Source organism: Hyperolius riggenbachi, chromosome 10 (assembly GCF_040937935.1).
Source record: "Hyperolius riggenbachi isolate aHypRig1 chromosome 10, aHypRig1.pri, whole genome shotgun sequence".
Taxonomy (NCBI): Eukaryota; Metazoa; Chordata; class Amphibia; order Anura; family Hyperoliidae; genus Hyperolius; species Hyperolius riggenbachi.
The window spans coordinates 198,639,672-198,782,544 of record NC_090655.1 but is presented as its reverse complement, the minus strand read 5'-3'; the positions used below and the strand labels follow the sequence as shown (position 1 = coordinate 198,782,544).

Genomic DNA, 142,873 nt, shown 5'->3' with positions numbered 1-142,873 from the left:
ATGGGTGTTACGCTGAGACTTGTAGTGCTGATGGGCATGTTTCGGTGGCTTCTGCTTCCGATGAGGTCGGTTTCGGATGGACTGACTCTGGAATTGGGCCATGTCGGGCTGTCCCGACCTTCATGAGTCTTCAGTTAGAGTTTTGTGATGATACCAGTTTTGAGGGATGTCTGGAATCCATCCCTAGAGGGGGGGTACTGTGAGAATCCGCTCAGCTGCCTGCGCAGGCAGGCAGCCTTTTGACCATTGTTTAGGTTTGCATGCTGCAGGACTCTGGAACAGTGACCTGTCTTTCCATTGCAAGTTCTGGTCTGTTCTCTTGCTGGGGAATTTGCATACATTCGTTATGCAAATCCCCTACCTGCCTTCTTTGATGACTGGCACTATAAGAGCTTTATGTTTCCCAGAAGGCTTTGCTGGTCATTTCCCTTCCATGGTCTGTTCCTGATGGACACTGCTGGAGTGTCAGCCGTTGCTATCTAGTATAGTTAATTCCTGGGGGTTGCTTTAGGCTCCCCTTCTAGCCCAGTCAGATTGTATTATCTGTTTGTTTGTTCTGTTGCCATTGTCCTGTCCCAACGGTGGTCGACAGGAAATGGTTCTGATCTCTGTTCTTGGAGTATAGCTGGTGCAGCGGTTGCTACCAGCTATCTCTTCTGATCTGTCTCATTGGATCGCGCTAGCCACTTTTCGCTAGCGCTGGGGATCCTTCTGTTCTGTCTTCTGGGATCGTGCTAGCCACTTTTCGCTAGCGCTGGGGATCCTTCTGTTCTGTCTCCTGGGATCGCGCTAGCCACTTTTCGCTAGTGCTGGGGATCCTTCTGTTCTGTCTTCTGGGATTGCGCTAGCCACTTTTCGCTAGCGCTGAGGATCCTTCTGTTCTGTCTCCTGGGATCGTGCTAGCCACTTTTCGCTAGCGCTGTGGATCCTTCTGTTCTGCTACTCTGTACCTGGATCGCGCTAGCCACTTTTCGCTAGTGCTGTGGATCCTATCTCTCGCTTGTCCCTGTTTTCGTGTGCCTGTCTTGTCTGCTACGACCGCTTGCTGGAGGCTCGGTGAGGTAACCGTTAAGCAAGCGTTCGCGAACTCTGTTTCATGTTTGTCTGTCGATGGTTAGTTAGGCGTGCTTGTCTCTATTGTGCTTATCACATGGAGACCGCGCATAACCGCGTGCACTGTTGCAAATGAGTGCGGTGTTCGCGGTTAGCTAGCGTTTGTTATTCTCCGCATCTTCTCATTGTATTATTTGCTGTGCATTTGCTACCCTCGTATTCTGTTCTGATCTGCCTTGTGTCAGGTCTGGCGATCGCACCTCTCGCGATCGCGTTCCTATTTCGTATCTGCTGTTGTGTGTGCGCGGTCGTGGGGTGGCGACTGGATTGGCGCACACACATACAACCTGTCCCTTTGCTCATTCTCATTCGCAATCGCCTCTCTTGCGATTGCGTTCTGCGCTTCGTACAATTCCTGTCTGGCATTTATGGAGGTACAGAGGATTGGTTCCTCTGCACTCCCCAGCGCCATCTGCTGACAGGAATTTCCCTCTACAGGTGCGTATCACCTTTTGCTGGGTGCATGCAATTACATGCTTGTGGAGGATTTCCGCCGTGTCAGCGCACGCGTTGTGCGCTGATCACGGAGAAAGTTCCACAATCGTTACAGAGCATACTTCTGTGCAGTATTCCTTACTGCTTCTGTGCCTACTACTTAGGTACAGTCCACTGTGTTACTGTTACACCCAATCACTCACTTCTCTCTCAGGTGTCCAGAGGTTAGTAGATATATCTGATTATCGGTGATACTGCAGATCATCAATAATCGGGTATATTCTGCATTCTCGGTGATACTGCAGCTCACCGGTAATCAGACCCTCTCTGTGTTACACCGACCGTTACAGTTAGCCTCCATATCCCTCTCACTTTAGGTTTCCATTAAACCAAACAGAGCCAGGAGCTTCTATGTGACATCTACACTGAATGTACACAGAAAACTACTGTTTTTCTTACTGCACAATTTTCTAAATGAGTTGGATAGTGTGAGGAAACGCGGAAAAGCCGCCGCGTGTGCCAAGAGCTAGGCGGCTGACTCCGCGTCCTACGCGGCGGTTTGCATGCGTCTGGTTGTGTGGTGGAACGCGGAAAAGCCGCCGCATGTCCTGACAGCAAAGCGGCTGTTTGCATGCAGCAGCATGTGCTTGGTGTGGCTGGGTCTGTTAGTGCACCTAGGCAGATGGAGAGCTATGCTCGCGTGGGCCTGAATTCAGGACCTTTATACCTGCAGAGGAAGTGTCAGCTGATCAGGAAGGTCAGCTGATTCCTGCAGGACTCATGATTGGCTGAATGGTTCGGGCGGGGCAGCAGAGTCCAGCAACTATATATTCTGCTGCTTATTCAGTTGCTGGTTGTCTGGCGTGCGATCACATACGTGGGAGCACCCAGATCCGTAGTCAGATCCGCAAGTGTGCCGGGACCAGCTGGAGCTGTAATCCTACACTTAGCTAGATTTTGTTGATAGCTTAAAGTACTAGTTTGATTGTGATTATCTGTTATGACTTCCTGCTTGCCTGACTATCCTCCTGAACTCTGATCTTGCACCTCGATATTTCTGATACTCTGTTGCCAAACCCCGGCTCGTCCCTAGACTCTGTTTCTGCCTCCTGATTTTGTACCTCGATATATCTGATACCCCGTTGCCGAACCCTGCCTGCACTTAGACTCCGCCTTTGTCTCCTGATCTTGTACTGTATCTGTCCGTGTGTGTACGACCTGGCTTGTCCAACCTCGAGAACCGACCTTACCGTTAGAGGCGGTTCCTCACTCTGTTAGCGACCCTTCCTCCTGAGGGTTACTTTCAGACAATCCTTCCTGCTGTCAGCCCGACTCCTCCCGTCTTGGAGAGTCCGGGTCTGCGGAAGGAATCTGTGCAGTACTCCTGACTGCGCTGAGGCTTGTCCTCAAAGTGTTACTGTTACACCAAAATACTACACTCTACTCAGGTGAACAGAGTTTAGCTGGTATATCGGATTATCGGTGATACTGCAGACCACTTATAATCAGGTATACATCTGTATTTCCAGTGATACTGCAGATCACCGGTAATCAGATCCTCTCTGTGCTTCACCGATCGTTACAGAACACCAGACCGAAAAACAGATAGACGCACGCGCTGACCCTCTGAATGTGCTTGCCACTTCGGTGGATAACATCCATCAAGCACTGGGCCAGCACAAAGCATTAATTGACGCCCTAACAGGCTCTGTGCGAACCCTTCAGACGTCAGTTGATTCAGTGCGATCCCCTCCTAGTGATGACATACGTATTACACAACATGCACAATGTACAGAGGCACAGCGCTCAACATTAATTTAAACACCTCTTAGATTGTCCCACATCTGTCCATACAGTCTAAATCAGAAATCAAAAAGTCCAATTAATGCCAGACTTTGCATTTCTTGCAATCTCCACGACACCAATAGTTCACAAATTCCACTTAAATCAAAGAGCTGCTTAGCTTCCTCCACACATTTATACTTCCAGAGTACTCTTACCAACAGAAATGGCTGATTGATTGACAGATCAGCAACAGAGCTTTGGGTCAAGATGGACTGTAGTTTTCCTCCACTGCGATATCACTCCTCCTATGTGTTACTCAGAAATAGGGAAACAAAAATAACATAGTGTAATCCTGTTCAGACTCCCCATGTAATCACCACCAGTGCTCAGTGTGTCAAACATCCCTTGTAAACACATCCAAGTGTCGAATGTAGAGACTAAACGCTCACCAGATCCAGGGGCTGATCCAATGCTGACCAGCTAATATCGCTTGTTTGGGCTCTAGGCCTCCAGAACACTTTGGTACCTTTAAGAACTCAGAAAGACAGGCCACCATAGCATAACTCCATTTTAATGTATAAAAAGTAAAATAGTAGTGCACTCACATGTAGGTAAAATTAATGCGCATATAGATAAAACACAGACGTCCTCATTGCCGCCGTTCACTTCCAGTGTTTCCGCACTCCGTGCCTGAGACCCCGCCCTACCGGTTTCGTCATCAATGACTAATCAGGGGCTTGTCCTACAGGTCGGACGCGGGAACACTATAAGCCTCTGCATATGCAAATAGGCTATACCCAGAACGGCTAAACTCTCGCGGCTTTTCCTCCTCCCTGGCTAGACTTCGGCATCATGGCATCTGATTACAGACATCTCATATTTACACATATAAGTGCCGGCTCGTATCCGCTCATTAGAACGGAATAACCACCCGCACCACATGTATTTTCTCAGTGGAATGCGGACATCCCGTCCGGTCCACACTTAGCACTTTAATCATTTCCCGATGCTTATTCCGCCATCCTCCACATAAAAACTTTAAAACACTTGTAAACATACTAGTAATTGCGAAAAACATGCCCACATGAGGTATTCCTCACACACAATTCTTTCAGATCCCTTGGCCTAAGAATTGCTGGTAAACACCTAGCGGCAAAATATGCATACCCTGATCCCACCCTCCCTGACATCCATATATCTTATTAGTAACCCTCCCATGACAACCATATACCCAACCTAACGAACATATTACTACTACCAGTGCTACTAAATATCCTTCACAGAGCAGCACTTCATTATAACACATAACATCTTCTCCATATACAGTGATGATTGACCCAGATGCCCCATATTATGTGCTTTTACAACCTCATAGCATAAACCTAAATTACAATAATATCCATTTATAATCCCCCACCCTACTTCTATAACATCAGAGTACCCCTTACTTATATTAACTTTAGGGCATCCGTGTGAACCACCATCGTGCATAAATATTGGTTGAACCCCCCACCCAACTTGTCCCTTATTCCCATACCTTAAGGTAGGTTGTTGATAATAACATCACATCTATCTAACCGTACCTCCTAATATATTCCCTACCTTGCCACCAATCTAAGCTCCACTGAAGGGACCACTACGTGATAATCTAAATAATCCATCCCCATACCTACTCCGCCACTAATTTAAATATTTTCTCTCCTAATCATCTGATATAAAACAATTAAGGTCTAGGTCCACATTCAACCCATCCGGTTTCATGGTTTTCATCATATAGATCCACTTGGTTTCCAGTTTAGATATTTCACGGATTTTGTGGCATCCACGCCACCCAGCAGTCAGCTTCTGTATTGCACTAAAATGCATAACTGCTGGATTTGACCCATGTACTTCCGCAAAATGTTTGGAAACACTATGGCTAACTAGCCCTTTTTCAATATTTTTAACATGTTCATTTATCCTTGTTTTTAGCATCCTTTTTGTGCGTCCAATGTATTGGAGGCCACACGGGCACCATATGATATATACCACATGGGTACTACCACACGTGATAAATTCTTTTATCGGAAACTTTTTTCCCGTGATCATAGACGTGTTAACTTGTGATTTCATTGTTTGGGCCACTAAACATGGATTGCATTTTCTGCAGGGAAAAAAACCTTTTTGCTGCCATATACCAGTTTGATTCTTAATTTTTGGTTCATCTATACAGGTCTTAACAAGGCTTCTTTGCAGATTTCCTGCTTTTCTATAGATGAATTTCGGGCATCTAGGAATTTGGTTACCCAATACCGGATCATTTTGCAACAGTCTCCAATGGCGTTTGATAACTTTTTCCACTTCGCCATGTTGGGCGTTATACTCCAAACATAATGCAAAATCATATTGGTCTTTGACATCCTTTTTGGGGTGATCCTTTAACATCTCTGTCCTATCATAATTCTTGATTATATTTATCTCTTGTCTTAAAGGGCTCTCCTGATATCCTTTATCCACAAATCGTTTTAATAGCACATCTGCTTGTTTCTCATAGTCATCAACTAGTGTACAGTTCCTTCTTAATCTCGTGAACTGGCTTCGTGGTATACTCTTCAACCAGTTTTTATGATGACAGCTTTTGATAGGAATATATGCATTCCGGTCTGTATGTTTAAAAAATGTCTTAGTTCCCAGCTTATTTCCTTGCTTATATAATACTACATCCAAGAAATTTATTTGTTCCTTATCCCACTTGGCTGTCAGTTTGATGCCTTTATTGTTGTCATTCAACCATTTGATGTACTCAACAAGTTGGTCACTCTCTCCATTCCAAATCCATATCAGGTCGTCACAACTTGTTGACTCTGTGGTTGTGATAAAACCCCTAATTCCCAATCATCCATAAAGATGTTCGCCACACTGGGAGCGTATTTCGCCCCCATAGCACATCCCAACACCTGGAGGTAACACTGGCCCCCATACCAGAAGTAGTTGTGGGTAAGGGAAAAATTCAATAATTTTAAAATAAATTCAATTTGATCCTTTTTGAGATCAGTGTATACACTTAATGCTTGCTTAACTGTCCTCATGGCTTCCCCATGTGGAATAATCGTATACAGTGCACTTACATCTGCTGTTACTAATAAATCACCATCACCAATCTGTACTGTCCCCATTGTTTGTAATAGTTGTTTAGTATCCCGCAGTAACAATGTTAACTTACCCACTACTGGTTGTAAGAATGTATCGATGTATTCCCCTACCCTCTGATTGAGGGAACCAATCCCACTAATAATGGGTCTCCCCGGTGGGTCTGTAATGCTTTTATGGATTTTTGGATTGTGGTAGATCACTGGGACTCTTGGTACATCGATCATCAAATATTTAAATTCAGCATCATTTAAGATTTCTTGTTGTAGCCCTTCTTTCAATAATTCCCTTAAATCATTCATGTATGTAATTGTAGGATCCCCTCGTAATTTCTTATATGTCAATTGATCACTTAAAATCACCTCCATTTCCGTCCTATATTGGTCCGCCTGCATGACCACAACGCCCCCACCTTTATCGGCGGGTCTTACTAGTACTTCTTTCCTTTGACTGAGTTCTTTTATTGCTTTCAACTCACCATTATTATACTTAGTTTGGATACTTTCCAAATCCTTAAGTACCATATTTTTAAACACCTGAATGGTGCCATCTTTAGAGTTATCAGGAGGATTGAATGTGGACCTATTTTTCAACAGAGTGTGCATAAAACCATCCCCTGCGGCCCCTTTATTTGCTCTGCTACTGGGACCCTCCTTGGACAGGAAATATTTTTTAATGTTCAATTTCCTTACATATTTGTTTACATCTATAAACGTGCCAAATTTATTCAAACCCTGTTTCGGTGCATATTTAAGACCCTTATCAAGGATATTCAGTTCCCCTTTCGTGAGGGGAACCCCACTAATATTAAAAATACCTTCCCCTACTGCTACTTCCTTCTTTTTATTGCTTCCTCCTCCCCGTCTACCTCGTCTATTCCTCTTTTTCTCACAAATCTTTGATTGTATTCCAGTTCCCCCCAATTGGATCTGGGTGATTCAGGTGTTTAAAAATATGGTACTGTGAAGAAACGCGGAAAAGCCGCCGTCTCTCAAGGTGAGGCGGCTGTCTCCGCGTCCAGCATGGCGTCACAACGCGGAAAAACCGCCGCATGCCGCATAGACAGAGCGGCGGAATCCGCATTGGGAACAGCGGAATCCACATTAGAACTGGATACATTGCAAGACAGTTCTAGTGTGGCTGGGACTGATAGTCCACCAGGTTTCAGAGTAACACGCGCGCGCGCACAGAGACAGAGCTTATATAACAGCCAGAAGTGAGTCAGCTGACCAGGCTGGTCAGCTGACATTTTCCACAACTCTCATTGGTCCAGCAATTAGGGAGGTCCTGGAAAGGTCCTTGGGTATATATACTGCTGGCTGTTCACTTGTTCCTTGTCTGGCGTTGCGATCACATACGTGGGAGCACCCAGATCCGTAGTCAGATCCGCAAGTGTGTCGGGACCAGCTGGAGCTGTAATCCTACACTTAGCTAGATTCTGTTGATAGCTAAAGTACTAGTTTGATTGTGATTATCTGTTATGACTCTTTGCCTGCCTGACTATCCTCCTGAACTCTGATCTTGCACCTCGATATTTCTGATACTCTGTTTCCGAACCCCGGCTCGTTCCTAGACTCTGCTTCTGCCTCCTGATTTTGTACCTCGATATTTCTGATACCCCGTTGCCGATACCCTGCCTGTACTTAGACTCCGCCTTTGCCTCCTGATCTTGTACTTTATCTGTCCGTGTGTGTATGACCTGGCTTGTCCGACCTCGAGAACCGACCTCACTATTGGAGGCGGTTCCCCGTCCTGTCAGTGACACCTCCTCCTGAGTGTCACTTTCAGACCATCCTTCCTACTGTCAGTCTGACTCCTCCCGTCTTGGAGAGCTCAGGTCTGCGGAAGGAATCTGTGCAGTACTCCTTGCTGCACTGAGGCCTAGTCCTCTAAGTGTTACCGTTACACCAAACACTACACTCTACTCAGGTGAACAGAGGTTAGCGAGTATATCGGATTATCAGTGATACTGCAGATCACTTATAATCTGGTATACATCTGTATTCCCAGTGATACTGCAGATCACCGGTAATCAGGTCCTCTCTGTGCTTCACCGATCGTTACAGAACGCCAGACCAATAAACAGATGGACGCACGCGCTGACCCTCTGACTGTGCTCGCCACTTCGGTGGATACCATCCATCAAGCACTGGGCCAGCACAAAGCTTTAATTGATGCTCTAACAGGCTCTGTGCAAACCCTTCAGACGTCAGTTGATTCGGTGCGATCCCCTCCTAGTGATGACATACGTATGCCCGTACCAGACAAATTTTCCGGCCACAAGTCTGACTTCCGGATGTAACGATCGGTGAAGCACAGAGAGGATCTGATTACCGGTGATCTGCAGTATCACTGGGAATACAGATGTATACCAGATTATAAGTGATGTGCAGTATCACCGATAAACCGATATACTAGCTAACCTCTGTTCACCTGAGTAGAGTGTGGTGTTTGGTGTAACAGTAACACTTAGAGGACTAGGCCTCAGTGCAGCAAGGAGTACTGCACAGATTCCTTCCGCAGACCTGAGCTCTCCAAGACGGGAGGAGTCAGACTGACAGTAGGAAGGATAGTCTGAGAGTGACACTCAGGAGGAGATGTCACTGACAGGACGAGGAACCGCCTCTAAGCGTAAGGTCGGTTCTCAAGGTCGGACAAGCCAGGTCGTACACACACGGACAGACAAAGTACAAGATCATAAGGCAGAGGCGGAATCTAGGTACAGGCAGAGTTCGGCAACAGGGTATCAGAAATATCGAGGTACAAGATCAGGAGGCAGAAGCAGAGTCTAAGGACGAGCCGGGGTTCGGCAACAGAGTATCAGAAATATCGAGGTACAAGATCAGAGTTCAGGAGGATAGTCAGGCAAGCAGGAAATCATAACAGATAATCACAATCAAACTAGTACTTTAGCTATCAACAGAATCTAGCTAAGTGTAGGATTACAGCTCCAGCTGGTCCCGGCACACTTACGGATCTGACTACGGATCTGGGTGCTCCCACATGTGTGATCGCACGCCAGACAAAGAGCAAGTGAACAGCCAGTGGTATATATACACAAGGACCTTTCCAGGACCTCCCTAATTGCTGGACCAATGAGAGTGGTGGAAAATGTCAGCTGACCCGCCTGGTCAGCTGACTCCCTTCTGGCTGTTATTTAAGCTCAGCCTCTGTGCGCGCGCGCGTCACTCTGAATCTAGGTGGATTATCAGTCCCAGCCACACCAGTACTGTCTTGCAATGTATCTAGTGAACTGAGTGCGGGAGCCGCCTCCAATGCGAATTCCGCCGTTCCCAATGCGGATTCCGCTGCTCCCAATGCGGATTCCGCCGCTCTGCCTATGCGGCATGCGGCGTTTTTTCCGCGTTGTGACGCAATGTTGGACGCGGAAACAGCCGCCTCACTTTGAGAGACAGCGGCTTTTCCGCGTTTCATCACACCGGAATTTTAAGAGTAGAGTGTTATCATATTTCGAGTTGAGACCCCGATCCTCGGGGACTGAGACCCAACGGGTCATTTTTATTAAAACCTTGTTAACTGGGGATTCCCAGTCCTGGGCATACAACCTGCCTCCCACAGATACAGCTCTGACCTCGGTAGAGGAATTTTTTAAGGCCATGGCAGTGATATACGACGACCCTGACCTTGCGGCAACCTCTGAGCGGAAACTCAAACTTTTGTGGCAAGGCAGAGGCTCGGTCGAGGATTACGCGGCAGAATTTCGTAGGTGGTCAGTTACCGCCATATTTGACATCTATGCCCTGTTAGATTACTTCCTGTCTGGGTTGTCGGATGAGGTCTCTGACCTAATGTTAAGCCAACCCGAACCCAAAACAGTCGACGAGGCCATCTCATCGGCCATTCGAATCGACCGTAGGCTACGCCATCAGAGACAGACTAGGGGCAGTCATCGGGTTAGGTCGACCTCTTACGCAGTGCCTCCCGCTGCACCCCTAGTAACTCCGTCTCCTTCTGTCTCATCGCCTCCGGTCTTGCCTCCACCTGAGCCGATGCAGATCGGTCGGTCTAAGTTGACCCAAGTGGAGAGAAGACGGAGATTGTCGGAACAACTATGTTTATACTGTGGTGAAGGGGGGCATAGGGTACGAGACTGTCCCATTAAGCCTAATAGGGATAAGCCGGGAAACGCTACCGCCTAGGAGTGATAAGGGGTGACACCCTAGGCGCCCAGCTCACACCCCTGAAAGAAAGACGATTGCTCCTCCCCTGTATGATTACATGGGGGGACAAATCTGAAGCCACGGAGGCCTTTATTGATTCAGGCTCCGCGGCTAATTTCATGAGTTCCGAATTTGCAGAGAAGTTGGACATTCCTCTCACCCCAGTAAAACCACCTATCCAGGTTACTGCCGTGGACGACTCCCCGTTACAAAGGGACCGTCCGCTGTCCCAGACACCATAGGTGGAAGTCATTACTGGGGTACTGCATAGGGAGAGTTTACGTTTTTTGTGTTACATATGACCACCTCCACCATTGTCCTAGGTATGCCCTGGCTGCAGCTTCATTCGCCACAGATTAATTGGGCGACAGGACAACTAACCAGTTGGTCAGACTTCTGTTCCCAACAGTGTCTAGGGAAAGTGATATTAGGTCAGACCAAGGTTCATGTGGAGGGTATTCCCGAGCAATACTCCGAATTCTCGGATGTATTCTGCCCCAAGGCTGCTGATAGGTTACCTCCTCATCGCCCTTTCGATTGCCCCATCGATCTCCGTGCCGGTTGTATGCCCCCTAGGGGTCACCTGTATAATTTGTCTGGACCAGAGAAAGTGGCTATGCAGGGGTACATCCGTGACAATCTGGCCAAGGGGTTCATTCGCCCCTCCCGCTCGCCTGCGGGGGCCGGTTTCTTTTTTGTTAAGAAAAAAGACGGAGGTCTTCGACCTTGCATAGATTATTGGGGCCTAAATAAAATCACGGTGAAGAATCGTTATCCGTTGCCATTAATAGACGATTTATTCACGCAGGTCACAGACGCTAAGATCTTTTCAAAATTGGATCTGAGGGGTGCATACAACCTGATCCGCATTAGAAAGGGCGATGAATGGAAGACGGCCTTCAACACACCCGACGGGCATTACGAGTACTTAGTGATGCCCTCCGGGTTGTGCAATGCACCAGCCGTCTTCCAGGAATTAATTAACGAGGTATTCAGGGAGGTGTTGGGTAGATTTGTGCTTGTATACCTTGACGATATACTAATCTACTCCAACAACCTCTCTGAGCACAGGGTCCATGTCAGATTTGTGCTAAACAAGCTGAGACAAAATCTGCTGTACGCCAATTTGGAAAAATGTATTTTTGAAGTTACATCTGTCGCCTTTCTGGGGTACATAGTCTCCACCTCGGGCCTGTCTATGGACCCTGCCAAGGTATCCGCTGTTCTGGAGTGGCCTCAGCCGGTGGGGTTAAAGTCGTTGCAACGTTTTCTGGGCTTTGCAAACTATTATAGAAGGTTTATAAAGGGGTACTCCACAGTCATTGCACCTCTCACCATCTCACTAGGAAAGGGGCAGATACTACTCACTGGTCGCTTGAGGCCCTACAGGCATTTTCGACCTTGAAGGAGCTGTTCTGCACGGCACCCATACTAAGACACGTAGACACTTCCTTCCCTTTTATTGTTGAGGTAGACGCCTCAGAAGTCGGGGTGGGGGCTGTGCTGTCTCAACGTTCAGGTTTACAGGGTAGATTGCACCCGTGTGCCTATTTTTCTCGGAGATTCTCTCCAGCAGAGAGAAACTACGATATAGGCAACAGGGAGCTCTTAGCCATTAAACTAGCCTTTGAAGAATGGCGTCATTGGTTAGAAGGAGCGGAGCATACTATCACGGTTTTTACCGACCACAAGAATCTGGAATACAACGAGGGGGCTAAGAGGTTAAGCCCTCGTCAGGCTCGATGGTCCCTGTTTTTTTCAAGGTTCACATTCGTGATTACGTACACCCCGGGCAGTAAGAATACTAAGGCAGATGCTCTATCCAGGTGCTTTGAGCCAGAGACAGCACAGTCCTCCGTCCCTGAGACAATTGTTCCGCGAAAATTGGTGCTGGCTGCAATGGATACTTGGGAAGACTGGAAGGAGAAGTTGAGCCCCTTCCAGCAGGACATCCCGGAAGGGAAGCCTGAAGGGGTCATGTTCATTCCCTTGCCCTTTCGTCTTCAGATCCTTGAAATGTTCCACGCACATAAAAATGCTGGACATGCCGGAGTCGCCAGAACACAGGATCTTGTAGCCAGGTGTGCCTGGTGGCCCTCCCTGTCTGTTGATTGCAGGGAATTTGTTAGGGAATGTGCAATATGTGCTAAGAGTAAACCCTCCCGACTGGCACCTGTCGGTACCTTACAGCCTTTGCCCGCCCCGAGTGAGCCATGGACCCACTTGTCCATGGATTTCGTGGGTGAGCTCCCCAGGTCTGAGGGCATGTTGGTCATTTGGGTGGTAGTCGACCGCTTCAGCAAGATGGCCCATTTCGTGCCCTTGAAAGGACTCCCCTCGGCCCAGGAATTGGCCGACCTATTCATCATCCACATTTTCCGGCTGCATGGCATTCCGGAAAACATAGTGTCGGATAGGGGAGTCCAATTCATTTCTAGATTCTGGAGGGCATTTTGCCACCAAATGGGCATGAAGCTGTCTTTCTCGTCCGGCTACCACCCACAGACCAATGGGCAGACTGAACGGATTAATCAGTCTTTGGAGCAGTTCTTAAGATGTTATTTTGCAGAGGCGCAGAATGACTGGGTAAAATTTCTGGCATTCGCAGAGTTCGCTCAGAACAATTTGAAAAATTCGTCGTCTGGTTTTTCTCCGTTCCAGATTGTAACGGGGAGATCGCCCAAATTTTTCCCCTTGCCAGTTGCTTCTTCTCCGTTTCCAACCCTGGAAGTCTGGCAGAGGGCATTGAAAGGCATCTGGGGGACGGTGAAGAGTAATCTGGAAAAAGCATTCCAGAGTCAAAAGGGTCAGGCTGAACAAGAGACGCTCGTTGGAGTGGAAGTTCCAGCCAGGAGACTTGGTCTGGGTGTCCACACGTCACTTGACCCTGAGACAGCCTTAAGATAAATTGGGCCCCAGGTTTGTGGGTCCATTTGCGGTGGCTAAGAAGATCAATAACGTTACTTATTTCATTGATCTTCCCGCCAGCATGCGTGGGGTAAGGTCCTTCCATGTGTCCCTCCTTAAGCCAGCGGTCCATGTGGGTCCCACTCCTCCTCCTCCTGTGTTGGTAGATGATCAGCCTGAGTACGAGGTAGAAAGGATTTTAGATTCACGCATTGTACAAAACTCGGTACAATATCTCGTACATTGGAAAGGGTACGGCATTGAGGAGAGACAATGGGTACCAGGGAATCGCATGCATGCGGACGAATTAAGGAGGGAGTTTCACGCCTTACATCCCGAGAAACCTGGTAGGAGTTGTCCGGAGTCCACTCCTCGGGAGGGGGGTACTGTGAAGAAACGCGGAAAAGCCGCCGTCTCTCAAGGTGAGGCGGCTGTCTCCGCGTCCAGCATGGCGTCACAACGCGGAAAAACCGCCACATGCCGCATAGGCAAAGCGGCGGAATCCGCATTGGGAACAGCAGAATCCGCATTAGAACTGGATACATTGCAAGACCGTTCTAGTGTGGCTGGGACTGATAGTCCACCAGGTTTCAGAGTAACGCGCGCGCACAGAGACAGAGCTTATATAACAGCCAGAAGTGAGTCAGCTGACCAGGCTGGTCAGCTGACATTTTCCACAACTCTCATTGGTCCAGCAATTAGGGAGGTCCTGGAAAGGTCCTTGGGTATATATACTGCTGGCTGTTCACTTGTTCCTTGTCTGGCGTTGCGATCACATACGTGGGAGCACCAAGATCCGTAGTCAGATCCGCAAGTGTGTCGGGACCAGCTGGAGCTGTAATCCTACACTTAGCTAGATTCTGTTGATAGCTAAAGTACTAGTTTGATTGTGATTATCTGTTATGACTCTTTGCCTGCCTGACTATCCTCCTGAACTCTGATCTTGCACCTCGATATTTCTGATACTCTGTTGCCGAACCCCGGCTCGTTCCTAGACTCTGCTTCTGCCTCCTGATTTTGTACCTCGATATTTCTAATACCCCGTTGCCGATACCATGCCTGTACTTAGACTCCGCCTTTGCCTCCTGATCTTGTACTTTATCTGTCCGTGTGTGTACGACCTGGCTTGTCCAACCTTGAGAACCGACCTTACTATTGGAGGCGGTTCCCCGTCCTGTCAGTGACACCTCCTCCTGAGTGTCACTTTCAGACCATCCTTCCTACTGTCAGTCTGACTCCTCCCGTCTTGGAGAGCTCAGGTCTGCGGAAGGAATCTGTGCAGTACTCCTTGCTCCACTGAGGCCTAGTCCTCTAAGTGTTACCGTTACACCAAACACTACACTCTACTCAGGTGAACAGAGGTTAGCGAATATATCGGATTATCAGTGATACTGCAGATCACTTATCATCTGGTATACATCTGTATTCCCAGTGATACTGCAGATCACCGGTAATCAGGTCCTCTCTGTGCTTCACCGATCGTTACAGGTACTTAAGGATTTGGAAAGTATCCAAACTAAGTATAATAATGGTGAGTTGAAAGCTAGTGTTGGGCGAACAGTGTTCGCCACTGTTCGGGTTCTGCAGAACATCACCCTGTTCGGGTGATGTTCGAGTTCGGCCGAACACCTGATGGTGTTCGGCCAAACCGTTCGGCCACATGGCCGAACTAAGAGCGCATCGCCGAACATTCCCCGAACGTTCGGCTAGCGCTGTGATTGGCCGAACGGGTCACGTGGTTCGGACCCAAAAGCGCTCTGATTGGCCGAACTGTCACGTGGTTCGGGTAAATAAATACCTGAACCACGTCATATCTCCGCCATTTGTCTGTGGGTTTAGCTTTGGGTAGGCAGGCAGGGTAGTTCGCGCTCCAGCCACGCTAGCCAGGGTCCCCCCAGTCATTGTGTCGCTGCTGGGAATAGTAGTACACCGCTCGCTCAGCCACACTATATAGCATTCTGTTTACTGCCACTCTGTGTACCTCGCTCAGCCACACTATATAGCATTCTGTTTACTGCCACTCTGTGTCTGCTGGGAATAGTAGTACACCGCTCACTCAGCCACACTATATAGCATTCTGTTTACTGCCACTCTGTGTACCTCGCTCAGCCACACTATATAGCATTCTGTTTACTGCCACTCTGTGTCTGCTGGGAATAGTAGTACACCGCTCACCCGCCACTGTATAGCATTGTGCTCTGTGTCGCTGCTGGGAATAGTGGTACACCGCTCACCCGCCACTGTATAGCATTGTGCTCTTTGTCGCTGCTGGGAATAGTGGTACACCGCTCAGCCACACTATATAGCATTCTGTTTACTGTTCTGTGTCTGCTGGGAATAGTAGTACACCGCTCGCTCAGCCACACTATATAGCATTCTGTTTACTGCCACTCTGTGTACCTCGCTCAGCCACACTATATAGCATTCTGTTTACTGCCACTCTGTGTCTGCTGGGAATAGTAGTACACCGCTCACCCGCCACTGTATAGCATTGTGCTCTGTGTCGCTGCTAGGAATAGTGATACACCGCTCACCCGCCACTGTATAGCATTGTGCTCTGTGTCGCTGCTGGGAATAGTGGTACACCGCTCAGCCACACTATATAGCATTCTGTTTACTGTTCTGTGTCTGCTGGGAATAGTAGTACACCGCTCGCTCAGCCACACTATATAGCATTCTGTTTACTGCCACTCTGTGTACCTTGCTCAGCCACACTATATAGCATTCTGTTTACTGCCACTCTGTGTCTGCTGGGAATAGTAGTACACCGCTCACCCGCCACTGTATAGCATTGTGCTCTGGGTCGCTGCTGGGAATAGTGGTACACCGCTCACCCGCCACTGTATAGCATTGTGCTCTGTGTCGCTGCTGGGAATAGTGGTACACCGCTCAGCCACACTATATAGCATTCTGTTTACTGTTCTGTGTCTGCTGGGAATAGTAGTACACCGCTCGCTCAGCCACACTATATAGCATTCTGTTTACTGCCACTCTGTGTACCTCGCTCAGCCACACTATATAGCATTCTGTTTACTGCCACTCTGTGTCTGCTGGGAATAGTAGTACACTGCTCGCTCAGCCACACTATATAGCATTCTGTTTACTGCCACTCTGTGTACCTCGCTCAACCACACTATATAGCATTGTGTTTACTGCCACTCTGTGTCTGCTGGGAATAGTAGTACACCGCTCGCTCAGCCACACTATATAGCATTCTGTTTACTGCCACTCTGTGTCTGCTGGGAACAGTAGTACACCGCTCGCTCAGCCACACTATATAGCATTCTGTTTACTGCCACTCTGTGTACCTCGCTCAGCCACAGTATATAGCATTGTGTTTACTGCCACTTTGTGTCTGCTGGGAATAGTAGTACACCGCTCGCTCAGCCACACTATATAGCATTGTGTTTACTGCCACTCTGTGTACCTCGCTCAGCCACACTATATAGCATTGTGTTTACTGCCACTCTGTGTCTGCTGGGAATAGTAGTACACCGCTCGCTCAGCCACACTATATAGCATTGTGTTTATTGCCACTCTGTGTACCTTGCTCAGCCACACTACATAGCATTGTGTTTACTGCCACTCTGTGTCTGCTGGGAACAGTAGTACACCGCTCACCCGCCACTGTATAGCATTGTGCTCTGTGTCGCTGCTGGGAATAGTGGTACACCGCTCACCCGCCACTGTATAGCATTGTGCTCTGTGTCGCTGCTGGGAATAGTGGTACACCGCTCACCCACCACTGTATAGCATTTCTGTACTGCCACTGTACTGCTGCCAGTCAGCGTGTACTTTAAGGATAAGTGAAATGAGGAAGAAATCCGGTGAAAGAGGGAGGGGCAAGGGAAGAGGTGTTTCCCCTGATGGTTCACGTACAGGCCACAGGGGAGCACCCAAGAAAACCCACTCAATACCGCCCATGTTGTCCAGGACAACAACCCTCACAAATCCAAAAGAACAGGACCAGATAATTACTTGGATGACCTCTCAAGCGTCCAGCAGTGGGTTAAGCAGCACCAGCACATCACGCACGAGGTCCGAGTCCTCAGCCAGTTACAAGGAGCCAGTGGGCACAAAGCTGACACAACCGGCAGCGACACCACGCACACAACTGCCAGATAACCAGTCCGATGAATTACCTCAGGACACAATGGGGTATTCGCAGGAGCTATTCCCAGCCCAACAAACTTCCACCTTTCAAAGGTCAATGCAGGAACAGCCAGAAATGTTGTGCCCGGATTCACAACCATTAACTGTGGGAAATGCACCGCTCACTGAAATACAAGGCGAGTCCGAGGAGGACTCGGAAACCCAAATCCCAGAGCAAGTTGGGCAGGAGGGGTTGCAATTGCAGGAGGTCGGCCGACAAGATCTGGAAGATGACGTTGGAGTGAGCTGCGCAGAGGTTGTTCTGGGGAACTCTACTCCACGGCGGCGGCCCCCCACAATGACATATGACGAGTTTCAGGAGATGGAAGAGGAGGGTATGGACAATGTGGACAGAGACCCAGATTTTGTTTGTGAACGAGAACATCGCCGTCGTAGCAGCAGCACAGATGAGTCTGTTGAAGAACCCACTGCTGCACGAGTTCGCCTTGTGCCACAAGGTAGGCGGCGCGCAATTTCAGGCACCACAAGCGTGGAAGTTCAAGTGAGAGGCAAAAGAGGCGCAAACAGAAATCACCAGCAAGGCAGGTGCTCCAAAGTCTGGGCTTTCTTTGAAGACTGCACTGAGGATAGTACTATGGCGATTTGCAAGGTGTGCAAGACCCGCCTGAGCAGGGGGAAAAGTATTAACAACCTCTCCACCACCAGCATGAGCCGCCACATGCTATCCAAACATCCCACTCTGTGGGCAAACGCGGCAGGACAGGGTACCAGCAACAATGCCTCCCTTGGGGTCACCAGACTCACCACCAGACCCGCCTCAGCAGCAGCAGTAGCCCAGCCATTGCGTGGTTCACAACATTCACAAACATCAGACGCTGACACTGTCACTTTCCGGAGTAGTGCTCTTGAGGTCTCCCAGTGTTCATCAAACACAACAACCAACAGCCCTTCAGTGTGCAGCCCTACGATTCAGTTGTCTGTCTCGGAGATGTTTGATCGCAAGAGGAAATTGCCAGCAAATGACCCCCGGGCCGTGGCAGTAACAGCCAGCATAGCCAAGCTTCTGGCCTGCGAAATGCTGCCATATCGAGTGGTGGAGACAAACAGCTTCAAGGGCATGATGTCAGTGGCCATCCCACGTTACGTGGTTCCCAGCCGCTACCACTTTGCGCGCTCTGCAGTGCCTGAGTTGCATGAGCACGTGGTCAGCAATATAACCCGAAGCTTGAAGAATGCCGTTGCCTGCAAGGTTCACCTCACCACTGACACCTGGACGAGTGCGTTCGGCCAGGGTCGATACATCTCCCTTACCGCGCACTGGGTGAACCTTGTGGAGCCTGGCAGCGATTCCTCACCTGCTACGGCGCGGGTGTTGCCCACGCTGCAAACAGCTGCACCGCCGTCCCTCCCACTGGATAACAACAGCAGCACCTACCTCTCTGACTCCTTCTCCTCCAACGCATCTCAAAGCTGTACCTCATCCGGAAACGCTAACCCAGCAGCAGTAGGATCATGGAAGCAGTGCAGCACAGCTGTTGGCATGCGTCAGCAAGCGTTGCTGAAGCTGATCTGCCTTGGGGATAAGCAGCAAACAGGGGAGGAAATTTGGAGGGGAATAAAGGAACAGACGGATTTGTGGCTGGCACCGCTGGACCTGAAACCGGGCATGGTTGTGTGTGATAATGGGAGTAATCTCATTCGCGCTTTAAGGTTGGCTAAGCTGACACACATCCCTTGCCTGGCGCACGTGATGAACCTAGTAGTTCAGCGGTTCCTGAGGACATACCCAGGCGTGGCCGATCTTCTGTTGAAGGTGCGACGAGTGGCCAAACATTGCAGAAATTCAAGTACTGCTTCGGGGGCACTCGCCAAGATGCAGGAGCGCTTCAATCTCCCCCACCATCGCTTGCTGTGTGATGTCCCTACGCGCTGGAATTCTACGCTGCACATGCTAGCCCGCTTTTGCGAGCAGAAGAGTGCAGTGGTCCAGTACATGACGGCGCAGTACCGAGGCGCATCCGGACAGCTGCCAAGCTTCTGTGGATCCGATTGGGCCAACATGTTGGACCTCTGCCAAGTCCTCCAAAATTTTGAGCAATCCACGTTGCTTGTGAGCAGTGACAACTCTTCAGTCAGCATTACCATACCACTGCTGTGTTTACTGAAGAGGTCAATGTTGAAAATCAAGGAAACAGCTGTCATGATGCAACTGGGGGAATCTGAAGGAGAAAACGATCAGCGTGATGGTACCAACATCAGGCCATCCGCATCAGGAAACGCTGGCCCCAGCAGCTATGATGAAGAAGAGGAGGAGGAACAGCTGGAGTTGGAGCAGGAATTTCCTGCCACCACTGACGAGGGCCAGAGCGGTGCACGTTGGACTTCCACAATTCAGCGCGAATGGTCAGCAGAAGCAGACCAGGAAGAAGGTGACGACTATGATGCATCACAACAACTATCACAACGCTCACAAGAGGATGATGAGGATTCTGGCAGGACTCTGGCACACATGGCTCAATTCATGCTAGACTGCATTGAACGCGACCCACGCATTGTGCGCATTCTGGACAACACCAATTACTGGGTTTATACCCTTCTGGATCCACGGTACAAACACAATGTTCCGAAACTGCTTGAAGAAAGAGTCAGACAGGTCAAAATGGAAGAATACCAGCAGGCCCTTGTGGAGACTTTAGAGAGGAGATTGACATCCTCCTCCCCCTTCTATAGCCAGTTGTACGCCGACAGACTGACTTCCGCAAACCCAGGACGACCAGGAGGGCAGCAAACAACACAAGCCGCAGCTAGTGCCCAAAAGGGAATGGTATCGGCAGTGTCCTTGGAGTGGGAACATTTTATGACACCCATGCAGCAGCAGCCCACAGAACAGCAAGCGTGCAGATCCACCTCTAACACCGATCGCCTGGAGAAGATGGTCAAGGACTACATGTCAGATGGCGTAGCTGTGTTGAACAATCCATCTGCACCCTTCAACTATTGGGTATCGAAGCTAGACACCTGGCACGAACTGGCAATGTACGCAATAGAGGTGCTGGCTTGCCCGGCAGCCAGCGTTATGTCGGAACGCTGTTTCAGTGCTGCCGGAGGCATCGTCACAGATCGGCGTATCTGCCTCTCCACAGAAAATGCAGACCGTCTGACTCAAATTAAAATGAATCAATCCCGGATTGGAAACGACTACGCAACACTCCTGGACCCCAACCAAGTAACATGAACAATGACCATCTGTGATGGGTTAGCGTTTCCGGTCCCTGTTTATTGAACCTCTCATCTTTATTACATTTAGGACTGCATGGCGGCAAAAAGCATTGCTATATCCGCACACTATTTGTCCTCATGCAAGGCCTGGGATGTTGTGTCTCAAAAAGCGTGGCCTTCTCCTCCTGCGGCTCCTCCTGTTCCCTCACGTGTGCTGCTGCTGCTGCTGCTGGGTTAGCGTTTCCGTTCCCTGTTTATTGAACCTCTCATCTTTATTACATTTATGACTGCATGGCGGCAAAAAGCATTGCTATATCCGCACGCTATTTGTCCTCATGCAAGGCCTGGGATGCTGTGTCTCAAAAAGCGTGGTATTCTCCTCCTGCGCCTCCTCCTGTTCCATCACGTGTGCTGCTGCTGCTGGGTTAGCGTTTCCGGTCCTTGTTTATTGAACCTCTCATCTTTATTACATTTATGACTGCATGGCGGCAAAAAGCATTGCTATATCCGCACGCTATTTGTCCTCATGCAAGGCCTGGGATGTTGTGTCTCAAAAAGCGTGGCCTTCTTCTCCTGCGGCTCCTCCTGTTCCCTCACGTGTGCTGCTGCTGCTGCTGCTGGGTTAGCGTTTCCGGTCCCTGTTTATTGAACCTCTCATCTTTATTACATTTATGACTGCATGGCGGCAAAAAGCATTGCTATATCCGCACGCTATTTGTCCTCATGCAAGGCCTGGGATGCTGTGTCTCAAAAAGCTTGGCCTTCTCCTCCTGCGCCTCCTCCTGTTCCATCACGTGTGCTGCTGCTGCTGCTGCTGGGTTAGCGTTTCCGGTCCCTGTTTATTGAACCTTTCATCTTTATTACATTTATGACTGCATGGCGGCAAAAAGCATTGCTATCCGCACGCTTCTTGTCCTCATGCAAGGCCTGGGTTGTGTCTCAAAGCGTGGCCTTCTCCTCCTGCGCCGCCCTCCTCCTGTTCCATCACGTGTGCTGCTGCTGGGTTAGCGTTACGGTTACCGGTCCCTTTTCCTGGAACCTCTTCTCTGTATTACATTTATGACTGCATGGCGACAAAAAGCATGTTACCTGTGCAAAGAAACATGACATTTTCCGCATTTAAAAGACAGTTTTTCCTTTGAAACTTTACAATCAATTTTCTCAAAAACTATAAGCTCTTTTTCAAATATTTTTTTTCCTCTTGTACCCACTCCCAAGGTGCACATACCCTGCAAATTTGGGGTATGTAGCATGTAAGGAAGCTTTACAAAGCACGAAAGTTCGGGTCCCCATTGACTTCCATTATGTTCGGAGTTCGGCGCGAACACCCGAACATCGCGACGATGTTCGGCGAACGTTTGCGAACCCGAACATCTAGGTGTTCGCCCAACACTATTGAAAGCAATAAAAGAACTCAGTCAAAGGAAAGAAGTACTAGTAAGACCCGCTGATAAAGGTGGGTGCGTTGTGGTCATGCAGGCGGACCAATATAGGACGGAAATGGAGGGGATTTTAAGTGATCAATTGACATATAAGAAATTACGAGGGGATCCTACAATTACATACATGAATGATTTAAGGGAATTATTGAAAGAAGGGCTACAACAAGAAATCTTAAATGATGCTGAATTTAAATATTTGATGATCGATGTACCTAGAGTCCCAGTGATCTACCACAATCCAAAAATCCATAAAAGCATTACAGACCCACCGGGGAGACCCATTATTAGTGGGATTGGTTCCCTCAATCAGAGGGTAGAGGAATACATCGATACATTCTTACAACCAGTAGTGGGTAAGTTAACATTGTTACTGCGGGATACTAAACAACTATTACAAACAATGGGGACAGTACAGATTGGTGATGGTGATTTATTAGTAACAGCAGATGTAAGTGCACTGTATACGATTATTCCACATGGGGAAGCCATGAGGACAGTTAAGCAAGCATTAAGTGTATACACTGATCTCAAAAAGGATCAAATTGAATTTATTTTAAAATTATTGAATTTTTCCCTTACCCACAACTACTTCTGGTATGGGGGCCAGTGTTACCTCCAGGTGTTGGGATGTGCTATGGGGGCGAAATACGCTCCCAGTGTGGCGAACATCTTTATGGATGATTGGGAATTAGGGGTTTTATCACAACCACAGAGTCAACAAGTTGTGACGACCTGATATGGATTTGGAATGGAGAGAGTGACCAACTTGTTGAGTACATCAAATGGTTGAATGACAACAATAAAGGCATCAAACTGACAGCCAAGTGGGATAAGGAACAAATAGATTTCTTGGATGTAGTATTATATAAGCAAGGAAATAAGCTGGGAACTAAGACATTTTTTAAACATACAGACCGGAATGCATATATTCCTATCAAAAGCTGTCATCATAAAAACTGGTTGAAGAGTATACCACGAAGCCAGTTCACGAGATTAAGAAGGAACTGTACACTAGTTGATGACTATGAGAAACAAGCAGATGTGCTATTAAAACGATTTGTGGATAAAGGATATCAGGAGAGCCCTTTGGGACAAGAGATAAATATAATCAAGAATTATGATAGGACAGAGATGTTAAAGGATCACCCCAAAAAGGATGTCAAAGACCAATATGATTTTGCATTATGTTTGGAGTATAACGCCCAACATGGCGAAGTGGAAAAAGTTATCAAACGCCATTGGAGACTGTTGCAAAATGATCCGGTATTGGGTAACCAAATTCCTAGATGCCCGAAATTCATCTATAGAAAAGCAGGAAATCTGCAAAGAAGCCTTGTTAAGACCTGTATAGATGAACCAAAAATTAAGAATCAAACTGGTATATGGCAGCAAAAAGGTTTTTTTCCCTGCAGAAAATGCAATCCATGTTTAGTGGCCCAAACAATGAAATCACAAGTTAACACGTCTATGATCACGGGAAAAAAGTTTCCGATAAAAGAATTTATCACATGTGGTAGTACCCATGTGGTATATATCATATGGTGCCCGTGTGGCCTCCAATACATTGGATGCACAAAAAGGATGCTAAAAACAAGGATAAATGAACATGTTAAAAATATTGAAAAAGGGCTAGTTAGCCATAGTGTTTCCAAACATTTTGCAGAAGTACATGGGTCAAATCCAGCAGTTATGCATTTTAGTGCAATACAGAAGCTGACTGCTGGGTGGCGTGGATGCCACAAAATCCGTGAAATATCTCAACTGGAAACCAAGTGGATCTATATGATGAAAACCATGAAACCGGATGGGTTGAATGTGGACCTAGACCTTAATTGTTTTATATCAGATGATTAGGAGAGAAAATATTTAAATTAGTGGCGGAGTAGGTATGGGGATGGATTATTTAGATTATCACGTAGTGGTCCCTTCAGTGGAGCTTAGATTGGTGGCAAGGTAGGGAATATATTAGGAGGTACGGTTAGATAGATGTGATGTTATTATCAACAACCTACCTTAAGGTATGGGAATAAGGGACAAGTTGGGTGGGGGGTTCAACCAATATTTATGCACGATGGTGGTTCACACGGATGCCCTAAAGTTAATATAAGTAAGGGGTACTCTGATGTTATAGAAGTAGGGTGGGGGATTATAAATGGATATTATTGTAATTTAGGTTTATGCTATGAGGTTGTAAAAGCACATAATATGGGGCATCTGGGTCAATCATCACTGTATATGGAGAAGATGTTATGTGTTATAATGAAGTGCTGCTCTGTGAAGGATATTTAGTAGCACTGGTAGTAGTAATATGTTCGTTAGGTTGGGTATATGGTTGTCATGGGAGGGTTACTAATAAGATATATGGATGTCAGGGAGGGTGGGATCAGGGTATGCATATTTTGCCGCTAGGTGTTTACCAGCAATTCTTAGGCCAAGGGATCTGAAAGAATTGTGTGTGAGGAATACCTCATGTGGGCATGTTTTTCGCAATTACTAGTATGTTTACAAGTGTTTTAAAGTTTTTATGTGGAGGATGGCGGAATAAGCATCGGCAAATGATTAAAGTGCTAAGTGTGGACCGGACGGGATGTCCGCATTCCACTGAGAAAATACATGTGGTGCGGGTGGTTATTCCGTTCTAATGAGCGGATACGAGCCGGCACTTATATGTGTAAATATGAGATGTCTGTAATCAGACGCCATGATGCCGAAGTCTAGCCAGGGAGGAGGAAAAGCCGCGAGAGTTTAGCCGTTCTGGGTATAGCCTATTTGCATATGCAGAGGCTTATAGTGTTCCCGCGTCCGACCTGTAGGACAAGCCCCTGATGAGTCATTGATGACGAAACCGGTAGGGCGGGGTCTCAGGCACGGAGTGCGGAAACACTGGAAGTGAACGGCGGCAATGAGGACGTCTGTGTTTTATCTATATGCGCATTGATTTTACCTACATGTGAGTGCACTACTATTTTACTTTTTATACATTAAAATGGAGTTATGCTATGGTGGCCTTTCTTTCTGAGTTCTTAAAGGTACCAAAGTGAACACAACTAAGAAAAGGAGCTCAATCAATGAAGGTCATCAACTGTCAATAAATGCTGAAAATCGTCTCAATATATCAAAATGGTAGTTTATTAAAGACTGAATTACACATCACAATTGATAAAAACAAATAATTAAAAACCCCTGTCTAAATCCGAAGGTAATCGGAAATCCTAGTAGCAGTAACAAGGAAAAGTGTCCAGTGCTAAGCAAGATATAATGCGGACCTGAAATGGTGCAATCACAGGATAAAGTGCTGGGTGCTACAGTGCAAAAATACAAAAATACAAAAATAGAAAAAACAATCCACTGTAGTGAAGTGGAATGAAAAACTGAACCGTGTATAAGAATTAGCATAAATATGCACACAGTGAATGGCAACAGTGCAATGAACCATGAATCAATGAATACCATAAATGCAATACAGGTCTTACATGCTAGTGCAGATAAATAAAGTGTAAAGTGCTTACCAAGAGTTAAACTGCATCCGAGGAGACTGGGGGATATCGCCTTGCACGTTCGCAGCGAGCGGCTGCTTCTATGGAGGCTACGCTAAGCAATGCTGCAATCCCTAATGTACCCGCTGCACCTCTCGCGATACTACGTGGCCACGTAGAGCGGAGTGAAGACGCGTCATTTGACGCAGCCACGCTCCGCCCATGATCGGACTTCCGTGCATTCCACATGCCGCACCGAAGCCGATCCAAATGATGGTATAGGCAGCTGGGTATGACGTAAACACTGTACATTACATTAACCTCCCTGGCGGTTTATTTATTTTGCCAGGGAGGCTGCAATGTGGTTTTTTTTTAATTAAAAAAAAAATATTTCATGCAGCCAACTGAAAGTTGGCTGCATGAAAGACCACTAGAGGGCGCTCCTGATGCGTACTTTCGATCGCCTCCGGCAATCGAAAGTAACAAGATAGGCCGCAATGAGCGGCCTATTTTGTTTCGCTTTCCTCGTCGCCATGGCGACGAGCGGAGTGACGTCATGGACGTCAGTCGACGTCCTGACGTCAGAGCCGCCCGATCCAGCCCCTAGCGCCGGCCGGAACTGTTTGTTCCGGCTGCGCTGGGCTCGGGCGGCTGGGGGGACCCTCTTTCGCCGCTGCACGCGGCGGATCGCCGCGGAGCGGCGGCGATCGGGCAGCACACGTGGCTGGCAAAGTGCCAGCTGCGTGTGCTGCTTTTTTCAGAACCGAAATCGGCCCAGCAGGGCCTGAGCGGCGACCTCCGGCGGCATACCCCGAGCTCAGCTCGGGATTACCGCCAAGGAGGTTAAAACAATACAGCATACATATAAATATAATTAATAATCAATGTAAAGGTTTATCCTATAAACCTTTACATTGATTATTAATTATATTTATATGTATGCTGTATTGTTTTAATGTAATGTACAGTGTTTACGTCATACCCAGCTGCCTATACCATCATTTGGATCGGCTTCGGTGCGGCATGTGGAACGCACGGAAGTCCGATCATGGGCGGAGCGTGGCTGCGTCAAATGACGCGTCTTCACTCCGCTCTACGTGGCCACGTAGTATCGCGAGAGGTGCAGCGGGTACATTAGGGATTGCAGCATTGCTTAGCGTAGCCTCCATAGAAGCAGCCGCTCGCTGCGAACGCGCAAGGCGATATCCCCCAGTCTCCTCGGATGCAGTTTAACTCTTGGTAACACTTTACACTTTATTTATCTGCACTAGCATGTAAGACCTGTATTCAGGGCCGGATTTGTACTTTTTACCGCCCTAGGCCCACTGTCACCAGCCGCCCCCCTCCAACCATATCAATACACAAATGCAAAACACAACAACCCCCCTCTTATATCCCACCATTTAGCACTGGGTCCCTCTCTGATCGAATAGGTTACTTTATTGTGCAAGCGTGGCTGAGGACAAGTATGTCCACACTGGGAATGTGTAAGCGAGTTTGGTGCATGCCCAGTAGAACTAAGGCACGTAGCTGTTTTCCTCCATGCATTTCATTTTACTGGGCATGTGCGGACCTTATTTGCACATGCCCAGTACAGATACGGTCACGCTTGTGTACTGAAGATACCTATTCGTCCAGAGAGGGATACAGCACTAGAATAGTGGGGTATAGGGAGATATGGCTCTAGAGAATGTCCAGAGGCTCCCCACTACTAAGGGGAGTTTACAGGGAAGATGTCTGCCAGGGTAGGGTAAGAATAAATGGTCTAGCCAGGGCAGGGTCAGTGTCTCCATAGGGGCAAACTGCAAACATCCCCCAGCATGCCCCCCTCTATAGAGACACTTTAGCTTTCAGCATGTCCCCTCCTCTATAGAGGTACCACAACTCCCAGCATGCCCCTACCCCTCCATAAAGGCATTACAGTTCTCATCATATGCCTCCCCTCCACATAGGCACCACAGCTCCCAGCATGCAACTCCCCTTCCAGAGGCACCACAGTTCCTAGCATGCCTCTCCGTCTCCCTATAGTATTGGGTTGTTCCCCGGGGCCCAGAGCTGGCTGACAGGCCTCCTCCAATATGAAAAGTGGTCCGCCGGGGGAGATTAGGGGGTTACACCAGTCAGCCCTAGGGGACAACCCAATACTACATGGAGGAGGAGCATGCTTGGAACTGCAGTACCTCTATTGGGGACGAAGCACAGTGGTGCCTCTATGGAGTGGAGGGTAAAGCATGATGGGAGCAGTGGTACCTCTGGAGAGGAGAAGCATGCTGGGAGCAAGGGTACTTCTACGGGGGGGGGGGGGCATGCCGGGAGTAGTGGTGCCTTTATGGAGTGGGGGAATGCATGCTGGAAGCAGTGGTGCCTCTGGAGTGGGGGAGGCATGCTGGGAGCAGTGGTGCCTCTGGAGTGGGGGAGGCATGCTGGGGGCAGTGGTGCCTCTATGGAGTAAGGGGAGCATGCTGGGAGCTGTGGAGTGGGGGGGGGAGCATGCTGGGAGCAGTGGTGCCTCTATGGAGTGGGGGGGAAGCATGCTGGGAGGTGTGGTGCCTTTGTGGAGTGTGGGGGGCTTTCTGGGAGCAGTAATGCCTCTATGGAGTGGGGGCATACTGGAATCACTGGTGCCTCTATGGAGTGGGGGGCATGCTGGGAGCAGTGGTGCCTCTATGGAATGGGGGGCATGCTGGGAGCAGTGGGGCCTCTATGGAGTGGGGGGCATGCTGGGAGCAGTGGGGCCTCTGTGGAGTGGGGGGCATGCTGGGAGCAGTGGGGCCTCTGTGGAGTGGGGGGCATGCTGGGAGCAGTGGGGCCTGTGTGGAGTGGGAAAGGGGGGCATGCTGGGAGCAGTGGGGCCTCTGGAGTGGGGGGGGGACATGCTGGGAGCTGTGGTGCCTCCATGGAGTGGGGGGTGGGCATGCTGGGAGCACTGGTGCCTATGTGGAGTGGGGGGGACATGCTGGGAGCTGTGGTGCCTCTATGGAGTGGGGGGGGGGGCATGATGGGAGCACTGGTGCCTCTGTGGATTGGGGGGGACATGCTGGGAGCACTGGTGCCTCTGTGGGGGGGGGGGGCATGCTGGGAGCAGTGGTGCTTCTTTAGAGGGGTATGGGACAAGCATGCAGCCAGTCACAGCAGCTACTTACAAACAGGAACTCCCAAGCTGGCAGCTGCTGCAGTCACAGACAGGATGCAGAAGTATTCCCAGCCAGAAATCCGATCCTTCAGCTTCCTGCACTGAGGTGCCTCTTCTGTGCAGTGTATGGGAAAGCTGCACCCAGAGCCATGCTTCTCTGCCTCGGCGCTTCCCACCATGTGAGCTGCACTCACAACTTCCGAGCAGCTGAGCACGGTCTTCCTCCCCACTGCTTTCCTGTCGGCCTCGGAAGGGAGGTGAGAAGGGACAAACAGCTGCTGTGTGGGCGTGGCCCTGCTGATTTGTGCACGGAGATCTCTCTGCCTGAGCTCTGGGGGTTTCCGACTTGATATCTGTGTAGCCCCAGCGGCGTGAGAGACCTCCGTGCAGGGGGCGCAGCTGTTGTCCCTCCATGCGGTCTGGCCACTGTAATGCCGCTGCCACTCTTGTCACCAGACTCCTCTCTGTAGCCGCCCGCTGGCTGCAAACACTCATGACAGGCAGCAGTGTGCAAAGCGGGCGGCTGAGGATGGAACTACGGACGGTCTTTTGCAACGTGGGGATAGGAAATGGCACAGGCGGCTCCCCACCCGCCCCAAACATTCTGGCGCCCTAGGAACCTGCCTTGGGGGCCTTTCCCTAAATCCGGCCCTGCCTGTATTGCATTTATGGTATTCATTGATTCATGGTTCATTGCACTGTTGCCATTCACTGTGTGCATATTTATGCTAATTCTTATACACGGTTCAGTTTTTCATTCCACTTCACTACAGTGGATTGTTTTTTCTATTTTTGTATTTTTGTATTTTTGCACTGTAGCACCCAGCACTTTATCCTGTGATTGCACCATTTCAGGTCCGCATTATATCTTGCTTAGCACTGGACACTTTTCCTTGTTACTGCTACTAGGATTTCCGATTACCTTCGGATTTAGACAGGGGTTTTTAATTATTTGTTTTTATCAATTGTGATGTGTAATTCAGTCTTTAATAAACTACCATTTTGATATATTGAGACGATTTTCAGCATTTATTGACAGTTGATGACCTTCATTGATTGAGCTCCTTTTCTTAGTTGTGTTCAATATGTTGCTCAGCTCAATTGAATCAATCATTGATTTATAGCTCTACCTTTGTTGTGTTATAAAAGGTACCAAAGTGTTCTGGAGGCCTAGAGCCCAAACAAGCGATATTAGCTGGTCAGCATTGGATCAGCCCCTGGATCTGGTGAGCGTTTAGTCTCTACATTCGACACTTGGATGTGTTTACAAGGGATGTTTGACACACTGAGCACTGGTGGTGATTACATGGGGAGTCTGAACAGGATTACACTATGTTATTTTTGTTTCCCTATTTCTGAGTAACACATAGGAGGAGTGATATCGCAGTGGAGGAAAACTACAGTCCATCTTGACCCAAAGCGATGTTGCTGATCTGTCAATCAATCAGCCATTTCTGTTGGTAAGAGTACTCTGGAAGTATAAATGTGTGGAGAAAGCTAAGCAGCTCTTTGATTTAAGTGGAATTTGTGAACTATTGGTGTCGTGGAGATTGCAAGAAATGCAAAGTCTGGCATTAATTGGACTTTTTGATTTCTGATTTAGACTGTATGGACAGATGTGGGACAATCTAAGAGGTGTTTAAATTAATGTTAAGCGCTGTGCCTCTGTAGTACATTGTGCAGGTTGTGTAATATTGATAGGGAGGAGATACCCCCCATGGTATAGCGATCCATTGTGCTGAAGCGATCAAACTGATAAAACGATTGGTAGTGAGGAGCGCAATAGCCACATTTTAATATAGATGACATACGTATGCCCGTACCTGATACATTTTCCGGCCACAAATCTGACTTTCGGAATTTTAAGAGTAGAGTGCTATCATATTTCGAGTTGAGACCCCGATCCTCGGGAACTGAGACCCAACGGGTCATATTTATTAAAACTTTGTTAACTGGTGACTCTCAGTCCTAGGCATACAATCTACCTCCCACAGATACAGCTCTGACCTCGGTAGAGGAATTTTTTAAGGCTATGGCAGTGATATACGACGACCCTGACCTTGCTGCAACCTCTGAGCGGAAGCTCAAACTTTTGCGGCAAGGCAGAGGTTCTGTCGAGGATTACGCGGCAGAATTTCGTAGGTGGTCAGTTACCGCCAGATTTGACACCTATACTCTGATGGATTACTTCCTGTCTGGGTTGTCGGAGGAGGTCTCCGACCTAATGTTAACCGTACCCGAGCCCAAGACAGTCGATGAGGCCATCTCATCGGCCATTCGAGTCGACCGTCGGCTACGCCATCAGAGGCAGACTACGGGCAGTCACCGTGCCAGGGTGACATCTTATGCGGCACCTTCCGCTGCACCCTTAGTAACGACATCTCCGCCGGTCTCTTCCTTTCCGGCCCCCCTTACCAGTCTCACGAAAAAAGGGGCCGGTACTAACCACTGATCCCCTGAGGCCGTGGCAGCATTTTCTCTTTTGAAGAAATTATTTTGCTCAGCACCAATTTTGAGGCATGTGGACACATCCTTTCCCTTTATCGTGGAGGTTGATGCCTCGGAGGTTGGGGTGGGGGCGGTGCTGTCTCAACGGTCTGGCTTGCAGGGCAGATTACACCCGTGCGCTTACTTCTCCCGTAGGTTCTCACCTGCAGAAAAAAATTACGATATAGGCAACCGGGAACTTCTGGCCATTAAATTGGCGTTTGAGGAATGGCGCCACTGGTTAGAGGGGGCAGAACACACAATCACAGTTTATACCGACCACAAGAACTTGGAATAAATCGAGGGGGCGAAGAGGCTAAGTCCCCGTCAGGTCCGATGGTCTTTATTTTTTACGAGGTTTAGGTTTATAATCACGTACACCCCAGGCAGCAAAAACGTCAAAGCAGATGCCCTCTCCAGGTGTTTTGAACCAGAGACAGCACAGCCGCCCGCTCCTGAGTCCATTATCCCGCGGAAACTAGTGTTAGCCGCCACGGAGACTTGGGAGAATTGGACGGGGGTTTTGGGCCCCTTTCAACAGGATGTTCCTGAGGGAAAGCCCGAAGGGGTCATGTTTATCCCACTGCCCTTTCGTTTACAAGTCCTGCATCTCTTTTACGCCCATAAGAATGCTGGTCATCCTGGAGCTGCCAGAACGCAGGATCTGATTGCCAGGTGTGCTTGGTGGCCTTCTTTGGCAACAGATTGCAAGGAGTATGTCAGGGAGTGTGCGGTATGTGCCAAGAGTAAACCCTCCCGGCTGGCATCTGTAGGTAGGCTGCAGCCTTTGCCCACCCCGAGTGAGCCATGGACCCACTTGTGCATGGATTTTGTGGGGGAGTTGCCCAGGTCTGAAGGAATGTCGGTCATTTGGGTGGTAGTCGACCGTTTTAGCAAAATGGCCCATTTTGTGCCCCTGAAAGGACTCCCCTCGGCTCAGGAACTGGCCGAGTTGTTCATCATTCACGTCTTCCGGCTGCATGGCATTCCGGAAGACATTGTGTCGGATAGGGGAGTCCAATTTGTGTCTGGATTCTGGAGGGCATTTTGCCACCAAATGGGCATGAAATTGTCTTTCTCATCAGGCTACCACCCACAGACTAATGGGCAGACGGAACGTATCAACCAGTCTTTGGAGCAATTCCTAAGATGTTACGTTGCGGAGGCACAGAGTGACTGGGTAAAATGTTTGCCCTTCGCGGAATTCGCACAAAATAATTTGAAGAATTCCTCATCTGGGTTCTCTCCATTCCAAATTGTGACAGGGAGGTCACCTAAATTCTCCCCTTTTCCAGTTGTCTCTTCTCCATTTCCAGCACTAGAGGATTGGCAGAGGTCACTCAGGGACAATTGGGGAGTTGTTAAGGGGAACTTGCAGAAGGCATTCCAGAGTCAGAGGGGTCAAGCAGACAAGAGACGGTCCGTGAAATGGAAGTTTCAGCCAGGGGATTTAGTCTGGGTGTCCACACGTCATTTGACCCTGAAGCAGCCTTCTGCCAAACTGGGTCCCAGGTTTGTGGGTCCATTTCCAGTGACCAAAAGAATTAATAACGTCACTTACGCCATTGATCTTCCTGCCAGCATGCGGGGCGTAAGGTCGTTTCATGTGTCCCTACTCAAACCTGCGGTGCATGTGGGTCCTACTCCTCCCCCTCCGGTGATGGTGGAGGACCAACCTGAGTACGAGGTGGAAAAAATATTAGACTCACGCATTGTACAGAACTCAGTACAATATCTGGTGCATTGGAAAGGGTATGGCATTGAGGAGAGACAATGGGTACCTGGGAACCGCATGCATGCGGACGAATTAAGGAAAGAGTTTCACGCTTCACATCCCGAGAAACCTGGTAGGAGTTTTCCGGAGTCCACTCCTTGGGTACTGTGAGGAAACGCGGAAAAGCCGCCGCGTGTGCCAAGAGCTAGGCGGCTGACTCCGCGTCCTATGCGGCGGTTTGCATGCGTCTGGTTGTGTGGTGGAACGCGGAAAAGCCGCCGCATGTCCTGACAGCAAAGCGGCTGTTTGCATGCAGCAGCATGTGCTTGGTGTGGCTGGGTCTGTTAGTGCACCTAGGCAGATGGAGAGCTATGCTCGCGCGGGCCTGAATTCAGGACCTTTATACCTGCAGAGGAAGTGTCAGCTGATCAGGAAGGTCAGCTGATTCCTGCAGGACTCATGATTGGCTGAATGGTTCGGGCGGGGCAGCAGAGTCCAGCAACTATATATTCTGCTGCTTATTCAGTTGCTGGTTGTCTGGCGTGCGATCACATACGTGGGAGTACCCAGATCCGTAGTCAGATCCGCAAGTGTGCCGGGACCAGCTGGAGCTGTAATCCTATACTTAGCTAGATTTTGTTGATAGCTTAAAGTACTAGTTTGATTGTGATTATCTGTTATGACTTCCTGCTTGCCTGACTATCCTCCTGAACTCTGATCTTGCACCTCGATATATCTGATACCCCGTTGCCGAACCCTGCCTGCACTTAGACTCCGCCTTTGTCTCCTGATCTTGTACTGTATCTGTCCGTGTGTGTACGACCTGGCTTGTCCGACCTCGAGAACCGACCTTACCGTTAGAGGCGGTTCCTCACTCTGTTAGCGACCCTTCCTCCTGAGGGTTACTTTCAGACAATCCTTCCTGCTGTCAGCCCGACTCCTCCCGTCTTGGAGAGTCCGGGTCTGCGGAAGGAATCTGTGCAGTACTCCTGACTGCGCTGAGGCTTGTCCTCAAAGTGTTACTGTTACACCAAAACACTACACTCTACTCAGGTGAACAGAGGTTAGCTGGTATATCGGATTATCGGTGATACTGCAGATCACTTATAATCAGGTATACATCTGTATTTCCAGTGATACTGCAGATCACCGGTAATCAGATCCTCTCTGTGCTTCACCGATCGTTACAGATAGGCTACATTTATGTAAGGCTCTTACAAATAGCTTGATCTGTAGAGATAGCTCCCTAGAGCGATTCAAAGTGGTGAAAATGTTAGCAGTTAAAGTGTAGCAATTGTGAAAATTGAATTAAAATAAGCTCGCATTGCCTTTCCTTTAAGTGATATACTCCAAAAGATGTCTTCAGAAAGTTTTTTGAGAATTTCAACTTGGCCAGCATGCTTAGACAGATTGGTAGAAAAACAGTGCATTTTTGCTTGATGATGATGAAAAATGTCAGAAAGATGATGAAAGATTTAGCTGCTAACATTTTCACCATGTTGAATCGCTCTAGGTAGCTATCTCTACAGATCAAGCTATTTGTAAGAGCCTTACATAAATGTAGCCTATCCAGCTCATTTAGAAAATTGTGCAGTAAGAAAAACAGTAGTTTGCTGTGTACATTCAGTGTAGATGTCATATAGAAGCTCCTGGCTCTGTTTGGTTTAATGGAAACCTAAATTGAGAGGGATACGGAGGCTAACATATTGATTTTTTACAAAAAATAATGTAGGTTATCTTACATCCAGCTGATCTTTTTAGCACCAGTAGTTTCTGAGTCCCGCACCTGAAACATGTGGCTAATCTAGTCCAACTGTAGTCAGAAAATCTGATCTGCATGTTTGATCAGGGTCTATGGCTAAAAGTATTGGAAGGCAGAGGATTAGCAGGACAGGCAGGCACCGTGCATTGTTTAGAAGGAAAAAATAGTTCAACCTGCATAAGCTTTTGCTTTAGGTTCGGGAAAGTGTGGCACATGATAGCTACACCTGCAAGAGATAACACTTTGGAAATGTTATCAAGTGGAAATGCATTTCCTTGCTTCTTTTGACTGAAGACGTATAAAAGTGCTATGCTGCGCTAGCCGGGACTTGAACCCGGGTCGCAAGAATGGGAATCTTGCATGATACCCCTACACTACTAGCAATTGTGGGCATATTATCTTATGGCTCAAGCCTCAGCCACTGCTTTCTGACATTTTTCATCATCATCAAGCAAAAATGCACTGTTTTTCTACCAATCTGTCTAAGCATGCTGGCCAAGGTGAAATTCTCAAAAAACTTCCTGAAGACATCTTTTGGAGTATATCACTTAAAGGAAAGGCAATGCAAGCTTATTTTAATTTAATTTTCACAATTGCTACACTTTAGCTGCTAACATTTTCACCACGTTGAATCGCTCTAGGTAGCTATCTCTACAGATCAAGCTATTTGTAAGAGCCTTACATAAATGTAGCCTATCCAGCTCATTTAGAAAATTGTGCAGTAAGAAAAACAGTAGTTTGCTGTGTACATTCAGTGTAGATGTCACATAGAAGCTCCTGGCTCTGTTTGGTTTAATGGAAACCTAAATTGAGAGGGATACGGAGGCTAACATATTGATTTTTTACAAAAAATAATGTAGGTTATCTTACATCCAGCTGATCTTTTTAGCACCAGTAGTTTCTGAGTCCCGCACCTGAAACATGTGGCTAATCTAGTCCAACTGTAGTCAGAAAATCTGATCTGCATGTTTGATCAGGGTCTATGGCTAAAAGTATTGGAAGGCAGAGGATCAGCAGGACAGGCAGGCACCGTGCATTGTTTAGAAGGAAAAAATCGTTCAACCTGCATAAGCTTTTGCTTTAGGTTCGGGAAAGAGTGGCACATGATAGCTATACCTGCAAGAGATAAGACTTTGGAAATGTTATCAAGTGGAAATGCATTTCCTTGCTTCTTTTGACTGAAGACGTATAAAAGTGCTATTCTGCGCTAGCCGGGACTTGAACCCGGGTCGCAAGAATGGGAATCTTGCATGATTGCCCTACACTACTAGCGCTTGTGGGCATTTTATCTTATGGCTCAAGCCTCAGCCACTGCTTTCTGACATTGTTCATCATCATCAAGCAAAAATGCACTGTTTTTCTACCAATCTGTCTAAGCATGCTGGCCAAGGTGAAATTCTCAAAAAACTTTCTGAAGACATCTTTTGGAGTATATCACTTAAAGGAAAGGCAATGCAAGCTTATTTTAATTTAATTTTCACAATTGCTACACTTTAGCTGCTAACATTTTCACCATGTTGAATCGCTCTAGGTAGCTATCTCTACAGATCAAGCTATTTGTAAGAGCCTTACATAAATGTAGCCTATCCAGCTCATTTAGAAAATTGTGCAGACATTATCAGCCTTCCCGAATGACACCGTATACTCTACAGAATGGTACGAGTACCTTGAATCTTGTGGCGAAGGTATGATGACCAGATTAATAAATAAACGCACTACGCTGGTCAACAATTTACAGCCAATCATCAATGAATGCAAAGAATTTCTGTCTCTGCATATCGATAACCCACAGTATTACCCACTAATGTCGAATCTCACAAATAAAGTAAACAAGTTTGAACGGGACACCATGGATAACAAAATCAAAAAACTAAACAGGGACTGCCTGGCATACGCAGAACATCGCGAAAGGGAGCGTAAACCGAGACCTCCCCCAGGCGGTCCCCCCCGTCCCCCTCACAACCCACCACCCAAATATCACCCCACCTCCACACCATGCCCACTCATGAGCCTGTCTATCCCTCCACCACCACAATTCAAATACCCACCATATCCCCCACCTCCCCTGTTCCACCCCCCACCAACTGGTTATGTCCCAATCACAGCCCAACCCCCCCCCCCACAGCCCAAGCCCACAGACACCCCTACCCTCATCAACACTCCCCTACCCATCCAGCCACTACCCACAACACTGCCCAACACAACACACTCTACCCCCAGACCCAATCTAGAACCAAAACCCATGAGGACAATCTCCAAAAAAAGAACTTTTAATGAAATAGCCAGCAGCCCAGACAAATCTGATGACAACATGGAGATGACAGGCAACACACCCACCACCACCGTCCCGGTCTCCACTACCAAGGCCGCCAAAGTACCTCACTTGGACCCCCTCATCGCCAACCCCACCACATTAGCCCAAAACGTAATTCAGGACCACACCCCCATACCGATTTCTAAACCAGTTTCCCCAACAGAATTTGGGATCTCACAGATCAGCCTCTGTGATACGGACCCATCATCACCCAACTATTCCCCACTCCCGAGTCCCCACCCCCAACCCACCCGGGCAGCCCTTCTCTCTCAAAGTCTTCCCCTCCTGGCCCCAAACACGGTTCAAACCTCAATGAAATACTTTTTCCAACCCCTCAAGATTCAATCCCATCAAGCACCCACTCTACAAAAGAAACCCAATCTGTCCAACTCTTTTTTAGAATTGCCCCCATCCCTCTCCCAGAAAATGACGACCACCCCACAACCCTACCCAGTCACCACCCAGAACAGAACCCACCACCCCGAGTAACCATATTAACCTCTTCCCCACCCAAACGTAGGAAAAGGGGCTCGAGGGGAAAAGGCAAAAACAAAAACAAAATACCCACACAAACAGAACCCAAAGATCAACCCATAAAATGCATTTTAACCTCTCGAACCACATACTCACTCAACATGAAACTGCACTGCTGGAAAAGGGGCTGTCTTTCTGTCCCATCAATTCCACCAATATGTTTGATCTCTTCACTGACCTCAATTCCTACATACGGAAACTCACCCTCAAAAGACACTTCGCCATCAAAAAGAATCAAACCCTACTCACCTCCGCCCCTCTCATTATCACGAATAACGACAATTTACCGGTAGTCTCCTCTGATCCAAACGAAGTACAACTTGAAAGATGCATCACCACACAGCTTAAAGGCAAATCCCGCTTCTATCCCACAGCCTCAAAGGGTAATTTCATAGAAACATTTTACTCCCTGGTTTTAGATGATTTACAGACCTTACTATATCACACACCTACCGTTAAACCCAATCTCACACCCAAAGAAAATTCTGCTCTCAAATCTCTCCTCAACAATCCAGACCTCATTATAAAATCCGCCGATAAAGGTGGCGGTATAGTTATCCTCAACAGAACAGACTACTTAGAGGAAGCCGCAAGGCTCCTTGAAGACCCCAGACACTACAATAAACTTTCCTCAGACCCCACCATCACACTCAATAAAATCCTTAAAGACTTCATCAACCAAGCCCTACTACTAAACATCATCACCAAAAACGAACGTAATTTCATTCTTAATTTTCACCCAAAAACCCCCTTCTTCTACTATCTCCCCAAAATACACAAAGATCTCCATAAACCACCCGGCCGACCAATTATATCAGGTATAGACTCCATGACAAGCAATCTCTCCCGCTTCATCGACCGACACCTACAACCAATAGTTACCAACCTCCCATCATATCTGAAGGACTCGCAACATCTGATACAAATACTATCCCACATCCCCTGGTCCTCTGAATACCATTGGCTCACTTGTGACATCACATCGCTTTACACCAACATTCCCCATCAGTTTGGTTTATCAGCTATACAATTCTTCCTTACCACTGTTCCCTCCATGCCACCCATACAACAGAATTTTCTTTTACAATGCACCGAATTCATCCTTAACAATAACATTTTTTCCTTCAATGACAAATACTACCACCAAACTAGCGGCACAGCAATGGGTAGCTCCTTTGCATCATCATATGCAAACCTCACCATGGGCTACATTGAACAACAACTAATAGAAACTGTAAACAAAAGGATAAAAGCGCTCGCTTCACAACAATAGCTTCAATGGAAGACTGAAGTTAAACAATCAATAGTCCACAATTAGCAGGTGCTGCAATTAAGTCTCTGGGTTAAGCCAGCATTAAAAAGTCAGGAAATGATAATTGCGCTCTCAGCATAGATTCATCCACCTCTCCCCCCTTCATGGACTCACTCACCAGACGTTGCGGTCTATAGCCAGACCAAGTCACGCGGAGGTGACTCCTTGGCGCTCGTTCTGCTCTGTACGTCGCGTCACTCGGGGCGGAGCCACGGAGTGACGCGACGTACAGAGCAGAACGAGCGCCAAGGAGTCACCTGGCGTCTCGGCGGAATTGAGCAGCGTGTATACGGTATTACACTGACGGGTGAAGTGGGTATCTGGCGGCCGCCTGTAATTGATTCCACCTATAAGCCCAAGTGTTTTCAAACATTGCTGGCTCAATTTTTTTACGTTTTTAACGTATTTTACTCATCTTTTAATAAAACGGAATTACACTATAGGAGGCTGGTCTTCCTTTTTTTCTCTTTCCGCCCATCCCATCCAAGGACTAAACCAGTTACGGAAACAGTCTTGCATCTACCAAGGAGTGGAATCAGCTGTGATCGTGGGGCGACGGGGGGCCATACACCCCGGAAGCGTGACTTGGTCTGGCTATAGACCGCAACGTCTGGTGAGTGAGTCCATGAAGGGGGGAGAGGTGGATGAATCTATGCTGAGAGCGCAATTATCATTTCCTAACTAATAGAAACTGAACATCCATTTACCAACAACATTATACTATACAAATGTTACATCGATGACCTGTTTTTTATTTGGAAAGGTGACATCACACTCATCCCCGCATTCATACAATTTCTAAACACAAACAAAGCCGGCCTTCAATTCACCTCACAACATCACCCTGTATCCATCGACTTCCTGGACCTAACGATTTTCACCGAACACAGTAAAATCAAAACCAAGACCTTCTTCAAATCCGTAGACTCCAACAACTACATCCATTTCAATAGCTTTCATCACCGACCTTGGACCCAAAATACACCCTACAGCCAGTTCAGACGCATATACAGAAACTGCACCGATAACCATGATTATATTACACAATCCAAAACCCTTACCAAGAAATTTACTGCTCGAAAATACCCGAAAAAACTCATCCGCGATGCATGCCATAAAGCTAAACAACCCTCCATTTCATACCCAGTACCCAATCCTAATACTGATGCAAACCCACCCCCCAGATTCATCACACAATTTAGCAAAGAACATCAGGGCATCAGATCAATACTCAACAAAAGATGGGACATTTTACTCCAGGACCCATACCTCAGACCCATTCTACCCAATAAGCCACTCATCACTTATAGAAGAGCACCCAACCTCCGTAACTTACTAGCCCCCAGCAGACTCCGCTGCCACAAAACTGAAAGTACACCTAACCAAGCCCCCTCCACACCAGGATCCTGGTCCTGCAACCACATCCGTTGTCTAGCATGCACCTTTGTCTCCAATACCTCCTCATTTAAATCATTTGTCACCAATACCCATTACTCCATAAAGAAACACATCTCCTGCCAGTCCAAATTTGTTATTTACGTGATTACTTGTGCCTGTCATCTCCAGTATGTTGGCAGAACAACTCAAGAAGCCCGGAGCCGAATCGGCCAACATAAAAGGAACATTCTTAATAAATTTCCCATGCACAGTGTTTCACGCCACTTTCACCTCATGCACCAGAGCAAACCCGACACTTTTTCCATCACCTTAATAGACACCATTAACCAATCAGAACCAGCGGCATTTGAGAAACTCAAAAAACTAGAAATGTACTGGATCCAGACTCTTAGGACACTCGCTCCAGAAGGATTAAACGAGGTCCTAGAAAAAATCTATTAATTTTCTAAGCAATATATTCATACTTTTCCGTTCACACTTTTATCTAGTCCTCTCTTTTAATTTTTTATTTTTTAATTTCTGATGTTATGATTTTACAGTCTTATATTTTTACTGTAAATTATGTACAATCTATACATTGCCACAAAACTGCAAAAACCTATGGATGGATAGACAACAATATGGTTACTTATATCATGATGCTACAACATCAAGTGACACAGATGTGACATTTTTTCCTAGTGTTTTATATCATGCTTTTCTTAGAAGTTTTTATATATTTTTATAGTATGCATTATTAATATTCTTTGATTATCTTATTATTTTACATGTATCACATCATTTTAACCTGTCTTGCAGGTACTTATTTTATCTGTTCAGGTAATATGTAATTGTCACGCTCTACTATGCACTTTATCATACAATCTCCTATATACATATATCACAATCCACCACTAGATGGCACTGCATCACTAAAATGAACTTGCCCTTAATCTTGCCCTATTCCAAAATGGCACCAGCAACTGCTAGTTGCATCTGCACATGTGCAGAATGACTCAGCACATTTACCAAGCACTGTGATTGGTCAATCAACCCCCAAACTAGTATAAATGAGCATTCCTGGAAGTGAGCCCTCACAGAGGTGCCTGGCTCTTCTACTGACCACATATGGTAAGTCCCAGCTGTCTTTCCTTATGAAACCTTCATTTTTTTCCATTGCTTGTGAATTTTTGCATTGAGAATTCGTTTTTTGATTCGAGGTTTATCTTTGATTTTTACATTCTTTGCTTTTAGCTCAATATTTTTGTGAAAACATATAGAACTATATTTTAGCGCAAAGCGTCCAAAACAATTTTTATTCTAGCCCAAAAGATCGGTGTTTTTTTGTCGTGGATATGTGCAATGTACGCAAAAACCGCGCAAGTTAACGGGAATTTATTTATTTATTTATTCCCCCCCACCACCAAAATTGTTTTTTGAATTAAACATTATTATTGCAAGATTTTATGTGAAACGAATATTAACAGTTTTGCTCATCACTGCTCACAATTACCTTTTCCACTGTTTTTATCCCAATCACCCCCACTTTTTAATATCTATTTCACCTCTGATGTTTGATATTTATTTATAATTTTTATATATATTTTATTTTTATACAATTTAATGACTGTATGACTACACATGGGTAGTGTTGGGCGAACAGTGTTCGCCACTGTTCGGGTTCTGCAGAACATCACCCTGTTCGGGTGATGTTCGAGTTCGGCCGAACACCTGACGGTGCTCGGCCAAACCGTTCGGCCATATGGCCGAACTAAGAGCGCATGGCCGAACGTTCCCCGAACGTTCGGCTAGCGCTGTGATTGGCCGAACGGGTCACGTGGTTCGGACCCGAACGCGCTCTGATTGGCCGAACTGTCACGTGGTTCGGGTAAATAAATACCCGAACCACGTCATATCTCCGCCATTTGTCTGTGGGTTTAGCTTTGGGTAGGCAGGCAGGGTAGTTCGCGCTCCAGCCACGCTAGCCAGGGTCCCCCCTGTCATTGTGTCACTGCTGGGAACAGTAGTACACCGCTTGCTCAGCCACACTATATAGCATTCTGTTTACTGCCACTCTGTGTACCTCGCTCAGCCACACTATATAGCATTCTGTTTACTGCCACTCTGTGTCTGCTGGGAATAGTAGTACACCGCTTGCTCAGCCACACTATATAGCATTCTGTTTACTGCCACTCTGTGTACCTCGCTCAGCCACACTATATAGCATTCTGTTTACTGCCACTCTGTGTCTGCTGGGAATAGTGGTACACCGCTCGCTCAGCCACACTATATAGCATTCTGTTCACTGTTCTGTGTCTGCTTGGAATAGTGGTACACCGCTCGCTCAGCCACACTATATAGCATTCTGTTTACTGTTCTGTGTCTGCTGGGAATAGTGGTACACCGCTCGCTCAGCCACACTATATAGCATTCTGTTTACTGTTCTGTGTCTGCTGGGAATAGTGGTACACCGCTCGCTCAGCCACACTATAGCATTCTGTTCACTGTTCTGTGTCTGCTGGGAATAGTGGTACACCGCTCGCTCAGCCACACTATATAGCATTCTGTTCACTGTTCTGTGTCTGCTGGGAATAGTGGTACACCGCTCGCTCAGCCACACTATATAGCATTCTGTTTACTGTTCTGTGTCTGCTGGGAATAGTGGTACACCGCTCGCTCAGCCACACTATATAGCATTCTGTTTACTGTTCTGTGTCTGCTGGGAACAGTAGTACACCGCTCGCTCAGCCAGAGTATATAGCATTGTGTTTACTGCCACTCTGTGTACACCGCTCAGCCAGACTATATACCATTGTTTACTGACACTCTGTGTACACCGCTCAGCCAGACTATATACCATTGTTTACTGACACTCTGTGTACACCGCTCAGCCAGACTATATACCATTGTTTACTGCCACTCTGATTCTGCTGGGAACAGTAGTACACCGCTCGCTCAGCCAGACTATATACCATTGTTTACTGACACTCTGTGTACACCGCTCAGCCAGACTATATACCATTGTTTACTGCCACTCTGATTCTGCTGGGAACAGTAGTACACCGCTCGCTCAGCCAGACTATATACCATTGTTTACTGACACTCTGTGTACACCGCTCAGCCAGACTATATACCATTGTTTACTGCCACTCTGATTCTGCTGGGAACAGTAGTACACCGCTCGCTCAGCCAGACTATATACCATTGTTTACTGACACTCTGTGTACACCGCTCAGCCAGACTATATACCATTGTTTACTGCCACTCTGATTCTGCTGGGAACAGTAGTACACCGCTCGCTCAGCCAGACTATATACCATTGTTTACTGACACTATATAGCAGACTATATAGCATTGTGTGTACACCGCTCAGCCAGACTATATACCATTGTTTACTGACACTCTGTGTACACCGCTCAGCCAGACTATATACCATTGTTTACTGCCACTCTGATTCTGCTGGGAACAGTAGTACACCGCTCGCTCAGCCAGACTATATACCATTGTTTACTGACACTATATAGCAGACTATATAGCATTGTGTGTACACCGCTCAGCCAGACTATATACCATTGTTTACTGACACTCTGTGTACACCGCTCAGCCAGACTATATACCATTGTTTACTGCCACTCTGATTCTGCTGGGAACAGTAGTACACCGCTCGCTCAGCCAGACTATATACCATTGTTTACTGACACTCTGTGTACACCGCTCAGCCAGACTATATACCATTGTTTACTGCCACTCTGATTCTGCTGGGAACAGTAGTACACCGCTCGCTCAGCCAGACTATATAGCATTGTGTTTACTGCCACTCTGTGTACACCGCTCAGCCACACTATATAGCATTGCGTACTCTGCCAGTCAGTGTGTATATTGCTGGGATCAGTAATACTCCACTCACCGTCAACCACTATATGAGCTCAACATGAGTTCCCCAGAGACCTCCGCTGTGAGCAGCACTCCCAACAACAGCAACAGCCAACGCCCCACGCAAGCTATAACATCCACCCCAGCAGCCAGTGGTCAGCAGCAGCCCTCCCCGGAGGAGAACGTTGTGTCCATCAGTCCGTCGCCAGAGCGATTAATGAGGGCTGCCATTGAGGAGATGATGGGGCCTGATGTGGAGGAGGAGGTCTGGCTCAGGCCAGCATCCCAAGTTAATGTTGAGGACGATGAGGGGTCTGTGTCTGGGGATGTTGGGGTGGCAGAGGTGGTGGGTGGGTCAGACTCAGGAGAAGAGTTGTATGATGAGGATGATGATCGGGACCATCTGTATGTGCCTCAGAGTCCGACCCCGGAAAACATGTTGTATCGTGTGTTTAGGTACTAAAATCTGCGTTCCCTCCCAGTAGTGTTGGGCGAACAGTGTTTGCCACTGTTCGGGTTCTGCAGAACATCACCCTGTTCGGGGTGACTATATAGCAGACTATATAGCATTGTGTTTAATGCCACTCTGTGTACACGGCTCAGCCACACTATATAGCATTGTGTTTACTTCCACTCTGTGTCTGCTGGGAACAGTAGTACACCGCTCACCCGCCACTGTATAGCATTGTGCTCTGTGTCACTGCTGACAATAGTGGTACACCGCTCACCCACCACTGTATAGCATTTCTGTACTGCCACTGTACTGCTGCCAGTCAGCGTGTACTTTAAGGATAAGTGAAATGAGGAAGAAATCCGGTGAAAGAGGGAGGGGCAAGGGAAGAGGTGTTTCCCCTGACGGTTCACGTACAGGCCACAGGGGAGCACCCAAGAAAACCCACTCAATACTGCCCATGTTGTCCAGGACAACAACCCTCACAGATCCAAAAGAACAGGACCAGATAATTACTTGGATGACCTCTCAAGCGTCCAGCAGTGGGTTAAGCAGCACCAGCACATCACGCACGAGGTCCGAGTCCTCAGCCAGTTAAAGTCTGGGCTTTCTTTGAAGACTGCACTGAGGATGTTACCATGGCGATTTGCAAGGTGTGCAAGACCCGCCTGAGCAGGGGGAAAAGTATTAACAACCTCTCCACCACCAGCATGAGCCGCCACATTCTATCCAAACATCCCACTCTGTGGGCAAACGCGGCAGGACAGGGTACCACCAGCAACACTGCCTCCCTTGGGTTCACCAGACTCACCACCAGACCCGCCTCAGCAGCAGCAGTAGCCCAGCCATTGCGTGGTTCACAACATTCACAAACATCAGACGATGCTGACACTGTCACTTTCCGGACTAGTGCTCTTGAGGTCTCCCAGTGTTCATCAAACACAACAACCAACAGCCCTTCGGTGTGCAGCGCTACGGTTGAGTTGTCTGTCTCTGAGATGTTTGAGCACAAGAGGAAATTGCCAGCAAATGACCCCCGGGCCGTGGCAGTAACAGCCAGCCAGCATAGCCAAGCTTCTGGCCTGCGAAATGCTGCCATATCGAGTGGTGGAGACAAACAGCTTCAAGGGCATGATGTCAGTGGCCATCCCACGTTACGTGGTTCCCAGCCGCTACCACTTTGCGCGCTCTGCAGTGCCTGAGTTGCATGAGCACGTGGTCAGCTAAATAACCCGAAGCTTGAAGAATGCCGTTGCCTGCAAGGTTCACCTCACCACTGACACCTGGACGAGTGCGTTCGGCCAGGGTCGATACATCTCCCTTACCGCGCACTGGGTGAACCTTGTGGAGCCTGGCAGCGATTCCTCACCTGCTACGGCGCGGGTGTTGCCCACGCCGCAAACAGCTGGATAACAACAGCAGCACCTACCTCTCTGACTCCTTCTCCTCCAACGCATCTCAAAGCTGTACCTCATCCGGAAATGCTAACCCAGCACCAGCAGCAGTAGGATCGTGGAAGCAGTGCAGCACAGCTGTTGGCATGCGTCAGCAAGCGTTGCTGAAGCTGATCTGCCTTGGGGATAAGCAGCACACAGGGGAGGAAATTTGGAGGGGAATAAAGGAACAGACGGATTTGTGGCTGGCACCGCTGGACCTGAAACCGGGCATGAAGCTAGACACCTGGCACGAACTGGCAATGTACACAATAGAGGTGCTGGCTTGCCCGGCAGCCAGCGTTATGTCGGAACGCTGTTTCAGTGCTGCCGGAGGCATCATCACAGATCGGCGTATCCGCCTCTCCACAGAAAATGCAGACCGTCTGACTCAAATTAAAATGAATCAATCCTGGATTGGAAACGACTACGCAACACTCCTGGACCCCAACCAAGTAACATGACCGATGAACATCTGGGATGGTTTAGCGTTTCCGGTCCCTGTTTATTGAACCTCTCATCTGTATTACATTTATGACTGCATGGCGGCAAAAAGCATTGCTGCTATATCCGCACGCTTTTTGTCCTCATGCAAGGCCTGGGTTGTTGTGTCTCACAAAGCGTGGCCTTCTCCTCCTGCGCCTCCTCCTGTTCCATCACGTGTGCTGCTGCTGCTGCTGCTGCTGCTGGGTTACCGTTGCCGGTCCCTGTTTATGGAACCTCTTATCTTTATTACATTTATGACTACATGGCGGTACAAAGCATGCTATCTGCACGCTTTTTGTCCTCATGCAAGGCCTGGGTTGTTGTGTCTCACAAAGCGTGGCCTTCTCCTCCTGCGCCTCCTCCTGTTCCATCACGTGTGCTGCTGCTGCTGCTGGGTTACCGTTGCCGGTCCCTGTTTATGGAACCTCTTATCTTTATTACATTTATGACTACATGGCGGTACAAAGCATGCTATCCGCACGCTTTTTGTCCTCATGCAAGGCCTGGGTTGTTGTGTCTCACAAAGCGTGGCCTTCTCCTCCTGCGCCTCCTCCTGTTCCATCACGTGTGCTGCTGCTGCTGCTGCTGCTGCTGGGTTACCGTTGCCGGTCCCTGTTTATGGAACCTCTTATCTTTATTACATTTATGACTACATGGCGGTACAAAGCATGCTATCCGCACGCTTTTTGTCCTCATGCAAGGCCTGGGTTGTTGTGTCTCACAAAGCGTGGCCTTCTCCTCCTGCGCCTCCTCCTGTTCCATCACGTGTGCTGCTGCTGGGTTAGCGTTGCCGCGTGGTCCCTGTTTATTGAACCCCTTATCTTTATTACATTTATGACTGCATGGTGGTACAAAGCATGCTATCCGCACGCTTCTTGTCCTCATGCAAGGCCTGGGTTGTTGTGTCTCAAAGCGTGGCCTTCTCCTCCTGCGCCACCCTCCTCCTGTTCCATCACGTGTGCTGCTGCTGGGTTAGCATTACCGGTCCCTTTTCCTGGAACCTCTTATATGTATTACATTTATGACTGCATGCCGACAAAAAGCATGTTACCTGTGCAAAGAAAACAGACATTTCCCGCATTTAAAAGACAGTTTTCCCTTTGAAACTTTAAAATCGATTTTCTCAAAAACTATAAGCTCTTTTTGCTAAATTTTTTTTCCTCTTGTACCCACTCCCAAGGTGCACATACCCTGTAAATTTGGGGTATGTAGCATGTAAGGAGGCTTTACAAACCACAAAAGTTCGGGTCCCCATTGACTTCCATTATGTTCGGAGTTCGGGTCGAACACCCGAACATCGCGGCCATGTTCGGCCTGTTCGGCCCGAACCCGAACATCTAGATGTTCGCCCAACACTACACATGGGTTATGAGCCAATTATCTCTGTTTACAGCTATTGCTCCGTTGTTATTGCCTGATGAAGCGGGATCAAACCTGCGAAACGCGTTGCATATTTGGAGTTCATAAATAAAATATATTGACTGTGTTTACTACAGTCGTTGTGTGTCTGCTTGGAGGAGGTAAGTCCACCACTGCCTCCTCTATTTACCAAGAATTTGGTTTTTAAGCTCATTTAGCTTCCTTTTATCCTTTTGGCGCCTCTGTTCTCCTGCATAATATTAAGTCCACCCTGGGTGGAGGGTTGAACCCCCTTTTTCTCATCTACAGAGAGCGACTTCTTATTCCTGAGTGGGGTCAGGAAAATCTCCCCACCTGCCTTTACAGTGGTTGCCTAATGGTAACCCTGGTTTGTGAGTATTAATATTTACTCTATCTAGTAACCATTTACTAGTACATATTACACTATTGGGGCTCTTGGTGTTCCTTGTTTTTATCTCATTGCAAGTTCGCTTGGCCCATCCACGGATCAGGGCACCCTACACCAATTGCAGACCCTCAAACATGGAGTTCGTTAATGATCGATCTACACATAGGAACAATCTCCTGGCGCTGTTTAAACGCAATCCGGACCTGCCCAATGTTCCCGTCTCCATACCCACCACTGACGGACCTGTACCAGATCCCATCGATCTCAAACCTACATTCCTAAAACTTGAAAACGCCTTAAAAGACGAGTTTTTCCAATTAGCGGATATAGCAATGCAGCAGACTTATATAAACGAAAAGATCTCCCCCGATGGTATTCGAGTTAAGACATTATCAGCCTTCCCGAATGACACCGTATACTCTACAGAATGGTACGAGTACCTTGAATCTTGTGGCGAAGGTATGATGACCAGATTAATAAATAAACGCACTACGCTGGTCAACAATTTACAGCCAATCATCAATGAATGCAAAGAATTTCTGTCTCTGCATATTGATAACCCACAGTATTACCCACTAATGTCGAATCTCACAAATAAAGTAAACAAGTTTGAACGGGACACCATGGACAACAAAATCAAAAAACTAAACAGGGACCGCCTGGCATACGCAGAACATCGCGAAAGGGAGCGTAAACCGAGACCTCCCCCAGGCGGTCCCCCCCGTCCCCCTCACAACCCACCACCCAAATATCACCCCACATCCACACCATGCCCACTCATGAGCCTGTCTATCCCTCCACCACCACAATTCAAATACCCACCATATCCCCCACCTCCCCTGTTCCACCCCCCACCAACTGGTTATGTCCCAATCACAGCCAACCCCCCCCCCACAGCCCAAGCCCACAGACACCCCTACCCTCATCAACACTCCCCTACCCATCCAGCCACTACCCACAACACTGCCCAACTGTAATGATCGCTGCTGCAGCAGGTGTTGCTGGAAGTAGTAGTGCTGCAGCTCAGGCAGTTCTGATCTCTTTCCATGCAAGCTGCATAGCTTTGTCTGCCTTTCCCTGCTGTCAGCTTGTGACTGATTATTATTCACCTGTGTGGGAATCTGCATGTCTGCTCCCATTGGATGACCTCAGTATAAAGATCTGCTTCCTGCAGGACTCCTCGGGTTTTCATAGCTTCAGTTTAAGCCTGTCTTGCTGTCGCTTCAGCCCCCGATCGTGTTTCTTGTTCTAAAAGATACTTTGCTGGTTTTGCATCATATATTGGTTCATTGCCCATATATATGCATACCAGCACGTTTATTATTTTCCTTGTATTCGTGTTACGTTGATACATCAGTGTCGCTGATGTATACTGTTAAATAGAAGCTTTTATGAATTTTTCCAGCAAATGTCTTTGTTCTCCAGTCAGAGATAGGCATTGAACAAGAATCACCTTTTAATGAGGTTTATTGTTTCAGCTGATAAATATACAAAGTCCATAGTACAAATCTTCTAAGTAAAATAAAAGAGTTATTAAAGATCTTAAATAAAATAAGAATTAAATAAAGTTTCTTTGTCTTGAAATGTTTGTGAGAATAGTAGGACTTAGATATGTGTGCCTCAGTCCAAAGTCCATCTAAAAATGACCAGCGTGTGTGAGCTCAACCCCCCTTCTTCTTATTTAAATAACAACCTAACTTCTGACGTCTCAGATTCCAAGCTGCCTTCTGATTGGTTGATTCAAATGATACTTTAGTTCTATCTACTAACACATATACATTTATATACTAAACAAATGTACTTATTATAATCTATCTACTCATTACTAACTATATATATGTTCTTACATATAACTCACTATTCTAAAGATACTATAATTATTATACAAATACAATCTTGTTAGCTTCCTCATGTAACCCTATTCAGACGTTTGAAAGAGAATTATACAAGTTACTTTGCCCAGCTCTAGCTCAAGGAATTTCCCTACCCCCAACTCTCAATAATAGAAACCAGATGGCTAGCTACCTTGTGGGGGAGAAAGCATCTCGTATTACTATGGGGGTTATAGTGGCATATGCTTTTCCTTCAAACACCCTTTAAGACAGAAAAAAGATGATAAAGACTCTTGAACTATAATAGAAGCCAAACCACCTTTCCATAGATCCCTTGCTCACCTTACAATATTTCCAAATGGGAGATTACTTCCACTAGTTAAATAACCTCAGACATAAGTCTAATCAACAGGATCCTTGTCAATTAAACTTTATCAAAATATAATATTTCATATCTCCCCCTTGAAAATATTATAATATTTTAAAATCATACATAATTCCCATTCACGTCACATTCGTATCCATTCATACTGGTCTATGAAGATTTGGTAAAGCTCCTCTATCTCCAAGATCTCTGTCCACATTAATCAATTGTCTTAATTTCCTTTGAATTATAGTTCTGATATACAATTCCATTTCCCTAATTTCTATTTTGATTAGTCTATAAAATTTCCTAATTCTAAATGCTAAAAGTATTTGACATATAATACAAAATATTATTATAATAAACAAAAGGAATATAGGATGTAATAATAAATTTCCTGCAGCTGATAATACTGAAGTATTCCCTAAAGTTCTTATCGATTTTTTCAAACTATTCCAAAAAGACGTACTAAAAAATGTGATAAAATCATGTTCTACATTTTCCAATATTCCTTGCTGATGGTTAAATTTAATTTCTGCCGCATGCAACTCTTTAGTCAGGGTTAACAACAATCCTTTGTCTTTAATTATTTCTTGTGTCCATTTATCCCAGGGAAATTCATTTATTTGTGAGACATTATATTGTATAGGGAGACTATCAACATCTTCAGATATCAAAGATGTGATATTAATTCTTAGATCATTTAAACTAACTGCATTTATGTCCCCTTCTACACAGTACAAACCTCTAAATAACTTCTCTGAATGAACACACGATTTAAAATGCCCTTTAACCATTTCTTCACTGGACATTACTTGAAAACATATCTTTCTTTGTTCCACGTGTGTGATTAGATCAGTGTGAGTGTTAACCCTTTCAATCCTTGCAGTACACAGACTCTGATTGTGATAACATGAATGATAAATAGGTTTTCCCTGATTAGGCAAACAAATAACCTTTGATTGAAAATGCAAACACGATGATAAATCTAATTGATCAACATTATCACTGTTTTCATCCATGGCAAAATCATTATAAAACATTTGATAATACAATAATTGTGTATTACTCACTGGAACCCCTAATATAGTCACAGGCACTAAAATTTGTTCTTTCCCCGCTATTGGTATCATTGATGTACTAATGCATTCATACTGATTGCATCCGTACCATTTATTAATCCACAAATCTATATGATTTAACGCATATTTATATTTCTTAGGTAAATTTCGTAGTATTCCTAGAGGTGTTATTCCTCCTTGGAAAGCCTGTGCTATAATTTTAAAATTTGTTGAATATTCAGTTTGGGTTTCCAAACATATCCTTGCCAACTGTGATTTCTGTTCACTATCAATCAACATTAAAGCTATATCTTGCAAATGTGATACAGAAGAACCTAATACAGATGCAGTTTGTATTATCATATGCTCCATCAATTGGTTTATATTCCTTTGCACCTTTAATCCTTTACCTCCTAACAAACCCACTGTTTCTAAATCAGATTTCAAAGTTTTTACATCCAAGCTGTTAGTTATGGCACCAATGGTTCCTGCGCCTCCTAAAATACCTTCTATAATACCTCGTTTGTTCCTAGGGAAAGTTTCAAAACTATTTTCAAACCATTGTTCCATTCCATGTATCGAATTTGCAAGATAATTTTGGCATATTGGATATCTTGTGGAAATTTTCCAACTTGACATATTAAACTTCCAAACAATTATCACAAATCTACCTTCTCTTAACAATGGCTTGGTCTGGAAATGATTGAATTGAAAAGGACTTGCCTTGTAGAATTTTTTATCATTACAAATGGTCCTTTCAGGAGATTTTACTGTGATTTGAGTCATATCACATTTAGTAGGAAATCCTTGTAAACTAATACAACATTTATAGGTTCCATTATCCTCCATAGCCACTTCATTTAAAGAATAAACCAATTTAGAATTTATCCATTTTACACTACCTTTAGCACCTTGATTAATTACATGGATATTACCCTTATAAAAATTTCCTAGAAATTCATTATTTTTACTCCATGTTAAAGTTGCATTTAGAGGTAACAATACACTAGTATTGCATATCAATTGTATATCCTTATATCCTTCTCTGATTTCTAAAGAACGTGGCATAACTTTAATCTCTGGATACTCTATATTTGTCACGGTCAAATTAATTTTTATATATGCTACTACATCTCCTCTGGATATTTGAAATTTCCAAAATCTATTAATATCTCCTTCAGCATCACTTTTAATGGCATTACTATCAGGAAATAAGAATACCATTACACCTTCAGACAATAAAACATCCTTTTCTCCCTTTTCCACTTTCTTATATTCACTTCCAGTTCCTTTGGTAAAATTTCCAGACCAAACTGCTGAGTCATTGCCCTTGATTTGTACATACCAGAAATTAAATTCAGTTAAACTACAATTTATATTTCCTGTTATTTCATTATGGATATATTGTCCTGTCAATTTAGTGAATACATTCCTTGATTCTATCACTGCTTGGACACCTATATTTGTATTATGTTGGAAAAACAATTGTAAACAACAATCATTATCTGACCCTAGGCAGAAACCTCCTACAATGTCATTTGTGGTATCCACAATGCTTTCTTTAAAAAACTCTTCATAAGAATAGCCTTTTCCTCTGGATAGTGTCTCTTCCTTCATCAAAACTTCAGAGTTTAAGTTTGTTTTTTCAGCTTGCACTGTCACTGTCAAACAATGGATCACCAAAGTAATCAAAGTCACATAAAAAATAAACATCAAGAAAACGTCTGTTGCTTTGTCTTTCAAGGCATCCCCCTTTAATCCATTCTTTGGATTAATCTTCTTCCATTTGGATTTATGCCCAGACATGATACCTGCAAAACAAATGCAGCATCATTATTTTGTAACATACAATTTGCATTGATCTACATGAACCCACATTTCCTGCTGCCTACGAATATTTTTAGCAGATATCTGAGGTCTCTTAATTTTAATCATCACTTGGCCCAATGTATCAATAATTTCAAAAGGACCTTCCCAATTACTATGCCATGGTCCTGGTTTTTTAAACATTTTGACCATCACTAATGCCCCTTTCACAAATTTTGAATTATGAGGTGGCACCATTTTCTGCATATGAGACGCAGCATGTGGCAAAATTGCATTCAAATTTTCCTGCAACAACTGTAACCATTTCGTTTTTTCTATAGCCTCTCTCTGTGGAGTAGACAACCTTGGTTCCTGAGGAAACAAAAGTGGCATTTTCCTTCCTGTCATCAACTCAAAAGGAGTGTATTTAGTAGTTGCATTAGGAGTGCTCCTAATACCCATCAAAACAAAAGGAATGGCATCTACCCAAGTATTTCCTTTCTCCATTAGCATTTTAGCAATTCTTTGCTTAATTGTCCTATTCATCCTTTCCACAATGCCTGCTGACTGTGGGTGATAAGGCACATGGAATTGTTGCTTAACTCCCATGATATTACACATTGCCTGCATCACTTTTCCTGTAAAATGTGTACCTCTATCACTGGATAAATTTTGTGGAATTCCCCATGTTGCAAACACATGACTGACTAGAGCCCTAGCAGTACTCAATGCATCATCTTTTCTCAAGGGAATAACTTCTACCCATTTTGAAAAAACATCAACCACTACCAATGCATATCTCAAACCTTGTTTACCCATAGGCAATGGACCTATAAAATCAATTTGCAATGTAGACCAAGGACCATCTGCAGGTGGAGTTCTCTGCAAAGGTGGTTTCTGTCCTTTTGGTCTGGGATTTATCTGTGCACAGATCAAACATGATTGAACTACATTCTGCACTGTTTCTTCCATTTTCTCCCAATAAAACTTCTTCTTCAAAACTTCTAGCAACTTTTCCTGGCCCAAATGTCCCAAACTATTATGATTGAATTTAACAAATTCCACTTGTAAATGTTTGGGAATTACTGGATACAGAATTCCTCTCAATTCGTAAAACAACATTTGATCCTTGCAAACAAAAGGAGATTTAGGATCTGTCATTTGAGCCACTAAAGAAGGATCTTTAGCCTGCTCTGCTGCAAAAGATACCTTTGTGACATCATCATCTTTCCTGACAGCTGCGACAATCAATTTAGACTTTTCCTGTTCTATCTCTACACCTCTCATTGCTGCTTCTTTGGCCAACATATCTGCCAAATTATTACCTTCAGACAACTCACTATCATCTTTACTGTGAGCGGGAACCTTTATAATCGCATAAGCTAAAGGATTTCTTTCTGCAATCTCAATAATCGATTGTAACATGTCTTTATACACAAGAGCCTTGTTAGATGAATCTACAAAACCTCTTCTCTTCCAAATTGGCAAATAGTCTAGCAATGAACGTGTCAACCAAGAACAATCAGTGTAAATCACTAAAGGATTCTTATTCTCCTTTTCATCCAATTCCAGCACTGTTTTGACAGCTTGCAATTCTGCTCTCTGTGCTGAGTAATGACCAGGTAATTTATGCTGGATCGCATAACCTCTCTTAGGATACCAGATCGCATAGCCTGTACAATACTTCCCATCAACTTGATGTCTAGAACCATCTACAAACACTGGTTCATCAGACCTTTGCTCCTCCCGCCGGAAGAGAGAAGGAAAAGTTTCTGAACCCTCACAAGGACATACATGTTCTTGCCCTTGATAATCCATAAGTTGAGGAAGAATGTACTTAGCATTGTGATCTACCTGGATTTGTTTTGTTGACAAAGCTAATAACCACTGATTGAATCTTTGATTAGTCACGCCTGGCAAATTCCTCTCTAGCAAAAGTTTCAAAGTAGAATGGGGAGTCTGCAAAATGATGTTATTAAATCCCACAATATGTTCAGTTGCCTTCACTGCATAATAAACTCCCAGCAGATGTCTGACACAAACATCAAATCCTTTTTCCACAGGTGTCAACAGTCTAGAGAAATATCCCAATATTCTCCAGTTTCCACTTTGTTTTTGTAAAAGAACCACTGATATGGACACATCTGAAACATGCACTTGAATAGCAAAACTAGCTTCTGGTGACTTATCAATTGTTGCTAGTGCTGGTGCATTTTGCAAAGCCTTTTTCAAATTTTCAAATGCCTGCATGTGTCGATCTTCCCATGGGCCAAAACAATCTTTACTTTCTCCTTGCAACAACTCATACAAAACCGCTGCTTTTTCAGCAAAGCCTTCTATGAATTCTCGCGAGTAATTTACAAGACCAAGGAATTGTCTCAGTGCTTTGTGATTGGTTGGAATGGGAAGTGACATGACAGCTTTAACCCTTTCCTGCAATGGCTGTCTTACACCATGGCCTATTTTCACTCCCAAGAATTCCACTTCAGTTTTCAAAAGTTTTACCTTGCTGGTATTTAATTTCAGACCTGCTTCTGACAAAATCATGAACAATTCATCTAGCAGTTGCAAATGCTCACTCTCTGTCTCAGTGAACAGCAAAACATCATCGATGTAGGCTATAATACAATCTGGCCTCGAAAATTTTGACAAAACCTTTGTCATTGCTTGACAGAAAATTGAACTTGAAGAATGAAAACCTTGAGGCAGACGTGTAAATAAAAATTGTTCGTTGTTGTATGTAAAAGCGAATTTGTATTGACAACTTCTTGCCAATTTAATGGATAAGTATCCATTGGCTATGTCCAGACTTGAAAAGTATTTGGCATTAGCTGACAATTTTGACATGACATCTGGCGTACTGGAAACTATCGTCGTAATGTTTGGAATATATTTATTAAGCATACGTAAGTCCAACAGAAATCTATACGTTTGATCGCGCTTGACAATACTCCAAACCGGAAAATTACATACAGAATTTGCCTTTCTTATACCGCCTTGATCTAATAAATCTTTAATTAGTTTTCCGATCGGTTCAATCGCATCTGGCGGCAATTTGTACTGCTTTTGAGGGGGAGGGTCCCTGCCCTCAATATTCACTACAACATCTTTCATTGTCCCCACTTCACTTCGAAACTGAGCCCATAACTGAGGATACCTTTGTATGACAGCTGTCAAACTTGGATTGTCATCAACCTCAGGCCATTTACGACAGGTGGTTTTGACTTCTGTCATGCAAATGCTACTCACTTCATGGAAATCGTTAGGGTCTAGCAACACAGGTTTACGGTTGATAGAATCTTTCCAAATTACTGCATTGCCCAGGTCCAAAACCCAGCCTCTTTTCGTCATTTCATCCGATCCAATTATCGATTCCGCCCCTTTGTAATGCCAATTGCCAAATATCAATTTCAGTCTGCAAATAACCTGGAATTTCAAAAGACACATTTCTACACAAAGTAGCTCTGTTACCTGTCTTCCCATCAAAGCCCACAACTGCGCATGTATTTGCCCCAGGCTGTAATGGCAAATCTTTTGTTGTGACACTGATCTGAGCGCCTGTGTCTAGCAAAAATAAAAAATCCTCTCCCTCTAAAATGGCTTTTACAAATGGTCTACCGCAATTGTCTAAAACCAAAGGTGCTACAAATTCCAAATTCCTGATCGGTTTAACCTCTGCTAGTCACGGAGTTTTTAACAGCCCCACTGACTGAAACCTGTCATTATCATCATTACCATCATAGCTGATCTTGATTTCATGTAACTGTTTGATCAGAGGTGCATATGGTGAAGATGCCTGAACTTCTACCTCTGCAGCAGGAGCAGAAGGTTTGGATTGAAAATTGACCAATCCATTTTCTTTGCCAAAGTTCTTCCGCATTTGCACATCATTCAAAAATCTAAAACATTTCCATTTAGTGTGTCCAGGCTTATTGCAATAATAACAAACCATTGGAGATCTTTGGTATGACTGCTTCTCCTTCTCATTCCTGCAGGGGGCAGCATCAGCTGGTTTTGTAAAAGAAACCTTCCCCAAGTCTCCTCCCTGCATTTCAACATTTTTATTAGCAGAAATTTTAGCTTTGATATTCTTAGTTCTGATCTGCCTGCGAATTTTGTCAATGAACGCAGCTATTTGATTCAGATTCTCTTTTTCTACCGCGATAGTAGCTGAGATGGGATCCAAATACTGAAATTTCTTAACAAAAGCTTTTCTTAAAGCTAAATCTGACTCCTCCTCTACTGTAAACAACATGTTATATATCTTTAAGAATTTCTGTTTGAATTCAAAAGGATCAGTTTCAAGAGTAGCCTTTAATGACTCTAACAAATCCAAATTTGGAACTTCATCTCCTGTCATGAACTTTAATAACTGTCTTAGTCTATCGTCCTCAGTGTGGTGTCTTTCGTCACCTCCAGCTGATAAAATAACACTTGGTTCTAAACGTTTACTCATGTGACTAGGTAACCACAAACGGAACACAGTGTTTTTCTGTAATTGGGACAAATTGAACCTGTCCATAAAATCTTCAAATATTGTAATCAATTCAACGGCATCCAAACTTTTATTAAAAGGTGGAAGCATCTTAAATATCTTCATCAACTGATCATGTATTTTTAATTTTAATTTTCTAGCTCTATCTAGCATTTCTTTTTTAATTAATTCCCTGTGAGTAAGCTCTTCTTCTTCATCCTCTTTACTTTCAGCATTCATGCTGCTGTCACCCTCAACACATGTTAATGGATCTGGAAATACATGCTGTTTACTAGGACAACCACTAGGTGGAGCCCTTAATGGAGAAACTGTTGGGTCTGTGTCTGTCCCAGATTTTGTAACCACAGAAATTAAATTTTTTCTCTGCATTTCTAGCATTTGCTGTGTCCTAAATTCTAATTGCTTCTCCAATTCTTCTAAGTATGCTGCTAATATGTCACAGTTTGAACAGCCCTCTGACTGCTGCTGAACCGCACAAATCTGAGATGCAGATTGCACGTCTGTGGTAACATGTGACTCATTTGCCTCACCAATAATCAAAGAATTGAACATCTGTACTAACTTCATTACATTTTTCGTTTTCTTTTTAATCTTACACAAAGTAAATCTAGAAGAATCTATTTCTTCATTAGCAGCCATGCATTGGTTATACATAGAAATCCACAACTCAGAATCTTTAGTGCATGTCCCTAAATCATTAAACAACAAATCACTCTTCTCTGCGGAAACATTAATAAAATCCATACTTATCAGACTCTAGTCGGTGGAACCTCTGGAAAACCGTCACTTTAAGCCTCTGTAGATTCTCTTGGAAAACTTCCAACACTTTCAGAGATAGGAAGATTTTTTTCCCGCCAAAATCAAAGTTCAAAAAAATGAATAAAAATTCTTCCAAATATCAATCTTCCCCCGTGATGAAAGTGAAAATATTGTTTTCCAAGTCCTTTGTTGGCTCGCCACTATGTTAAATAGAAGCTTTTATGAATTTTTCCAGCAAATGTCTTTGTTCTCCAGTCAGAGATAGGCATTGAACAAGAATCACCTTTTAATGAGGTTTATTGTTTCAGCTTATAAATATACAAAGTCCATAGTACAAATCTTCTAAGTAAAATAAAAGAGTTATTAAAGATCTTAAATAAAATAAGAATTAAATAAAGTTTCTTTGTCTTGAAATGTTTGTGAGAATAGTAGGACTTAGATATGTGTGCCTCAGTCCAAAGTCCATCTAAAAATGACCAGCGTGTGTGAGCTCAACCCCCCTTCTCCTTATTTAAATAACAACCTAACTTCTGACGTCTCAGATTCCAAGCTGCCTTCTGATTGGTTGATTCAAATGATACTTTAGTTCTATCTACTAACACATATACATTTATATACTAAACAAATGTACTTATTATAATCTATCTACTCATTACTAACTATATATATGTTCTTACATATAACTCACTATTCTAAAGATACTATAATTATTATACAAATACAATCTTGTTAGCTTCCTCATGTAACCCTATTCAGACGTTTGAAAGAGAATTATACAAGTTACTTTGCCCAGCTCTAGCTCAAGGAATTTCCCTACCCCCAACTCTCAATAATAGAAACCAGATGGCTAGCTACCTTGTGGGGGAGAAAGCATCTCGTATTACTATGGGGGTTATAGTGGCATATGCTTTTCCTTCAAACACCCTTTAAGACAGAAAAAAGATGATAAAGACTCTTGAACTATAATAGAAGCCAAACCACCTTTCCATAGATCCCTTGCTCACCTTACAATATTTCCAAATGGGAGATTACTTCCACTAGTTAAATAACCGCAGACATAAGTCTAATCAACAGGATCCTTGTCAATTAAACTTTATCAAAATATAATATTTCATATACGTACACGAACTGTTTATATCCTGTGTGCAGTTAGTCAGCTTTCCAGCACGTTTTGGTAGTTTGCGCGTATCGTGAGCACCCGTGCTGAGCTAGTATCCTGCTCCTGGTCCTGTTCGTGGATTGCGTTCATCTCTGCGAGGAGATAACGAATCCTTCTGAATCCTGTCCTGTTACCGTTTGTGGATTGCGTTCATCTCTGCGAAGAGATAACGAATCCTTCTGAATCCTGTTCTGTTACTGTTTGTGGATTGCGTTCATCTCTGCGACGAGATAACGAATCCTTCTGAATCCTGTTCTGTTACCGTTTGTGGATTGCGTTCATCTCTGCGAAGAGATAGCGAATCCTTCTGAGTCCTGTTCCCTGTATTACTCCAGTCCTAGTCAGCGTTCCTGCTTATGTCATATATCGGTTCATTGCCGATATATACATATGTTAGTCAGACGTTACAAATAGTTTCATTGATAGCTGTAATTGTAATACGCTAGGAAAACATACTTGTTGTATATTTGTCTGTGTTACGTTCATCTATCTTGATCCTGCTATTTCCTGACTATCCTGTCCTGTCTTTGTGAGGCACGCCATCGCTGCAATCGCATTGGCTGCCTCATTCCAGTCTGTCTTGTTTTAGACGCTTGCTGTCGCTAAGTAGCCGCTAGCTAGCAAGCGTTCATTCTGTCTACCTGTCCTGATCTCCTCAGTTCTGGTTTATGCGCTCAGCGCTACTTTGCGCTGAGACGTTATAACGAAAGCATTGTTTGTGGCTGTCAGATCTGCACCGGCTCTGTGCGCCACAATCTCCTATTGGAGTCAGTCCTCCCCTCCACTATACTAGGGATAGCCTGTTTCCTTGTGCTAGTGTGTGTACCTCCTCCACGCCAGCTCATGCGTTGCATGCTGACTGTGGAGAATACACCACCAAGCCTTACATTATGAAAACCCCATTACCAATCCCCATTGTGGGGGGGATTCCCAGAAAGTATGACACTGTTAATTATGGTTCCTGTTCCTTTAAGAAATTTGAAGAACTTAACTCTGAAACAGAAAATGAGTTTTTCTCTAAATGTGCCAGGTTCCTGGCCAATCCCGATCTCCAAGCGACTCTTGTTTCAACCTGGGCACTCCAACTAAGTTATATTTTGTTTAAAGGGGAATTATTCCAGTGGGCATTTGATGTTCTCAATCATTCCGATTTGAAAGAGAGACCGCTGGAATTTCTAGCGTTTGTGATCCATAACTGGTTGCGCATAGATCCATTGCCTTTTCCTCTTAATGAACTCCTGGCAGCAGGCCAATCAGCTACTCCTTCAATTGCTTGCAAAAATGTTCAGCAAGCAGAAAGTGTTACTGATAATTTTCCTGCAGCCTTGAATAAATCACCAAAAACAGCAGGGTCTAAGGCAAAACGCAAACGTTCTAAGAAACGTGTCCGATCTGCAGGGTCGTTATCCTTAGCGACTGAGATCTATAATGAGATTCTGCCATTAACAGATAATTAAATGCAATTGTCTTTCAGGGGAGTTAAATGGACTTATGAAACTACTAATGAACTTTCCTCCCTGGCTAGGGAAAATAAAGATTTTTGTTTAAAAGAATTATCTGAGTATGATTATGAGGAGATATTACAGAGTATTGAACAAATCAACTTATTTGTGAAGCAAGGAAAGTTTGCATACACTACAGTTCAGCACTTGCTACAGGTATTGGAGATTCTTAGGAATAAGGAATCTGCCAATCACCTGCTAATTAACCCAATATATGTCCCTGCTACAATCATATCTGCAAACCATGATCTGCCTGTTAAGTATGCTTGGAATCCTCCATTTGAGAAAGGAGAGATGGAAGCTCTGGTCAATGAATGGAAGAATGATTCAAGTTCATTTTGTCAATTTTACAGTGCAAAAAGTGAATTAGTATTGAATGCATGCATTAAGTCTGCCTATAACCTAATAAAAACGGGTGTGTGTTGGTATGACTTTGTGGTTCCATTGATTGATGTGTGGGAACTGATTTTGGATGATTTTTATGTGACTCCGAATTCGCAAATTTGGCGTTCTGACCCGCCTGCTTCAGCACCTTTGGCTGATTCAGCAGGTGATTCGGAGCTCTTTTTGTGTGAAATTGAAGTTCCTGCAATTCCACCCTGTACCATGGATAACTCAGTGTTACTTACCAGTAAAACAGAAGCCACTGATACATTCTTAACCTTGCCCTGCGCAAATTTCTCAGCAGAGAATCCAGAGGTCCTGCTGACTTTCGAGTCCAGCCTAGCCAGTACTCATGACTCTTTGTTCAGTGAAACAGACACCAGAAAAATCTTGCCTGCCTCTGCAAACACTTCTGCAGAAATTACCTGTGTTAATAAAGTTCAACTCCTGTCTGATCCAGCAGATGCCAATAGATGCACTACATCAGTTTCCGAGTCCCAGCAATCCTGTCTAGAAACCTCAGAACCCCAGCATCTGAATTTTCCAATTTTACAAATGAATGGTGATTCAGATGCGCAAACATTGTGTCTTGATCTTCCTGTTTCTACACCTCGCTCTAGTTTCGTGAATAGCTCAGAGCATCTGCTATGTGAACCTGAAATCGCAGAATTATTACCTTGTTCAGAAAATGTTCCAGTAAATTTGCCCTGTACCATGAATTGTGCAGTAGATCTCTCCAATGAAACTCAGGTCACAGAATCATTATGCTGTCCAGCAGGTGCTTCCATGGTTTTGCCCTGCAATATGGACTGTTCAGTGATCCTGTCCAGTGAAGCTGTGGTCGCAGAGTCTTATGCTTCACCCAGTACTTTGGATACTTCAAACCCTCTAGCAGAGGAGTCTGAGGCACTGCTTACCTCAGGTGGTGTTGCAGTAATATTCACTTGTCTAGCAGCTGTTTTGGAATTACAGTCTGCTCTAATAAAACTTGATGAATTTCTGCCCAGCAAAGCAGAAGCCATTGAAATATTGTCCTCGTCAGCAAGTGTGTTAGATACCTTGCCCTGTACACAGTCTGATTTAACCAATGTTGTTGAGTCCCTCTCCAGTGTTGTAACAGCCGAGGAACTCCAGTCCTGTCCTCTGAATGTTTCAGAAGTCTTGCCCTGTAACATGGATAATTCTGATTCTCTGGTCAAAATAATAGAAATCTCAGAATTTCAGTCCGGTCTGATGAGTGTTCCTGAAACCCAGCCCTGTATCCTGAAAGATTCTGGTTCTCTGGCCACTGTGGCAGAGGTTCCAGAGTCCCCTTCCTGTCCAGGGAATTCCTCAGTTTTGCCTAGTCCAGTGGGGGCTGCTGCAATACTGACTTGTTCTGCAGCGCCTCATGAGCTCCAATCCAGTGTATTAGATGAGTCTCTGTCCAGTCCAGAGGTAGTTGTGGAGTCCCTATCTGGTTCAGTGCATACATCAGAAGATTTGTCCTGTCTTGTTAGTGCCCCTGAATCTGATTTGTTACTGACTTTGCTGGAATCAGCGACATCTAAGTCTGATCCTGCATTCTCGTGTAAAAGTCCAGTAGTTGCGAAGTCTAGTCATGATGATTTTTTTTTGGCCAGTCCTGGTTTTGGTCCTGTCTTGGCTGACCCTGAGGCTCACAGTTCCTTGACATGCCCAGAGGTTTCTCTTGTGCCAGTGTGCCCAGATGTTCTTTGTGTGCCAGAATGCCCAAGTGTGTCTAAGGTGTTAGCGTGCTCTGATGCTTCCTTAGTGGGAACATGTTCTGATGTTGCCAGTCTGCCTGCATGCCCAGAGATGGTTCTGGTCCCTGAAAGCCCTGATCTTGATGTTTGTCCTTGTGGCCCTGACTCGGGAATTGCCCTAGGTTCCATAGGGGTTCTTGATAGTTCTCCATGTGAGCCTAAGGGGCGTTCTGACCTATGGGGATCTCTTTGGAGCTTCAAGGTGTTCTGGGAGGTCTCTGAGAAAACTTGTCCTGGTGCCTTGGACTGGTTCAACAGTGGGTTTTGTGTTGGTAAAGACAGTCCCGGTGGGCATTGCAAAGGCTTTGGCGTTTTTGAACGGTTCCTGGAAGGCGGTGGGTATCGCTCAGGGAGTTTCGGAGGGCTTTCTTCTGGAAATCATGGTTCTGATGGGTGTCACACTGGGGCTTGTAGTACTGATGGGCATGGTTCTGTAGGTTCTGGTTCTGATGGGTCCAGTCTTGTGGGGACTGATTCTGGAATTCGGTCTTGCCGGGCTGTCCCGGTCATCATGAATTATCAGTCAGACTGTTTTGTTGGGAATTTCAGTTTTGAAAAGCGTCTGGAATCCGCTTTTAAGGGCGGGGGTACTGTAATGATCGCTGCTGCAGCAGGTGTTGCTGGAAGTAGTAGTGCTGCAGCTCAGGCAGTTCTGATCTCTTTCCATGCAAGCTGCATAGCTTTGTCTGCCTTTCCCTGCTGTCAGCTTGTGACTGATTATTATTCACCTGTGTGGGAATCTGCATGTCTGCTCCCATTGGATGACCTCAGTATAAAGATCTGCTTCCTGCAGGACTCCTCGGGTTTTCATAGCTTCAGTTTAAGCCTGTCTTGCTGTCGCTTCAGCCCCCGATCGTGTTTCTTGTTCTAAAAGATACTTTGCTGGTTTTGCATCATATATTGGTTCATTGCCCATATATATGCATACCAGCACGTTTATTATTTTCCTTGTATTCGTGTTACGTTGATACATCAGTGTCGCTGATGTATACGTACACGAACTGTTTATATCCTGTGTGCAGTTAGTCAGCTTTCCAGCACGTTTTGGTAGTTTGCGCGTATCGTGAGCACCCGTGCTGAGCTAGTATCCTGCTCCTGGTCCTGTTCGTGGATTGCGTTCATCTCTGCGAGGAGATAACGAATCCTTCTGAATCCTGTCCTGTTACCGTTTGTGGATTGCGTTCATCTCTGCGAAGAGATAACGAATCCTTCTGAATCCTGTTCTGTTACTGTTTGTGGATTGCGTTCATCTCTGCGACGAGATAACGAATCCTTCTGAATCCTGTTCTGTTACCGTTTGTGGATTGCGTTCATCTCTGCGAAGAGATAGCGAATCCTTCTGAGTCCTGTTCCCTGTATTACTCCAGTCCTAGTCAGCGTTCCTGCTTATGTCATATATCGGTTCATTGCCGATATATACATATGTTAGTCAGACGTTACAAATAGTTTCATTGATAGCTGTAATTGTAATACGCTAGGAAAACATACTTATTGTATATTTGTCTGTGTTACGTTCATCTATCTTGATCCTGCTATTTCCTGACTATCCTGTCCTGTCTTTGTGAGGCACGCCATCGCTGCAATCGCATTGGCTGCCTCATTCCAGTCTGTCTTGTTTTGGACGCTTGCCGTCGCTAAGTAGCCGCTAGCTAGCAAGCGTTCATTCTGTCTACCTGTCCTGATCTCCTCAGTTCTGGTTTATGCGCTCAGCGCTACTTTGCGCTGAGACGTTATAACGAAAGCATTGTTTGTGGCTGTCAGATCTGCACCGGCTCTGTGCGCCACAATCTCCTATTGGAGTCAGTCCTCCCCTCCACTATACTAGGGATAGCCTGTTTCCTTGTGCTAGTGTGTGTACCTCCTCCACGCCAGCTCATGCGTTGCATGCTGACTGTGGAGAATACACCACCAAGCCTTACACCAACACAACACACTCTACCCCCAGACCCAATCTAGAACCAAAACCCATGAGGACAAACTCCAAAAAAAGAACTTTTAATGAAATAGCCAGCAGCCCAGACAAATCTGATGACAACATGGAGATGACAGGCAACACACCCACCACCACCGTCCCGGTCTCCACTACCAAGGCCGCCAAAGTACCTCACTTGGACCCCCTCATCGCCAACCCCACCACATTAGCCCAAAACGTAATTCAGGACCACACCCCCATACCGATTTCTAAACCAGTTCCCCCAACAGAATTTGGGATCTCACAGATCAGCCTCTGTGACATTTTTCCCGAACCTATGTGCCACACTTTCCCGAACCTAAAGCAAAAGCTTATGCAGGTTGAACAATTGTTTCCTTCTAAACAATGCACGGTGCCTGCCTGTCCTGCTAATCCTCTGCCTTCCAATACTTTTAGCCATAGACCCTGATCAAACATGCAGATCAGATTTTCTGACTACAGTTGGACTAGATTAGCCACATGTTTCAGGTGCAGGACTCAGAAACTACTGGTGCTAAAAAGATCAGCTGGATGTAAGATAACCTACATTATTTTTTGTAAAAAATCAATATGTTAGCCTCCGTATCCCTCTCAATTTAGGTTTCCATTAAACCAAACAGAGCCAGGAGCTTCTATATGACATCTACACTGAATGTACACAGCAAACTACTGTTTTTCTTACTGCACAATTTTCTAAATGAGCTGGATAGGCTACATTTATGTAAGGCTCTTACAAATAGCTTGATCTGTAGAGATAGCTACCTAGAGTGATTTAACGTGGTGAAAATGTTAGCAGCTAAAGTGTAGCAATTGTGAAAATTAAATTAAAATAAGCTTGCATTGCCTTTCTTTTAAGTGATATACTCCAAAAGACGTCTTCAGAAAGTTTTTTGAGAATTTCACCTTGGCCAGCATGCTTAGAAAGATTGGTAGAAAAACAGTGCATTTTTGCTTGATGATGATGAAAGATGTCGGAAAGCAGTGCCTGAGGCTTGAGCCATAAGATAAAATGCCCACAAGCGCTAGTAGTGTAGGGGTATCATGCAAGATTCCCATTCTTGTGACCCGGGTTCGAGTCTCAGCTAGCGTAGGATAGCACTTTTATACGTCTTCAGTCAAAAGAAGCAAGGAAATGCATTTCCACTTGATAACATTTCCAAAGTCTTATCTCTTGCAGGTGTAGCTATCATGTGCCACACTTTCCCGAACCTAAAGCAAAAGCTTATGCAGGTTGAACGATTTTTTCCTTCTAAACAATGCACGGTGCCTGCCTGTCCTGCTAATCCTCTGCCTTCCAATACTTCTAGCCATAGACCCTGATCAAACATGCAGATCAGATTTTCTGACTACAGTTGGACTAGATTAGCCACATGTTTCAGGTGCGGGACTCAGAAACTACTGGTGCTAAAAAGATCAGCTGGATGTAAGATAACCTAGATTATTTTTTGTAAAAAATCAATATGTTAGCCTCCGTATCCCTCTCAATTTAGGTTTCCATTAAACCAAACAGAGCCAGGAGCTTCTATGTGACATCTACACTGAATGTACACAGCAAACTACTGTTTTTCTTACTGCACAATTTTCTAAATGAGCTGGATAGGCTACATTTATGTAAGGCTCTTACAAATAGCTTGATTTTTGCTTGATGATGATGAAAGATGTCGGAAAGCAGTGGCTGAGGCTTGAGCCATAAGATAAAATGCTCACAAGCGCTAGTAGTGTAGGGGTATCATGCAAGATTCCCATTCTTGCGACCCGGGTTCGAGTCCCGGCTAGCGCAGGATAGCACTTTTATACGTCTTCAGTCAAAAGAAGCAAGGAAATGCATTTCCACTTGATAACATTTCCAAAGTCTTATCTCTTGCAGGTGTAGCTATCATGTGCCACACTTTCCCGAACCTAAAGCAAAAGCTTATGCAGGTTGAACAATTTTTTCCTTCTAAACAATGCACGGTGCCTGCCTGTCCTGCTGATCCTCTGCCTTCCAATACTTTTAGCCATAGACCCTGATCAAACATGCAGATCAGATTTTCTGACTACAGTTGGACTAGATTAGCCACATGTTTCAGGTGCGGGACTCAGAAACTACTGGTGCTAAAAAGATCAGCTGGATGTAAGATAACCTAGATTATTTTTTGTAAAAAATCAATATGTTAGCCTCCGTATCCCTCTCAATTTAGGTTTCCATTAAACCAAACAGAGCCAGGAGCTTCTATGTGACATCTACACTGAATGTACACAGCAAACTACTGTTTTTCTTACTGCACAATTTTCTAAATGAGCTGGATAGGCTACATTTATGTAAGGCTCTTACAAATAGCTTGATCTGTAGAGATAGCTACCTAGAGCGATTCAACGTGGTGAAAATGTTAGCAGCTAAAGTGTAGCAATTGTGAAAATTAAATTAAAATAAGCTTGCATTGCCTTTCCTTTAAGTGATATACTCCAAAAGATGTCTTCAGAAAGTTTTTTGAGAATTTCACCTTGGCCAGCATGCTTAGACAGATTGGTAGAAAAACAGTGCATTTTTGCTTGATGATGATGAAAAATGTCGGAAAGCAGTGGCTGAGGCTTGAGCCATAAGATAAAATGCCCACAAGCGCTAGTAGTGTAGGGGTATCATGCAAGATTCCCATTCTTGCGACCTGGGTTCAAGTTCCGGCTAGCGCAGGATAGCACTTTTATACGTCTTCAGTCAAAAGAAGCAAGGAAATGCATTTCCACTTGATAACATTTCCAAAGTCTTATCTCTTGCAGGTGTAGCTATCATGTGCCACACTTTCCCGAACCTAAAGCAAAAGCTTATTGTAAGGCTTGGTGGTGTATTCTCCACAGTCAGCATGCAACGCATGAGCTGACGTGGAGGAGGTACACACACTAGCACCAGGAAACAGGCTATCCCTTAGTATAGTGGAGGGGAGGACTGACTCCAATAGGAGATTGTGGCGCACAGAGCCGGTGCAGATCTGACAGCCACAAACAATGCTTTCGTATAACGTCTCAGCGCAAAGTAGCGCTGAGCGTATAAACCGGAACTGAGGAGATCAGGACAGGTAGACAGAATGAACGCTTGCTAGCTAGCGGCTACTTAGCGACAGCAAGCGTCCAAAACCAGACAGACTGGAATGAGGCAGCCAATGCGATGCGGCGATGGCGTGCCTCACAAAGACTGGACGGGATAGTCAGAAAATAGCAGGATTAAGATAGATGAACGTAACGCAGATAAATATACAATAAGTATGTTTTCCTAGCGTATTACAATTACAGCTATCAATGAAACTATTTGTAACGTCTGACTAACATATGTATATATCGGCAATGAACCGATATATGACATAAGCAGGAACGCTGACTAGGAATGGAGTAACACAGGGAACAGGACTCAGAAGGATTCGCTATCTCTTCGCAGAGATGAACGCAATCCACAAACGGTAACAGAACAGGATTCAGAAGGATTCGTTATCTCTTCGCAGAGATGAACGCAATCCACAAACAGTAACAGAACAGGATTCAGAAGGATTCGTTATCTCTTCGCAGAGATGAACGCAATCCACAAACAGAACCAGGAGCAGGGTAACTACCTCAGCACGGGTGGTCACGGTACGCGCAACCTACCAAAACGTGCTGGAAAGCTGACTAACTGCACACAGGATATAAACAGTTCGTGTACGTATACATCAGCGACACTGATGTATTAACGTAACACAAATACAAGGAAAATAATAAACGTGCTGGTATGCATATATATTGGCAATGAACCAATATATGATGCAAAGACCAGCAAAGTATCTTTATAACAATAAACACGATCGGGGGCTAAAGCGACAGCAAGGCAGGCTTAAGCTGAAGCTATGAAAACCCAAGGAAACCCTGCAGGAAGCAGATCTTTATACTGAGGTCATCCAATGGGAGCAGACATGCAGATTCCCACACAGGTGAATGATAATCAGTCACAAGCTGACAGCAGGGAAAAACAGACAAAGCTATACAGCTTGCATGGAAATAGATCAGAACTGCCTGAGCTGCAGCACTACTTCCAGCAATAGCTGCTGCAGCAGCGATCATTACAGTACCCCCGCCTTTAAAAGTGGATTCCAGACGCTTTTCAAAACTGAAATTTCCAACAAAACAGTCTGACTGATAATTCATGATGACCGGGACAGCCCGGCAAGACCGAATTCCAGAATCAGTCCCCACAAGACTGGACCCATCAGAACCAGAACCTACAGAACCATGCCCATCAGTACTACAAGCCCCAGTGTGACACCCATCAGAACCATGATTTCCAGAAGAAAGCCCTCCGAAACTCCCTGAGCGATACCCACCGCCTTCCAGGAACCGTTCAGAAACGCCAAAGCCTTTGCAATGCCCACCGGAACTGTCTTTACCAACACAAAACCCACTGTTGAACCAGTCCAAGGCACCAGGACAAGTTTTCTCAGAGACCTCCCAGAACACCTTGAAGCTCCAAAGAGATCCCCATAGGTCAGAATGCCCCTTAGGCTCACATGGAGAACTATCAAGAACCCCTATGGAACCTAGGGCAATTCCCGAGTCAGGGCCACAAGGACAAACATCAATATCAGGGCTTTCCGGGACCAGAACCATCTCTGGGCATGCAGGCAGACTGGCAACATCAGAACATGTTCCCACTAAGGAAGCATCAGAGCACGCTAACACCTTAAACACACTTGGGCATTCTGGCACACAAAGAACATCTGGGCACACTGGCACAAGAGAAACCTCTGGGCATGTCAAGGAACTGTGAGCCTCAGGGTCAGCCAAGACAGGACCAAAACCAGGACTGGCCAAAAAAAAATCATCATGACTAGACTTCGCAACTACTGGATTTTTACACGAGAATGCAGGATCAGACTTAGATGTCGCTGATTCCAGCAAAGTCAGTAACAAATCAGATTCAGGGGCACTAACAAGACAGGACAAATCTTCTGATCTATGCACTGAACCAGATAGGGACTCCACAACTACCTCTGGACTGGACAGAGACTCATTTAATACACTGGATTGGAGCTCATGAGGCGCTGCAGAACAAGTCAGCATTGCAGCAGCCCCCACTGGACTAGGCAAAACTGAGGAATTCCCTGGACAGGAAGGGGACTCTGGAACCTCTGCCACAGCGGACAGAGAACCAGAATCTTTCAGGATACAGGGCTGGGTTTCAGGAACACTCATCAGACCGGACTGAAATTCTGAGATTTCTATTATTTTGACCAGAGAATCAGAATTATCCATGTTACAGGGCAAGACTTCTGAAACATTCAGAGGACAGGGCTGGAGTTCCTCGGCTGTTACAACACTGGAGAGGGACTCAACAACATTGGTTAAATCAGACTGTGTACAGGACAAAGTATCTGACACACTTGCTGACGAGGACAATATTTCAATGGCTTCTGCTTTGCTGGGCAGAAATTCATCAAGTTTTATTAGAGCAGACTGTAATTCCAAAACAGCTGCTAGACAAGTGAATATTACTGCAACACCAACTGAGGTAAGCAGTGCTTCAGCCTCCTCTGCTAGAGGGTTTAAAGTATCCAAAGTACTGGGTGAAGCATAAGACTCTGCGACCACAGCTTCACTGGACAGGATCACTGAACAGTCCATATTGCAGGGCAAAACCATGGAAGCACCTGCTGGACAGCATAATGATTCTGTGACCTGAGTTTCATTGGAGAGATCTACTGCACAATTCATGGTACAGGGCAAATTTATTGGAAAATTTTCTGAACAAGGTAATAATTCTGCGATTTCAGGTTCACATAGCAGATGCTCTGAGCTATTCACGAAACTAGAGCGAGGTGTAGAAACAGGAAGATCAAGACACAATGTTTGCGCATCTGAATCACCATTCATTTGTGAAATTGGAAAATTCAGATGCTGGGGTTCTGAGTTTACTAGACAGGATTGCTGGGACTCGGAAACTGATGTAGTGCATCTATTGGCATCTGCTGGATCAGACAGGAGTTGAACTTTATTAACACAGGTAATTTCTGCAGAAGTGTTTGCAGAGACAGGCAAGATTTTTCTGGTGTCTGTTTCACTAAACAAAGAGTCATGAGTACTGGCTAGGCTGGACTCGGAAGTCAGCAGGACCTCTGGCTTCTCTGCTGAGAAATTTGCGCAGGGCAAGGTTAAGAATGTATCAGTGGCTTCTGTTTTACTGGGAAGTAACACTGAGTTATCCATGGTACAGGGTGGAATTGCAGGAACTTCAATTTCACACAAAAAGAGCTCCGAATCACCTGCTGAATCAGCCAAAGGTGCTGAAGCAGGCGGGTCAGAACGCCAAATTTGCGAATTCGGAGTCACATAAAAATCATCCAAAATCAGTTCCCACACATCAATCAAGGGAGCCACACAGTCATACCTACACACACCAGCCTCTATTAGGTTATAGGCTGACTTAATGCATGCGTTCAATACCATTTCACTTTTTGCACTGTAAAATTGACAAAATGAACTTGAATCATTCTTCCATTCACAGACCAGGGCTTCCATCTCTCCCCTCTCGAATGGAGGATCCCATGCATACTTAACAGCGAAACATTCCGGCTGATCACAGTCTGCAGATATGATTGTGGCAGGCACATGTATAGGGTTAATTAGCAGGTGATTGGCAGATTCCTTATTCCTAAGAAGCTCCAATACCTGTAGCAAGTGTTTAACTGTAGTGTATGCAAACTTTCCTTGCTTTACAAATAAGTTGATTTGTTCAATACTCTGTAATATCTCCTCATAATCATACTCAGATAATTCTTTTAAACACAAATCTTTATTTTCCCTAGCCAGGGAGGAAAGTTCATTAGTAGTTTCATAAGTCCATTTAACTCCCCTGAAAGACAATTGCATTTCATTATCTGTTAATGGCAGAATCTCATTATAGGTCTCAGTCGCTAAGGATAACGATTCTGCAGATTGGACACGTTTCTTAGAACGTTTGCGTTTTGCCTTTGACCTTGCGGTTTTTGGTGATTTATTCAAAGCTGCAGGAAAATTATCAGTAACACTTTCTGCTTGCTGCTCATTCTTGCAAGCAATTGAAGGAGCAGCTGATTGGCCTGCTGCCAGGAGTTCATTAAGAGGAAAAGGCAATGGATCTATGCGCAACCAGTTATGGATCACAAACGCTAGAAATTCCAGCGGTCTATCTTTCAAATCGGAATGATTGAGAACATCAAATGCCCACTGGAATAATTCCCCTTTAAACAAAATATAACTTAGTTGGAGTGCCCAGGTTGAAACAGGAGTCGCTTGGAGATCAGGATTGGCCAGGAACCTGGCACATTCAGAGAAAAACTCATTTTCTGTTTCAGAGCTAAGTTCTTCAAATTTCTTAAAGGAACAGGAACCATAATTAACAGTGTCATACTTTCTGGGAATCCCCCCCACAATGGGGATTGGTAATGGGGTTTTCATAATGTAAGGCTTGGTGGTGTATTCTCCACAGTCAGCATGCAACGCATGAGCTGACGTGGAGGAGGTACACACACTAGCACCAGGAAACAGGCTATCCCTTAGTATAGTGGAGGGGAGGACTGACTCCAATAGGAGATTGTGGCGCACAGAGCCGGTGCAGATCTGACAGCCACAAACAATGCTTTCGTATAACGTCTCAGCGCAAAGTAGCGCTGAGCGCATAAACCGGAACTGAGGAGATCAGGACAGGTAGACAGAATGAACGCTTGCTAGCTAGCGGCTACTTAGCGACAGCAAGCGTCCAAAACCAGACAGACTGGAATGAGGCAGCCAATGCGATGCGGCGATGGCGTGCCTCACAAAGACTGGACGGGATAGTCAGAAAATAGCAGGATTAAGATAGATGAACGTAACACAGATAAATATACAATAAGTATGTTTTCCTAGCGTATTACAATTACAGCTATCAATGAAACTATTTGTAACGTCTGACTAACATATGTATATATCGGCAATGAACCGATATATGACATAAGCAGGAACGCTGACTAGGAATGGAGTAACACAGGGAACAGGACTCAGAAGGATTCGCTATCTCTTCGCAGAGATGAACGCAATCCACAAACGGTAACAGAACAGGATTCAGAAGGATTCGTTATCTCTTCGCAGAGATGAACGCAATCCACAAACAGTAACAGAACAGGATTCAGAAGGATTCGTTATCTCTTCGCAGAGATGAACGCAATCCACAAACAGAACCAGGAGCAGGGTAACTACCTCAGCACGGGTGGTCACGGTACGCGCAACCTACCAAAACGTGCTGGAAAGCTGACTAACTGCACACAGGATATAAACAGTTCGTGTACGTATACATCAGCGACACTGATGTATTAACGTAACACAAATACAAGGAAAATAATAAACGTGCTGGTATGCATATATATTGGCAATGAACCAATATATGATGCAAAGACCAGCAAAGTATCTTTATAACAATAAACACGATCGGGGGCTAAAGCGACAGCAAGGCAGGCTTAAGCTGAAGCTATGAAAACCCAAGGAAACCCTGCAGGAAGCAGATCTTTATACTGAGGTCATCCAATGGGAGCAGACATGCAGATTCCCACACAGGTGAATGATAATCAGTCACAAGCTGACAGCAGGGAAAAACAGACAAAGCTATACAGCTTGCATGGAAATAGATCAGAACTGCCTGAGCTGCAGCACTACTTCCAGCAATAGCTGCTGCAGCAGCGATCATTACACTTATGCAGGTTGAACGATTTTTTCCTTCTAAACAATGCACGGTGCCTGCCTGTCCTGCTACTCCTCTGCCTTCCAATACTTCTAGCCATAGACCCTGATCAAACATGCAGATCAGATTTTCTGACTACAGTTGGACTAGATTAGCCACATGTTTCAGGTGCGGGACTCAGAAACTACTGGTGCTAAAAAGATCAGCTGGATGTAAGATAACCTAGATTATTTTTTGTAAAAAATCTATATGTTAGCCTCCGTATCCCTCTCAATTTAGGTTTCCATTAAACCAAACAGAGCCAGGAGCTTCTATGTGACATCTACACTGAATGTACACAGCAAACTACTGTTTTTCTTACTGCACAATTTTCTAAATGAGCTGGATAGGCTACATTTATGTAAGGCTCTTACAAATAGCTTGATTTTTGCTTGATGATGATGAAAGATGTCGGAAAGCAGTGGCTGAGGCTTGAGCCATAAGATAAAATGCTCACAAGCGCTAGTAGTGTAGGGGTATCATGCAAGATTCCCATTCTTGCGACCCGGGTTCGAGTCCCGGCTAGTGCAGGATAGCACTTTTATACGTCTTTAGTCAAAAGAAGCAAGGAAATGCATTTCCACTTGATAACATTTCCAAAGTCTTATCTCTTGCAGGTGTAGCTATCATGTGCCACACTTTCCCGAACCTAAAGCAAAAGCTTATGCAGGTTGAACAATGTTTTCCTTCTAAACAATGCACGGTGCCTGCCTGTCCTGCTAATCCTCTGCCTTCCAATACTTTTAGCCATAGACCCTGATCAAACATGCAGATCAGATTTTCTGACTACAGTTGGACTAGATTAGCCACATGTTTCAGGTGCGGGACTCAGAAACTACTGGTGCTAAAAAGATCAGCTGGATGTAAGATAACCTAGATTATTTTTTGTAAAAAATCAATATGTTAGCCTCCGTATCCCTCTCAATTTAGGTTTCCATTAAACCAAACAGAGCCAGGAGCTTCTATGTGACATCTACACTGAATGTACACAGCAAACTACTGTTTTTCTTACTGCACAATTTTCTAAATGAGCTGGATAGGCTACATTTATGTAAGGCTCTTACAAATAGCTTGATCTGTAGAGATAGCTACCTAGAGCGATTCAACGTGGTGAAAATGTTAGCAGCTAAAGTGTAGCAATTGTGAAAATTAAATTAAAATAAGCTTGCATTGCCTTTCCTTTAAGTGATATACTCCAAAAGATGTCTTCAGAAAGTTTTTTGAGAATTTCACCTTGGCCAGCATGCTTAGAAAGATTGGTAGAAAAACAGTGCATTTTTGCTTGATGATGATGAAAGATGTCGGAAAGCAGTGGCTGAGGCTTGAGCCATAAGACAAAATGCCCATAAGCGCTAGTAGTGTAGGGGTATCATGCAAGATTCCCATTCTTGCGACCCGGGTTCGAGTCCCGGCTAGCGCAGGATAGCACTTTTATACGTCTTCAGTCAAAAGAAGCAAGGAAATGCATTTCCACTTGATAACATTTCCAAAGTCTTATCTCTTGCAGGTGTAGCTATCATGTGCCACACTTTCCCGAACCTAAAGCAAAAGCTTATGCAGGTTGAACAATTTTTTCCTTCTAAACAATGCACGGTGCCTGCCTGTCCTGCTAATCCTCTGCCTTCCAATACTTTTAGCCATAGACCCTGATCAAACATGCAGATCAGATTTTCTGAATACAGTTGGACTAGATTAGCCACATGTTTCAGGTGCGGGACTCAGAAGCTACTGGTGCTAAAAAGATCAGCTGGATGTAAGATAACCTAGATTATTTTTTGTAAAAAATCAATATGTTAGCCTCCGTATCCCTCTCAATTTAGGTTTCCATTAAACCAAACAGAGCCAGGAGCTTCTATGTGACATCTACACTGAATGTACACAGCAAACTACTGTTTTTCTTACTGCACAATTTTCTAAATGAGCTGGATAGGCTACATTTATGTAAGGCTCTTAGAAATAGCTTGATCTGTAGAGATAGCTACCTAGAGCAGATTTAAAGTAGTGAAAATGTTAGCAGCTAAAGTGTAGCAATTGTGAAAATTGAATTAAAATAAGCTTGCATTGCCTTTCCTTTAAGTGATATACTCCAAAAGATGTCTTCAGAAAGTTTTTTGAGAATTTCACCTTGGCCAGCATGCTTAGACAGATTGGTAGAAAAACAGTGCATTTTTGCTTGATGATGATGAAAAATGTCGGAAAGCAGTGGCTGAGGCTTGAGCCATAAGATAAAATGCCCACAAGCGCTAGTAGTGTAGGGGTATCATGCAAGATTCCCATTCTTGCGACCTGGGTTCAAGTCCCGGCTAGCGCAGGATAGCACTTTTATACGTCTTCAGTCAAAAGAAGAAAGGAAATGCATTTCCACTTGATAACATTTCCAAAGTCTTATCTCTTGCAGGTGTAGCTATCATGTGCCACACTTTCCCGAACCTAAAGCAAAAGCTTATGCAGGTTGAACGATTTTTTCCTTCTAAACAATGCACGGTGCCTGCCTGTCCTGCTAATCCTCTGCCTTCCAATACTTCTAGCCATAGACCCTGATCAAACATGCAGATCAGATTTTCTGACTACAGTTGGACTAGATTAGCCACATGTTTCAGGTGCGGGACTCAGAAACTACTGGTGCTAAAAAGATCAGCTGGATGTAAGATAACCTAGATTATTTTTTGTAAAAAAATCAATATGTTAGCCTCCGTATCCCTCTCAACTTAGGTTTCCATTAAACCAAACAGAGCCAGGAGCTTCTATGTGACATCTACACTGAATGTACACAGCAAACTACTGTTTTTCTTACTGCACAATTTTCTAAATGAGCTGGATAGGCTACATTTATGTAAGGCTCTTACAAATAGCTTGATCTGTAGAGATAGCTACCTAGAGCGATTCAACGTGGTGAAAATGTTAGCAGCTAAAGTGTAGCAATTGTGAAAATTAAATTAAAATAAGCTTGCATTGCCTTTCCTTTAAGTGATATACTCCAAAAGATGTCTTCAGAAAGTTTTTTGAGAATTTCACCTTGGCCAGCATGCTTAGAAAGATTGGTAGAAAAACAGTGCATTTTTGCTTGATGATGATGAAAGATGTCGGAAAGCAGTGGCTGAGGCTTGAGCCATAAGATAAAATGCCCATAAGTGCTAGTAGTGTAGGGGTATCATGCAAGATTCCCATTCTTGCGACCCGGGTTCGAGTCCCGGCTAGCGCAGGATAGCACTTTTATACGTCTTCAGTCAAAAGAAGCAAGGAAATGCATTTCCACTTGATAACATTTCCAAAGTCTTATCTCTTGCAGGTGTAGCTATCATGTGCCACACTTTCCCGAACCTAAAGCAAAAGCTTATGCAGGTTGAACAATTTTTTCCTTCTAAACAATGCACGGTGCCTGCCTGTCCTGCTAATCCTCTGCCTTCCAATACTTTTAGCCATAGACCCTGATCAAACATGCAGATCAGATTTTCTGAATACAGTTGGACTAGATTAGCCACATGTTTCAGGTGCGGGACTCAGAAGCTACTGGTGCTAAAAAGATCAGCTGGATGTAAGATAACCTAGATTATTTTTTGTAAAAAATCAATATGTTAGCCTCCGTATCCCTCTCAATTTAGGTTTCCATTAAACCAAACAGAGCCAGGAGCTTCTATGTGACATCTACACTGAATGTACACAGCAAACTACTGTTTTTCTTACTGCACAATTTTCTAAATGAGCTGGATAGGCTACATTTATGTAAGGCTCTTAGAAATAGCTTGATCTGTAGAGATAGCTACCTAGAGCAGATTTAAAGTAGTGAAAATGTTAGCAGCTAAAGTGTAGCAATTGTGAAAATTGAATTAAAATAAGCTTGCATTGCCTTTCCTTTAAGTGATATACTCCAAAAGATGTCTTCAGAAAGTTTTTTGAGAATTTCACCTTGGCCAGCATGCTTAGACAGATTGGTAGAAAAACAGTGCATTTTTGCTTGATGATGATGAAAAATGTCGGAAAGCAGTGGCTGAGGCTTGAGCCATAAGATAAAATGCCCACAAGCGCTAGTAGTGTAGGGGTATCATGCAAGATTCCCATTCTTGCGACCTGGGTTCAAGTCCCGGCTAGCACAGGATAGCACTTTTATACGTCTTCAGTCAAAAGAAGCAAGGAAATGCATTTCCACTTGATAACATTTCCAAAGTCTTATCTCTTGCAGGTGTAGCTATCATGTGCCACACTTTCCCGAACCTAAAGCAAAAGCTTATGCAGGTTGAACGATTTTTTCCTTCTAAACAATGCACGGTGCCTGCCTGTCCTGCTAATCCTCTGCCTTCCAATACTTCTAGCCATAGACCCTGATCAAACATGCAGATCAGATTTTCTGACTACAGTTGGACTAGATTAGCCACATGTTTCAGGTGCGGGACTCAGAAACTACTGGTGCTAAAAAGATCAGCTGGATGTAAGATAACCTAGATTATTTTTTGTAAAAAAATCAATATGTTAGCCTCCGTATCCCTCTCAACTTAGGTTTCCATTAAACCAAACAGAGCCAGGAGCTTCTATGTGACATCTACACTGAATGTACACAGCAAACTACTGTTTTTCTTACTGCACAATTTTCTAAATGAGCTGGATACGCTACATTTATGCAAGGCTCTTACAAATAGCTTGATTTTTGCTTGATGATGATGAAAGATGTCGGAAAGCAGTGGCTGAGGCTTGAGCCATAAGATAAAATGCTCACAAGCGCTAGTAGTGTAGGGGTATCATGCAAGATTCCCATTCTAGAGACCTGGGTTCGAGTCCCGGCTAGCGCAGGATAGCACTTTTATACGTCTTCAGTCAAAAGAAGCAAGGAAATGCATTTCCACTTGATAACATTTCCAAAGTCTTATCTCTTGCAGGTGTAGCTATCATGTGCCACACTTTCCCGAACCTAAAGCAAAAGCTTATGCAGGTTGAACAATTTTTTCCTTCTAAACAATCGTGCGTGCCTGCCTGTCCTGCTAATCCTCTGCCTTCCAATACTTTTAGCCATAGACCCTGATCAAACATGCAGATCAGATTTTCTGACTACAGTTGGACTAGATTAGCCACATGTTTCAGGTGCGGGACTCAGAAACTACTGGTGCTAAAAAGATCAGCTGGATGTAAGATAACCTAGATTATTTTTTGTAAAAAATCAATATGTTAGCCTCCGTATCCCTCTCAATTTAGGTTTCCATTAAACCAAACAGAGCCAGGAGCTTCTATGTGACATCTACACTGAATGTACACAGCAAACTACTGTTTTTCTTACTGCACAATTTTCTAAATGAGCTGGATAGGCTACATTTATGTAAGGCTCTTAGAAATAGCTTGATTTTTGCTTGATGATGATGAAAGATGTCGGAAAGCAGTGGCTGAGGCTTGAGCCATAAGATAAAATGCTCACAAGCGCTAGTAGTGTAGGGGTATCATGCAAGATTCCCATTCTTGCTACCTGGGTTCGAGTCCCGGCTAGCGCAGGATAGCACTTTTATACGTCTTCAGTCAAAAGAAGCAAGGACATGCATTTCCACTTGATAACATTTCCAAAGTCTTATCTCTTGCAGGTGTAGCTATCATGTGCCACACTTTCCCGAACCTAAAGCAAAAGCTTATGCAGGTTGAACAATTTTTTCCTTCTAAACAATGCACGGTGCCTGCCTGTCCTGCTAATCCTCTGCCTTCCAATACTTTTAGCTATAGACCCTGATCAAACATGCAGATCAGATTTTCTGACTACAGTTGGACTAGATTAGCCACATGTTTCAGGTGCGGGACTCAGAAACTACTGGTGCTAAAAAGATCAGCTGGATGTAAGATAACCTAGATTATTTTTTGTAAAAAATCAATATGTTAGCCTCCGTATCCCTCTCAATTTAGGTTTCCATTAAACCAAACAGAGCCAGGAGCTTCTATGTGACATCTACACTGAATGTACACAGCAAACTACTGTTTTTCTTACTGCACAATTTTCTAAATGAGCTGGATAGGCTACATTTATGTAAGGCTCTTACAAATAGCTTGATCTGTAGAGATAGCTACCTAGAGCGATTCAACGTGGTGAAAATGTTAGCAGCTAAAGTGTAGCAATTGTGAAAATTAAATTAAAATAAGCTTGCATTGCCTTTCCTTTAAGTGATATACTCCAAAAGATGTCTTCAGAAAGTTTTTTGAGAATTTCACCTTGGCCAGCATGCTTAGAAAGATTGGTAGAAAAACAGTGCATTTTTGCTTGATGATGATGAAAGATGTCGGAAAGCAGTGGCTGAGGCTTGAGCCATAAGATAAAATGCCCATAAGCGCTAGTAGTGTAGGGGTATCATGCAAGATTCCCATTCTTGCGACCCGGGTTCGAGTCCGGGCTAGCGCAAGATAGCACTTTTATACGTCTTCAGTCAAAAGAAGCAAGGAAATGCATTTCCACTTGATAACATTTCCAAAGTCTTATCTCTTGCAGGTGTAGCTATCATGTGCCACACTTTCCCGAACCTAAAGCAAAAGCTTATGCAGGTTGAACAATTTTTTCCTTCTAAACAATGCACGGTGCCTGCCTGTCCTGCTAATCCTCTGCCTTCCAATACTTTTAGCCATAGACCCTGATCAAACATGCAGATCAGATTTTCTGAATACAGTTGGACTAGATTAGCCACATGTTTCAGGTGCGGGACTCAGAAGCTACTGGTGCTAAAAAGATCAGCTGGATGTAAGATAACCTAGATTATTTTTTGTAAAAAATCAATATGTTAGCCTCCGTATCCCTCTCAATTTAGGTTTCCATTAAACCAAACAGAGCCAGGAGCTTCTATGTGACATCTACACTGAATGTACACAGCAAACTACTGTTTTTCTTACTGCACAATTTTCTAAATGAGCTGGATAGGCTACATTTATGTAAGGCTCTTAGAAATAGCTTGATCTGTAGAGATAGCTACCTAGAGCAGATTTAAAGTAGTGAAAATGTTAGCAGCTAAAGTGTAGCAATTGTGAAAATTGAATTAAAATAAGCTTGCATTGCCTTTCCTTTAAGTGATATACTCCAAAAGATGTCTTCAGAAAGTTTTTTGAGAATTTCACCTTGGCCAGCATGCTTAGACAGATTGGTAGAAAAACAGTGCATTTTTGCTTGATGATGATGAAAAATGTCGGAAAGCAGTGGCTGAGGCTTGAGCCATAAGATAAAATGCCCACAAGCGCTAGTAGTGTAGGGGTATCATGCAAGATTCCCATTCTTGCGACCTGGGTTCAAGTCCCGGCTAGCACAGGATAGCACTTTTATACGTCTTCAGTCAAAAGAAGCAAGGAAATGCATTTCCACTTGATAACATTTCCAAAGTCTTATCTCTTGCAGGTGTAGCTATCATGTGCCACACTTTCCCGAACCTAAAGCAAAAGCTTATGCAGGTTGAACGATTTTTTCCTTCTAAACAATGCACGGTGCCTGCCTGTCCTGCTAATCCTCTGCCTTCCAATACTTCTAGCCATAGACCCTGATCAAACATGCAGATCAGATTTTCTGACTACAGTTGGACTAGATTAGCCACATGTTTCAGGTGCGGGACTCAGAAACTACTGGTGCTAAAAAGATCAGCTGGATGTAAGATAACCTAGATTATTTTTTGTAAAAAAATCAATATGTTAGCCTCCGTATCCCTCTCAACTTAGGTTTCCATTAAACCAAACAGAGCCAGGAGCTTCTATGTGACATCTACACTGAATGTACACAGCAAACTACTGTTTTTCTTACTGCACAATTTTCTAAATGAGCTGGATACGCTACATTTATGCAAGGCTCTTACAAATAGCTTGATTTTTGCTTGATGATGATGAAAGATGTCGGAAAGCAGTGGCTGAGGCTTGAGCCATAAGATAAAATGCTCACAAGCGCTAGTAGTGTAGGGGTATCATGCAAGATTCCCATTCTAGAGACCTGGGTTCGAGTCCCGGCTAGCGCAGGATAGCACTTTTATACGTCTTCAGTCAAAAGAAGCAAGGAAATGCATTTCCACTTGATAACATTTCCAAAGTCTTATCTCTTGCAGGTGTAGCTATCATGTGCCACACTTTCCCGAACCTAAAGCAAAAGCTTATGCAGGTTGAACAATTTTTTCCTTCTAAACAATCGTGCGTGCCTGCCTGTCCTGCTAATCCTCTGCCTTCCAATACTTTTAGCCATAGACCCTGATCAAACATGCAGATCAGATTTTCTGACTACAGTTGGACTAGATTAGCCACATGTTTCAGGTGCGGGACTCAGAAACTACTGGTGCTAAAAAGATCAGCTGGATGTAAGATAACCTAGATTATTTTTTGTAAAAAATCAATATGTTAGCCTCCGTATCCCTCTCAATTTAGGTTTCCATTAAACCAAACAGAGCCAGGAGCTTCTATGTGACATCTACACTGAATGTACACAGCAAACTACTGTTTTTCTTACTGCACAATTTTCTAAATGAGCTGGATAGGCTACATTTATGTAAGGCTCTTACAAATAGCTTGATCTGTAGAGATAGCTACCTAGAGCGATTCAACGTGGTGAAAATGTTAGCAGCTAAAGTGTAGCAATTGTGAAAATTAAATTAAAATAAGCTTGCATTGCCTTTCCTTTAAGTGATATACTCCAAAAGATGTCTTCAGAAAGTTTTTTGAGAATTTCACCTTGGCCAGCATGCTTAGAAAGATTGGTAGAAAAACAGTGCATTTTTGCTTGATGATGATGAAAGATGTCGGAAAGCAGTGGCTGAGGCTTGAGCCATAAGATAAAATGCCCATAAGCGCTAGTAGTGTAGGGGTATCATGCAAGATTCCCATTCTTGCGACCCGGGTTCGAGTCCGGGCTAGCGCAAAATAGCACTTTTATACGTCTTCAGTCAAAAGAAGCAAGGAAATGCATTTCCACTTGATAACATTTCCAAAGTCTTATCTCTTGCAGGTGTAGCTATCATGTGCCACACTTTCCCGAACCTAAAGCAAAAGCTTATGCAGGTTGAACAATTTTTTCCTTCTAAACAATGCACGGTGCCTGCCTGTCCTGCTAATCCTCTGCCTTCCAATACTTTTAGCCATAGACCCTGATCAAACATGCAGATCAGATTTTCTGAATACAGTTGGACTAGATTAGCCACATGTTTCAGGTGCGGGACTCAGAAGCTACTGGTGCTAAAAAGATCAGCTGGATGTAAGATAACCTAGATTATTTTTTGTAAAAAATCAATATGTTAGCCTCCGTATCCCTCTCAATTTAGGTTTCCATTAAACCAAACAGAGCCAGGAGCTTCTATGTGACATCTACACTGAATGTACACAGCAAACTACTGTTTTTCTTACTGCACAATTTTCTAAATGAGCTGGATAGGCTACATTTATGTAAGGCTCTTAGAAATAGCTTGATCTGTAGAGATAGCTACCTAGAGCAGATTTAAAGTAGTGAAAATGTTAGCAGCTAAAGTGTAGCAATTGTGAAAATTGAATTAAAATAAGCTTGCATTGCCTTTCCTTTAAGTGATATACTCCAAAAGATGTTTTCAGAAAGTTTTTTGAGAATTTCACCTTGGCCAGCATGCTTAGACAGATTGGTAGAAAAACAGTGCATTTTTGCTTGATGATGATGAAAAATGTCGGAAAGCAGTGGCTGAGGCTTGAGCCATAAGATAAAATGCCCACAAGCGCTAGTAGTGTAGGGGTATCATGCAAGATTCCCATTCTTGCGACCTGGGTTCAAGTCCCGGCTAGCACAGGATAGCACTTTTATACGTCTTCAGTCAAAAGAAGCAAGGAAATGCATTTCCACTTGATAACATTTCCAAAGTCTTATCTCTTGCAGGTGTAGCTATCATGTGCCACACTTTCCCGAACCTAAAGCAAAAGCTTATGCAGGTTGAACGATTTTTTCCTTCTAAACAATGCACGGTGCCTGCCTGTCCTGCTAATCCTCTGCCTTCCAATACTTCTAGCCATAGACCCTGATCAAACATGCAGATCAGATTTTCTGACTACAGTTGGACTAGATTAGCCACATGTTTCAGGTGCGGGACTCAGAAACTACTGGTGCTAAAAAGATCAGCTGGATGTAAGATAACCTAGATTATTTTTTGTAAAAAAATCAATATGTTAGCCTCCGTATCCCTCTCAACTTAGGTTTCCATTAAACCAAACAGAGCCAGGAGCTTCTATGTGACATCTACACTGAATGTACACAGCAAACTACTGTTTTTCTTACTGCACAATTTTCTAAATGAGCTGGATAGGCTACATTTATGCAAGGCTCTTACAAATAGCTTGATTTTTGCTTGATGATGATGAAAGATGTCGGAAAGCAGTGGCTGAGGCTTGAGCCATAAGATAAAATGCTCACAAGCGCTAGTAGTGTAGGGGTATCATGCAAGATTCCCATTCTAGAGACCTGGGTTCGAGTCCCGGCTAGCGCAGGATAGCACTTTTATACGTCTTCAGTCAAAAGAAGCAAGGAAATGCATTTCCACTTGATAACATTTCCAAAGTCTTATCTCTTGCAGGTGTAGCTATCATGTGCCACACTTTCCCGAACCTAAAGCAAAAGCTTATGCAGGTTGAACGATTTTTTCCTTCTAAACAATGCACGGTGCCTGCCTGTCCTGCTAATCCTCTGCCTTCCAATACTTTTAGCCATAGACCCTGATCAAACATGCAGATCAGATTTTCTGACTACAGTTGGACTAGATTAGCCACATGTTTCAGGTGCGGGACTCAGAAACTACTGGTGCTAAAAAGATCAGCTGGATGTAAGATAACCTAGATTATTTTTTGTAAAAAATCAATATGTTAGCCTCCGTATCCCTCTCAATTTAGGTTTCCATTAAACCAAACAGAGCCAGGAGCTTCTATGTGACATCTACACTGAATGTACACAGCAAACTACTGTTTTTCTTACTGCACAATTTTCTAAATGAGCTGGATAGGCTACATTTATGTAAGGCTCTTAGAAATAGCTTGATTTTTGCTTGATGATGATGAAAGATGTCGGAAAGCAGTGGCTGAGGCTTGAGCCATAAGATAAAATGCTCACAAGCGCTAGTAGTGTAGGGGTATCATGCAAGATTCCCATTCTTGCGACCTGGGTTCGAGTCCCGGCTAGCGCAGGATAGCACTTTTATACGTCTTCAGTCAAAAGAAGCAAGGACATGCATTTCCACTTGATAACATTTCCAAAGTCTTATCTCTTGCAGGTGTAGCTATCATGTGCCACACTTTCCCGAACCTAAAGCAAAAGCTTATGCAGGTTGAACAATTTTTTCCTTCTAAACAATGCACGGTGCCTGCCTGTCCTGCTAATCCTCTGCCTTCCAATACTTTTAGCCATAGACCCTGATCAAACATGCAGATCAGATTTTCTGACTACAGTTGGACTAGATTAGCCACATGTTTCAGGTGCGGGACTCAGAAACTACTGGTGCTAAAAAGATCAGCTGGATGTAAGATAACCTAGATTATTTTTTGTAAAAAATCAATATGTTAGCCTCCGTATCCCTCTCAATTTAGGTTTCCATTAAACCAAACAGAGCCAGGAGCTTCTATGTGACATCTACACTGAATGTACACAGCAAACTACTGTTTTTCTTACTGCACAATTTTCTAAATGAGCTGGATAGGCTACATTTATGTAAGGCTCTTACAAATAGCTTGATCTGTAGAGATAGCTACCTAGAGCGATTCAACGTGGTGAAAATGTTAGCAGCTAAAGTGTAGCAATTGTGAAAATTAAATTAAAATAAGCTTGCATTGCCTTTCCTTTAAGTGATATACTCCAAAAGATGTCTTCAGAAAGTTTTTTGAGAATTTCACCTTGGCCAGCATGCTTAGAAAGATTGGTAGAAAAACAGTGCATTTTTGCTTGATGATGATGAAAGATGTCGGAAAGCAGTGGCTGAGGCTTGAGCCATAAGATAAAATGCCCATAAGCGCTAGTAGTGTAGGGGTATCATGCAAGATTCCCATTCTTGCGACCCGGGTTCGAGTCCAGGCTAGCGCAAGATAGCACTTTTATACGTCTTCAGTCAAAAGAAGCAAGGAAATGCATTTCCACTTGATAACATTTCCAAAGTCTTATCTCTTGCAGGTGTAGCTATCATGTGCCACACTTTCCCGAACCTAAAGCAAAAGCTTATGCAGGTTGAACGATTTTTTCCTTCTAAACAATGCACGGTGCCTGCCTGTCCTGCTAATCCTCTGCCTTCCAATACTTTTAGCCATAGACCCTGATCAAACATGCAGATCAGATTTTCTGACTACAGTTGGACTAGATTAGCCACATGTTTCAGGTGCGGAACTCAGAAACTACTGGTGCTAAAAAGATCAGCTGGATGTAAGATAACCTACATTATTTTTTGTAAAAAATCAATATGTTAGCCTCCGTATCCCTCTCAATTTAGGTTTCCATTAAACCAAACAGAGCCAGGAGCTTCTATGTGACATCTACACTGAATGTACACAGCAAACTACTGTTTTTCTTACTGCACAATTTTCTAGATGAGCTGGATAGGCTACATTTATGTAAGGCTCTTACAAATAGCTTGATCTGTAGAGATAGCTACCTAGAGCGATTCAACGTGGTGAAAATGTTAGCAGCTAAAGTGTAGCAATTGTGAAAATTAAATTAAAATAAGCTTGCATTGCCTTTCCTTTAAGTGATATACTCCAAAAGATGTCTTCAGAAAGTTTTTTGAGAATTTCACCTTGGCCAGCATGCTTAGAAAGATTGGTAAAAAAACAGTGCATTTTTGCTTGATGATGATGAAAAATGTCAGAAAGCAGTGGCTGAGGCTTGAGCCATAAGATAAAATACCCACAAGCACTAGTAGTGTAGGGGTATCATGCAAGATTCCCATTCTTGCGACCCGGGTTCAAGTCCCGGCTAGCGCAGAATAGCACTTTTATACGTCTTCAGTCAAAAGAAGCAAGGAAATGCATTTCCACTTGATAACATTTCCAAAGTCTTATCTCTTGCAGGTGTAGCTATCATGTGCCACACTTTCCCGAACCTAAAGCAAAAGCTTATGCAGGTTGAACGATTTTTTCCTTCTAAACAATGCACGGTGCCTGCCTGTCCTGCTAATCCTCTGCCTTCCAATACTTTTAGCCATAGACCCTGATCAAACATGCAGATCAGATTTTCTGACTACAGTTGGACTAGATTAGCCACATGTTTCAGGTGCGGGACTCAGAAACTACTGGTGCTAAAAAGATCAGCTGGATGTAAGATAACCTAGATTATTTTTTGTAAAAAATCAATATGTTAGCCTCCGTATCCCTCTCAATTTAGGTTTCCATTAAACCAAACAGAGCCAGGAGCTTCTATGTGACATCTACACTGAATGTACACAGCAAACTACTGTTTTTCTTACTGCACAATTTTCTAAATGAGCTGGATAGGCTACATTTATGTAAGGCTCTTAGAAATAGCTTGATTTTTGCTTGATGATGATGAAAGATGTCGGAAAGCAGTGGCTGAGGCTTGAGCCATAAGATAAAATGCTCACAAGCGCTAGTAGTGTAGGGGTATCATGCAAGATTCCCATTCTTGCAACCTGGGTTCGAGTCCCGGCTAGCGCAGGATAGCACTTTTATACGTCTTCAGTCAAAAGAAGCAAGGACATGCATTTCCACTTGATAACATTTCCAAAGTCTTATCTCTTGCAGGTGTAGCTATCATGTGCCACACTTTCCCGAACCTAAAGCAAAAGCTTATGCAGGTTGAACAATTTTTTCCTTCTAAACAATGCACGGTGCCTGCCTGTCCTGCTAATCCTCTGCCTTCCAATACTTTTAGCCATAGACCCTGATCAAACATGCAGATCAGATTTTCTGACTACAGTTGGACTAGATTAGCCACATGTTTCAGGTGCGGGACTCAGAAACTACTGGTGCTAAAAAGATCAGCTGGATGTAAGATAACCTACATTATTTTTTGTAAAAAATCAATATGTTAGCCTCCGTATCCCTCTCAATTTAGGTTTCCATTAAACCAAACAGAGCCAGGAGCTTCTATGTGACATCTACACTGAATGTACACAGCAAACTACTGTTTTTCTTACTGCACAATTTTCTAAATGAGCTGGTTAGGCTACATTTATGTAAGGCTCTTACAAATAGCTTGATCTGTAGAGATAGCTACCTAGAGCGATTCAACGTGGTGAAAATGTTAGCAGCTAAAGTGTAGCAATTGTGAAAATTAAATTAAAATAAGCTTGCATTGCCTTTCCTTTAAGTGATATACTCCAAAAGATGTCTTCAGAAAGTTTTTTGAGAATTTCACCTTGGCCAGCATGCTTAGAAAGATTGGTAAAAAAACAGTGCATTTTTGCTTGATGATGATGAAAAATGTCAGAAAGCAGTGGCTGAGGCTTGAGCCATAAGATAAAATGCCCACAAGCGCTAGTAGTGTAGGGGTATCATGCAAGATTCCCATTCTTGCGACCCGGGTTCAAGTCCCGGCTAGCGCAGAATAGCACTTTTATACGTCTTCAGTCAAAAGAAGCAAGGAAATGCATTTCCACTTGATAACATTTCCAAAGTCTTATCTCTTGCAGGTGTAGCTATCATGTGCCACACTTTCCCGAACCTAAAGCAAAAGCTTATGCAGGTTGAACGATTTTTTCCTTCTAAACAATGCACGGTGCCTGCCTGTCCTGCTAATCCTCTGCCTTCCAATACTTTTAGCCATAGACCCTGATCAAACATGCAGATCAGATTTTCTGACTACAGTTGGACTAGATTAGCCACATGTTTCAGGTGCGGGACTCAGAAACTACTGGTGCTAAAAAGATCAGCTGGATGTAAGATAACCTAGATTATTTTTTGTAAAAAATCAATATGTTAGCCTCCGTATCCCTCTCAATTTAGGTTTCCATTAAACCAAACAGAGCCAGGAGCTTCTATGTGACATCTACACTGAATGTACACAGCAAACTACTGTTTTTCTTACTGCACAATTTTCTAAATGAGCTGGATAGGCTACATTTATGTAAGGCTCTTAGAAATAGCTTGATTTTTGCTTGATGATGATGAAAGATGTCGGAAAGCAGTGGCTGAGGCTTGAGCCATAAGATAAAATGCTCACAAGCGCTAGTAGTGTAGGGGTATCATGCAAGATTCCCATTCTTGCGACCTGGGTTCGAGTCCCGGCTAGCGCAGGATAGCACTTTTATACGTCTTCAGTCAAAAGAAGCAAGGACATGCATTTCCACTTGATAACATTTCCAAAGTCTTATCTCTTGCAGGTGTAGCTATCATGTGCCACACTTTCCCGAACCTAAAGCAAAAGCTTATGCAGGTTGAACAATTTTTTCCTTCTAAACAATGCACGGTGCCTGCCTGTCCTGCTAATCCTCTGCCTTCCAATACTTTTAGCCATAGACCCTGATCAAACATGCAGATCAGATTTTCTGACTACAGTTGGACTAGATTAGCCACATGTTTCAGGTGCGGGACTCAGAAACTACTGGTGCTAAAAAGATCAGCTGGATGTAAGATAACCTAGATTATTTTTTGTAAAAAATCAATATGTTAGCCTCCGTATCCCTCTCAATTTAGGTTTCCATTAAACCAAACAGAGCCAGGAGCTTCTATGTGACATCTACACTGAATGTACACAGCAAACTACTGTTTTTCTTACTGCACAATTTTCTAAATGAGCTGGATAGGCTACATTTATGTAAGGCTCTTACAAATAGCTTGATCTGTAGAGATAGCTACCTAGAGCGATTCAACGTGGTGAAAATGTTAGCAGGTAAAGTGTAGCAATTGTGAAAATTAAATTAAAATAAGCTTGCATTGCCTTTCCTTTAAGTGATATACTCCAAAAGATGTCTTCAGAAAGTTTTTTGAGAATTTCACCTTGGCCAGCATGCTTAGAAAGATTGGTAGAAAAACAGTGCATTTTTGCTTGATGATGATGAAAGATGTCGGAAAGCAGTGGCTGAGGCTTGAGCCATAAGATAAAATGCCCATAAGCGCTAGTAGTGTAGGGGTATCATGCAAGATTCCCATTCTTGCGACCCTTGTTCGAGTCCCGGCTAGCGCAGGATAGCACTTTTATACGTCTTCAGTCAAAAGAAGCAAGGAAATGCATTTCCACTTGATAACATTTCCAAAGTCTTATCTCTTGCAGGTGTAGCTATCATGTGCCACACTTTCCCGAACCTAAAGCAAAAGCTTATGCAGGTTGAACAATTTTTTCCTTCTAAACAATGCACGGTGCCTGCCTGTCCTGCTAATCCTCTGCCTTCCAATACTTTTAGCCATAGACCCTGATCAAACATGCAGATCAGATTTTCTGACTACAGTTGGACTAGATTAGCCACATGTTTCAGGTGCGGGACTCAGAAACTACTGGTGCTAAAAAGATCAGCTGGATGTAAGATAACCTAGATTATTTTTTGTAAAAAATCAATATGTTAGCCTCCGTATCCCTCTCAATTTAGGTTTCCATTAAACCAAACAGAGCCAGGAGCTTCTATGTGACATCTACACTGAATGTACACAGCAAACTACTGTTTTTCTTACTGCACAATTTTCTAAATGAGCTGGATAGGCTACATTTATGTAAGGCTCTTAGAAATAGCTTGATTTTTGCTTGATGATGATGAAAGATGTCGGAAAGCAGTGGCTGAGGCTTGAGCCATAAGATAAAATGCTCACAAGCGCTAGTAGTGTAGGGGTATCATGCAAGATTCCCATTCTTGCGACCTGGGTTTGAGTCCCGGCTAGCGCAGGATAGCACTTTTATACGTCTTCAGTCAAAAGAAGCAAGGACATGCATTTCCACTTGATAACATTTCCAAAGTCTTATCTCTTGCAGGTGTAGCTATCATGTGCCACACTTTCCCGAACCTAAAGCAAAAGCTTATGCAGGTTGAACAATTTTTTCCTTCTAAACAATGCACGGTGCCTGCCTGTCCTGCTAATCCTCTGTCTTCCAATACTTTTAGCCATAGACCCTGATCAAACATGCAGATCAGATTTTCTGACTACAGTTGGACTAGATTAGCCACATGTTTCAGGTGCGGGACTCAGAAACTACTGGTGCTAAAAAGATCAGCTGGATGTAAGATAACCTACATTATTTTTTGTAAAAAATCAATATGTTAGCCTCCGTATCCCTCTCAATTTAGGTTTCCATTAAACCAAACAGAGCCAGGAGCTTCTATGTGACATCTACACTGAATGTACACAGCAAACTACTGTTTTTCTTACTGCACAATTTTCTAAATGAGCTGGATAGGCTACATTTATGTAAGGCTCTTACAAATAGCTTGATCTGTAGAGATAGCTACCTAGAGCGATTCAACGTGGTGAAAATGTTAGCAGCTAAAGTGTAGCAATTGTGAAAATTAAATTAAAATAAGCTTGCATTGCCTTTCCTTTAAGTGATATACTCCAAAAGATGTCTTCAGAAAGTTTTTTGAGAATTTCACCTTGGCCAGCATGCTTAGAAAGATTAGTAAAAAAACAGTGCATTCTTGCTTGATGATGATGAAAAATGTCAGAAAGCAGTGGCTGAGGCTTGAGCCATAAGATCAAATGCCCACAAGCGCTAGTAGTGTAGGGGTATCATGCAAGATTCCCATTCTTGCGACCCGGGTTCAAGTCCCGGCTAGCGCAGAATAGCACTTTTATACGTCTTCAGTCAAAAGAAGCAAGGAAATGCATTTCCACTTGATAACATTTCCAAAGTCTTATCTCTTGCAGGTGTAGCTATCATGTGCCACACTTTCCCGAACCTAAAGCAAAAGCTTATGCAGGTTGAACGATTTTTTCCTTCTAAACAATGCACGGTGCCTGCCTGTCCTGCTAATCCTCTGCCTTCCAATACTTTTAGCCATAGACCCTGATCAAACATGCAGATCAGATTTTCTGACTACAGTTGGACTAGATTAGCCACATGTTTCAGGTGCGGGACTCAGAAACTACTGGTGCTAAAAAGATCAGCTGGATGTAAGATAACCTAGATTATTTTTTGTAAAAAATCAATATGTTAGCCTCCGTATCCCTCTCAATTTAGGTTTCCATTAAACCAAACAGAGCCAGGAGCTTCTATGTGACATCTACACTGAATGTACACAGCAAACTACTGTTTTTCTTACTGCACAATTTTCTAAATGAGCTGGATAGGCTACATTTATGTAAGGCTCTTAGAAATAGCTTGATTTTTGCTTGATGATGATGAAAGATGTCGGAAAGCAGTGGCTGAGGCTTGAGCCATAAGATAAAATGCCCACAAGCGCTAGTAGTGTAGGGGTATCATGCAAGATTCCCATTCTTGCGACCCGGGTTCGAGTCCCGGCTAGCGCAGGATAGCACTTTTATACGTCTTCAGTCAAAAAAAGCAAGGAAATGCATTTCCACTTGATAACATTTCCAAAGTCTTATCTCTTGCAGGTGTAGCTATCATGTGCCACACTTTACCGAACCTAAAGCAAAAGCTTATGCAGGTTGAACGATTTTTTCCTTCTAAACAATGCACGGTGCCTGCCTGTCCTGCTAATCCTCTGCCTTCCAATACTTTTAGCCATAGACCCTGATCAAACATGCAGATCAGATTTTCTGACTACAGTTGGACTAGATTAGCCACATGTTTCAGGTGCGGGACTCAGAAACTACTGGTGCTAAAAAGATCAGCTGGATGTAAGATAACCTAGATTATTTTTTGTAAAAAATCAATATGTTAGCCTCCGTATCCCTCTCAATTTAGGTTTCCATTAAACCAAACAGAGCCAGGAGCTTCTATGTGACATCTACACTGAATGTACACAGCAAACTACTGTTTTTCTTACTGCACAATTTTCTAAATGAGCTGGATAGGCTACATTTATGTAAGGCTCTTAGAAATAGCTTGATTTTTGCTTGATGATGATGAAAGATGTCGGAAAGCAGTGGCTGAGGCTTGAGCCATAAGATAAAATGCTCACAAGCGCTAGTAGTGTAGGGGTATCATGCAAGATTCCCATTCTTGCGACCTGGGTTCGAGTCCCGGCAAGCGCAGGATAGCACTTTTATACGTCTTCAGTCAAAAGAAGCAAGGACATGCATTTCCACTTGATAACATTTCCAAAGTCTTATCTCTTGCAGGTGTAGCTATCATGTGCCACACTTTCCCGAACCTAAAGCAAAAGCTTATGCAGGTTGAACAATTTTTTCCTTCTAAACAATGCACGGTGCCTGCCTGTCCTGCTAATCCTCTGCCTTCCAATACTTTTAGCCATAGACCCTGATCAAACATGCAGATCAGATTTTCTGACTACAGTTGGACTAGATTAGCCACATGTTTCAGGTGCGGGACTCAGAAACTACTGGTGCTAAAAAGATCAGCTGGATGTAAGATAACCTACATTATTTTTTGTAAAAAATCAATATGTTAGCCTCCGTATCCCTCTCAATTTAGGTTTCCATTAAACCAAACAGAGCCAGGAGCTTCTATGTGACATCTACACTGAATGTACACAGCAAACTACTGTTTTTCTTACTGCACAATTTTCTAAATGAGCTGGATAGGCTACATTTATGTAAGGCTCTTAGAAATAGCTTGATTTTTGCTTGATGATGATGAAAGATGTCGGAAAGCAGTGGCTGAGGCTTGAGCCATAAGATAAAATGCTCACAAGCGCTAGTAGTGTAGGGGTATCATGCAAGATTCCCATTCTTGCGACCTGGGTTCGAGTCCCGGCTAGCGCAGGATAGCACTTTTATACGTCTTCAGTCAAAAGAAGCAAGGACATGCATTTCCACTTGATAACATTTCCAAAGTCTTATCTCTTGCAGGTGTAGCTATCATGTGCCACACTTTCCCGAACCTAAAGCAAAAGCTTATGCAGGTTGAACAATTTTTTCCTTCTAAACAATGCACGGTGCCTGCCTGTCCTGCTAATCCTCTGCCTTCCAATACTTTTAGCCATAGACCCTGATCAAACATGCAGATCAGATTTTCGGACTACAGTTGGACTAGATTAGCCACATGTTTCAGGTGCGGGACTCAGAAACTACTGGTGCTAAAAAGATCAGCTGGATGTAAGATAACCTACATTATTTTTTGTAAAAAATCAATATGTTAGCCTCCGTATCCCTCTCAATTTGGGTTTCCATTAAACCAAACAGAGCCAGGAGCTTCTATGTGACATCTACACTGAATGTACACAGCAAACTACTGTTTTTCTTACTGCACAATTTTCTAAATGAGCTGGATAGGCTACATTTATGTAAGGCTCTTACAAATAGCTTGATCTGTAGAGATAGCTACCTAGAGCGATTCAACGTGGTGAAAATGTTAGCAGCTAAAGTGTAGCAATTGTGAAAATTAAATTAAAATAAGCTTGCATTGCCTTTCCTTTAAGTGATATACTCCAAAAGATGTCTTCAGAAAGTTTTTTGAGAATTTCACCTTGGCCAGCATGCTTAGAAAGATTGGTAGAAAAACAGTGCATTTTTGCTTGATGATGATGAAAGATGTCGGAAAGCAGTGGCTGAGGCTTGAGCCATAAGATAAAATGCCCATAAGCGCTAGTAGTGTAGGGGTATCATGCAAGATTCCCATTCTTGCGACCCTTGTTCGAGTCCCGGCTAGCGCAGGATAGCACTTTTATACGTCTTCAGTCAAAAGAAGCAAGGAAATGCATTTCCACTTGATAACATTTCCAAAGTCTTATCTCTTGCAGGTGTAGCTATCATGTGCCACACTTTCCCGAACCTAAAGCAAAAGCTTATGCAGGTTGAACGATTTTTTCCTTCTAAACAATGCACGGTGCCTGCCTGTCCTGCTAATCCTCTGCCTTCCAATACTTTTAGCCATAGACCCTGATCAAACATGCAGATCAGATTTTCTGACTACAGTTGGACTAGATTAGCCACATGTTTCAGGTGCGGAACTCAGAAACTACTGGTGCTAAAAAGATCAGCTGGATGTAAGATAACCTACATTATTTTTTGTAAAAAATCAATATGTTAGCCTCCGTATCCCTCTCAATTTGGGTTTCCATTAAACCAAACAGAGCCAGGAGCTTCTATATGACATCTACACTGAATGTACACAGCAAACTACTGTTTTTCTTACTGCACAATTTTCTAAATGAGCTGGATAGGCTACATTTATGTAAGGCTCTTACAAATAGCTTGATCTGTAGAGATAGCTACCTAGAGCGATTCAACGTGGTGAAAATGTTAGCAGCTAAAGTGTAGCAATTGTGAAAATTAAATTAAAATAAGCTTGCATTGCCTTTCCTTTAAGTGATATACTCCAAAAGATGTCTTCAGAAAGTTTTTTGAGAATTTCACCTTGGCCAGCATGCTTAGAAAGATTGGTAAAAAAACAGTGCATTTTTGCTTGATGATGATGAAAGATGTCATAAAGCAGTGCCTGAGGCTTGAGCCATAAGATAAAATGCCCACAAGCGCTAGTAGTGTAGGGGTATCATGCAAGATTCCCATTCTTGCGACCCGGGTTTGAGTCTCGGCTAGCACAGGATAGCACTTTTATACGTCTTCAGTCAAAAGAAGCAAGGAAATGCATTTCCACTTGATAACATTTCCAAAGTCTTATCTCGTGCAGGTGTAGCTATCATGTGCCACACTTTCCCGAACCTAAAGCAAAAGCTTATGCAGGTTGAACTATTTTTTCCTTCTAAACAATGCACGGTGCCTGCCTGTCCTGCTAATCCTCTGCCTTCCAATACTTTTAGCCATTGACCCTGATCAAACATGCAGATCAGATTTTCTGACTACAGTTGGACTAGATTAGCCACATGTTTCAGGTGCGGGACTCAGAAACTACTGGTGCTAAAAAGATCAGCTGGATGTAAGATAACCTAGATTATTTTTTGTAAAAAATCAATATGTTAACCTCCGTATCCCTCTCAATTTAGGTTTCCATTAAACCAAACAGAGCCAGGAGCTTCTATGTGACATCTACACTGAATGTACACAGCAAACTACTGTTTTTCTTACTGCACAATTTTCTAAATGAGCTGGATAGTGTTAAAGGAAAATTATTTACTCATGAGACACTCTTCATTCAGTTGCCAAAATGTTAGTGTAATGTGGTGATTGGTGCATACACTTCAGAGTTTTCTGATTATTAGTGATCCGCAGTATCACTAGTAATACAGATATATTTGATTATATGGTGATCTGCGGCATCACCAATAATACAAATATTTATGCGTACTCTGGAAAACACAAGGAACAGATAACTTGTGGAAAACCCACCACACTGACGTTAACTCAGAGGGAAGGTGACCTCTGGAAGGAAGGGCAGTGTGTGCGATTCTGCGACTAGGATAAGAACGCAGAATTGCGTTCCTCAACAGTAATGATATGCTGAGGAGTTACTGAGTTCCCCGCAAGAAGAACTCAGCAAAGTAAACCCTTTAGTGGAAACCCACTAAAGGGGGCGAAGTCAAACGGAAAACGGTTCGGTATCAGAACTGGCAGAGAAGTACCGAATCGTCAGACAGAAATCAAGATCAGAGGTCAAGCCAAGGTCAGCAACGGGAAATCAGATGAGCAGAGGTACAGAATCGAGAAACACAAGGGAAGTCAGAAGCCAAGCCAATAGTCGGTAACGGTACGGGCTGGCGAGGTACAAAATCAGGAGACAAGAGAATAATGAGGTAACAGGCAAAAGGTCATACACAATATACAATGCAATTAGTACTTTAGGCTATCAACAGAATCTGGCTAAGTGTGGATCCCCAGCTCCAGCTGGTTCTAGCACACTTTGGGATCTGACTAGGGTCTGAGTGCTAACACACAAGTATTCGCTGACTGCAGACAACTTGCAACTGACAGAATGCCTGCTTTTATACTGTGCTGGACTCAAACAGCCCGCCCAGCCATTCAACCAATCACAACGTGGCTCAAGGACCTTGCAGCACAGCTCAAGGACCTTGCTGAGGTCAGCTGACCAGCTGGTCAGCTGACTCTCTTTCTAAGAGTATAAAAGGCTCTACTGCACACGCGCGCGGCCCCTACGGGGTCCAGACTGTCATGAGAGGTGTCTCGGCGAGCAGCATGCCATGAGGCCTGTGAAGGTGTTCCAGGAGTGCAGCCTCGACGTGGAGTATGCCGAGAGGTCTGCGACTGAACGGTGGATCGTGCTACCGCTGCGGACGTGGACGTTTCTCCGCGTTCCGCATGCGACCATGCGGGCGGTTGCGCTGCTGATGCGGACGCGAACAAACGTCCGCGTTCAGCCTGCTGCTGCCTCATTACAGTACCCCCCCTTTCAGGCATGACCTCCGGGCGTGCCTCACCCGGTTTCCCAGGATACAACTCATGAAATCTCCTCCTTTTCTCCTCAGCATGAAGATCTCGAAGGGGAACCCATGACCTCTCCTCTGGCCCGTACCCCTTCCAGTGCACCAGATACTGGAGCTTGTTGCGTGAAAAACGGGAATCTAAAATGTCCTGGACTTCATATTCCAATTCCCCATCCACTACCACAGGAGCAGGGGGAGTAGAATCTACCCTTACCGCAGGCTTCAATAAAGAAACATGATAAGTCCTGCCACATCTCATATTAGTTGGTAATTTTACCCTGTAGGTGACCTCATTGATCCTACTCTCTATAGGAAAAGGCCCGATAAAGCGAGGACCTAATTTTGCTGATGGTTGCCTGAGAGGAATGTGTCTAGTAGAGACCCAAACATAATCTCCTGGAATAAAGTTCCACTCAGTGGAACGTTTTCTATCAGCAAATTTCTTTTGAACAGAAAAAGCTTTGTCCAAATTATCTCTGACCTTCCCCCAGATCTCTCTGAAAGTCCCCTGCCATTCCTGGAGAGCTGGAAGAGGTGACTCCTTGACTGGAAGTGACGTAAACTTGGGACACTTCCCATTGACAATCTGAAAGGGAGAATAACCAGAGGATGCGTTTTTCAGGTTATTGTGGGCAAATTCGGCAAATGGAAGGAATCTTGTCCAGAGATGTTGTGCATCTGCTATGTAACATCTAAGAAATTGCTCCATGGACTGATTGATCCTCTCCGTCTGCCCATTAGTCTGGGGATGGTAACCTGAAGAAAATGATAAAGAAATCCCCAGATCCTTACAAAAGGCCCTCCAGAATTTTGACACAAATTGTACCCCCCTATCAGATACAATATCCACCGGAATTCCATGTAACTTAAAGATGTTATTAATAAACAAATCTGCCAATTTTTGGGCAGATGGAAACCCAGACAGAGCAACGAAATGTGCCATTTTACTAAATCTGTCCGTAACAACCCAGATGACAGTGTTACCTTCAGATTCAGGCAGCTCACCCACAAAATCCATGGAAATGTGAGACCATGGAACCTGTGGAGAAGGCAGGGGCTGAAGAGAGCCTGCTGGAGCTTTCCTGGAGGACTTACTCCTGGCACAGACAGAGCAGGACTTAACAAATTCCTCACAATCAGACATGTAAGAAGGCCACCAGACTGCCCTATTCAAGAGTTCCTGGGTTCTGGCAATACCTGGATGTCCCACATTCTTATGTTCATGAAACATCTGGAGCACCCGTTCCCGAAAACGAATAGGGACGTACAGAAGTCCCTCAGGTTTTCCATTGGGAACATTGGACTGGCATGCAATAAGCGATTTTGACAAGTCTTCGGAGATCTCCGTGGCTGACAGAAAATACCTTTCAGGTAGAATATTGACAGGGGTGGCTGGTAGGGCAGATTCAGATTCAAAACACCTGGATAAGGCGTCAGCCTTAACATTCTTATCCCCAGGCTTATAGGTTATGATAAAATCAAACCGGGAAAAAAAAAGTGCCCATCTCGCCTGCCTGGGTGTTAATCTTTTGGCCTTCTCAATGTATTCAAGGTTCTTATGGTCAGTATAAACAGTAAAGGGAAATTCTGCCCCCTCCAACCAATGACGCCACTCCTCTAGAGCTAACTTAACAGCCAACAATTCCCGGTTCCCCACATCATAATTCCTCTCTGCCGGTGCAAACTTTCTTGAAAAAAATGCACAAGGATGAACCTTATTATCGGGTCCAAAAGCTTGCGAGAGGACTGCCCCAACCCCAACCTCCGATGCATCTACCTCTACTATGAAGGGGCGGGTGACGTCAACATGACGCAATATGGGGGCGGAACAAAAAGATCTTTTTAATGATTGAAAGGCCTCAATGGCCTCTGGTGACCAGTTAGTCGCATCAGCGCCTTTCTTGGTCAACTGGGTCATGGGGGCGACAACTGAAGAGTACCCCTTAATAAACCGCCTATAATAGTTAGCAAAGCCTAAAAATCTCTGCAGGGCTTTGAGGCCTGAAGGTTGCGGCCAATCCAAAACTGCTGAGACTTTGCTTGGATCCATTGCCAGTCCAGAGGTGGAAATGATATACCCTAAAAATGCCACCTCTTTCACCTCGAAGAGGCATTTCTCCAGTTTAGCATATAACTGGTTCTCCCTGAGCTTCTGTAACACAAATTTTACATGCTGCCTGTGTTCCTGTAAATTTTTTGAAAAAATTAGAATATCATCCAGATAGACCACTGTGAACCTGCCAGACACATCTCTGAAAATATCATTTACAAACTCCTGAAAGACAGCTGGGGCATTGCACAATCCAAAGGGCATAACTAAATACTCATAGTGACCGTCAGGAGTGTTAAATGCGGTCTTCCACTCGTCGCCCTCTCTAATCCGAATAAGATTGTATGCCCCCCTCAAGTCTAATTTTGAAAAAACACAGGCCTCAGTAATCTGAGTAAACAGGTCATCAATGAGTGGAAGAGGGTATCGATTTTTTATGGTGATTTTGTTTAGCTGCCTGTAGTCTATGCAGGGGCGAAGACCACCATCCTTTTTTTTAACAAAAAAGAAACCTGCACCCGCAGGAGACTTGGAGGCGCGGATAAATCCCTTCTCCAAGTTCTCCTTGATGTAATCTTTCATTGCAACCTTTTCAGGGCTGGAGAGGTTGTACAAACGACCCCTAGGAGGCAGTGTACCCGGTCTCAATTCAATGGGGCAGTCATAGGGTCTATGTGGAGGCAACCTGTCAGCAGATCGAGGACAAAATACATCGGAAAAATCAGTGTACTGAGATGGGACCCCCTGGACCTGGACCTCTGAAGCACACACAGAAATAGATTTCAGACAATTCTCCTGACAATAGGGGGACCAGGCAGATAATTGACCCTCTTTCCAGTCTATTTGAGGGGAATGCTTCTTCAACCATGGTAGCCCCAGTATGACGGATGAGGTGGCCATCTTTAGAACATAGAACTGGATGACCTCAGTGTGCAATACTCCAACCTGAAGTGTGAGCGGCGGAGTTTGACAAAGAGGTGTCTTGTTCTGTAAAGGAGAGTCATCGATTGCTGTAACATAGATGTGTCTTTGTATGGGAAGAATGGGAATGTTAAAGTTTAAAGCAAGGTCTCTGTCAATGAAGTTGGCAGCTGACCCAGAGTCAACAAATGCAGAGGTAAGGAAGTCACTGTTCTCCCAATGAAGAGAACAGGGCAGCAAGATTTTATTCTGACATGGAGGTAGAACTGGCTCGCTTAGGGTGGTACCTCCAACCATCCCTAAGCGGACAAGTTTTCCGCCTTCTTACTGCAGTTCTGCACTCGATGACCCCTTTCCCCACAATATAGACACAGACCCTCCTTCCTTCTCCTAGCTTTCTCAGCGACTGAGAGTCGTCCGTGCCCCAACTGCATTGGCTCCTCCTCTGGAACCTCAGGGGAACCAACAGTAGAGGGCGCTCTAACTAGCACAGATGACCTGCCCTTTTTATGATAACGAATGCGTCTATCGATTTTAACCGATAAGGCAATAGCTGCATCTACGTCTTTGGGCTCAGGGTGGCTTATCATGACATCAATAATAGACTCAGAGAGACCGGTCATGTATGTGTCTAGAAGAGTGAACTGATCCCACCTCGCTGAGACCGCCCACCTTCTAAACTCGGCAGCGTACTCCTCAACCATACGATTGCCTTGCTTTAGGCTTCGGAGTTTACGCTCGGCAGTGCCGGCTAAATCAGGATCCTCATATATGATGGCCATGTTCTTGAAAAACTCGGACACAGAAGATAAGGCAGTGTGACCCTCAGGTAAGCTGAAAGCCCATGTCTGAGAATCCCCTTGTAACAAAGTTTTAATTAAAGTTACTCTCTGTACCTCAGAACCAGATGACATGGGCCTCATCTGAAAATAGGCTAAACAACGATTTTTGAAATTACTGAAGTCGGACCGAGAACCAGAAAATCTTTCAGGAAGAGCCATCTTAGGCTCGCTACTGGCTGGGGAGGGTAGAATATTAAGTGGTGCCGGTAGTTTCTGAAAGGCCTCAGTCAGCTGGTTGATCTGGACCTGCTGAGCAGCAACGGTGTTTCTAAGCTCATCGACTGCTGCAGTTAAAGTCTGCAACTGCTCGGCAACTCCCTCCATGTTACTTTTACTGGTCTGCAGTACTGTAATGTGGTGATTGGTGCATACACTTCAGAGTTTTCTGATTATTAGTGATCCGCAGTATCACTAGTAATACAGATATATTTGATTATATGGTGATCTGCGGCATCACCAATAATACAAATATTTATGCGTACTCTGGAAAACACAAGGAACAGATAACTTGTGGAAAACCCACCACACTGACGTTAACTCAGAGGGAAGGTGACCTCTGGAAGGAAGGGCAGTGTGTGCGATTCTGCGACTAGGATAAGAACGCAGAATTGCGTTCCTCAACAGTAATGATATGCTGAGGAGTTACTGAGTTCCCCGCAAGAAGAACTCAGCAAAGTAAACCCTTTAGTGGAAACCCACTAAAGGGGGCGAAGTCAAACGGAAAACGGTTCGGTATCAGAACTGGCAGAGAAGTACCGAATCGTCAGACAGAAATCAAGATCAGAGGTCAAGCCAAGGTCAGCAACGGGAAATCAGATGAGCAGAGGTACAGAATCGAGAAACACAAGGGAAGTCAGAAGCCAAGCCAATAGTCGGTAACGGTACGGGCTGGCGAGGTACAAAATCAGGAGACAAGAGAATAATGAGGTAACAGGCAAAAGGTCATACACAATATACAATGCAATTAGTACTTTAGGCTATCAACAGAATCTGGCTAAGTGTGGATCCCCAGCTCCAGCTGGTTCTAGCACACTTTGGGATCTGACTAGGGTCTGAGTGCTAACACACAAGTATTCGCTGACTGCAGACAACTTGCAACTGACAGAATGCCTGCTTTTATACTGTGCTGGACTCAAACAGCCCGCCCAGCCATTCAACCAATCACAACGTGGCTCAAGGACCTTGCAGCACAGCTCAAGGACCTTGCTGAGGTCAGCTGACCAGCTGGTCAGCTGACTCTCTTTCTAAGAGTATAAAAGGCTCTACTGCACACGCGCGCGGCCCCTACGGGGTCCAGACTGTCATGAGAGGTGTCTCGGCGAGCAGCATGCCATGAGGCCTGTGAAGGTGTTCCAGGAGTGCAGCCTCGACGTGGAGTATGCCGAGAGGTCTGCGACTGAACGGTGGATCGTGCTACCGCTGCGGACGTGGACGTTTCTCCGCGTTCCGCATGCGACCATGCGGGCGGTTGCGCTGCTGATGCGGACGCGAACAAACGTCCGCGTTCAGCCTGCTGCTGCCTCATTACAGTTAGAAATCTTTATTCACTCAGCTGAGGACCCTTTTATATACCAGCTTTTTATTAGAGCAGAAACAGGCTAGCTGCAGCCTGGCTAGTCACAAAAGGGTGGAGACTTCCTCCACCTGTCGATCTTTATACCCCAGTTAACATGCTAATATATTCCTCCCTCCAAACAGTCTGTAATCCTATGAGTCCAATGAGCAATGTCCAGTATTTTCTTTTGGGTGGGTCCGGTCCTCCTCTGTGTCCTTCATAAATGAATAGAAAGTCAACAAGAAAGAGAAATCCTCTGACATCAGTTCCTTGTCTCATGTCCTTCAAAATCACCCACACTTTCAGAGAACTGGTTTTAGGCTGTTCTTTCCAACTCACTGCCCCGTGCTTGGTACAGAATGACACTGGGGGGAGGTTTGGAAGGTGCTGTGGAAAAACATGAGACTGCGCACAGTGAATAGTTCAGGAAGAATACATAACATATATATGATATCGTGATAATTCTCTGGTTAACAATAATACTATTACTTTAAAGTGTCACTCTAACACACTAATCTGATTCTGTGCATGTGGTCCTTATAATCACATGAAGATATAAAGGGTATAAAGGATATACATAAAGATTAACAGATTAATTATAAAATTCTTTCCACATTTCCCTCCTGTTTATAATTAATACTGTGGGTTGTGGCTTGATCATATATGTGTATAAAAAGAAATATTTACATTCACATTTCTGTGCTTATGCTTACTTAAACCTCAGGTATCTGCAAATGTGTCTCCACTACAGGGGTTAGAAATTCAAGCAAACACAGCCTTCTATTCCCCTTTGCTGCAAATGGGTATGCACTACAGCAAGTCAGGGCATAGAAGTGAAATGATCAAAAAAACAAAAATCAGGCTCTGGCCGTGAGCTGGAATTATTGCCTCACACGTTGGCCTGGCCATCTCCCTCCAGCATACCATCATAATCTCCTCCCAAATCACCGTATGCTTCTTCATCATGCTGTGCTAAGGCTGCATACATAGTAATACTCATATGCTTATCTATCAACCTTGCAAAAAATGTTCTCAGCATTGGAAAAATACAGCAGGCTAGCAGGAATAGAACCATAAGAACAGTTAGGAATGCGATACCAAAACTCTGAAAAAATGAAGTCCAGCTTCCAAACCAGTTCTGTAACCAGTCTGTTATTGGGTTTGAAACACCTGAGTTTCGTTTCAGCTCTTCGGATAGGTCTTTTAACTGCTGAAGAGCCACTGTCACTTTTCCATCAGGGGATGTATTATCTGGAATGTAGGTACAACATTGTTCCCCAAAAAATTCACATACACCCCCTTTCTCTGCCAACAGCATATCTAATGCAATTCTATTCTGCAATGCTGTTAATGATGTTGCTTTCAGTTGCTCTGCCAAACCTTCGATAGCATCTCTAGTATAATTAACAAATCTCTGCTGATTGTAGTAAATGTAATTAATCCAATCCACATTTTTGTTAACTGTTGGCCATAAGAAAATTGACTCAAACCCTGCAGCAATTTGGTTCCTAGCCTTGAACTCGTCTGGCACCCCTCTGGGGACCCCTATTGCATCAATATATACATATGGGTCCAAACTCCCTTTTGGTGCCTCTCTTCTACTCCGGTGTACCTTTTTATCCACCAAAATTTTAAAGGACTCATAGGGCAATATAGTGACATGTTCTATCATCCAGACAGGGGCACACAACCCTTTCCATTCTGGTGGCAATGATGATTCTGCTTTGTTGGGTTCACAAGTCCACCAAGTATCTTCTAACTGCCATTTTGTTCCTAGGCTTAACCCTTTATCATCGGTTATCTCCACTATTTCTCCACAATACTTGATCATTGGATGGTTACTGGGGGCAGTTCTATTATAGCACGTAAGATTGCTGGCTGTAGCAAATGCACGCTGTGGCGTGCCTGGTACCTTCATACGGACTCTCTCTGTAGTACAGTTCCGTGGTTGATTCACACTTATCATACTTTGTATCATACATTCTAATTCAGACCCACTCGCCACTACTGGTACCAGAGCAATCTGCGGTCTAGCTGCTGCACACACAATACAATCAAACACATTCACTCGGTACATTCACTCGGTCTGCAGTAAAAATTGCCAAAGTAATCCAAAAAATTAAAAATTCCACCGATCACTAGAACTATATTACTAATCACGTTCATCTTGTTAGTAATGTCCGGTGGGGATGGGTCAGTAGTCTCTTTGTCTATCCTGTCATTGCTGTTCAATGGAGGTCGTTTAGTCATTGTCATTCCAGGACTCTTCTTCTTCTTTAATGATGCTATGGCTCTAACCCAACTTCCCCTATGTAGCCTTTTTTAGGTATCTGTTCCCCCTTTTTTATCTCCTTTTCACCATGGTTCAAGATAAAGAACTACACCTGTGCCTTAGGAAGAATCCTCTAATATCTTCCCACAGCCTTTGAGATCGTGGTCGCACTGAGGTTCAAGCAAATGTTCCCGTCGCCTCAGGATCTCAAATTTCCGCCCCTCTTTACCCCGTGGTGCTAACTATCAAGAACAGATTGTATCTGGCTACTGTTTTAAAAGGAAATGACCGCTAAGCGTTCTTCTTGAGCAAGATTCAAACAACATTTCTTTTGTTTCAAAAGCCACCGAAGCTTCATGTGAGTGTTCGTAGCAAGCTGTGGCTCTGGATCTTTTAATTAATCTGGATTCGGAGGGCCCATGTGCGCCCTCTTGCAATGGCTTAAATGTTCCCATGTGGTTTTATTCTAATTTAGCCACTATCCCTCCTGTTGACACATGTAAGACTCATGTGTCATCACCACAAATAAATTGGACAAAATCAGTCAAAGGAAGGTTAGTAGGTCAGCAATGTACAGAGCGACCTGTAGGTAAAGTCTTAGACTGCAAGTCAGCAGAGGGAGTTGTAGTTGCATATGTCAGGACTGCCAAGTCGTTGCCACGGGAGATGAGGGGATTGGGATGTTGCACACATGTGAATGGCCAGTGTTGTGGGAGCCCGGAGAACATCCATGGTCTGTGGGACGGGTGGGCTCCTCAGTTGCTGACACCTAACCCTGCGGACGCCACTAAGCCGCAGACGTATGCATGATGGGAAAGCATACAGGCTGGTAGTGAAAACAGTGGGGGACGGGATCCCATATAACAGGGTGGCGTAGGGTAAGTGATAAACACACAGCTTGAGCAAAGACGCAGATAGAAGCTTATCTATTCTACGATGTTCTTCAGCTCACTACTGTAAGACCTGTTGGTGTATTCCCTCCTGTGCACATAAAACTGATCCACAGGGATTTGTTAATTGCCCTGCGGACAAGTCACTGCGCGCAGATGCGGATGGGAAAAAACATCCTCTGGTCAATAAACAACACAGAAAACAAAAGTACAGGGGCTAGGGTGGTGCAGCTTTTTTGGACAATGAAGACGTAAATGCCCAAGCAAACTGGCTGTGCAGCATAGGCGGGGGGGGGGGGATGAATGGATGGATGGAGCTGGTGGGATTGGGCTGGTGGGGGTGCGGTGGGGCTGGGGGGGGGGTGGGGCTGGTGGGGGTGGGGTTGGGCTCTTGGCAGAGAACTACGATCATGCATCCCTCTCTGCAGTCCGCCATTAGACAAGGCATTGTAGTCAAAATATTTTTATCAAAGTCATTTTACTGAACTCCTTCTAACATATCCATGAACTATAAAAATTTAATCAGGTGTCAATCAAAACGGCCAATCAATCGATGACAATGACCCACATACTACAGCAATGCAGCAATCAATTGTTCCCAGAAGCAAAAAACAAAAATCATCATATTTACTCTTATAATTGAAAGTAATATCTGCGGGGTTTCTCTTTTTTTTTTTTTTTAATATCCCGCATTCTGGGTTTCAAAACAAATATATATATTAACTTCTTTTCAAACAAACCTTTCATCTTGCGACATGCATTCTCTTAAATCACCCTGTTCCGCTTCAACACACATACACACATCTAGGCTGGGACTAGTAGTCCATGAAGCCTCTTGCCCCCTCCTCAGAAATGTGGGCGTAACTCATACCTTCTCACAGATTCCAGACAGAAACTCCACTCAAATTTCACAGAATTCAACAGTACAAACACATTTCAAATAACCGACATTCACAGACAAACAGTAAGAATCACTTTTAAATTTTCAATCTTCAGACAAACATCAAACAGACAGAGTATAAAACTTGTACAGACATCTGTATACTGTACAAACTACCCAAACAACAAACAGACAGACAAACAGCAGCTCATAACTTGTGGATTTCTCCTATAGGCCCCCCTCCTCCCCCTCTGCTGCACACTCCCCAGGGAGCTCTGGTGATTTAGATTTCAGAGCTCAGAATTCCCAGCTTCACATCTTACACACCACAACGTAACATTCCATCTTGACATTCGCTTTTCAGTAATACACTTACACATTTACCTTCAACTTAGGGCACAAATTAGTACCCTTAACTACACTTTGTCACTGTGGCCCCTCTGGCCCTCTGGGGGCAATTCCGGGCCTGGTGATCTTTCAACCCACATTCAAAACATTCTCCGCGTTGCTTGCGACCTTCATGATCCTTGAATCTGCGCTTTTGTGGGCGTGCGATGCGCCCACGGTCATTCACATAACAACCATTCTTGTCACTGCAACCATAGACATTTGTAGCAACTTTCTTAACTTTCTTTTCCTTCTTAATCACACATACAGGATGCCGGGCATCTTTTAGAAAATCACTCGGTCCGCAGATTCTATGATCCACAACATATTGTGTGACACACTTGCACAATCCTTCAGTCAAAACCTCACGTACAGCAATCCTACACCGTTCATAAGGGGAATCTGTTGTTTCAGCAGCAGGGGGAGCTATACCTCTATATTTGCTAAAAACCTTCATCACTTTACCCAGTAGCTCATCTATGTCTGATGCATTAATACCATATTCCGCCTCATATGTCTGGGAGGTCCCATTCACCTTTTGTGGGAGGGGCTGAGTTTGGTTTTGGGGAAGGCCCCGGGGAACTTGGCATACAGTAGATGGTATCTCCTCCAAGTCTTTGTTCTCTATCCTTAACCAATGTGCTAAGACTTGGCCCCTCCTTGTACATGCTTCTAGTAGCCATCTTTGAGCTTCTGGTAAACCATATTGCTTCTCTAAAACCACACTACCCTGAACATCACATTTAATTTGAAAAACAAGTTTCTTTACAACTGTCAAAATGCAGATACCCTAAAACCCTATATTTATTCCCCACAGGCTGCGATATTTTACCCAATTTGTTTTTACTTTTTCCTGCGCATAACACATACATCATTAATGGCCATAACTTTGCTTGCACCTTGCCCCATTGATCTATATACAGCACTATGATGTAACACTTCCTGCTGTTTCAATCCCGTTCACTCACTTATTGTTGGATTTACAATGTCCCGCGGTCCCCTCCCGGAATATACTGCCTTCTATGCACAAAGATGTAACAATTCCTGCAATTACAGCGCAAAGATCTTACAATTCCCGCTGAGGCAGAGTGCCTGCACTAAGATGGAAACATTCCTGCCAAGGCACCTCGAGGGCTGCAGCTGAGACCTGGACAACACTCAACGTGATGAACCTCTGTGTGGGCTAATCTCGACTGAAGTACAGAAACAATCTGTGATCTAGATCCACTCCGATATTACTGCCTGTTACGCGGCTGTGTTCTATTACAAAAACGTACAATTCCGCTGAGGCACACGGTAGCTTAGGAAACTGACCACAGATTGCGTCATACAAAACAATATAACAACACATCAAAACTTATACTCTAATTTTGCGCAGCCCTGTGTATGAGAAGTTACAGAAACAAAAGGTAGTACTTACAATTAAGAAGCTTTCAGGACACCCGAGAAGTTTGTTTTTGAATCCTAAGCAGGCGATTTCACCGACCTTGGCTGAAGAAGTCTCACGGTTCGAAATAAACCGTATGTCACAAGGACGTGAGATCTAGTTGCGTTTGGCCACCTTTTTTGAAAGGAACGTAGCCTCAGTGGACTTACACCGGCTTGCTATCAGATTCGCCAGTCGCAAACGCGCTCCTAGGCCTCAAATCTCTGTGACTATAGGTTTTCCGGTTCGAATTAGGACCAGATGTTAAAGGAAAATTATTTACTCATGAGACACTCTTCATTCAGTTGCCAAAATGTTAGAAATCTTTATTCACTCAGCTGAGGACCCTTTTATATACCAGCTTTTTATTAGAGCAGAAACAGGCTAGCTGCAGCCTGGCTAGTCACAAAAGGGTGGAGACTTCCTCCACCTGTCGATCTTTATACCCCAGTTAACATGCTAATATATTCCTCCCTCCAAACAGTCTGTAATCCTATGAGTCCAATGAGCAATGTCCAGTATTTTCTTTTGGGTGGGTCCGGTCCTCCTCTGTGTCCTTCATAAATGAATAGAAAGTCAACAAGAAAGAGAAATCCTCTGACATCAGTTCCTTGTCTCATGTCCTTCAAAATCACCCACACTTTCAGAGAACTGGTTTTAGGCTGTTCTTTCCAACTCACTGCCCCGTGCTTGGTACAGAATGACACTGGGGGGAGGTTTGGAAGGTGCTGTGGAAAAACATGAGACTGCGCACAGTGAATAGTTCAGGAAGAATACATAACATATATATGATATCGTGATAATTCTCTGGTTAACAATAATACTATTACTTTAAAGTGTCACTCTAACACACTAATCTGATTCTGTGCATGTGGTCCTTATAGTCACATGAAGATATAAAGGGTATAAAGGATATACATAAAGATTAACAGATTAATTATAAAATTCTTTCCACAATAGGCTACATTTATGTAAGGCTCTTAGAAATAGCTTGATCTGTAGAGATAGCTACCTAGAGCAGATTCAAAGTAGTGAAAATGTTAGCAGCTAAAGTGTAGCAATTGTGAAAATTAAATTAAAATAAGCTTGCATTGCCTTTCCTTTAAGTGATATACTCCAAAAGATGTCTTCAGAAAGTTTTTTGAGAATTTCACCTTGGCCAGCATGCTTAGACAGATTGGTAGAAAAACAGTGCATTTTTGCTTGATGATGATGAAAAATGTCGGAAAGCAGTGGCTGAGGCTTGAGCCATAAGATAAAATGCCCACAAGCGCTAGTAGTGTAGGGGTATCATGCAAGATTCCCATTCTTGTGACCTGGGTTCAAGTCCCGGCTAGCGCAGGATAGCACTTTTATACGTCTTCAGTCAAAAGAAGCAAGGAAATGCATTTCCACTTGATAACATTTTCAAAGTCTTATCTCTTGCAGGTGTAGCTATCATGTGCCACACTTTCCCGAACCTAAAGCAAAAGCTTATGCAGGTTGAACGATTTTTTCCTTCTAAACAATGCACGGTGCCTGCCTGTCCTGCTAATCCTCTGCCTTCCAATACTTCTAGCCATAGACCCTGATCAAACATGCAGATCAGATTTTCTGACTACAGTTGGACTAGATTAGCCACATGTTTCAGGTGCGGGACTCAGAAACTACTGGTGCTAAAAAGATCAGCTGGATGTAAGATAACCTAGATTATTTTTTGTAACAAATCAATATGTTAGCCTCCGTATCCCTCTCAATTTAGGTTTCCATTAAACCAAACAGAGCCAGGAGCTTCTATGTGACATCTACACTGAATGTACACAGCAAACTACTGTTTTTCTTACTGCACAATTTTCTAAATGAGCTGGATAGGCTACATTTATGTAAGGCTCTTACAAATAGCTTGATCTGTAGAGATAGCTACCTAGAGCGATTCAACGTGGTGAAAATGTTAGCAGCTAAAGTGTAGTGTTGGGCGAACATCTAGATGTTCGGGTTCGGGCCGAACAGGCCAAACATGGCCGCGATGTTCGGGTGTTCGACCCGAACTCCGAACATAATGGAAGTCAATGGGGACCCGAACTTTTGTGGTTTGTAAAGCCTCCTTACATGCTACATACCCCAAATTTACAGGGTATGTGCACCTTGGGAGTGGGTACAAGAGGAAAAAAAATTTAGCAAAAAGAGCTTATAGTTTTTGAGAAAATCGATTTTAAAGTTTCAAAGGGAAAACTGTCTTTTAAATGCGGGAAATGTCTGTTTTCTTTGCACAGGTAACATGCTTTTTGTCGGCATGCAGTCATAAATGTAATACATATAAGAGGTTCCAGGAAAAGGGACCGGTAATGCTAACCCAGCAGCAGCACACGTGATGGAACAGGAGGAGGGTGGCGCAGGAGGAGAAGGCCACGCTTTGTGAGACACAACAACCCAGGCCTTGCATGAGGACAAAAAGCGTGCGGATAGCATGCTTTGTACCGCCATGTAGTCATAAATGTAATAAAGATAAGAGGTTCCATAAACAGGGACCGGCAACGGTAACCCAGCAGCAGCAGCAGCAGCAGCAGCACACGTGATGGAACAGGAGGAGGCGCAGGAGGAGAAGGCCACGCTTTGTGAGACACAACAACCCAGGCCTTGCATGAGGACAAAAAGCGTGCGGATAGCATGCTTTGTACCGCCATGTAGTCATAAATGTAATAAAGATAAGAGGTTCCATAAACAGGGACCGGCAACGGTAACCCAGCAGCAGCAGCAGCAGCAGCAGCAGCACACGTGATGGAACAGGAGGAGGCGCAGGAGGAGAAGGCCACGCTTTGTGAGACACAACAACCCAGGCCTTGCATGAGGACAAAAAGCGTGCGGATATAGCAGCAATGCTTTTTGCCGCCATGCAGTCATAAATGTAATACAGATGAGAGGTTCAATAAACAGGGACCGGAAACGCTAAACCATCCCAGATGTTCATCGGTCATGTTACTTGGTTGGGGTCCAGGAGTGTTGCGTAGTCGTTTCCAATCCAGGATTGATTCATTTTAATTTGAGTCAGACGGTCTGCATTTTCTGTGGAGAGGCGGATACGCCGATCTGTGATGATGCCTCCGGCAGCACTGAAACAGCGTTCCGACATAACGCTGGCTGCCGGGCAAGCCAGCACCTCTATTGCGTACATTGCCAGTTCGTGCCAGGTGTCTAGCTTCATGCCCGGTTTCAGGTCCAGCGGTGCCAGCCACAAATCCGTCTGTTCCTTTATTCCCCTCCAAATTTCCTCCCCTGTGTGCTGCTTATCCCCAAGGCAGATCAGCTTCAGCAACGCTTGCTGACGCATGCCAACAGCTGTGCTGCACTGCTTCCACGATCCTACTGCTGCTGGTGCTGGGTTAGCATTTCCGGATGAGGTACAGCTTTGAGATGCGTTGGAGGAGAAGGAGTCAGAGAGGTAGGTGCTGCTGTTGTTATCCAGCTGTTTGCGGCGTGGGCAACACCCGCGCCGTAGCAGGTGAGGAATCGCTGCCAGGCTCCACAAGGTTCACCCAGTGCGCGGTAAGGGAGATGTATCGACCCTGGCCGAACGCACTCGTCCAGGTGTCAGTGGTGAGGTGAACCTTGCAGGCAACGGCATTCTTCAAGCTTCGGGTTATTTAGCTGACCACGTGCTCATGCAACTCAGGCACTGCAGAGCGCGCAAAGTGGTAGCGGCTGGGAACCACGTAACGTGGGATGGCCACTGACATCATGCCCTTGAAGCTGTTTGTCTCCACCACTCGATATGGCAGCATTTCGCAGGCCAGAAGCTTGGCTATGCTGGCTGGCTGTTACTGCCACGGCCCGGGGGTCATTTGCTGGCAATTTCCTCTTGTGCTCAAACATCTCAGAGACAGACAACTCAACCGTAGTGCTGCACACCGAAGGGCTGTTGGTTGTTGTGTTTGATGAACACTGGGAGACCTCAAGAGCACTAGTCCGGAAAGTGACAGTGTCAGCATCGTCTGATGTTTGTGAATGTTGTGAACCACGCAATGGCTGGGCTACTGCTGCTGCTGAGGCGGGTCTGGTGGTGAGTCTGGTGAACCCAAGGGAGGCAGTGTTGCTGGTGGTACCCTGTCCTGCCGCGTTTGCCCACAGAGTGGGATGTTTGGATAGAATGTGGCGGCTCATGCTGGTGGTGGAGAGGTTGTTAATACTTTTCCCCCTGCTCAGGCGGGTCTTGCACACCTTGCAAATCGCCATGGTAACATCCTCAGTGCAGTCTTCAAAGAAAGCCCAGACTTTAACTGGCTGAGGACTCGGACCTCGTGCGTGATGTGCTGGTGCTGCTTAACCCACTGCTGGACGCTTGAGAGGTCATCCAAGTAATTATCTGGTCCTGTTCTTTTGGATCTGTGAGGGTTGTTGTCCTGGACAACATGGGCAGTATTGAGTGGGTTTTCTTGGGTGCTCCCCTGTGGCCTGTACGTGAACCGTCAGGGGAAACACCTCTTCCCTTGCCCCTCCCTCTTTCACCGGATTTCTTCCTCATTTCACTTATCCTTAAAGTACACGCTGACTGGCAGCAGTACAGTGGCAGTACAGAAATGCTATACAGTGGTGGGTGAGCGGTGTACCACTATTGTCAGCAGTGACACAGAGCACAATGCTATACAGTGGCGGGTGAGCGGTGTACTACTGTTCCCAGCAGACACAGAGTGGAAGTAAACACAATGCTATATAGTGTGGCTGAGCCGTGTACACAGAGTGGCATTAAACACAATGCTATATAGTCTGCTATATAGTCACCCCGAACAGGGTGATGTTCTGCAGAACCCAAACAGTGGCAAACACTGTTCGCCCAACACTACTGGGAGGGAACGCAGATTTTAGTACCTAAACACACGATACAACATGTTTTCCGGGGTCGGACTCTGAGGCACATACAGATGGTCCCGATCATCATCCTCATCATACAACTCTTCTCCTGAGTCTGACCCACCCACCACCTCTGCCACCCCAACATCCCCAGACACAGACCCCTCATCGTCCTCAACATTAACTTGGGATGCTGGCCTGAGCCAGACCTCCTCCTCCACATCAGGCCCCATCATCTCCTCAATGGCAGCCCTCATTAATCGCTCTGGCGACGGACTGATGGACACAACGTTCTCCTCCGGGGAGGGCTGCTGCTGACCACTGGCTGCTGGGGTGGATGTTATAGCTTGCGTGGGGCGTTGGCTGTTGCTGTTGTTGGGAGTGCTGCTCACAGCGGAGGTCTCTGGGGAACTCATGTTGAGCTCATATAGTGGTTGACGGTGAGTGGAGTATTACTGATCCCAGCAATATACACACTGACTGGCAGAGTACGCAATGCTATATAGTGTGGCTGAGCGGTGTACACAGAGTGGCAGTAAACACAATGCTATATAGTCTGGCTGAGCGAGCGGTGTACTACTGTTCCCAGCAGAATCAGAGTGGCAGTAAACAATGGTATATAGTCTGGCTGAGCGGTGTACACAGAGTGTCAGTAAACAATGGTATATAGTCTGGCTGAGCGGTGTACACAGAGTGGCAGTAAACACAATGCTATATAGTCTGGCTGAGCGAGCGGTGTACTACTGTTCCCAGCAGAATCAGAGTGGCAGTAAACAATGGTATATAGTCTGGCTGAGCGGTGTACACAGAGTGTCAGTAAACAATGGTATATAGTCTGGCTGAGCGGTGTACACAGAGTGTCAGTAAACAATGGTATATAGTCTGGCTGAGCGGTGTACACAGAGTGGCAGTAAACACAATGCTATATACTCTGGCTGAGCGAGCGGTGTACTACTGTTCCCAGCAGACACAGAACAGTAAACAGAATGCTATATAGTGTGGCTGAGCGAGCGGTGTACCACTATTCCCAGCAGACACAGAACAGTAAACAGAATGCTATATAGTGTGGCTGAGCGAGCGGTGTACCACTATTCCCAGCAGACACAGAACAGTAAACAGAATGCTATATAGTGTGGCTGAGCGAGCGGTGTACCACTATTCCAAACAGACACAGAACAGTGAACAGAATGCTATATAGTGTGGCTGAGCGAGCGGTGTACCACTATTCCCAGCAGACACAGAGTGGCAGTAAACAGAATGCTATATAGTGTGGCTGAGCGAGGTACACAGAGTGGCAGTAAACAGAATGCTATATAGTGTGGCTGAGCAAGCGGTGTACTACTATTCCCAGCAGACACAGAGTGGCAGTAAACAGAATGCTATATAGTGTGGCTGAGCGAGGTACACAGAGTGGCAGTAAACAGAATGCTATATAGTGTGGCTGAGCAAGCGGTGTACTACTGTTCCCAGCAGTGACACAATGACAGGGGGGACCCTGGCTAGCGTGGCTGGAGCGCGAACTACCCTGCCTGCCTACCCAAAGCTAAACCCACAGACAAATGGCGGAGATATGACGTGGTTCGGGTATTTATTTACCCGAACCACGTGACCGTTCGGCCAATCAGAGCGCGTTCGGGTCCGAACCACGTGACCCGTTCGGCCAATCACAGCGCTAGCCGAACGTTCGGGGAACGTTCGGTCATGCGCTCTTAGTTCGGCCATGTGGCCGAACGGTTTGGCCGAGCACCGTCAGGTGTTCGGCCGAACTCGAACATCACCCGAACAGGGTGATGTTCTGCAGAACCCGAACAGTGGCGAACACTGTTCGCCCAACACTACTAAAGTGTAGCAATTGTGAAAATTAAATTAAAATAAGCTTGCATTGCCTTTCCTTTAAGTGATATACTCCAAAAGATGTCTTCAGAAAGTTTTTTGAGAATTTCACCTTGGCCAGCATGCTTAGAAAGATTGGTAGAAAAACAGTGCATTTTTGCTTGATGATGATGAAAGATGTCGGAAAGCAGTGCCTGAGGCTTGAGCCATAAGATAAAATGCCCACAAGCGCTAGTAGTGTAGGGGTATCATGCAAGATTCCCATTCTTGCGACCCGGGTTTGAGTCTCGGCTAGCGCAGGATAGCACTTTTATACGTCTTCAGTCAAAAGAAGCAAGGAAATGCATTTCCACTTGATAACATTTCCAAAGTCTTATCTCTTGCAGGTGTAGCTATCATGTGCCACACTTTCCCGAACCTAAAGCAAAAGCTTATGCAGGTTGAACGATTTTTTCCTTCTAAACAATGCACGGTGCCTGCCTGTCCTGCTAATCCTCTGCCTTCCAATACTTTTAGCCATAGACCCTGATCAAACATGCAGATCAGATTTTCTGACTACAGTTGGACTAGATTAGCCACATGTTTCAGGTGCGGGACTCAGAAACTACTGGTGCTAAAAAGATCAGCTGGATGTAAGATAACCTAGATTATTTTTTGTAAAAAATCAATATGTTAGCCTCCGTATCCCTCTCAATTTAGGTTTCCATTAAACCAAACAGAGCCAGGAGCTTCTATGTGACATCTACACTGAATGTACACAGCAAACTACTGTTTTTCTTACTGCACAATTTTCTAAATGAGCTGGATAGGCTACATTTATGTAAGGCTCTTAGAAATAGCTTGATTTTTGCTTGATGATGATGAAAGATGTCGGAAAGCAGTGGCTGAGGCTTGAGCCATAAGATAAAATGCTCACAAGCGCTAGTAGTGTAGGGGTATCATGCAAGATTCCCATTCTTGCAACCTGGGTTCGAGTCCCGGCTAGCGCAGGATAGCACTTTTATACGTCTTCAGTCAAAAGAAGCAAGGACATGCATTTCCACTTGATAACATTTCCAAAGTCTTATCTCTTGCAGGTGTAGCTATCATGTGCCACACTTTCCCGAACCTAAAGCAAAAGCTTATGCAGGTTGAACAATTTTTTCCTTCTAAACAATGCACGGTGCCTGCCTGTCCTGCTAATCCTCTGCCTTCCAATACTTTTAGCCATAGACCCTGATCAAACATGCAGATCAGATTTTCTGACTACAGTTGGACTAGATTAGCCACATGTTTCAGGTGCGGGACTCAGAAACTACTGGTGCTAAAAAGATCAGCTGGATGTAAGATAACCTACATTATTTTTTGTAAAAAATCAATATGTTAGCCTCCGTATCCCTCTCAATTTAGGTTTCCATTAAACCAAACAGAGCCAGGAGCTTCTATGTGACATCTACACTGAATGTACACAGCAAACTACTGTTTTTCTTACTGCACAATTTTCTAAATGAGCTGGTTAGGCTACATTTATGTAAGGCTCTTACAAATAGCTTGATCTGTAGAGATAGCTACCTAGAGCGATTCAACGTGGTGAAAATGTTAGCAGCTAAAGTGTAGCAATTGTGAAAATTAAATTAAAATAAGCTTGCATTGCCTTTCCTTTAAGTGATATACTCCAAAAGATGTCTTCAGAAAGTTTTTTGAGAATTTCACCTTGGCCAGCATGCTTAGAAAGATTGGTAAAAAAACAGTGCATTTTTGCTTGATGATGATGAAAAATGTCAGAAAGCAGTGGCTGAGGCTTGAGCCATAAGATAAAATGCCCACAAGCGCTAGTAGTGTAGGGGTATCATGCAAGATTCCCATTCTTGCGACCCGGGTTCAAGTCCCGGCTAGCGCAGAATAGCACTTTTATACGTCTTCAGTCAAAAGAAGCAAGGAAATGCATTTCCACTTGATAACATTTCCAAAGTCTTATCTCTTGCAGGTGTAGCTATCATGTGCCACACTTTCCCGAACCTAAAGCAAAAGCTTATGCAGGTTGAACGATTTTTTCCTTCTAAACAATGCACGGTGCCTGCCTGTCCTGCTAATCCTCTGCCTTCCAATACTTTTAGCCATAGACCCTGATCAAACATGCAGATCAGATTTTCTGACTACAGTTGGACTAGATTAGCCACATGTTTCAGGTGCGGGACTCAGAAACTACTGGTGCTAAAAAGATCAGCTGGATGTAAGATAACCTAGATTATTTTTTGTAAAAAATCAATATGTTAGCCTCCGTATCCCTCTCAATTTAGGTTTCCATTAAACCAAACAGAGCCAGGAGCTTCTATGTGACATCTACACTGAATGTACACAGCAAACTACTGTTTTTCTTACTGCACAATTTTCTAAATGAGCTGGATAGGCTACATTTATGTAAGGCTCTTAGAAATAGCTTGATTTTTGCTTGATGATGATGAAAGATGTCGGAAAGCAGTGGCTGAGGCTTGAGCCATAAGATAAAATGCTCACAAGCGCTAGTAGTGTAGGGGTATCATGCAAGATTCCCATTCTTGCGACCTGGGTTCGAGTCCCGGCTAGCGCAGGATAGCACTTTTATACGTCTTCAGTCAAAAGAAGCAAGGACATGCATTTCCACTTGATAACATTTCCAAAGTCTTATCTCTTGCAGGTGTAGCTATCATGTGCCACACTTTCCCGAACCTAAAGCAAAAGCTTATGCAGGTTGAACAATTTTTTCCTTCTAAACAATGCACGGTGCCTGCCTGTCCTGCTAATCCTCTGCCTTCCAATACTTTTAGCCATAGACCCTGATCAAACATGCAGATCAGATTTTCTGACTACAGTTGGACTAGATTAGCCACATGTTTCAGGTGCGGGACTCAGAAACTACTGGTGCTAAAAAGATCAGCTGGATGTAAGATAACCTAGATTATTTTTTGTAAAAAATCAATATGTTAGCCTCCGTATCCCTCTCAATTTAGGTTTCCATTAAACCAAACAGAGCCAGGAGCTTCTATGTGACATCTACACTGAATGTACACAGCAAACTACTGTTTTTCTTACTGCACAATTTTCTAAATGAGCTGGATAGGCTACATTTATGTAAGGCTCTTACAAATAGCTTGATCTGTAGAGATAGCTACCTAGAGCGATTCAACGTGGTGAAAATGTTAGCAGGTAAAGTGTAGCAATTGTGAAAATTAAATTAAAATAAGCTTGCATTGCCTTTCCTTTAAGTGATATACTCCAAAAGATGTCTTCAGAAAGTTTTTTGAGAATTTCACCTTGGCCAGCATGCTTAGAAAGATTGGTAGAAAAACAGTGCATTTTTGCTTGATGATGATGAAAGATGTCGGAAAGCAGTGGCTGAGGCTTGAGCCATAAGATAAAATGCCCATAAGCGCTAGTAGTGTAGGGGTATCATGCAAGATTCCCATTCTTGCGACCCTTGTTCGAGTCCCGGCTAGCGCAGGATAGCACTTTTATACGTCTTCAGTCAAAAGAAGCAAGGAAATGCATTTCCACTTGATAACATTTCCAAAGTCTTATCTCTTGCAGGTGTAGCTATCATGTGCCACACTTTCCCGAACCTAAAGCAAAAGCTTATGCAGGTTGAACAATTTTTTCCTTCTAAACAATGCACGGTGCCTGCCTGTCCTGCTAATCCTCTGCCTTCCAATACTTTTAGCCATAGACCCTGATCAAACATGCAGATCAGATTTTCTGACTACAGTTGGACTAGATTAGCCACATGTTTCAGGTGCGGGACTCAGAAACTACTGGTGCTAAAAAGATCAGCTGGATGTAAGATAACCTAGATTATTTTTTGTAAAAAATCAATATGTTAGCCTCCGTATCCCTCTCAATTTAGGTTTCCATTAAACCAAACAGAGCCAGGAGCTTCTATGTGACATCTACACTGAATGTACACAGCAAACTACTGTTTTTCTTACTGCACAATTTTCTAAATGAGCTGGATAGGCTACATTTATGTAAGGCTCTTAGAAATAGCTTGATTTTTGCTTGATGATGATGAAAGATGTCGGAAAGCAGTGGCTGAGGCTTGAGCCATAAGATAAAATGCTCACAAGCGCTAGTAGTGTAGGGGTATCATGCAAGATTCCCATTCTTGCGACCTGGGTTCGAGTCCCGGCTAGCGCAGGATAGCACTTTTATACGTCTTCAGTCAAAAGCAGCAAGGACATGCATTTCCACTTGATAACATTTCCAAAGTCTTATCTCTTGCAGGTGTAGCTATCATGTGCCACACTTTCCCGAACCTAAAGCAAAAGCTTATGCAGGTTGAACAATTTTTTCCTTCTAAACAATGCACGGTGCCTGCCTGTCCTGCTAATCCTCTGTCTTCCAATACTTTTAGCCATAGACCCTGATCAAACATGCAGATCAGATTTTCTGACTACAGTTGGACTAGATTAGCCACATGTTTCAGGTGCGGGACTCAGAAACTACTGGTGCTAAAAAGATCAGCTGGATGTAAGATAACCTACATTATTTTTTGTAAAAAATCAATATGTTAGCCTCCGTATCCCTCTCAATTTAGGTTTCCATTAAACCAAACAGAGCCAGGAGCTTCTATGTGACATCTACACTGAATGTACACAGCAAACTACTGTTTTTCTTACTGCACAATTTTCTAAATGAGCTGGATAGGCTACATTTATGTAAGGCTCTTACAAATAGCTTGATCTGTAGAGATAGCTACCTAGAGCGATTCAACGTGGTGAAAATGTTAGCAGCTAAAGTGTAGCAATTGTGAAAATTAAATTAAAATAAGCTTGCATTGCCTTTCCTTTAAGTGATATACTCCAAAAGATGTCTTCAGAAAGTTTTTTGAGAATTTCACCTTGGCCAGCATGCTTAGAAAGATTAGTAAAAAAACAGTGCATTCTTGCTTGATGATGATGAAAAATGTCAGAAAGCAGTGGCTGAGGCTTGAGCCATAAGATCAAATGCCCACAAGCGCTAGTAGTGTAGGGGTATCATGCAAGATTCCCATTCTTGCGACCCGGGTTCAAGTCCCGGCTAGCGCAGAATAGCACTTTTATACGTCTTCAGTCAAAAGAAGCAAGGAAATGCATTTCCACTTGATAACATTTCCAAAGTCTTATCTCTTGCAGGTGTAGCTATCATGTGCCACACTTTCCCGAACCTAAAGCAAAAGCTTATGCAGGTTGAACGATTTTTTCCTTCTAAACAATGCACGGTGCCTGCCTGTCCTGCTAATCCTCTGCCTTCCAATACTTTTAGCCATAGACCCTGATCAAACATGCAGATCAGATTTTCTGACTACAGTTGGACTAGATTAGCCACATGTTTCAGGTGCGGGACTCAGAAACTACTGGTGCTAAAAAGATCAGCTGGATGTAAGATAACCTAGATTATTTTTTGTAAAAAATCAATATGTTAGCCTCCGTATCCCTCTCAATTTAGGTTTCCATTAAACCAAACAGAGCCAGGAGCTTCTATGTGACATCTACACTGAATGTACACAGCAAACTACTGTTTTTCTTACTGCACAATTTTCTAAATGAGCTGGATAGGCTACATTTATGTAAGGCTCTTAGAAATAGCTTGATTTTTGCTTGATGATGATGAAAGATGTCGGAAAGCAGTGGCTGAGGCTTGAGCCATAAGATAAAATGCCCACAAGCGCTAGTAGTGTAGGGGTATCATGCAAGATTCCCATTCTTGCGACCCGGGTTCGAGTCCCGGCTAGCGCAGGATAGCACTTTTATACGTCTTCAGTCAAAAAAAGCAAGGAAATGCATTTCCACTTGATAACATTTCCAAAGTCTTATCTCTTGCAGGTGTAGCTATCATGTGCCACACTTTACCGAACCTAAAGCAAAAGCTTATGCAGGTTGAACGATTTTTTCCTTCTAAACAATGCACGGTGCCTGCCTGTCCTGCTAATCCTCTGCCTTCCAATACTTTTAGCCATAGACCCTGATCAAACATGCAGATCAGATTTTCTGACTACAGTTGGACTAGATTAGCCACATGTTTCAGGTGCGGGACTCAGAAACTACTGGTGCTAAAAAGATCAGCTGGATGTAAGATAACCTAGATTATTTTTTGTAAAAAATCAATATGTTAGCCTCCGTATCCCTCTCAATTTAGGTTTCCATTAAACCAAACAGAGCCAGGAGCTTCTATGTGACATCTACACTGAATGTACACAGCAAACTACTGTTTTTCTTACTGCACAATTTTCTAAATGAGCTGGATAGGCTACATTTATGTAAGGCTCTTAGAAATAGCTTGATTTTTGCTTGATGATGATGAAAGATGTCGGAAAGCAGTGGCTGAGGCTTGAGCCATAAGATAAAATGCTCACAAGCGCTAGTAGTGTAGGGGTATCATGCAAGATTCCCATTCTTGCGACCTGGGTTCGAGTCCCGGCAAGCGCAGGATAGCACTTTTATACGTCTTCAGTCAAAAGAAGCAAGGACATGCATTTCCACTTGATAACATTTCCAAAGTCTTATCTCTTGCAGGTGTAGCTATCATGTGCCACACTTTCCCGAACCTAAAGCAAAAGCTTATGCAGGTTGAACAATTTTTTCCTTCTAAACAATGCACGGTGCCTGCCTGTCCTGCTAATCCTCTGCCTTCCAATACTTTTAGCCATAGACCCTGATCAAACATGCAGATCAGATTTTCTGACTACAGTTGGACTAGATTAGCCACATGTTTCAGGTGCGGGACTCAGAAACTACTGGTGCTAAAAAGATCAGCTGGATGTAAGATAACCTACATTATTTTTTGTAAAAAATCAATATGTTAGCCTCCGTATCCCTCTCAATTTAGGTTTCCATTAAACCAAACAGAGCCAGGAGCTTCTATGTGACATCTACACTGAATGTACACAGCAAACTACTGTTTTTCTTACTGCACAATTTTCTAAATGAGCTGGATAGGCTACATTTATGTAAGGCTCTTAGAAATAGCTTGATTTTTGCTTGATGATGATGAAAGATGTCGGAAAGCAGTGGCTGAGGCTTGAGCCATAAGATAAAATGCTCACAAGCGCTAGTAGTGTAGGGGTATCATGCAAGATTCCCATTCTTGCGACCTGGGTTCGAGTCCCGGCTAGCGCAGGATAGCACTTTTATACGTCTTCAGTCAAAAGAAGCAAGGACATGCATTTCCACTTGATAACATTTCCAAAGTCTTATCTCTTGCAGGTGTAGCTATCATGTGCCACACTTTCCCGAACCTAAAGCAAAAGCTTATGCAGGTTGAACAATTTTTTCCTTCTAAACAATGCACGGTGCCTGCCTGTCCTGCTAATCCTCTGCCTTCCAATACTTTTAGCCATAGACCCTGATCAAACATGCAGATCAGATTTTCGGACTACAGTTGGACTAGATTAGCCACATGTTTCAGGTGCGGGACTCAGAAACTACTGGTGCTAAAAAGATCAGCTGGATGTAAGATAACCTACATTATTTTTTGTAAAAAATCAATATGTTAGCCTCCGTATCCCTCTCAATTTGGGTTTCCATTAAACCAAACAGAGCCAGGAGCTTCTATGTGACATCTACACTGAATGTACACAGCAAACTACTGTTTTTCTTACTGCACAATTTTCTAAATGAGCTGGATAGGCTACATTTATGTAAGGCTCTTACAAATAGCTTGATCTGTAGAGATAGCTACCTAGAGCGATTCAACGTGGTGAAAATGTTAGCAGCTAAAGTGTAGCAATTGTGAAAATTAAATTAAAATAAGCTTGCATTGCCTTTCCTTTAAGTGATATACTCCAAAAGATGTCTTCAGAAAGTTTTTTGAGAATTTCACCTTGGCCAGCATGCTTAGAAAGATTGGTAGAAAAACAGTGCATTTTTGCTTGATGATGATGAAAGATGTCGGAAAGCAGTGGCTGAGGCTTGAGCCATAAGATAAAATGCCCATAAGCGCTAGTAGTGTAGGGGTATCATGCAAGATTCCCATTCTTGCGACCCTTGTTCGAGTCCCGGCTAGCGCAGGATAGCACTTTTATACGTCTTCAGTCAAAAGAAGCAAGGAAATGCATTTCCACTTGATAACATTTCCAAAGTCTTATCTCTTGCAGGTGTAGCTATCATGTGCCACACTTTCCCGAACCTAAAGCAAAAGCTTATGCAGGTTGAACGATTTTTTCCTTCTAAACAATGCACGGTGCCTGCCTGTCCTGCTAATCCTCTGCCTTCCAATACTTTTAGCCATAGACCCTGATCAAACATGCAGATCAGATTTTCTGACTACAGTTGGACTAGATTAGCCACATGTTTCAGGTGCGGAACTCAGAAACTACTGGTGCTAAAAAGATCAGCTGGATGTAAGATAACCTACATTATTTTTTGTAAAAAATCAATATGTTAGCCTCCGTATCCCTCTCAATTTGGGTTTCCATTAAACCAAACAGAGCCAGGAGCTTCTATATGACATCTACACTGAATGTACACAGCAAACTACTGTTTTTCTTACTGCACAATTTTCTAAATGAGCTGGATAGGCTACATTTATGTAAGGCTCTTACAAATAGCTTGATCTGTAGAGATAGCTACCTAGAGCGATTCAACGTGGTGAAAATGTTAGCAGCTAAAGTGTAGCAATTGTGAAAATTAAATTAAAATAAGCTTGCATTGCCTTTCCTTTAAGTGATATACTCCAAAAGATGTCTTCAGAAAGTTTTTTGAGAATTTCACCTTGGCCAGCATGCTTAGAAAGATTGGTAAAAAAACAGTGCATTTTTGCTTGATGATGATGAAAGATGTCATAAAGCAGTGCCTGAGGCTTGAGCCATAAGATAAAATGCCCACAAGCGCTAGTAGTGTAGGGGTATCATGCAAGATTCCCATTCTTGCGACCCGGGTTTGAGTCTCGGCTAGCACAGGATAGCACTTTTATACGTCTTCAGTCAAAAGAAGCAAGGAAATGCATTTCCACTTGATAACATTTCCAAAGTCTTATCTCGTGCAGGTGTAGCTATCATGTGCCACACTTTCCCGAACCTAAAGCAAAAGCTTATGCAGGTTGAACTATTTTTTCCTTCTAAACAATGCACGGTGCCTGCCTGTCCTGCTAATCCTCTGCCTTCCAATACTTTTAGCCATTGACCCTGATCAAACATGCAGATCAGATTTTCTGACTACAGTTGGACTAGATTAGCCACATGTTTCAGGTGCGGGACTCAGAAACTACTGGTGCTAAAAAGATCAGCTGGATGTAAGATAACCTAGATTATTTTTTGTAAAAAATCAATATGTTAACCTCCGTATCCCTCTCAATTTAGGTTTCCATTAAACCAAACAGAGCCAGGAGCTTCTATGTGACATCTACACTGAATGTACACAGCAAACTACTGTTTTTCTTACTGCACAATTTTCTAAATGAGCTGGATAGTGTTAAAGGAAAATTATTTACTCATGAGACACTCTTCATTCAGTTGCCAAAATGTTAGTGTAATGTGGTGATTGGTGCATACACTTCAGAGTTTTCTGATTATTAGTGATCCGCAGTATCACTAGTAATACAGATATATTTGATTATATGGTGATCTGCGGCATCACCAATAATACAAATATTTATGCGTACTCTGGAAAACACAAGGAACAGATAACTTGTGGAAAACCCACCACACTGACGTTAACTCAGAGGGAAGGTGACCTCTGGAAGGAAGGGCAGTGTGTGCGATTCTGCGACTAGGATAAGAACGCAGAATTGCGTTCCTCAACAGTAATGATATGCTGAGGAGTTACTGAGTTCCCCGCAAGAAGAACTCAGCAAAGTAAACCCTTTAGTGGAAACCCACTAAAGGGGGCGAAGTCAAACGGAAAACGGTTCGGTATCAGAACTGGCAGAGAAGTACCGAATCGTCAGACAGAAATCAAGATCAGAGGTCAAGCCAAGGTCAGCAACGGGAAATCAGATGAGCAGAGGTACAGAATCGAGAAACACAAGGGAAGTCAGAAGCCAAGCCAATAGTCGGTAACGGTACGGGCTGGCGAGGTACAAAATCAGGAGACAAGAGAATAATGAGGTAACAGGCAAAAGGTCATACACAATATACAATGCAATTAGTACTTTAGGCTATCAACAGAATCTGGCTAAGTGTGGATCCCCAGCTCCAGCTGGTTCTAGCACACTTTGGGATCTGACTAGGGTCTGAGTGCTAACACACAAGTATTCGCTGACTGCAGACAACTTGCAACTGACAGAATGCCTGCTTTTATACTGTGCTGGACTCAAACAGCCCGCCCAGCCATTCAACCAATCACAACGTGGCTCAAGGACCTTGCAGCACAGCTCAAGGACCTTGCTGAGGTCAGCTGACCAGCTGGTCAGCTGACTCTCTTTCTAAGAGTATAAAAGGCTCTACTGCACACGCGCGCGGCCCCTACGGGGTCCAGACTGTCATGAGAGGTGTCTCGGCGAGCAGCATGCCATGAGGCCTGTGAAGGTGTTCCAGGAGTGCAGCCTCGACGTGGAGTATGCCGAGAGGTCTGCGACTGAACGGTGGATCGTGCTACCGCTGCGGACGTGGACGTTTCTCCGCGTTCCGCATGCGACCATGCGGGCGGTTGCGCTGCTGATGCGGACGCGAACAAACGTCCGCGTTCAGCCTGCTGCTGCCTCATTACAGTACCCCCCCTTTCAGGCATGACCTCCGGGCGTGCCTCACCCGGTTTCCCAGGATACAACTCATGAAATCTCCTCCTTTTCTCCTCAGCATGAAGATCTCGAAGGGGAACCCATGACCTCTCCTCTGGCCCGTACCCCTTCCAGTGCACCAGATACTGGAGCTTGTTGCGTGAAAAACGGGAATCTAAAATGTCCTGGACTTCATATTCCAATTCCCCATCCACTACCACAGGAGCAGGGGGAGTAGAATCTACCCTTACCGCAGGCTTCAATAAAGAAACATGATAAGTCCTGCCACATCTCATATTAGTTGGTAATTTTACCCTGTAGGTGACCTCATTGATCCTACTCTCTATAGGAAAAGGCCCGATAAAGCGAGGACCTAATTTTGCTGATGGTTGCCTGAGAGGAATGTGTCTAGTAGAGACCCAAACATAATCTCCTGGAATAAAGTTCCACTCAGTGGAACGTTTTCTATCAGCAAATTTCTTTTGAACAGAAAAAGCTTTGTCCAAATTATCTCTGACCTTCCCCCAGATCTCTCTGAAAGTCCCCTGCCATTCCTGGAGAGCTGGAAGAGGTGACTCCTTGACTGGAAGTGACGTAAACTTGGGACACTTCCCATTGACAATCTGAAAGGGAGAATAACCAGAGGATGCGTTTTTCAGGTTATTGTGGGCAAATTCGGCAAATGGAAGGAATCTTGTCCAGAGATGTTGTGCATCTGCTATGTAACATCTAAGAAATTGCTCCATGGACTGATTGATCCTCTCCGTCTGCCCATTAGTCTGGGGATGGTAACCTGAAGAAAATGATAAAGAAATCCCCAGATCCTTACAAAAGGCCCTCCAGAATTTTGACACAAATTGTACCCCCCTATCAGATACAATATCCACCGGAATTCCATGTAACTTAAAGATGTTATTAATAAACAAATCTGCCAATTTTTGGGCAGATGGAAACCCAGACAGAGCAACGAAATGTGCCATTTTACTAAATCTGTCCGTAACAACCCAGATGACAGTGTTACCTTCAGATTCAGGCAGCTCACCCACAAAATCCATGGAAATGTGAGACCATGGAACCTGTGGAGAAGGCAGGGGCTGAAGAGAGCCTGCTGGAGCTTTCCTGGAGGACTTACTCCTGGCACAGACAGAGCAGGACTTAACAAATTCCTCACAATCAGACATGTAAGAAGGCCACCAGACTGCCCTATTCAAGAGTTCCTGGGTTCTGGCAATACCTGGATGTCCCACATTCTTATGTTCATGAAACATCTGGAGCACCCGTTCCCGAAAACGAATAGGGACGTACAGAAGTCCCTCAGGTTTTCCATTGGGAACATTGGACTGGCATGCAATAAGCGATTTTGACAAGTCTTCGGAGATCTCCGTGGCTGACAGAAAATACCTTTCAGGTAGAATATTGACAGGGGTGGCTGGTAGGGCAGATTCAGATTCAAAACACCTGGATAAGGCGTCAGCCTTAACATTCTTATCCCCAGGCTTATAGGTTATGATAAAATCAAACCGGGAAAAAAAAAGTGCCCATCTCGCCTGCCTGGGTGTTAATCTTTTGGCCTTCTCAATGTATTCAAGGTTCTTATGGTCAGTATAAACAGTAAAGGGAAATTCTGCCCCCTCCAACCAATGACGCCACTCCTCTAGAGCTAACTTAACAGCCAACAATTCCCGGTTCCCCACATCATAATTCCTCTCTGCCGGTGCAAACTTTCTTGAAAAAAATGCACAAGGATGAACCTTATTATCGGGTCCAAAAGCTTGCGAGAGGACTGCCCCAACCCCAACCTCCGATGCATCTACCTCTACTATGAAGGGGCGGGTGACGTCAACATGACGCAATATGGGGGCGGAACAAAAAGATCTTTTTAATGATTGAAAGGCCTCAATGGCCTCTGGTGACCAGTTAGTCGCATCAGCGCCTTTCTTGGTCAACTGGGTCATGGGGGCGACAACTGAAGAGTACCCCTTAATAAACCGCCTATAATAGTTAGCAAAGCCTAAAAATCTCTGCAGGGCTTTGAGGCCTGAAGGTTGCGGCCAATCCAAAACTGCTGAGACTTTGCTTGGATCCATTGCCAGTCCAGAGGTGGAAATGATATACCCTAAAAATGCCACCTCTTTCACCTCGAAGAGGCATTTCTCCAGTTTAGCATATAACTGGTTCTCCCTGAGCTTCTGTAACACAAATTTTACATGCTGCCTGTGTTCCTGTAAATTTTTTGAAAAAATTAGAATATCATCCAGATAGACCACTGTGAACCTGCCAGACACATCTCTGAAAATATCATTTACAAACTCCTGAAAGACAGCTGGGGCATTGCACAATCCAAAGGGCATAACTAAATACTCATAGTGACCGTCAGGAGTGTTAAATGCGGTCTTCCACTCGTCGCCCTCTCTAATCCGAATAAGATTGTATGCCCCCCTCAAGTCTAATTTTGAAAAAACACAGGCCTCAGTAATCTGAGTAAACAGGTCATCAATGAGTGGAAGAGGGTATCGATTTTTTATGGTGATTTTGTTTAGCTGCCTGTAGTCTATGCAGGGGCGAAGACCACCATCCTTTTTTTTAACAAAAAAGAAACCTGCACCCGCAGGAGACTTGGAGGCGCGGATAAATCCCTTCTCCAAGTTCTCCTTGATGTAATCTTTCATTGCAACCTTTTCAGGGCTGGAGAGGTTGTACAAACGACCCCTAGGAGGCAGTGTACCCGGTCTCAATTCAATGGGGCAGTCATAGGGTCTATGTGGAGGCAACCTGTCAGCAGATCGAGGACAAAATACATCGGAAAAATCAGTGTACTGAGATGGGACCCCCTGGACCTGGACCTCTGAAGCACACACAGAAATAGATTTCAGACAATTCTCCTGACAATAGGGGGACCAGGCAGATAATTGACCCTCTTTCCAGTCTATTTGAGGGGAATGCTTCTTCAACCATGGTAGCCCCAGTATGACGGATGAGGTGGCCATCTTTAGAACATAGAACTGGATGACCTCAGTGTGCAATACTCCAACCTGAAGTGTGAGCGGCGGAGTTTGACAAAGAGGTGTCTTGTTCTGTAAAGGAGAGTCATCGATTGCTGTAACATAGATGTGTCTTTGTATGGGAAGAATGGGAATGTTAAAGTTTAAAGCAAGGTCTCTGTCAATGAAGTTGGCAGCTGACCCAGAGTCAACAAATGCAGAGGTAAGGAAGTCACTGTTCTCCCAATGAAGAGAACAGGGCAGCAAGATTTTATTCTGACATGGAGGTAGAACTGGCTCGCTTAGGGTGGTACCTCCAACCATCCCTAAGCGGACAAGTTTTCCGCCTTCTTACTGCAGTTCTGCACTCGATGACCCCTTTCCCCACAATATAGACACAGACCCTCCTTCCTTCTCCTAGCTTTCTCAGCGACTGAGAGTCGTCCGTGCCCCAACTGCATTGGCTCCTCCTCTGGAACCTCAGGGGAACCAACAGTAGAGGGCGCTCTAACTAGCACAGATGACCTGCCCTTTTTATGATAACGAATGCGTCTATCGATTTTAACCGATAAGGCAATAGCTGCATCTACGTCTTTGGGCTCAGGGTGGCTTATCATGACATCAATAATAGACTCAGAGAGACCGGTCATGTATGTGTCTAGAAGAGTGAACTGATCCCACCTCGCTGAGACCGCCCACCTTCTAAACTCGGCAGCGTACTCCTCAACCATACGATTGCCTTGCTTTAGGCTTCGGAGTTTACGCTCGGCAGTGCCGGCTAAATCAGGATCCTCATATATGATGGCCATGTTCTTGAAAAACTCGGACACAGAAGATAAGGCAGTGTGACCCTCAGGTAAGCTGAAAGCCCATGTCTGAGAATCCCCTTGTAACAAAGTTTTAATTAAAGTTACTCTCTGTACCTCAGAACCAGATGACATGGGCCTCATCTGAAAATAGGCTAAACAACGATTTTTGAAATTACTGAAGTCGGACCGAGAACCAGAAAATCTTTCAGGAAGAGCCATCTTAGGCTCGCTACTGGCTGGGGAGGGTAGAATATTAAGTGGTGCCGGTAGTTTCTGAAAGGCCTCAGTCAGCTGGTTGATCTGGACCTGCTGAGCAGCAACGGTGTTTCTAAGCTCATCGACTGCTGCAGTTAAAGTCTGCAACTGCTCGGCAACTCCCTCCATGTTACTTTTACTGGTCTGCAGTACTGTAATGTGGTGATTGGTGCATACACTTCAGAGTTTTCTGATTATTAGTGATCCGCAGTATCACTAGTAATACAGATATATTTGATTATATGGTGATCTGCGGCATCACCAATAATACAAATATTTATGCGTACTCTGGAAAACACAAGGAACAGATAACTTGTGGAAAACCCACCACACTGACGTTAACTCAGAGGGAAGGTGACCTCTGGAAGGAAGGGCAGTGTGTGCGATTCTGCGACTAGGATAAGAACGCAGAATTGCGTTCCTCAACAGTAATGATATGCTGAGGAGTTACTGAGTTCCCCGCAAGAAGAACTCAGCAAAGTAAACCCTTTAGTGGAAACCCACTAAAGGGGGCGAAGTCAAACGGAAAACGGTTCGGTATCAGAACTGGCAGAGAAGTACCGAATCGTCAGACAGAAATCAAGATCAGAGGTCAAGCCAAGGTCAGCAACGGGAAATCAGATGAGCAGAGGTACAGAATCGAGAAACACAAGGGAAGTCAGAAGCCAAGCCAATAGTCGGTAACGGTACGGGCTGGCGAGGTACAAAATCAGGAGACAAGAGAATAATGAGGTAACAGGCAAAAGGTCATACACAATATACAATGCAATTAGTACTTTAGGCTATCAACAGAATCTGGCTAAGTGTGGATCCCCAGCTCCAGCTGGTTCTAGCACACTTTGGGATCTGACTAGGGTCTGAGTGCTAACACACAAGTATTCGCTGACTGCAGACAACTTGCAACTGACAGAATGCCTGCTTTTATACTGTGCTGGACTCAAACAGCCCGCCCAGCCATTCAACCAATCACAACGTGGCTCAAGGACCTTGCAGCACAGCTCAAGGACCTTGCTGAGGTCAGCTGACCAGCTGGTCAGCTGACTCTCTTTCTAAGAGTATAAAAGGCTCTACTGCACACGCGCGCGGCCCCTACGGGGTCCAGACTGTCATGAGAGGTGTCTCGGCGAGCAGCATGCCATGAGGCCTGTGAAGGTGTTCCAGGAGTGCAGCCTCGACGTGGAGTATGCCGAGAGGTCTGCGACTGAACGGTGGATCGTGCTACCGCTGCGGACGTGGACGTTTCTCCGCGTTCCGCATGCGACCATGCGGGCGGTTGCGCTGCTGATGCGGACGCGAACAAACGTCCGCGTTCAGCCTGCTGCTGCCTCATTACAGTTAGAAATCTTTATTCACTCAGCTGAGGACCCTTTTATATACCAGCTTTTTATTAGAGCAGAAACAGGCTAGCTGCAGCCTGGCTAGTCACAAAAGGGTGGAGACTTCCTCCACCTGTCGATCTTTATACCCCAGTTAACATGCTAATATATTCCTCCCTCCAAACAGTCTGTAATCCTATGAGTCCAATGAGCAATGTCCAGTATTTTCTTTTGGGTGGGTCCGGTCCTCCTCTGTGTCCTTCATAAATGAATAGAAAGTCAACAAGAAAGAGAAATCCTCTGACATCAGTTCCTTGTCTCATGTCCTTCAAAATCACCCACACTTTCAGAGAACTGGTTTTAGGCTGTTCTTTCCAACTCACTGCCCCGTGCTTGGTACAGAATGACACTGGGGGGAGGTTTGGAAGGTGCTGTGGAAAAACATGAGACTGCGCACAGTGAATAGTTCAGGAAGAATACATAACATATATATGATATCGTGATAATTCTCTGGTTAACAATAATACTATTACTTTAAAGTGTCACTCTAACACACTAATCTGATTCTGTGCATGTGGTCCTTATAATCACATGAAGATATAAAGGGTATAAAGGATATACATAAAGATTAACAGATTAATTATAAAATTCTTTCCACATTTCCCTCCTGTTTATAATTAATACTGTGGGTTGTGGCTTGATCATATATGTGTATAAAAAGAAATATTTACATTCACATTTCTGTGCTTATGCTTACTTAAACCTCAGGTATCTGCAAATGTGTCTCCACTACAGGGGTTAGAAATTCAAGCAAACACAGCCTTCTATTCCCCTTTGCTGCAAATGGGTATGCACTACAGCAAGTCAGGGCATAGAAGTGAAATGATCAAAAAAACAAAAATCAGGCTCTGGCCGTGAGCTGGAATTATTGCCTCACACGTTGGCCTGGCCATCTCCCTCCAGCATACCATCATAATCTCCTCCCAAATCACCGTATGCTTCTTCATCATGCTGTGCTAAGGCTGCATACATAGTAATACTCATATGCTTATCTATCAACCTTGCAAAAAATGTTCTCAGCATTGGAAAAATACAGCAGGCTAGCAGGAATAGAACCATAAGAACAGTTAGGAATGCGATACCAAAACTCTGAAAAAATGAAGTCCAGCTTCCAAACCAGTTCTGTAACCAGTCTGTTATTGGGTTTGAAACACCTGAGTTTCGTTTCAGCTCTTCGGATAGGTCTTTTAACTGCTGAAGAGCCACTGTCACTTTTCCATCAGGGGATGTATTATCTGGAATGTAGGTACAACATTGTTCCCCAAAAAATTCACATACACCCCCTTTCTCTGCCAACAGCATATCTAATGCAATTCTATTCTGCAATGCTGTTAATGATGTTGCTTTCAGTTGCTCTGCCAAACCTTCGATAGCATCTCTAGTATAATTAACAAATCTCTGCTGATTGTAGTAAATGTAATTAATCCAATCCACATTTTTGTTAACTGTTGGCCATAAGAAAATTGACTCAAACCCTGCAGCAATTTGGTTCCTAGCCTTGAACTCGTCTGGCACCCCTCTGGGGACCCCTATTGCATCAATATATACATATGGGTCCAAACTCCCTTTTGGTGCCTCTCTTCTACTCCGGTGTACCTTTTTATCCACCAAAATTTTAAAGGACTCATAGGGCAATATAGTGACATGTTCTATCATCCAGACAGGGGCACACAACCCTTTCCATTCTGGTGGCAATGATGATTCTGCTTTGTTGGGTTCACAAGTCCACCAAGTATCTTCTAACTGCCATTTTGTTCCTAGGCTTAACCCTTTATCATCGGTTATCTCCACTATTTCTCCACAATACTTGATCATTGGATGGTTACTGGGGGCAGTTCTATTATAGCACGTAAGATTGCTGGCTGTAGCAAATGCACGCTGTGGCGTGCCTGGTACCTTCATACGGACTCTCTCTGTAGTACAGTTCCGTGGTTGATTCACACTTATCATACTTTGTATCATACATTCTAATTCAGACCCACTCGCCACTACTGGTACCAGAGCAATCTGCGGTCTAGCTGCTGCACACACAATACAATCAAACACATTCACTCGGTACATTCACTCGGTCTGCAGTAAAAATTGCCAAAGTAATCCAAAAAATTAAAAATTCCACCGATCACTAGAACTATATTACTAATCACGTTCATCTTGTTAGTAATGTCCGGTGGGGATGGGTCAGTAGTCTCTTTGTCTATCCTGTCATTGCTGTTCAATGGAGGTCGTTTAGTCATTGTCATTCCAGGACTCTTCTTCTTCTTTAATGATGCTATGGCTCTAACCCAACTTCCCCTATGTAGCCTTTTTTAGGTATCTGTTCCCCCTTTTTTATCTCCTTTTCACCATGGTTCAAGATAAAGAACTACACCTGTGCCTTAGGAAGAATCCTCTAATATCTTCCCACAGCCTTTGAGATCGTGGTCGCACTGAGGTTCAAGCAAATGTTCCCGTCGCCTCAGGATCTCAAATTTCCGCCCCTCTTTACCCCGTGGTGCTAACTATCAAGAACAGATTGTATCTGGCTACTGTTTTAAAAGGAAATGACCGCTAAGCGTTCTTCTTGAGCAAGATTCAAACAACATTTCTTTTGTTTCAAAAGCCACCGAAGCTTCATGTGAGTGTTCGTAGCAAGCTGTGGCTCTGGATCTTTTAATTAATCTGGATTCGGAGGGCCCATGTGCGCCCTCTTGCAATGGCTTAAATGTTCCCATGTGGTTTTATTCTAATTTAGCCACTATCCCTCCTGTTGACACATGTAAGACTCATGTGTCATCACCACAAATAAATTGGACAAAATCAGTCAAAGGAAGGTTAGTAGGTCAGCAATGTACAGAGCGACCTGTAGGTAAAGTCTTAGACTGCAAGTCAGCAGAGGGAGTTGTAGTTGCATATGTCAGGACTGCCAAGTCGTTGCCACGGGAGATGAGGGGATTGGGATGTTGCACACATGTGAATGGCCAGTGTTGTGGGAGCCCGGAGAACATCCATGGTCTGTGGGACGGGTGGGCTCCTCAGTTGCTGACACCTAACCCTGCGGACGCCACTAAGCCGCAGACGTATGCATGATGGGAAAGCATACAGGCTGGTAGTGAAAACAGTGGGGGACGGGATCCCATATAACAGGGTGGCGTAGGGTAAGTGATAAACACACAGCTTGAGCAAAGACGCAGATAGAAGCTTATCTATTCTACGATGTTCTTCAGCTCACTACTGTAAGACCTGTTGGTGTATTCCCTCCTGTGCACATAAAACTGATCCACAGGGATTTGTTAATTGCCCTGCGGACAAGTCACTGCGCGCAGATGCGGATGGGAAAAAACATCCTCTGGTCAATAAACAACACAGAAAACAAAAGTACAGGGGCTAGGGTGGTGCAGCTTTTTTGGACAATGAAGACGTAAATGCCCAAGCAAACTGGCTGTGCAGCATAGGCGGGGGGGGGGGGATGAATGGATGGATGGAGCTGGTGGGATTGGGCTGGTGGGGGTGCGGTGGGGCTGGGGGGGGGGTGGGGCTGGTGGGGGTGGGGTTGGGCTCTTGGCAGAGAACTACGATCATGCATCCCTCTCTGCAGTCCGCCATTAGACAAGGCATTGTAGTCAAAATATTTTTATCAAAGTCATTTTACTGAACTCCTTCTAACATATCCATGAACTATAAAAATTTAATCAGGTGTCAATCAAAACGGCCAATCAATCGATGACAATGACCCACATACTACAGCAATGCAGCAATCAATTGTTCCCAGAAGCAAAAAACAAAAATCATCATATTTACTCTTATAATTGAAAGTAATATCTGCGGGGTTTCTCTTTTTTTTTTTTTTTAATATCCCGCATTCTGGGTTTCAAAACAAATATATATATTAACTTCTTTTCAAACAAACCTTTCATCTTGCGACATGCATTCTCTTAAATCACCCTGTTCCGCTTCAACACACATACACACATCTAGGCTGGGACTAGTAGTCCATGAAGCCTCTTGCCCCCTCCTCAGAAATGTGGGCGTAACTCATACCTTCTCACAGATTCCAGACAGAAACTCCACTCAAATTTCACAGAATTCAACAGTACAAACACATTTCAAATAACCGACATTCACAGACAAACAGTAAGAATCACTTTTAAATTTTCAATCTTCAGACAAACATCAAACAGACAGAGTATAAAACTTGTACAGACATCTGTATACTGTACAAACTACCCAAACAACAAACAGACAGACAAACAGCAGCTCATAACTTGTGGATTTCTCCTATAGGCCCCCCTCCTCCCCCTCTGCTGCACACTCCCCAGGGAGCTCTGGTGATTTAGATTTCAGAGCTCAGAATTCCCAGCTTCACATCTTACACACCACAACGTAACATTCCATCTTGACATTCGCTTTTCAGTAATACACTTACACATTTACCTTCAACTTAGGGCACAAATTAGTACCCTTAACTACACTTTGTCACTGTGGCCCCTCTGGCCCTCTGGGGGCAATTCCGGGCCTGGTGATCTTTCAACCCACATTCAAAACATTCTCCGCGTTGCTTGCGACCTTCATGATCCTTGAATCTGCGCTTTTGTGGGCGTGCGATGCGCCCACGGTCATTCACATAACAACCATTCTTGTCACTGCAACCATAGACATTTGTAGCAACTTTCTTAACTTTCTTTTCCTTCTTAATCACACATACAGGATGCCGGGCATCTTTTAGAAAATCACTCGGTCCGCAGATTCTATGATCCACAACATATTGTGTGACACACTTGCACAATCCTTCAGTCAAAACCTCACGTACAGCAATCCTACACCGTTCATAAGGGGAATCTGTTGTTTCAGCAGCAGGGGGAGCTATACCTCTATATTTGCTAAAAACCTTCATCACTTTACCCAGTAGCTCATCTATGTCTGATGCATTAATACCATATTCCGCCTCATATGTCTGGGAGGTCCCATTCACCTTTTGTGGGAGGGGCTGAGTTTGGTTTTGGGGAAGGCCCCGGGGAACTTGGCATACAGTAGATGGTATCTCCTCCAAGTCTTTGTTCTCTATCCTTAACCAATGTGCTAAGACTTGGCCCCTCCTTGTACATGCTTCTAGTAGCCATCTTTGAGCTTCTGGTAAACCATATTGCTTCTCTAAAACCACACTACCCTGAACATCACATTTAATTTGAAAAACAAGTTTCTTTACAACTGTCAAAATGCAGATACCCTAAAACCCTATATTTATTCCCCACAGGCTGCGATATTTTACCCAATTTGTTTTTACTTTTTCCTGCGCATAACACATACATCATTAATGGCCATAACTTTGCTTGCACCTTGCCCCATTGATCTATATACAGCACTATGATGTAACACTTCCTGCTGTTTCAATCCCGTTCACTCACTTATTGTTGGATTTACAATGTCCCGCGGTCCCCTCCCGGAATATACTGCCTTCTATGCACAAAGATGTAACAATTCCTGCAATTACAGCGCAAAGATCTTACAATTCCCGCTGAGGCAGAGTGCCTGCACTAAGATGGAAACATTCCTGCCAAGGCACCTCGAGGGCTGCAGCTGAGACCTGGACAACACTCAACGTGATGAACCTCTGTGTGGGCTAATCTCGACTGAAGTACAGAAACAATCTGTGATCTAGATCCACTCCGATATTACTGCCTGTTACGCGGCTGTGTTCTATTACAAAAACGTACAATTCCGCTGAGGCACACGGTAGCTTAGGAAACTGACCACAGATTGCGTCATACAAAACAATATAACAACACATCAAAACTTATACTCTAATTTTGCGCAGCCCTGTGTATGAGAAGTTACAGAAACAAAAGGTAGTACTTACAATTAAGAAGCTTTCAGGACACCCGAGAAGTTTGTTTTTGAATCCTAAGCAGGCGATTTCACCGACCTTGGCTGAAGAAGTCTCACGGTTCGAAATAAACCGTATGTCACAAGGACGTGAGATCTAGTTGCGTTTGGCCACCTTTTTTGAAAGGAACGTAGCCTCAGTGGACTTACACCGGCTTGCTATCAGATTCGCCAGTCGCAAACGCGCTCCTAGGCCTCAAATCTCTGTGACTATAGGTTTTCCGGTTCGAATTAGGACCAGATGTTAAAGGAAAATTATTTACTCATGAGACACTCTTCATTCAGTTGCCAAAATGTTAGAAATCTTTATTCACTCAGCTGAGGACCCTTTTATATACCAGCTTTTTATTAGAGCAGAAACAGGCTAGCTGCAGCCTGGCTAGTCACAAAAGGGTGGAGACTTCCTCCACCTGTCGATCTTTATACCCCAGTTAACATGCTAATATATTCCTCCCTCCAAACAGTCTGTAATCCTATGAGTCCAATGAGCAATGTCCAGTATTTTCTTTTGGGTGGGTCCGGTCCTCCTCTGTGTCCTTCATAAATGAATAGAAAGTCAACAAGAAAGAGAAATCCTCTGACATCAGTTCCTTGTCTCATGTCCTTCAAAATCACCCACACTTTCAGAGAACTGGTTTTAGGCTGTTCTTTCCAACTCACTGCCCCGTGCTTGGTACAGAATGACACTGGGGGGAGGTTTGGAAGGTGCTGTGGAAAAACATGAGACTGCGCACAGTGAATAGTTCAGGAAGAATACATAACATATATATGATATCGTGATAATTCTCTGGTTAACAATAATACTATTACTTTAAAGTGTCACTCTAACACACTAATCTGATTCTGTGCATGTGGTCCTTATAGTCACATGAAGATATAAAGGGTATAAAGGATATACATAAAGATTAACAGATTAATTATAAAATTCTTTCCACAATAGGCTACATTTATGTAAGGCTCTTAGAAATAGCTTGATCTGTAGAGATAGCTACCTAGAGCAGATTCAAAGTAGTGAAAATGTTAGCAGCTAAAGTGTAGCAATTGTGAAAATTAAATTAAAATAAGCTTGCATTGCCTTTCCTTTAAGTGATATACTCCAAAAGATGTCTTCAGAAAGTTTTTTGAGAATTTCACCTTGGCCAGCATGCTTAGACAGATTGGTAGAAAAACAGTGCATTTTTGCTTGATGATGATGAAAAATGTCGGAAAGCAGTGGCTGAGGCTTGAGCCATAAGATAAAATGCCCACAAGCGCTAGTAGTGTAGGGGTATCATGCAAGATTCCCATTCTTGTGACCTGGGTTCAAGTCCCGGCTAGCGCAGGATAGCACTTTTATACGTCTTCAGTCAAAAGAAGCAAGGAAATGCATTTCCACTTGATAACATTTTCAAAGTCTTATCTCTTGCAGGTGTAGCTATCATGTGCCACACTTTCCCGAACCTAAAGCAAAAGCTTATGCAGGTTGAACGATTTTTTCCTTCTAAACAATGCACGGTGCCTGCCTGTCCTGCTAATCCTCTGCCTTCCAATACTTCTAGCCATAGACCCTGATCAAACATGCAGATCAGATTTTCTGACTACAGTTGGACTAGATTAGCCACATGTTTCAGGTGCGGGACTCAGAAACTACTGGTGCTAAAAAGATCAGCTGGATGTAAGATAACCTAGATTATTTTTTGTAACAAATCAATATGTTAGCCTCCGTATCCCTCTCAATTTAGGTTTCCATTAAACCAAACAGAGCCAGGAGCTTCTATGTGACATCTACACTGAATGTACACAGCAAACTACTGTTTTTCTTACTGCACAATTTTCTAAATGAGCTGGATAGGCTACATTTATGTAAGGCTCTTACAAATAGCTTGATCTGTAGAGATAGCTACCTAGAGCGATTCAACGTGGTGAAAATGTTAGCAGCTAAAGTGTAGTGTTGGGCGAACATCTAGATGTTCGGGTTCGGGCCGAACAGGCCAAACATGGCCGCGATGTTCGGGTGTTCGACCCGAACTCCGAACATAATGGAAGTCAATGGGGACCCGAACTTTTGTGGTTTGTAAAGCCTCCTTACATGCTACATACCCCAAATTTACAGGGTATGTGCACCTTGGGAGTGGGTACAAGAGGAAAAAAAATTTAGCAAAAAGAGCTTATAGTTTTTGAGAAAATCGATTTTAAAGTTTCAAAGGGAAAACTGTCTTTTAAATGCGGGAAATGTCTGTTTTCTTTGCACAGGTAACATGCTTTTTGTCGGCATGCAGTCATAAATGTAATACATATAAGAGGTTCCAGGAAAAGGGACCGGTAATGCTAACCCAGCAGCAGCACACGTGATGGAACAGGAGGAGGGTGGCGCAGGAGGAGAAGGCCACGCTTTGTGAGACACAACAACCCAGGCCTTGCATGAGGACAAAAAGCGTGCGGATAGCATGCTTTGTACCGCCATGTAGTCATAAATGTAATAAAGATAAGAGGTTCCATAAACAGGGACCGGCAACGGTAACCCAGCAGCAGCAGCAGCAGCAGCAGCACACGTGATGGAACAGGAGGAGGCGCAGGAGGAGAAGGCCACGCTTTGTGAGACACAACAACCCAGGCCTTGCATGAGGACAAAAAGCGTGCGGATAGCATGCTTTGTACCGCCATGTAGTCATAAATGTAATAAAGATAAGAGGTTCCATAAACAGGGACCGGCAACGGTAACCCAGCAGCAGCAGCAGCAGCAGCAGCAGCACACGTGATGGAACAGGAGGAGGCGCAGGAGGAGAAGGCCACGCTTTGTGAGACACAACAACCCAGGCCTTGCATGAGGACAAAAAGCGTGCGGATATAGCAGCAATGCTTTTTGCCGCCATGCAGTCATAAATGTAATACAGATGAGAGGTTCAATAAACAGGGACCGGAAACGCTAAACCATCCCAGATGTTCATCGGTCATGTTACTTGGTTGGGGTCCAGGAGTGTTGCGTAGTCGTTTCCAATCCAGGATTGATTCATTTTAATTTGAGTCAGACGGTCTGCATTTTCTGTGGAGAGGCGGATACGCCGATCTGTGATGATGCCTCCGGCAGCACTGAAACAGCGTTCCGACATAACGCTGGCTGCCGGGCAAGCCAGCACCTCTATTGCGTACATTGCCAGTTCGTGCCAGGTGTCTAGCTTCATGCCCGGTTTCAGGTCCAGCGGTGCCAGCCACAAATCCGTCTGTTCCTTTATTCCCCTCCAAATTTCCTCCCCTGTGTGCTGCTTATCCCCAAGGCAGATCAGCTTCAGCAACGCTTGCTGACGCATGCCAACAGCTGTGCTGCACTGCTTCCACGATCCTACTGCTGCTGGTGCTGGGTTAGCATTTCCGGATGAGGTACAGCTTTGAGATGCGTTGGAGGAGAAGGAGTCAGAGAGGTAGGTGCTGCTGTTGTTATCCAGCTGTTTGCGGCGTGGGCAACACCCGCGCCGTAGCAGGTGAGGAATCGCTGCCAGGCTCCACAAGGTTCACCCAGTGCGCGGTAAGGGAGATGTATCGACCCTGGCCGAACGCACTCGTCCAGGTGTCAGTGGTGAGGTGAACCTTGCAGGCAACGGCATTCTTCAAGCTTCGGGTTATTTAGCTGACCACGTGCTCATGCAACTCAGGCACTGCAGAGCGCGCAAAGTGGTAGCGGCTGGGAACCACGTAACGTGGGATGGCCACTGACATCATGCCCTTGAAGCTGTTTGTCTCCACCACTCGATATGGCAGCATTTCGCAGGCCAGAAGCTTGGCTATGCTGGCTGGCTGTTACTGCCACGGCCCGGGGGTCATTTGCTGGCAATTTCCTCTTGTGCTCAAACATCTCAGAGACAGACAACTCAACCGTAGTGCTGCACACCGAAGGGCTGTTGGTTGTTGTGTTTGATGAACACTGGGAGACCTCAAGAGCACTAGTCCGGAAAGTGACAGTGTCAGCATCGTCTGATGTTTGTGAATGTTGTGAACCACGCAATGGCTGGGCTACTGCTGCTGCTGAGGCGGGTCTGGTGGTGAGTCTGGTGAACCCAAGGGAGGCAGTGTTGCTGGTGGTACCCTGTCCTGCCGCGTTTGCCCACAGAGTGGGATGTTTGGATAGAATGTGGCGGCTCATGCTGGTGGTGGAGAGGTTGTTAATACTTTTCCCCCTGCTCAGGCGGGTCTTGCACACCTTGCAAATCGCCATGGTAACATCCTCAGTGCAGTCTTCAAAGAAAGCCCAGACTTTAACTGGCTGAGGACTCGGACCTCGTGCGTGATGTGCTGGTGCTGCTTAACCCACTGCTGGACGCTTGAGAGGTCATCCAAGTAATTATCTGGTCCTGTTCTTTTGGATCTGTGAGGGTTGTTGTCCTGGACAACATGGGCAGTATTGAGTGGGTTTTCTTGGGTGCTCCCCTGTGGCCTGTACGTGAACCGTCAGGGGAAACACCTCTTCCCTTGCCCCTCCCTCTTTCACCGGATTTCTTCCTCATTTCACTTATCCTTAAAGTACACGCTGACTGGCAGCAGTACAGTGGCAGTACAGAAATGCTATACAGTGGTGGGTGAGCGGTGTACCACTATTGTCAGCAGTGACACAGAGCACAATGCTATACAGTGGCGGGTGAGCGGTGTACTACTGTTCCCAGCAGACACAGAGTGGAAGTAAACACAATGCTATATAGTGTGGCTGAGCCGTGTACACAGAGTGGCATTAAACACAATGCTATATAGTCTGCTATATAGTCACCCCGAACAGGGTGATGTTCTGCAGAACCCAAACAGTGGCAAACACTGTTCGCCCAACACTACTGGGAGGGAACGCAGATTTTAGTACCTAAACACACGATACAACATGTTTTCCGGGGTCGGACTCTGAGGCACATACAGATGGTCCCGATCATCATCCTCATCATACAACTCTTCTCCTGAGTCTGACCCACCCACCACCTCTGCCACCCCAACATCCCCAGACACAGACCCCTCATCGTCCTCAACATTAACTTGGGATGCTGGCCTGAGCCAGACCTCCTCCTCCACATCAGGCCCCATCATCTCCTCAATGGCAGCCCTCATTAATCGCTCTGGCGACGGACTGATGGACACAACGTTCTCCTCCGGGGAGGGCTGCTGCTGACCACTGGCTGCTGGGGTGGATGTTATAGCTTGCGTGGGGCGTTGGCTGTTGCTGTTGTTGGGAGTGCTGCTCACAGCGGAGGTCTCTGGGGAACTCATGTTGAGCTCATATAGTGGTTGACGGTGAGTGGAGTATTACTGATCCCAGCAATATACACACTGACTGGCAGAGTACGCAATGCTATATAGTGTGGCTGAGCGGTGTACACAGAGTGGCAGTAAACACAATGCTATATAGTCTGGCTGAGCGAGCGGTGTACTACTGTTCCCAGCAGAATCAGAGTGGCAGTAAACAATGGTATATAGTCTGGCTGAGCGGTGTACACAGAGTGTCAGTAAACAATGGTATATAGTCTGGCTGAGCGGTGTACACAGAGTGGCAGTAAACACAATGCTATATAGTCTGGCTGAGCGAGCGGTG

General features: G+C 44.5%; 38 non-coding genes across 38 annotated transcripts; 37 read left to right on the top strand and 1 right to left on the bottom strand.

Annotated features, from left to right (window-relative positions):
- Positions 1–36,099: 36,099 nt before the first annotated feature.
- On the bottom strand, positions 36,100–36,170 carry TRNAG-CCC (transfer RNA glycine (anticodon CCC)). Its single transcript has one exon. It is a non-coding gene; the product is annotated as a tRNA-Gly (tRNA).
- A 31,062-nt stretch (positions 36,171–67,232) lies between these two features.
- Positions 67,233–67,303, top strand: TRNAG-CCC (transfer RNA glycine (anticodon CCC)). Its single transcript has one exon. It is a non-coding gene; the product is annotated as a tRNA-Gly (tRNA).
- An 819-nt stretch (positions 67,304–68,122) lies between these two features.
- Positions 68,123–68,193, top strand: TRNAG-CCC (transfer RNA glycine (anticodon CCC)). Its single transcript has one exon. It is a non-coding gene; the product is annotated as a tRNA-Gly (tRNA).
- Positions 68,194–74,710: 6,517 nt separating this feature from the next.
- Positions 74,711–74,781, top strand: TRNAG-CCC (transfer RNA glycine (anticodon CCC)). Its single transcript has one exon. It is a non-coding gene; the product is annotated as a tRNA-Gly (tRNA).
- Positions 74,782–75,600: 819 nt separating this feature from the next.
- TRNAG-CCC (transfer RNA glycine (anticodon CCC)) lies at positions 75,601–75,671 on the top strand. The gene has a single exon. It is a non-coding gene; the product is annotated as a tRNA-Gly (tRNA).
- Positions 75,672–76,491: 820 nt separating this feature from the next.
- On the top strand, positions 76,492–76,562 carry TRNAG-CCC (transfer RNA glycine (anticodon CCC)). Its single transcript has one exon. It is a non-coding gene; the product is annotated as a tRNA-Gly (tRNA).
- Positions 76,563–77,382: 820 nt separating this feature from the next.
- On the top strand, positions 77,383–77,453 carry TRNAG-CCC (transfer RNA glycine (anticodon CCC)). The gene has a single exon. It is a non-coding gene; the product is annotated as a tRNA-Gly (tRNA).
- Positions 77,454–78,273: 820 nt separating this feature from the next.
- On the top strand, positions 78,274–78,344 carry TRNAG-CCC (transfer RNA glycine (anticodon CCC)). The gene has a single exon. It is a non-coding gene; the product is annotated as a tRNA-Gly (tRNA).
- Positions 78,345–78,964: 620 nt separating this feature from the next.
- On the top strand, positions 78,965–79,035 carry TRNAG-CCC (transfer RNA glycine (anticodon CCC)). The gene has a single exon. It is a non-coding gene; the product is annotated as a tRNA-Gly (tRNA).
- A 619-nt stretch (positions 79,036–79,654) lies between these two features.
- TRNAG-CCC (transfer RNA glycine (anticodon CCC)) lies at positions 79,655–79,725 on the top strand. The gene has a single exon. It is a non-coding gene; the product is annotated as a tRNA-Gly (tRNA).
- An 819-nt stretch (positions 79,726–80,544) lies between these two features.
- Positions 80,545–80,615, top strand: TRNAG-CCC (transfer RNA glycine (anticodon CCC)). Its single transcript has one exon. It is a non-coding gene; the product is annotated as a tRNA-Gly (tRNA).
- Positions 80,616–81,435: 820 nt separating this feature from the next.
- Positions 81,436–81,506, top strand: TRNAG-CCC (transfer RNA glycine (anticodon CCC)). Its single transcript has one exon. It is a non-coding gene; the product is annotated as a tRNA-Gly (tRNA).
- Positions 81,507–82,126: 620 nt separating this feature from the next.
- TRNAG-CCC (transfer RNA glycine (anticodon CCC)) lies at positions 82,127–82,197 on the top strand. Its single transcript has one exon. It is a non-coding gene; the product is annotated as a tRNA-Gly (tRNA).
- An 819-nt stretch (positions 82,198–83,016) lies between these two features.
- TRNAG-CCC (transfer RNA glycine (anticodon CCC)) lies at positions 83,017–83,087 on the top strand. Its single transcript has one exon. It is a non-coding gene; the product is annotated as a tRNA-Gly (tRNA).
- Positions 83,088–83,907: 820 nt separating this feature from the next.
- On the top strand, positions 83,908–83,978 carry TRNAG-CCC (transfer RNA glycine (anticodon CCC)). Its single transcript has one exon. It is a non-coding gene; the product is annotated as a tRNA-Gly (tRNA).
- Positions 83,979–84,598: 620 nt separating this feature from the next.
- Positions 84,599–84,669, top strand: TRNAG-CCC (transfer RNA glycine (anticodon CCC)). The gene has a single exon. It is a non-coding gene; the product is annotated as a tRNA-Gly (tRNA).
- A 619-nt stretch (positions 84,670–85,288) lies between these two features.
- Positions 85,289–85,359, top strand: TRNAG-CCC (transfer RNA glycine (anticodon CCC)). The gene has a single exon. It is a non-coding gene; the product is annotated as a tRNA-Gly (tRNA).
- Positions 85,360–86,178: 819 nt separating this feature from the next.
- TRNAG-CCC (transfer RNA glycine (anticodon CCC)) lies at positions 86,179–86,249 on the top strand. Its single transcript has one exon. It is a non-coding gene; the product is annotated as a tRNA-Gly (tRNA).
- Positions 86,250–87,068: 819 nt separating this feature from the next.
- On the top strand, positions 87,069–87,139 carry TRNAG-CCC (transfer RNA glycine (anticodon CCC)). The gene has a single exon. It is a non-coding gene; the product is annotated as a tRNA-Gly (tRNA).
- A 619-nt stretch (positions 87,140–87,758) lies between these two features.
- On the top strand, positions 87,759–87,829 carry TRNAG-CCC (transfer RNA glycine (anticodon CCC)). Its single transcript has one exon. It is a non-coding gene; the product is annotated as a tRNA-Gly (tRNA).
- Positions 87,830–88,648: 819 nt separating this feature from the next.
- On the top strand, positions 88,649–88,719 carry TRNAG-CCC (transfer RNA glycine (anticodon CCC)). The gene has a single exon. It is a non-coding gene; the product is annotated as a tRNA-Gly (tRNA).
- Positions 88,720–89,338: 619 nt separating this feature from the next.
- On the top strand, positions 89,339–89,409 carry TRNAG-CCC (transfer RNA glycine (anticodon CCC)). Its single transcript has one exon. It is a non-coding gene; the product is annotated as a tRNA-Gly (tRNA).
- Positions 89,410–90,918: 1,509 nt separating this feature from the next.
- TRNAG-CCC (transfer RNA glycine (anticodon CCC)) lies at positions 90,919–90,989 on the top strand. The gene has a single exon. It is a non-coding gene; the product is annotated as a tRNA-Gly (tRNA).
- An 819-nt stretch (positions 90,990–91,808) lies between these two features.
- TRNAG-CCC (transfer RNA glycine (anticodon CCC)) lies at positions 91,809–91,879 on the top strand. The gene has a single exon. It is a non-coding gene; the product is annotated as a tRNA-Gly (tRNA).
- A 619-nt stretch (positions 91,880–92,498) lies between these two features.
- On the top strand, positions 92,499–92,569 carry TRNAG-CCC (transfer RNA glycine (anticodon CCC)). The gene has a single exon. It is a non-coding gene; the product is annotated as a tRNA-Gly (tRNA).
- A 619-nt stretch (positions 92,570–93,188) lies between these two features.
- On the top strand, positions 93,189–93,259 carry TRNAG-CCC (transfer RNA glycine (anticodon CCC)). The gene has a single exon. It is a non-coding gene; the product is annotated as a tRNA-Gly (tRNA).
- Positions 93,260–93,878: 619 nt separating this feature from the next.
- Positions 93,879–93,949, top strand: TRNAG-CCC (transfer RNA glycine (anticodon CCC)). Its single transcript has one exon. It is a non-coding gene; the product is annotated as a tRNA-Gly (tRNA).
- A 16,068-nt stretch (positions 93,950–110,017) lies between these two features.
- TRNAG-CCC (transfer RNA glycine (anticodon CCC)) lies at positions 110,018–110,088 on the top strand. Its single transcript has one exon. It is a non-coding gene; the product is annotated as a tRNA-Gly (tRNA).
- Positions 110,089–115,632: 5,544 nt separating this feature from the next.
- TRNAG-CCC (transfer RNA glycine (anticodon CCC)) lies at positions 115,633–115,703 on the top strand. The gene has a single exon. It is a non-coding gene; the product is annotated as a tRNA-Gly (tRNA).
- A 619-nt stretch (positions 115,704–116,322) lies between these two features.
- TRNAG-CCC (transfer RNA glycine (anticodon CCC)) lies at positions 116,323–116,393 on the top strand. The gene has a single exon. It is a non-coding gene; the product is annotated as a tRNA-Gly (tRNA).
- Positions 116,394–117,212: 819 nt separating this feature from the next.
- TRNAG-CCC (transfer RNA glycine (anticodon CCC)) lies at positions 117,213–117,283 on the top strand. Its single transcript has one exon. It is a non-coding gene; the product is annotated as a tRNA-Gly (tRNA).
- Positions 117,284–117,902: 619 nt separating this feature from the next.
- On the top strand, positions 117,903–117,973 carry TRNAG-CCC (transfer RNA glycine (anticodon CCC)). Its single transcript has one exon. It is a non-coding gene; the product is annotated as a tRNA-Gly (tRNA).
- A 1,509-nt stretch (positions 117,974–119,482) lies between these two features.
- TRNAG-CCC (transfer RNA glycine (anticodon CCC)) lies at positions 119,483–119,553 on the top strand. Its single transcript has one exon. It is a non-coding gene; the product is annotated as a tRNA-Gly (tRNA).
- Positions 119,554–120,372: 819 nt separating this feature from the next.
- Positions 120,373–120,443, top strand: TRNAG-CCC (transfer RNA glycine (anticodon CCC)). Its single transcript has one exon. It is a non-coding gene; the product is annotated as a tRNA-Gly (tRNA).
- Positions 120,444–121,062: 619 nt separating this feature from the next.
- On the top strand, positions 121,063–121,133 carry TRNAG-CCC (transfer RNA glycine (anticodon CCC)). Its single transcript has one exon. It is a non-coding gene; the product is annotated as a tRNA-Gly (tRNA).
- Positions 121,134–121,752: 619 nt separating this feature from the next.
- On the top strand, positions 121,753–121,823 carry TRNAG-CCC (transfer RNA glycine (anticodon CCC)). Its single transcript has one exon. It is a non-coding gene; the product is annotated as a tRNA-Gly (tRNA).
- A 619-nt stretch (positions 121,824–122,442) lies between these two features.
- On the top strand, positions 122,443–122,513 carry TRNAG-CCC (transfer RNA glycine (anticodon CCC)). The gene has a single exon. It is a non-coding gene; the product is annotated as a tRNA-Gly (tRNA).
- Positions 122,514–138,581: 16,068 nt separating this feature from the next.
- TRNAG-CCC (transfer RNA glycine (anticodon CCC)) lies at positions 138,582–138,652 on the top strand. Its single transcript has one exon. It is a non-coding gene; the product is annotated as a tRNA-Gly (tRNA).
- The last annotated feature ends 4,221 nt before the right edge of the window (positions 138,653–142,873 follow it).